General features: G+C 43.3%; 1 protein-coding gene across 5 annotated transcripts; it reads left to right on the top strand.

Moving 5' to 3' along the window:
* Positions 1–47473: 47473 nt before the first annotated feature.
* LRRC8D (leucine rich repeat containing 8 VRAC subunit D) lies at positions 47474–122622 on the top strand. 5 transcript variants are annotated; one of them, XM_029618077.1, is made up of 4 exons: positions 47545–47561; positions 84951–85221; positions 85391–86159; positions 119363–122622. In XM_029618077.1, exon 4 carries the CDS (start codon positions 119365–119367, stop codon positions 121936–121938), a length of 2574 nt encoding a protein of 857 aa, XP_029473937.1. In that variant the 5' UTR covers positions 47545–47561; positions 84951–85221; positions 85391–86159; positions 119363–119364; the 3' UTR covers positions 121939–122622. The 5 variants fall into 5 exon arrangements, with proteins under 5 accessions (XP_029473939.1, XP_029473937.1, XP_029473936.1 ...); XM_029618076.1 differs by lacking the exon at positions 47545–47561 and adding an exon at positions 82040–82549; XM_029618078.1 differs by lacking the exons at positions 47545–47561; positions 84951–85221 and adding an exon at positions 82040–82549.
* The last annotated feature ends 14702 nt before the right edge of the window (positions 122623–137324 follow it).

The following is a 137324-nucleotide window of genomic DNA, read 5'->3' as shown; positions in this document are numbered from 1 at the left end:
TACATTTGTCTTGATGGTGTAGTGGCTTCCCTTGAATATCAATATGAAATGAATCTACAGAAAAAATTATATATATTTTTTTTACATTCTAGTTTAAAAGACTTCTATTAATCAAAAAACATATATAATGCTTTTAACAGCTGAACCTCAAAGAAAAAGTTAGAAATCAACTAGGTCAAGTAGATTGCAACAGGAAGTAAATTGGACAGACTAGATAGGCCTTATGGTGCTTATCTGTTGTCATATTCTGTGTTTCTATGTAATTGAGACATTCAATAGCTATATTGTAATAATATGGTGTTAGTCAATGGGATGTATTTGCAAAACCGCATTACAGAAAGACTTACTAAGAAGAGATACAGATTATTTCTTCATTTTGAAAAGTGTTATGATTAGAAAAGTTATATATACATACGTACATTTAATATTTATTCAGCTACTTACTTAAACCTCAATATGTATGTTTGCATTTCAGAATATAGAACCTTTTGTAAACTATTTTAATGAATAATGAATAGTTTGCATCAATATTGCATGGTTTTAATAATAAAAAAAAAGGTCAAAAGCTGCAGTATTGCACAAGTGTACAATCTGAAAAACTGAAATGCAGAAAACATGAAGGGTCCCAATTCGGGAATAAATGCAGAGCTAGGGAAAGGTGCCCATGCAACCAGAGCCCTAAACTTGCCAATCTATTGCCTATGCCTAGTTCAAATCTTCTGCATTTAGAAATCACTTTTCATAGTCCAGCATTTATAACTGGATCAATCCAGCGTTACAAAAATACAAGATGTTGTTACTAGCTACAGATGGAAGCAAAACCAAACATGGGCAATCAGAAGACTAATATCTGTTCCGGTCCTTGCCTTGTAGTGAACATGCTACAAAGAGCCGCAATACAATGTCTTAAGATTGTGCATGTTTTTTTATGTTTCAGATTCACGCTTTTAAATTTAAAATGTTTAGCTTTTTGTTGTCTTAACTCTTCATTCTCAAAATATATACAGACCAGTCTTCTAACCAATCAAAGGGTTTTTAAAATACATCACATGTTCAATTTTTGGGTTGCTTTTTTTTTTTGCTTTCAGTTATCGAAAGATAACTGAAATTCTGCATTAAGCTTGAACTGTGCCTTTACAAAAGGATAACATTTGATCTCATGGTAAAATATTTCCTAACATACAAGTCTTCTGTTTACTACAATACAGCCAAACAAAACACAATGAAAAACTAATTTGTAATTTTGAATGAAGAAATGCACATTTTGTATTTATTTATTTATTTGGCAAACACCTTTGTAATTCCTGTGTGTGTTTTTTTTTTTTTTACTAGCATAATAACCGTGCATAGCTATGAATTTGGTTTTATGTGACTTTGATATTTGTACACTGCCCTAAGTTTTGTGACTGGTATTTCTCCGTACTACAGATACAATAAAGTTATGTTTACTTCATTACAGTAGACGCATAATGTTTCTTTGGTGCCATTCTGGAAATTACTTCTAGTACATCATAGTTTGTGCTAAGATGTCTGTAGCAGATAAACAGTACCCTTTTGTATTATTTTAGAAGAATGTTTAGGGGTCAGATTGAATTTACTGGGAGAGGGGAGAAGGAGGATTCGTTATGCATACCTGGAAATTCTGCATGGTTGACCCAGAGTCTTCAGGTTATGAACTCAAACTTTTGGGTCACTGGCCCTTGAGGACTGGAAGCAAATGCCACTGTTCTACAAGGACTTTAAAAAAACTAACAAAAAACCGCTGCAGCACTTTGAAAAGCCCCAAGGGAAAGCAGCCACCTCTCATGCGTGCAGTGCCTTGGTCAATGCATGTGCCAGAGAGCAGAGACGCCTGCTTCTAGTCATGCTTTCATAAGCTGTTTCTGAAGCACCAACCTCAACCTTTTCTAATGTGTGAAAAGACAGGGGGAGAAACCGAATACAGGGAAGAAAGGTGGAAATAAGGTAGGGAGGGGAGGAAGACATTGGAACACAGAGAAGGGAATGGAGGATGGGCACAGGAGAAAGACCAGAAGAGCAGGGATTATATGGGGAGAGAGGACAGGAGAAGGATAGAGGAACTGAGGGAGGGGTAAAGAGACACAGGAAGTAAGGCACAAAGAGCAAAGGCAGGACAGGGGCACAAGAAGGGAAAGTTGTTGCCCTGCGCAGAAGATAGCACAAGAAGAGCAAAGGGAGCCCTGAGGGAGGTAACAGAATTTGCAGAAGGATAAGAGAACAAAAGGAAAAATGGGGGTGAAGGTGGTGGTGAAGAAATATCTAGGGGAGAAATACACAAGGTACTGCAGGTGCTTACTGCAGGCAGGTGTTTCAATGGCAATGTCCTTTTGGGTTCCGGAAACATCTCTGTACTCTGGTGCAGGAGGTGTTTACCTACAGTAATGGTAATAGTGATGGTAGTCATTGCCTTCTCTAACTGCAGTGGTTTGGCTCTATTTTGCTCTTCTTCCCTCTAATAAAAATCTGTATTACAAATTCTACTGTAGATTCCATTGCAACCCAGTTATCAGTGAGAGGGTGAAGGGGGAGAAGCAGAAAGGGAGACCATGCTGGCTAAACATCCCAATTACACTACAGGAAATATATTTGCATGCAGCTCACCCTAACTAGCAAAAAATCTTATTAGTATTCCCTCCCTGCAGCCACTCACTCTCCCCACTGTTCTCTTCCTGAGACAACAGAAGGCAAAGATCTCTGACCCACTAATGTGGCTCTGTCCTCAGTATATGTGCATTGACTAGATCATAAGCTCCAGAGATCAGGGACTCTCTTCTATGTGCCTGCCAAGTGCTGCGTACACTTTACAATAATCTAATGTATATTGTTGCGCAGTAGTAGTTGAACACCTCTGGAACTCTTCTGCATTTCGTATGATAGAGGAATAGCACTTGATTCCCTGGACAGCCAAACTTTCCCAATAAGATAAAGAAATCCTCAGTCCTCTGGCTTTCTCAGAATATTATATTCGACTTGCAGGGCAAAGACTGGCACAGCTGAGGCACAAAGACAGGGCAAGTTCAGAAGAAAGGAAAGAGGAGTGGCGTTATATATCAACAATAATATTAAATCAACAGGACTACAAGACTCACAAGGTAAGGAAGACGCACTGTGGGTTAATCTGGAAACAGAAAACAATATATCCATTTATATTGGCTTGATATACAGACCTCCGTTGACAAAAGAAAGGGATAGAAATTTAATGGAAGATATTCAGAAATGTCACGATTTTCAAAGGCCGTCATGTGTAAAAAAACAGGAGATACATGCGTGGCTGGGTTGCATGTGCACCATAGGCATTTTCCAAGGCCCATGGCCACGCACGAATCTCCCGGTATGCGTGGAAGAGCTGGTGTCAGAAAAAGGGGCGGACTGGGGGAGGGCAGGGGCAGGGTCTGGGTGGGTTGGGACAGCGCCATTAGGCACTGTTCTGATGAAGCATGCACCAGCAGCTGGCAGGCTGGCATCAAGCAAGGATGGTCAGTGGTCACAGGCTATGGTCAAGGCAGGCGGCAAGCAAGGACGGTCAGGTTACAGGCTAAGGTTGGTTCCAAGAATCAATCTGAGGGTAGACAGGCAGAAGAGAAGGACAAGGCTGGATGAGGCTGAAGACAAGGAAGGCTGGATGCAGGAGCAGCAACTCACACTCTGAATAGAGTCGACCCGTTGCTGAGGTAGATCTGAGTTGCACAGCCGGGGTTTAAATACCCGGCTGCATGATGTCATCTGGAGGCGTCAGAGACATCGGTTCCCACCGCAGGGCCTTTACAGTTTGGCGCATGCCTCGCGTGCACTTCTAAGAGGAGAAGAGAAGCAATGGTGGCGGCGTTTTCTTGCCACATGGAGTGTCAGTGTTCAGCTGGGCGGCGCTCGGTGAGTGAGCAGGCATACGTAACATCTCTGGTGAGACCTCACCTTGAAAAGCATATAAACCAGATGGAGTCAGTCCAGAGGGTGGCTGCTAAAATGGGGAGAGTCTTAAAGATCTAAACATGTATAAACCTAGAGAAAAGGTTGTTAAGCATCCTTAACGCAGGTAAATGGCTTTTGAAAATTTCTATGATAGTATTTTACATTTACAAGCATAACACCTTTGAAAATTCGTCCCAGTACTGTTCCAAGGGAACCAGCTGCAGAAATGTTGATGAGTAGTGGCACTGTGTTCTTTTGTTGAGCTGGATGTGGTCAGCTTGTGGCTGTTGAGGGTAGGTGAATAAGCACAATGAAACAGTAGGCGTCAGCAGGGTCAATAAATATTGTCAACTGTATTCCCCAGATGCGTATCTTCAGGGTCCACTGTCAAAGGAAACACAAGGCATAGAATATGCAACAAATAATAATTAAATAAATCCTCCAGATACAAGATACATCTAACTTAGGCCAGGATTCATCAAACTATCGCATGCAATAGGAAGAGAGGCGTGCTTTATGGTAATAGCCTATTTATTGCAAAGTGCGCTATCCTAGCGCTTTGCATAGGTGTTATTGCACTCTGCAGTAACTACAACCTCTGGGGGTGGGGTGGGGGGGGGGGAAAGAGAGAGATAGCACATAAGGGGTGGCACATATATTAGTCATCTATATCATCATTATAGGAGGGTCATCTGGTAACTTTAGATGAGTTTTTGGTAGTGGTCAAGGGTTTGGGGGCCAGTTTAACATGCACAGTCAGATATACAAACAGCATAGTACACATCAGTGAAGATTTGATGTGATTTGGAGTGAGGAAAAGTACTCAAAGATGAGATTTCCACAAGGTACTCTCGCTCTAACTTGGGCACAATTCATGCGAAATTTATAGCAAAATGAATGAAGCTAGACTAAGTTAGTTGTGACCAATGATTAAATCAAGGCAAAGAAGGCTGTTTGTCCTGACCAGTAGTGCCTATTATGAATGGTCACTAAGTTACACTTATCTTGTAAGTGGATGATTTATTGAATTATTATTCTCATATAATCCTCTGTTGTGACTCAGTACATTCATATACTCATTTCTCAGACTACGACTTAGGATCCTATTCTGAACACAATTTAACAAACGAACTGCACAAATCAAGGGATCATAAAGCTCGAGTACTTCCTCTTTTGGGACTTGGGTTCCTTGCCTCCTCTTACTGAGCAAAGAAAGCATCGGAGTAAACATAAACAGATGTTTTAAGTAGGGATATAGACTCTTTTGACTTCAGGGCCTGACTGTCTCTAGCTTTCAACCTGGAAAGTTATCGGCCCTGTGGGGCTCAGTGAAGTATCAGTCCGTCAGCAGAGTCTGCAGCAACAGTTCCTCCTGTTGCACCATCAGTGGACACCCTGAATCTAGCAGGCTGACAATTGACAACATAGTCTACTGGCCCCTCAGCACCAATAACAGAAACAGGCTCAGAGGAGCCTCAATCTTTGCCTTCCTTTTCCCCATTGCTAAGTGATTAGGGGAATCAAGGAAACACCGAGAAGAGCCACAAGAGCCATAAGTACGGCTTTACATGCGCTTGGATATGCATTTTGGACATGCATCCAAAACCTCTCATGCAATAAGAGGATTAACGCATCCAAAATGCGCATCCAAACCAACACGAAGCTAATAGCACTCATCTAATGTCAATTCGTGTTGATGAGGCTATTAACAATCACCCCTGATGCAAAAAGAAAAATCTGCACCCAACGCGCACATTTTTACTCTCAAAAATTAACGCCTGCCCCGGAGCATTCTATGCGCGTCAATATTTCATTGGCCTGCTTCTTAACAAAGCTTTGTTTGCTTTTCTATAGCTCCCTTTCACTTACATCCTCCCATCCTGCCAGTGCCCCCTTAAGTATTTTCCCCATTTTATTAAAGTTTGCATTTTTTGTTTTATATCTAGAACTGACTTTTGAGTGACTTCTCATCACCTTGGCTGCTGTAGTCACACAATAACATCTGATGATCACTGGCACTCAGGGTTTATAAAACAGGGGGGAAAGAAAGAGCTCTGGATAGATATAACTGAAGGCTCATGATCCCAGCCCTGGTTCTGACTAAGAAGGTGGTGCAAAGAAGTAGGAGGAAACTGCTGAGTCAAAAAAATGTGTATGTGTATTGTTTTATCTATAAAAATCATCTTTGTTGCTAGCTGTTGCGTGTGGCGGGCGGCGGCCTACCGTGCGCTGCTGCACTTACCTCCAGCCCCAAACTCTGGAGATCCACCATTGGGAAAGACCTTCGCGGGCATGCCCGGCACCTCACCGCATTCAGCCCGCCTTCTCTGCTGCACCTCCCGACGCCAGGCCAAGTTCTTAAAGGGCCAGTGGTGTGAAACACCCGGAGGTGCTCCCTGATGACATCATCTGGCTAGGACTATTTAAGGCTGAACTTGTCTTCCATCCAATGCCTTGGCAATAGATCCACTACCATCCAGTAGAGCTAATTGCCACAGCGTTGTTCCTGCATTCCTTCTCCTGGTTCCTGGGTCCCTCTTTGTGTTCTTGAGTTCTTGTCTGCATCTCCTTCATGGTCAGTCTTCAGCTTCTCATCTCTGAGCCTTTGGTGTCCTCTATTGCTGCCTGTGTTGCTCCTCGCCTCCCTGCCTCATCTCCGTCCCCTGTTTCCCTCGGACGGATCTTTGGCTTGACTTTGGCTTGGACTCTGGCTCTGATTCTTCTCTGCCTGCCACCAATCACTGCCTGGATACCAAGCCTGATAGAACTCTGCCTGCCTCTGACCTCGGCCTGAGCTTGACCCTGTTCTTTGCGGCTGGTCCTCTTGCCGCTTCTTCCTTGTGCTGGCCTGCAATTACTTCATCTCCACGAAGCTCCACAACCACAGAGGCCCACACCTAAGACCAGCCGGCCCCAGCACCCGAGAGCTCAACCTAAGGGGAACATGGGCTGGTATTGGCAAAGCTCCAGTTGGGCCTCTGCTCTTGCCAGCTCCACCTGCAATGGTGGGAGACTCCGGGGCTCCTCCCCGCAGGTAGCACCAACTCCCCTTCAGCCCAAAGGCCCACATCTGCAACACTAGCTAGTACTAGGTTTATAAAACCACATGTAAGTCCATCCTACCTGGACTTATATTCTCTTAACAATTTTTGTTTCAGCAATTCCCAGTCTCTGGGAGACATATTGGACATGTGTTATAGAATTTTTTTCAAGTTCCATAGTTGAGAAGTGGGATTGTGGGGAACTAGTCCATCCCCCTTTATGTAGATCTCAAAGGGTTATAGAGAACCATTATTTTAAACATCTATTAATAACATTAGTAAAACCTCAAAGCACTGTAGGCGGGCAGGTTCCTGTACTTTTAGCGGTTTGCAATAAGAAAAAGGATAAGGACTGGCAAGATGCTGACAGGAAAAGTGCAATGGATATAGCTCACTATGAGACATCCACAGGGAAAAGAACTTAAGATTCAATTAAACTGGTTGGGTATCCAAATTAAATACTAAATGGAATCTTTGCAAATGTAATTGACAGAACCAGAGATACAGTTATATCATCAAAGTACTTCAGTGCATAAGTATGCCTGGAATCGGAGAACTGAGCAACAAATACCAGAAAATAACAATATGAGAGCTTTGTACTGCACAAGGACATCAAGATCCTTCATCCCATGAATTGCTTAACCTAGCCTTATTTATAAACCATTCTCTCTCATATTCCTTTTCCATTATGAGATCTGCTTAGGATTCATTTGTAGAGGCCCAGAAAGTAACACAACACTCTCTCATCTAATTTGTTGGGAAGTACTGGGCTCCAGTCTGACCTTAATCGGATCACATCAGCAAACTGTGAATGAGGGGCAGGGCAACGTTGTGATATAAGGAAGGGGCCCAAATAGAAAAGAGGTTCAGGCAGGAGGCACAGTTTGCATGAGAACAATTCTAATGAAGGGGATGGAAACTGAAAGGAAAGAGCAGCACAAAAGAAGCGTGGATAGAAAATAAATGAAAAGGGGAAAGAAGGGTAAGACACAGGGGTCAGGGTGGGAGAGTTAGGTCCAGGAAATATCTACAAAAAGAAAAGGGCACCATAAAAGGTCAAAGGTAGAAAGTAAGGGTCATAGAAAGTAGTGCTGTACCCCATCTGGGTGAAGCCGGCAGACGTAGCAGGAGAGGCAAACTGATGCTGAAGTAACGATGGGAAAAAATGAAATGTGGTGATAAGCATGAAATGATTACAACCCAGTTTATAGAATGGAAAGTACTGCAGTCATAGGGCCAGGGTACTGGAAGAGATCACACCCTACAGCTCTGTTCAATTTGTCCTTGAAGATAGGGGATATCCCGAGGGCCTGGAGGCACGTGGATGTGGTCCCACCACACAAAAGGAAAAACAGAATAAGGAGGATGTGGGCAATTGCAGACCCATTATTTTAACTTCAGATATAGGCAAAACTATAGAAACAATACTGAAGGAAAAGTGTCACACCTTGAACTAATAGATTATAGGACACCGGACAGCAAAGGAAGATCCTGTCAGACAAACTTGATTAAGTTCCTGTGGGGACTCTCCACGACAGGCGGGGTCTCAGAGTGATGGACACAGGAGTCAGAGATATATTTATTATACAGCAGAGAGAAACCCGAGATGCGGGTTTGTAAGCTCAGTCCTTGAGTAGGAAGACCTGAGATGGATTCTCCGGTAGTAGTCCACAGAGCGGGGTAACCCGGGAAATACTTGCTTCTTGGTAGTTCTTGTGCATGATAGCTCTGGTAGTAGTCCGCAGCGTGGGGTAGGCCAGAGATAGTAGATGGCAGCAGGCACAAGACAGCGTGGCTCCAGTAGTGGTCCGCAGAGTGGGATAACCCGAGGATCCACACAGCAAGAGAGAAGCAGAGTTGAAGATCAGGTCCAGTACTCACTCGCTAGTGTTGCAGTAGAGATATCGTTGTAGCAGCAATGGAGACTCGGAGCAGGAACACCGTTGTCCGTAGAATAGTGAGAGAGAGGTACTCACTAAGCTGGAGAAAGGTGAGACTCGCAGAGAAGGCTCTCCGAGGAGAGGATAGCCCTGAGTGCAGCAAGGCCCCTGAGGAGCAGGTACCTGAGTCACTCAGTCTGAAACGCAGGAACAACGAGGCAAAGCGTCTCTGAGGAAAGGAATTGAGCAAGATGGAATACTTGCTAACTCGTAGGTAGGAAAGTCCGGTAGGCTTAAGTATATGTAGGTAGTGATGTCATGCGGAGGAGATGCCCCTGAAGTTCCCGCTATGACATGGATAAGACGGAGGCAGGTGCGCGCGTGCCCTATGTTACACCAGATTCAAGATAGTGACCGGAATTGCCCACGCCATCCCGGGAATGCCAGGGAGGTTGGCGTGCAGAAGCAGTGGTGGCCATCTTTGCCAGAATCGGAGCTATATGGCAAAATGAGGTGAACAGCAAAGGTCGCAACTGTCTGCGACCGATGGGCACAACAAACCAAAAAAGGAATACAAAACAAATCTTCCACACAACGAGTAACAACCCTCCCACTATCTAGTCCTGCCTAATGTTTACACTCCTACTACTGAATATTCAGTCATTTGCAAAAATATTCTCACTGATAAATGATCTGTTAGAAGATATACATCCAACTATCTTCCGCATTTCTGAAACCTGGCTGAATAACTGTTATTGTTTGTAAGGCTTTGGGTGGACCCTTGGACGCTGTGGCAGATGACCACGCCCACGGGGGGAAGTCCCGTGAGGGGCCACAGGTCAGACTCAGCTTTAGGACACACAACACGGAATTATCTTTTATTAAACAGAATTGAGAAGCCACCAGAGGCGGCAGTAGTGAATAGAGATGAAGCCCGGCTGGACTTGTAGTCCCTCAGGACACTGGAACAGCGATCCCTCAATTGCTGTGCTGTAGTGGAGAGAAACTGAGATACTGAGTACAGTGGAGCATACACAGGATTCTGGTATAGAGCCTCGTTGGTTGATTACTCACACAGCGGTTTCCCCCGGAAGGTAACACAGAAGCTGGAATAGAGGCAGGCCCTCGAGGAGCGAGTACCTGGTTCCAGGGAAGAGCTCTAAGAGAATATAGATGGTAACTCACTGATGGTGTAGGCAGCGGTTTCTTCCAAGCAGTAGTGAGCTCAGGCAGCGAGTCCGGGAACATGTGCCCTTGAGGAGCGAGTACTGGTTCCAGACAGCGACCTGAAAGAAAAGAGAGAGGCCCCCGAGGAGTGGGTCCCCAATAGATTAAGTCCAATTAAGGAGAGGCAGAGTAGCTAGGTACGGAGAGCAAATCCCATTCGTAAGGAGTCCCCCTTTGCTAACTTGATTAGCTAGCAAACAGAGGAGGCTTTTGTATCCGGGATATGTGATGTCATCACAGGGGGATGCCCCTGAGGTTCGCACCAAAGAAGGAATAAGAAGCAGGGCCGCGCGGTGCGTGCGCCCTATGGCAGCTGAACAGTATGGCGGGATGCAGCACCCAAGCCGGACCAGGGATGCCGAGAGGACGGCAGGAGGACGCCGCGGCAGCCAGACGTCCATCAACCGTGGGAGGAGTCGCCAAAGAGGTAAGGAGGGTGGAGTGGAGATGTCGGGCAGCGACAGTCGTAACAATAACAAAAAAAATGTTCTTTTAAATCAAATTGATCATCCCAACTATGATGTCTTCCACTTTCCCTGACCTAAACGTAAAGGTGGAGGCCTACTAATAATCACTAAAAAAGAACTCAAACTCACACCTTCCAAAGTACTGATTAACCCTCTCTATGAGGTGGCAATATTAACATAGGATTGGTCTATTGCCCCCCCCCCCCCCCAGAACTCTTCAAAAAGATTGCTTATCCCTAACTGAATTATTCACTAAAGCATTTCTATCACCAGACTCTACAATAATAGTAGGATACTTTAACCTACATGTAGATAGAACACCTAAAACTACAGCATGTGAAATCCTTTTAGATACAATGGAAGAAATGGGATGGTTACAATTTGTTACCAATCCCTCTCATCAAGTAGGACATATCCTAGATCTAATATTTGCCAACGAAAATAATTGTTTAATCAATACCTCCCATACTACAATGCCCTGGTCTGATCACCAACTAATAAAAGCAGAAATAATTCTCCTCAACACTAAGCAAACAAATTTAAATAATAATCAAATTTTCACCTTCAGAAAAAAGATAAAACCAGACATTGTTGAAGAATCACTGAAAAATAAGCTACTTGAGTTCAATCAAACTAATGGCACCTCTGCCTTTAACTTCTGGGATAAAATTGTCAATAATATTGCTGATAACCTAAGCCCAGTACAGACAATAATATTACATAATGATCAGAATGCCTCAAAATAAAAGAAGCCATGGCACAATGAAGAGCCGAGACAAACTAAATAGACACTGAGAAAATCGTAGAAACAATGGCAGAAACACCCGTCAGCAGACTCCTTAGAAAAATAAATATTACTTCTATCAAAATACCATGAGCAAATTAATAAAACAAAAAAAGACTACTATGCAAAACAGATTAATGGAGTAATATTTAATTCCAAATTACTCTTCGAGACCATCAGAAACTTAATCAAGGACCCTTCTTCCTCCAACTCAAGTATATACAGCTTCTTAGAGAATGACTGCAATGAATATGCCACTTCCTTGTTAGATAAAACAAATAGATTAAAAACTCAATTCCCCACTTATTCGCCAACAAAAGGACATGAAGAAAAATCTGGAAGACCTACATGGAACCCTTTCAACATAGCAACCAAACTCAAAATAAATCAAATCATTACCAAAATTAAACCTGCTATCCACCCACTAGACCCAATTTATTTATTTATTTATTTATTTAAAGCTTTTCTATACCGGCATTCATGATACAATCATATCATGCCGGTTTACAAATAACAGGGGGTGCAATAACATTGTTCTTTTAACAAGTGCAGAGGAAATTATTTACATTGTGCAGTAATGTCTCTTTATGGATATTATTTATTTTACAACTCTCATGACTAATAGTCTACTTCAGAAGTCTCCTATTGGTTAGATAATGACTGCTGAAGCAACGAAAATGGTAGGCACTGGCCAATTAGAGAGAAGCTCTCCCATCCCAGTGTTCGCTATTTCCATTCCTCCCACCAGATTTACACCCCATGGATCTAAAGACCGAGCATGCTAAAGGGTCACCAACCCCCAGCTCGTCCACCTTAAACCAAGGGGGATGGTCCCACCAGGACCTAGCAACCCCTGGGAGGAAGGCTCTTCCAGCAAGTTCCCTGAAAATAGTACATAACATAATCACTCCAACAATTGAAACCATAATCAACCTCTCGCTATCAGAAGGGCTGATCCCATGTATAGCAAAACAAGCTGTGATCAAACCAATCCTAAAAAATAAAAATGGCAGAATCGACAATTGGGAAAATTATAGACCAATATCCAACTTGGATTTTATTGCAGAAGTTTTGGAAAAAGCAGTGTCATCACAAGTGGAAAATCACTTAGAAGGCAATGATATTCTATTCCCAAACCAATTCGGATTCAGAAAAGATCGCTCAACAGAAACTTTACTCATTTCTTTAATTGACCCTGTGCTACAGGGGTTTGGCAATGATGATTCTTATATCTTGGTACTATTAGATTTAACAGTAGCATTTGACACGGTCGACCACACTCTGCTATGCCATCAGATGAAAAAAATTGGAATAAATGGAAGTGTACTGAAATGGTTCTCCTCCTTCCTAGCTGATAGTAGTTTCCCAGTTTGACTTGAAAAGACCCAACTGAGACATTCCCATTTGATACAGGTGTCCCCCAAGGCTCTGCACTCTCGGCCACACTTTTCAACATCTATATGTTTAAGCAATGTAAAGTACTAGCAGAATTAGGAATCAACTTCTTCTTATACGCTGATGACATATAGTTCTATATTCATATCGCTAAATCAATTGAAAATACATCAGCAAAACTCTCAACATACATGAAGGCAATACAGCAAAAGTTATCTCAGCTTAAACTAACATTAAACACAATGAAAAACTGAAATAGTGTGGCTAAAGAGAAACCAATCTGTAATTAAACCACCATCCCTAGACCTGGGGAATTTTCACATCACACCTTCTGAGCAAGTATGGGATCGAGGAATATAGATCAGTGAGACTATCACAATGAAAAAGCACATAAATAAATTAATTAAATCAGGGTACACCAAACTGCAAATTTTACACCGGTTAAAACCTCTACTAACATTCCAGGATTTCTGCACTGTTCTACAAACACTAATATTCTCAAACTTAGATTACTGTAACTCCCTCTGCAAGACTATTGTTAGGGAAAAGGACATTTGACCACATTACCCCTTCGCTGATAGATCTACACTGGCTGCCAGTACAATCAAGAATCCACTATAAAGTACTAACACTCATCTTCAGCATAATCAATGACAGTAACTCCTGCTTATTAGGTGTGACTCTCCAACCATACACACCACAACGAACACTAAGATCACAAAACAAAGGTCTATTAACCGTACCTACACAATGGAGCATGCATCTAACACAAATACGAGACCGAATGTTTTCTATAGCAGGCCCCAAGTTGTGGAACTCTTTACCTGAGTTGTTATATCTGATTACAGAAAGAAAGAGCTTCAACCGTGAACTGAAAACGTGGCACTTCAAAACTGCGTATGATCTAACATAAAATTAACAACTTGCAGAAAATGACAGATATTGTTTGATGAATGAGCGACAATGATTAAGAGACTTAAAAAATATAAAGACAACTCACTGAGTACCTCGTGAATATTATTTAAAAGGAACTAATTTATCATGAATTACTATTATAACAATCTAGTTAACATGTTTTGATGTTGTGTTGACTTATAATGTGAATGTTGCTTTTGTAAACCGTTGTGATCTTCTTTTAGAATGACAGTATATAAAATGCCAAAATAAAAAAAAGCAAATTAAATAAATAAATGTGGAAATGTCCTAAATATCTATATAATGATTCAGTGTTTTGTGACTATTTACAAACAAAATGGTATGAATACTTAGCACATATGAGATACATCTTGGCTCTCCTCTGTTGTTCTGGGAGAGGGAGACTGCCAAAACTGTCTTCCAAGGGGATAGGGGATATTATACTCTATGTGGCAGCCAGCAGGAAAAAAATGTCTGCAGCAATTTTGGGGTTAGAGAAGCAACTGTATCAAGATAAGTGTTGTTATGAAAATCTCCTACTGCTCCTCACAAAAACCATTTTTTGGTTACTCAAAATGCTGTTAAAATGCTGTGCCCCAAAGGGCCCAGAAAGGCCATTTATATTATAAATGCAAATTTTTCCAACATAATAATAAAATAGGTAAAATGTTGGCGAACATAACTAAAACTTGGGCTGGGCCCCGATATGTATCAGCCATGAAGCACTCCACTACTGTGGTTACCTCGGGGAAGGCGATCACTGAGATATTCCATGCTTAATACCAACAACTTTATCAGGGAGCGCATCAGGGGGTAGAGGCTATTCATGCTTATCTTCATTCTGTGACACTACCTAAACTTTCCCCTGCGCAGTTAGATAGTTTGAAAAAGCCAATTCAAGCCTCTGAGATTCAGCGGTTAATTCTGGAGGTGAAGCTGTTGAAAGCCCCAGGGCTTAACGGATTGTCTGCTGAATTCTATAAGTTGTTATTGGGCAAAATCTGTCTCTCACTACGGGATATGCTGGAACATTTAATTACCATGGGGACATTTCCATTTGCTCCCAAGCCTACTATTGTAGTGTTACCCAAAAAAGGGAGGGATCCGATGGTTCCTGGCTCATATTGATTTATTTCCTTGTTGAATTTTGACATTAAATTATTAGCAAAAATCATGGCCGATCATCTAGCAGTCTAACTCCCTCACTTGATTGGTACAGACCAGGTGGGTTTTGTAAAGGGGCGCTGTACAGCAGTAAATATAAGGCACATTTTGCCCACTCTTCCCACTGGTAGGGTACGCTGAAAAAGCATTTGATTGGTTAGAGTGGGATTTTATGTTTGAAAATCTTAAGATTTTTGGAATAGAGGGTTTTTTCTTCAAGTCATACAAACTCTTTACAGTGCTCCCAAAGCTGTGGTATATGTAAATGGGTATTTGTCTGAGGACATTCATATCAGTAGGGGCACCCAACAGGGTTGCCCATTGTCTCCCCTTTTATATGTGCTCTCTCTAGAACCTCTTTTGCAATGCATTCATGATAATCCACAGGTCAAAGGGGGTACCAATGGGGAATTCTGTGTTGCCTATTTTTAAGTTGGCTATGTTTGCCGATGATATTTTAGCTCACGTATCGGACCCTAAGAGATCCTTAGAGGTCTTATTACAGGAATTTGATGTATTTGGGCATTTGATGGGCCATAAACTTAATCTGGATAAATCAGAGGCTCTGCCAATGCAGGATGCCGTTAGGCACATGTGGGGCTCGGCGTGTCCTATGACTTGGGCTACCCACTTTTTTTAAATATTTGGGAATCACTCTTCACCGGGACCCTTTACAATGGTATCCATCTAATTTTTCCAGGCCTTTTCAGTCCACTAAAGGTTTACTAGGGACATGGCAGCGGTTCCCTCTTTCTCTGGCGGGTAGGGTGGGACTTTTTCAAATGATTGTTCTCCCTAAGTGGTTGTATTTCTTTCAGTCTGTCCCTTGCTATTTGTTAAAGAAGAACCTTCATTGCAGAGAAGTTATTTTGAGACAGTTTCTTTGGAAAGGCTCTAAACCCCGCTTAGCTTTGGGGAAACTGATGGGCAGATGGGAACAAGGTGGACTTGGTTTAGTTAATTTAAAGTTATATACTCTAGCCTGTAATCTTCGACATATAGGGGACTGGATCCAGGAGTCTGAATATTTCACTTCGGTTGCTACGGCGCATGCTTTTTTTGGACCCTTTTCACCCTAGTTATATATTGCATCTGTCTTTGTTGGCCCTACCTCAGCATCTCAAGCATAGCTCTTTGGTTTCTCCATTGGTGAAAACATGGAGATTTGTTTTGGCCATGCTGTGGCTTAACAGCACAAAATCGCAATGTATGCCTTTTAAAAGCAATAAGGATTTTTTGCTAGGCGGCATTCTAGGGTATTTCTTCAGTGGCATGGGCAGGGCTTGAAGAATATTTCCCAATTTTTTGATGCTGAAGGTCATGCCAAATCCTTTCATATGTTGCAAGATGAATTTCAATTGGACCATAAGCATTTTTATGCATATTGGCAGTTTAGACACTGTATACAATCCTTGACTGACTGGGGACAAGAGAACAGATTATTGCTTTTGATTTATTTGATGTCTCTGACCAGGCATACTATTTCTTTTTGGTATCGCTTGTTGTTGGGCGAGGCTCAGCCCAAGTCCTGTGAAGTGCTTTTACAAGCTTGGGAAACCAAACTGGGGAAGGGCCTGACACAGGCAGAGTTCGGTAGAGTTCGTTCCCTCACCTGTAATGCTTCTTTGAGGAAAGTGCAGTTAAAATTTTTAATGCGCTTTTATATTTCACCAAACAGAGCCTTTCATATGTAAAAAATGCGGCACTGCAGTGAGGACTTTGGGGTATTATTTTTGGACTTGCCTGAAGGTTACCTCCTACTTGTGCTATGTAGCTATGATTTTAACATCACAGGCGTTGTGTTACCATTCACTGCTAAAGTGTTTCTCTTTGATTTAGCTCAGAATATAACATTTGTAAATCGATATCAAAAGCTGTGGGTTCGTAAAATACTTTTACTTGCCAAAAAGTGTATTCTGCACTGCTGGCTTGTGCTGGATCCCCCAACAGTGACTCTCTGGTGGCATCACATTCATCAACTTTGTGCCTATGAAAAGTACATTGAAAAAAATGGACATTTTCAAGAAGCGCAAGGATTTTCTGCATTTCTGGGACTCTTATAGCCAAGCTTTATTCCTGCGAGCACGTAGTGTGCTTTTGAAAGACTTTTAATTTCTGGAACTTTTTGCTTTGAAGGAGCTGCTATTGATTGCTGCCATTGTATGGATTCTGAAGTACGGGGTGGATAGGGGGCTGCGTTTTGTTTTGTTTTTTTGGTTCTTGTAGTTGCTGATTGTTTGTACTGGATGCTGTAAGGACACAATGGTTTTCCAGTGCTATGTGTTTATAGTTTGAAACCCAATAAAAATGATTTAACCATAATATTTGGGGTTCACACACTTTCTCAGCACTGCATCAGGGAAATTCAAACAAATATGTTTTTGGAGTTTAGATACAAAATCTCCCAGTATTTGCCCATGTACACATTTCCTGAATTTGGCATACTTAATGAAAATATATAATAGAATGGACAGAATAAAGTTTCTCTGAACATATGAAGGAAGTGAAAACAATGACTTATTTATGCAGGGTTGGTGCTCGGTTACATATACTGTTCACAGTGAAAGTAAAAGCTATTGTTTTTCCAAGTGGTGTATCTCAATAACTAACATTTGCTGCAGAACTGCGAGACAAAGCAATGTTCCAAGGAACAAAGAGCTCTGAAATGCAATATTAAACAGAATGAAATCCATTGCTGTAATGGGTGGAAATTTCACATCATAGCTGAAGCTCTATGGATATTGATGACATAGTTTCTGTGATTCTGAATGCGATAGAAGTACTGAACTGCATGATTTGACTGACTTGAGAATATCTTTTTAGTGCTATGCACCTGAACTTCATCCATATCACAAAAACATCTTTCCTACATCAACTTATATAGACTACATTTTAGAAAAAACAAAATTATTTTAATATTTTAGTTGGATTATTTGATGTCTTGCTCAAATAACCATAATAAGGAACATGTGGAACAGCATCATATTATTTATGAAATCTATAGGGAATGTTTTCAAAGGTATGTATGCACACTGTTTCACAACTCGTGTACTCTTAAATGCAAGAAAAAAGGGGCAGGCAGAGTTAGGATAGGAGAGGGAAGTGCACTTGTCACTTACTTTCTGGAGCTTACTTTGTGACTGCTACTAAGCAGGTGAACAGTCTGTTGGTGTCTTTGTATCCAAGTTATGTGCACCAGTGAATTTTCAAAGGGAAATTCCCTGGGGAGTGTGTCTTAGAAAATAAGCATGCAGATCCTTGGGTACAAAGCAGTCCAAACAGCCTAAAAACTGCCCCTTAAAATAAATACAGTTCTCTTGTAGGTTGTTACGTGTTTTTGGCCAACAGAAACAATGTTGTACTACATGAGCTTTCAAGGCCACACAGGCCCCTCTTTTCTCCCAGATGTCTCCAGAATCAATATGGCTACTAAAAATCTGTACTATTTAACATATTGTAGGACTTGATGTATCAATGATTTTCCCAACAGGCACAGAACAGGAAACTGTGTGCTTTATTATTCAGGGTCTTGGTATCTGACACAGAAGAGACCAGAAGAAGCATATACATTTTTAAATTACTAAAACACAGTCTGTTTTGTCAAAATGATGTTGGCTAAGTCTAAGTACCCTACAACCACAAATGTACAGTGCTATGTACACTCTTTGGAGGAAAACAAAATAATGTTATTGTTATTCCAGCAGTTACAGTGCCATCAGCCTTTATTTGCAAGTACTTGGAGGGTGGGAGAGTTCTCCTATTTTTATACAGCAATTGTAATATTATGGTTAAACAATTTTTATTGGTATTTGCAAAGGTAACTACAAACATCTAGGAGTCGGTGGTTCCTTTAACCCCTCCTAGCCAATACAGTAGAGAACAAACAACCGATATATCTCCCAGAGTCCCTCCCCTCCCTCCCATCCCCACCCTCTTGTTTCCCTCCCCTGAGTCCCTGATGATAACGTACAAGTCCACTCCTCTATGACAAAAGTTTAATCCGGGTTGTGTCAGGGTTGGCATCTTGCAAAGGAAAGTTCAAGCAGTCAGTAGTCGACTCCTGGCTTTGTGTGGTAGCGATTGAATGTAGGGCTCCCACATGGCAAGGAACTGTTTCCATTTCCGAGGGGATCCTTGAGAGGAAAGAGATTTCATATGCATTAGGGAATAAAAGAGATTTCTCCAAACCCAGAAGGAGAGTGGATCCACCTCTTGCCATACCATTAATATAACTCGTTTCCCAACCAAACACGCCTTTTAAACTAAAAGGCAGGTACCAGGATCCCGGAGCCACAATGAAGGTATATATCCAAACAGAAACCAGGAAGGAACAAGCGGTATGGAAATCCTCAGAATTGTGGCCAAATATTTTGCAATTTGAGTCCAAAACCCCTTGATAGCCGGGCATGATCAGAAAGCATGGGCCAGAGTGCCCAAAACCCCCGGGCATCGTCCACAGAAGGCCAAGATGGCAAAACGTTGATGAAATGCCATCTGTGGTGAGATATAGGCCCGCCCTAGAAAGTTATATTGCAGCTCTCGATAATAACTATTACACGAGATCCTGGCCACTCCCCCAAAGCATATACGTATCATAGATGAAGTCACCACAAAGTCACCATCTCCCATCCAGCGATCAGCCAGTATAGCAAAAGTCTCCAAGCGCCTCTCTGCTCATAAGTGTTTATAATAAAAGGATAAGGAAGGCACCTTGTTGCCCGATAAGAGCAAGGCCTCCTCTAGTTTCTGGAATGTACGATGTTGCAAAAATGCTTGTGGTATGGATTTCAAATAGTGAGCAATTTGAAGATAAGGGAATGTGGAGGCACAGCCCTGCCCATAGTACTCGCGAAATTCTGCAAAAGGAAGCAGATGGCCTTCTTGAGTTAACAAATGCCCCAAATGGGTGATGCCCACAGTCTGCCATGTCTGCCATGTCCAAAAAACCATTTGCTGAGATCCTGGAGAGAACTCAGGATTGCCAACCACTGGCAATAAATAAGCACATACTCAGGGTATTTGCAATCTCTTAGTAAGAGTAATCCAGGCCTGTCATATCGGGCGAATGTTAGTGGATTGAGTGAAAAAACCTGAAAGCTTAGTCGGTTCAGCCTGAAGGGCATAAGTGAGTGTAATCGAGGCAGACAGGGCCCGATCAGCATCTAAGTTGGTGTATGTGGCCGTGCCCAAAATCCATTCCCTAATTATGCACATACTACTGGCTAAATTATACAGCATCAAATTGAGCACTCCCAGACCACCCACACCCAACGCTTCAGTAACCACTCTAATGGCAGGCACGTTTTCCCTCCCTTCCAAAACAATTGGCGGTCTATCAACAACAAATCCTTTCGCTTAAGCTAAAGGGGTAGATTCTGCATGAGGTAGAGCCACTTCGGGAGCACCACCATTTTGTATAAGTATACCCGGCCACTCAGAGTCAGAGGTAGAGGCTGCCATCTGTGAAGCATATCCCGTGTTTGTTGTAAAAGATGGGGTACATTCAACTGATACACCTGAGCAAGATCCGCCGATAAGTAGACCCCCAGATAACGAATCGCAGTTTCCGCCCACTGCAACGGAAAGGAATCCCGCCATCTCTCCCAAAGAGTGTCTAGGAAAGCCAGTGCGGCTGATTCAACCAAAAGCCTGAAAAGCCGCTGTCAATCAACTCCAAAAGGGAGAAAAGAGATGAATAGGGGTTTGTGATAAAGACTAACAGGTCATTCGCGAAAGCAGCACCTTTAAATATAATATTTTGAAAGTGAGTTTCACGAATTTTAGGTTCAACCTGTATCGCCAAAAGCAGGGGCTCCAATTGTAAAAGAAAAAGTAAAGGAGATAAAGGACATCCCTCATGTGTACCATGCAAAATTAAAAAAGGATCAGACCATTCCCCATTTACAATAATTGTGGCCTGAGGATCTGTGTATAGCAAATGAACCGCGTCGTAAAATAACCCACCAAAACCCATAATTCGTAAGATATAAAATAAATACGGCCATTCCACCCTATCAAATGCTTTTTCTGCGTCAAAACTGATAGTAAGATAGGGGGTTTGAGTACACCGACATTTTTCCATCGCTGCTAGCACCCGCCTTATATTAGAGAGAACATATCATTTACTCACGAAACCTACTTGGTGCTGACTCACCAATGATGGCAGAAACAGCACCAGGCGATCAGCCAAAATTTTGGCCAATAGTTTATGGTCATAATTTAGCAAGGAGAATGGCCGGTACGAGTCCGGCGTCTGAGAATCTTTCCCTTGCTTTGGGATAAGAGAAATATGCGCATGGTTCATCTGAGGCGGGAAGCTGCCTGTAGTAATAAAATCCAAAAATAAAGCCTCCAACGGTTCGGCTACTTTATCCAACAAACAGCGATAAAATTCCACTGAGTAGCCATCCGGGCCTGGGGCTTTCATCCTTTTAGATTGAGAAATGGCCAGTTTAATTTCGGAGGCTGAGATAGGGGTGTTTAGAGCCTGCTGTTGTCCATCGTGAGACGAGGTATGGCTAAAGAATTACAAAAACAAGCGCAGTTTTCCTCCGACCAGCCCTCTGCCCTGTAGCAATTGTAATATTAGACTGCCACAATCTGCAGCTCCCTCTAGGGCAGGGCTTGCCAAACCTGTCCTGGGGACCCCACAGCCAGTTGGTTTTTCCAGATATCCACAATGAATATGCATGAGATAAATTTGCATACCATGGAGTTTCAGTATATGCAAATGTATCTCATGCATATTCATAGTGGATATCCTGAAAACCTGACTGGCTGTGGGGTCCCCAGGACAGGTTTGGGAAGCCCTGCTCTAAAGAGCCTAGTAAGCATACACTCTTGCTAGTTAATGGTGTCACTGTTGAGTGATGGCTGAAATTCTCTCCCCCACCATGGGCTACATCCCTAACCCTTAATGACCCATGGGAATGAAGGCCAGATCTGAACCTACATACTCTGCATGGCAGCACTTCACCACTAGGGTGGTCCAAAAATGATATTTAAAAGAATTTAGTTTTCTTCACGTTTTTGGATTTCTTCCAAATTCCCAACCTCCTCTGGTAGGCTTTTCACAAGAGCTGATAGTCTGGATTTCCAGAAAAGGCTCAGAACACCAATAGGCACTCAAGGAAGAACCCTAGTTACTGATGCACGTTAGGCAATATGCATAAATTAATTCATTTTTAAAAATGTTATATAATGCTACACATCCAGCAGTTTAGATCCTGTCAAATAAGGGGCAGATTTTCAAAGGGTTACATGCGTATATTACGCGTGTAACCCCGAAAACCCACTCCTGCGCATGCTGAGCTTATTTTGCATAAGCTTGGCGACGCGCGCAAGCTCCGGGATGCGCGTATGTCCTGGGGCTCGGAAAAAAGGGCGGGGCGTCCGGGGCAGGGGCGTGGCCAGAGGCCTCCGAAGGCACAATAGGCTGGGGGATCGTGTGCCGGCACTTGGCCGGCATGCGCAACCTATGCCTGCCCAGTGGCAGGCGCAACTTAAATAATAAAGGTAGGGGGGGATTTAGGTAAGGCTGGGGTGTGGGTTAGATAGGGGAAGGGAGGGGATGGTGGGGGGGGGGGCGAAAGGAAAGTTCCCTCTGAGGCCGCTCCGATTTCGCAGCGGCCTCGGAGGGAACGGGGAAAGCCATCGGGGTTCCCCTAGGGCTCGGCGCATGCAAGGTGCACAAGTGTGCACCCCCTTGCACGTGCCGACCCCGGATTTTATAACATGCACGTGGCTATGCGCGCATGTTATAAAATTGGGCGTAGATACGAAAATCTGACCCAATATGAGCAAAATGTATGTGTACAAATTTTCAATGTCTTTTTTTTAGAGGGGAATTATACCACCCTGTGGTATTTGAACTTGAATTTAGTTCTCTAATTATACCAGCCCAGGGTCACTTATAATCATCAGTTCCAAATGTCCGAATGAAGAGTGAATAATCATATTCTTTTACAATTTTTAGAGATGCTTATCACACATATGTAAAGCTTAACTTAATTTAGAAAATCAAAATGTGTACTTCCTTTAAGCAATCCAGCAGGAAAGTGCCCTACATAACATGTCGCCCTATCAAAAAGACATTGAAAATTTGTATGCATACGTTTTTCTTATATTAGACTTTCTATAGCGTATGCATCTACATTTGGACTATTATTGAGTGAAATAAAAGTACACTTCAGGAAAGAATACATCAGACTAAAGCAGCAATACATGTCACAGGACCTAGGGCTACTGTACATGGACTTAGTACTGATACCTATGGAAATAGTTAAACCAATTTTTCCCTAACCACATTCCTTTACCCATCAGAAGCTAGAGGATTGAACAGGAAGGACAAACTGGAGTCAGAGCCTGGAATTTAAAGGGACTGATCTGTGAAAGGTTTTCCCCAACAGTACAAAAATTGGAGCAAACCACTTTATAAATCATGCGCTCTGAGCTCGAATGTGCCTGAATGCCCTGCAGTGTGCACCAGTCACATTCCAGTAACTCTTGTGGTTATAATCAACTATGCATGAATTATGTAGCAAATTCTATTTTCTCATTGCTTTCCTCAGACAGCCTGCATTCACTTAGTAATTGGTTTATCCAAGTATAAACAGGATGAAGTTCTAGCAGGCAAACAATGAGAAATCTCCCCAGGATGCATCTGTTACCAATAAAATGATATAAGGAAAGATGTTAAACTTCCTCAACAAGACAGAAAGTAAACCATTTTATATTCATTTATTAAACAGCTTTCAGTGTTCATAGTTCTGGTTCATTAAAGAGAAATATTTATTGTGTTAACCAATTTACTGGATCACAGCATTATAACTGATAAGGAAAAAGGAAACATTTATTTTCAATCCCTAAGAATGTTCTGACACATGATCTCTTACTTGAAGTTGCAGTCACTTTGTTTTAGTTCCTGCTTCCTCACCATCACCCATCCCGTGCTCCCATCTTCTTTTTAGTAATTTGACTCCCATGTTAGTGCTGTATACAGTGCCACCTACTGACAATGATTAAATATTGTAGCTTGCAGTCAATTCCAAGTTCCATTCATTAGTCCTTTCTGAATAGTTAGCTATCCTTTTAGATATCTTTCAGGACCAAATACTCTAAGTATCTCTTCTCTGCTGTGGCACAATATTCTTTCCACTTGTGATGTAATATAAGACCCTAGGCAGTATTGTTTTACTAAAGGTAGGTCTTTGTCAGACAATTCTGATCAATGTCTTTGTCTGGGTGACCACAGAGGGAAAAGGGAATGAGTGAGGTGATCAAATTTGCCCCTTCCTCTCAGTATCCTCTCACATTCCTCCTGTCAGGGTCCCCTCTCTCCTCCCATTTTCTAGTGCTCCTTTCAAAGGTATTCCATGGGTATCTGGTGCCCAAGGGCCAATGTTTGCACCACTTCTCTTCTTGAAATAAATGACAACGGAATCCCACCAAATTCATCTTATCTGATGGGGCACGCAAGAACCACTGTTAGGCTGGTCACTCCTAGGCAGAACTAGATATGAAACAATAACTTTGTTTGTAGCTATGAAAATATAACACCAGGCCCTAAAACATCTCCTATTAGGAATAACTGAATGAGACAGGTTGCTATAGATTTCTACCCAATATCAGAATACCTCATCTCAAATGCAGACCTTGGCGAGAGAGAGAGCGAGAGACTCTTTGTAAGGCTCTCATATAAGTAAACTATTTATACCACTGTAAGAGAGACAATTCTCAACTCAGGGTAAGGTTTTTGTGGTGGCTGAGGTTTTGGAGGGCTGTTTTACAAGCACAGTCAGATGTATGAACAGCACAGTAGACATCAGTGAAGATTTTATGTGATTTGAGTGATGACAGGTACACAAAGATGAGATTTGTATGTTGTACTCTCAACCTAGCTTGATAGCAGCTAGGTAGAGAGTGCATCAAGCTAGGTCGAGAGTACAGGTACACAAAGATAAGATTTGTATGTTGTATTCTCGACCTAGCTTGATAGCCGCTAGGTTGAGAGTGCATCAAGCTAGGTCAAGAGTGCATTGTACAAATCTCATCTTTTTATACCTTTCATCACTCCAGATCACATAAAATCTTCACTGATGTCTACTGTGCTATTCGTACCTTTGACTGTGCAAGTAAATCTGCCCCCCAAAACCTAGGCCATCACCAGAACCTCATCCCGAGTTCAGAAAGGCCCTTCTTACAGTGGTTTAAAAAGTTGCCTAATATGTATGCCTCCCCAGAGGCTCTGCCCTCTCCCCCTCCCCCCCAAATGAGGCTTTATAATATTTAGCATAAACCTCATTTCAGCCATAACATACAGCACAACACCCAGAAAAAAGGTGTAGCTATTTCCACCATTAAATCATGCAATAGCATATTACACTATCACACGCATTGTTAAACACCCCTCATTTTCATAAACTCCCCCCTTTTGACTACATTTTTTAAATTTTCATACGTATCTCACAATGCATTATTTAACATATGCATTATGGCATTATCATGGGCATTAGGGCCCTAACGCCCGTGAAAACATCAACACAATTTGATGAATGACCCTGTAAGTTTGTTCCTGAAGCAATGGAGGGCAAAGTGACTTGCTCAAGGTCACAAGGAGCAGCAGCTGCGCTCACAACCTGCTGCTCTAACTAGTAAATTATTGTAGGCAAAGGGGCCAATGTAACAAGCTGCAGTAGACCTGCTGTGGGTTTTTGTGCATGGCATTACATGCGTTTTTCTGCACTAATCTTAAGCATGTATGGAATAATGTGTTTAGTGCAGAAAAACGCATGCACAAATCTCAAAAAGCAGTGGTTGGTTTAGCAAGAGTCCATGCTAATGCCATGCAAAGAAGGGAATTAACTATTCATTGGGAATGCAGAGAGCCACGCTGGCATTAGTGCAGATTTTTTTAAGCAGTTGTTTTAGCACCTGGGTCAGAGCAGGAGTTAAGTGTAAACGCCTGTCTGGAGGTCAAAATATTAAGTGGTAGAAGCCAGAAGAAAAGTTGGAGAAAGAACAGGCACATATCAGTATTGCCCCTTCCAAACCTCTGCTGCATTTCTCCTGCTCACTGGCATCCACCATTATAGCTCCCATGTGGTCATTGAAGGGGTCAGACATTGCTCTACTCTCCTTCAGTCCCACTCCTGAACCACTAACTCACTACTGTCTTAAAGATTTTCAACCGAGAATTAATCATGGGTCTCCATATTCATGCAGGTTTATGTGCAGTTTAGTGCATAGGGCCTTCAGCACGCATTGTAGTGAGCATATCTGCACGGATATTTGTTCTGCACATTACTTGTTTGTAGGCTGTCCCCTTATTACATCCCATAGAGGCGTCTGCTTTTGCTGTGCATGCTAAAAAAAATGCATGCTGAAAAAACAGACTCTGCATACATAGTAACAAAGACTCTGCATACATAGTAACAAAGACAAAAACATAAACATTACCTCTCCTCAGAAAACATAAAAAAAAATTAAAAAATGCAAATCATCAATAATGGTAAAACCATATTAATAAAAGGAATAAGCATTTCAAAACAGCTGACCAATAGAACATCCAATAATTAAAAACTCAAATATATATATATATATATATATATATTTAAAAAAGTCACAAATATCAATAAAATAGTTCAAAACAGCAGACATACCCAATAATTAAAGTAATAAGGATGAATCAAATCCCTTGCTCTTCACCCTGAGATTATTGTGGATTAGTTGGAGGGAAGGGGCACACGCACACAATCTTTCTTCTCACTTTCTCGCATGCACACACTCGCTAACACCCGCACCCATACACACTCTCTTGTACACATACACATTCGCACACACATACATGTTCACTCACTATTCTCCCTCTCCAGTGCAAGTGTCAGTACGCCTCTTCTCTCTCTTGCTTAAAAACATAAGACTTCCCAGACTGGGTCATACGAAAGGTTCATCAAGCCCAGTATCCTGTTTCAAACAGTGGCCAGTCCAGGTCACAAGTACCAGACAGGATCCCAAGGGATAGATACATTCCAAGCTGCTTATCCCAGAGATAAGCAGTGAATTTCTGCAACTCTACCTTAATAATGGTTTATGGACTTTTCCTCCAGGAACTTGTCCAAACCTTTTTTAAAACTACACTAATAGCTTTCACCACATCCTCTGATAACGAATTTCAGAGCTTAATTATGCATTGAGTAAAATAATACTTTCTCTTATTAGCTTTACATGTATCATCTAGTAACTTCATTGTGTGTACTCTTTCAAAGAGTACACAAACAATTGTTTACTCTTTCCACTTCACTTATTATTTTATAAACTTCTATCATATCTCCCCTCAACCATCTCTTTTCCAAGTTGAAGAGACCTAATCTCTTTCACCTTTCCTCAAAGGGGAATTGCTCCATCCCCTTTATCCTTTTTGTACCTTTTCTAATTCTGCTAGATCTTTTTTAGATGTGGTGACCAGAACTGCACACAATACTCAAGATGAAGTCGCACCATGGTGCTGTGTAGCCTCATCATATCCTGATTCTGATGACTATCACGCCTTCTCATCTGCAGAGGCCTCCAGCGAGCTCAGTTCCAGGAGACCCAAGACATCTCCTCACTGCCGGTCTGACTATGCCTGGGGTACAGCCTCCTATCCTCTAGGAGCCCTCAGCGAGCTTAGCCACCTGCCTTGCCAAGCTCCTCCTCACTGCCTGCACTACATCCAGACTCCAGCCCTATATAACCTTGCATCATCACTATAATTGGTTCCTTCTCATGGAGTCACCCTTGGCTCTTTGACCTCACCACTGCTTCTTGCCTTGTGGCCTCCTGGCCTTCTTGCCTTGTGGTCCCCAGACCTTCTGCTATTTTACACCTTGCCCTGTAGCCTCTGGGCCTGCTCTCACTTCTTACCTTGCTCTGTAGCCTCTCCAGGCCTCTCTTTGCTTACTGGCCTTAGGACCTTATGCCTAGCAGCCTATGGGCCTTCCTTATGGTTGCCTTCTAGCCTTTGTGTTCTTTGTTCTGTATTATCTTGTCCTGTCCAGTCCTACCCTCATATCCTTTCCCTGTTTTGCGTATGTATATTCTTGCCCCAGCCTGCACCTATTTCTAGTCCTTGCTCAGTTCCAGCTTGTCTGCATCTGTGTCCAGTCCCAGTCCCAGTTCTATGTTTTGTCCCTGTACCCATTACTCAGGAATCAGTCCAAGCCTTGCACCAGACTATCCAGCTTATCTAGCCTTGCTCCAGTCTGTACATCCTTGCTCCTGACCATGTTATACGGCTACAGCAAAAACCTACTAGCCCCCAGAACCCAAGGGCTCAATCTGCAGGGGAGGGGGCTGGTTAGGTGGAAGACCAGCCCCAGTCTTGCCCAGCACCCAGCCTTGCAGTCCTGTGCCACTCCTGGGGTGATGTACCTCCAGTCCAGAAATCCTGACAAGAGGCATTATTGCTTACAGATCGATTCTTATATTGTTCCTCTCTTTTGCCTGCACAGCCTGGCCAACAATGCTCTGCTTACTGAATCCTGGGCCACTCCTTTCTAGCAGGCCTGGGGCTAATGCTGCTCCTTCCTGTGGATGAATGTGCCTCCTTCTTCTCACTGTGCAAGCCCATACAACATGACTTCCTGTTCTAGGCCTATGTGGGCAGGAAGAAGGAAGTGCAATGCCCATAGTCCTGTCACCTGAAGAGTCCATTGCTGATCTGTAGTTTAGAAGTCTTTCTGAGCAGGACTGGTAAAAGCATTAGGTCCTCCTACAATCTCCCCAAATCAACTTCTGGGTCTGTCCAACGGCACCCTCCACCCACAGTCTGGCACCTAGGAACTTTGGCCTCCTCCCCATCTTCATATAGAGATGAGACCATTATACTCTAACATTGTTTCATTAGAGATACAGCCGTTTGAAACACAGCATGCAGCGTTAGGCTCATTCACTTCAATGCCGATTCATGCAGTGCCAACTCATGCGAGTGATCCCCACTGCCACAGATGTTGTCTGGCATCTCTCAAAGATAAACTTTTATTTGCATAAGAAAAAAATCATATGTAGCAGATAGACCAATGATTATACTTTGATGCACATTCTAAATATTATTCACTTTCGATATTATGTTGTGTCAGCGTCTCAGGAAGATATGATGGTTTAACCTTTTTCTACTATTATTTGACTAGCATATGTTAGAGTGAAATTTTGTCCTTTTGTCATTCTTTTTTCAGCTCTTGAGGTTCCTTACTATTTAAGTATTGTTCCCCTCCCCAGTACACCATTGGCTCCTTCCCTCCCTCCTCCTCTCAACGTCACCTCTTTTTGCCTTCCTAGTGGTTTTTCTCCCCTCCTTACACTTTCCTAGCACATAAAAGGAGCTTCCATGCCCCAGTTCTTTCCTCCCCTCCTACTCTTTCAACACATAAAACCATGACCCAATCTCTACCCTTATAGGTGATAAAGCAAGGGCCAGTCAGCATGGGGATTTCTATTGTGCACAAGTTAACATTTCTTTAGCATGCTCCCATTATGAAGTATTTTTTCGGTATGCACATTTAATTTTTGCCCATGTACAAATATAAAAAAAGTGTTTAGTATGAGTTTTAGTGCATAGATCCTTGTACTTTGACAGATAACATGATTCACAGGTATAAGAGGAGACACAATTGAAAAAAGGACCTGAGTGCTCTCAAAGGCTTGTGGCAACCATCTTAGAATATTTCTTATAAATGCAATGAAATAACTACCCATCAATTGAATTAAAACCAATTAAAAATCAATTTAATGAAAATTTTGATACATATAACAAATCAATCTACAAAGAATTCAATGCTATAATGGTTAAATAAATCCATGGATTTGTCATAGAAATGTTATTGAATAATGTTTGTTATTGAGCCACACAATTCATTCTGCAATGGAGAAAATGGGATTGCCTTATAAATCATATAGCACCCTGGACTGCTCAAATGTGTGACATCCTTCCAACCCTACTTTCCAACAATGAACGCAATTCATTTTTTTTTTTTATTGGCTGGTGATCCTGACTATCCCTGTGCACTCATTTCACACTCCTACAAATGCAGCACAGTCAAGCTCTATTTGCTTCCATGCACTTAGGATTTTTCAAATTTTTAACCTTTCAAACAACAGCTCATTGTGCAGATTCTTCAAATAACATGCACTTACTTTTGTTCATACAATGCAATTATCATCAAATTTGGAGAGAGAGGAGGGTAGGCCAGGTCTGGGGGGGGAGGGAGAGATCAGTAGACATCACACAAAACCGACATCTACAGGCCAGCCAGCTACAGCATGCACTTAAACCTGGCTCCAAAGTGAGGTAAAGCCTGTGTTGACTGATAATTATTGCTGCAATGGCCAGGTTTGAGGGTGAGAGTGTATATAATTGGGGAAAAATCTTGGTACTGGAAAATGAAGGCTCTAGATGAGCAGCATTGCTATAAGCTGGAACTTCAGAAGTGAGCAGCAGTGATACTACTGGGCTGTAAAAATAACACAAAATGAATTAAAGATAAAAGAACATATGATATGCTATACTGGATCAGACCAAAGGGTCCATCAAGCCCAACATCCTGTCTCCAACAATGGCCAATCAACATCACAAGTACCTGGCAAGTACCCAAACATTAAACAGATCCCGGCAACAAGCACTGGCTATTCCCTATTGATTAATAGCAGTTTATGGACTTCTTCTCCAGGAACTTATCCAAACCTTTTTTAAACCTAGCTATATTAACTGCCTTAACCATAACCTCTGGCAATGAATTCTAGAGCTTAATTGTGCATTGAATGAAAAATAATTATCTCCATTTTGTCTTAAATGTGCTACTTGCTAACTTCATAGTGGGCCCCCTAGTCCTTGTATTATCCAAAAGAGTAAATAACCGTTTCACATTTACCTGTTCAAATCCTTTCATGATTTTGTAGACCTCTGTCATATCCCCCCTTAGTTGTTTCTTCTCCAAGTTGAAGAGCCTTAACCTCTTTAGCCTTTCCTCATAAGGGAGCCCTTCCATACCCTTTATTATTTTGGTCGGCCTTCTCTGTACTTTCGACAGTGCAACCATATCTTTTTTGAGATGCAGTGACCATATTTGCACACAGTATTCAAGGTGTGGTCTAACCATGAAGCGATACAGAGGCATGATGACATCCTCTGTTTTATTTGCCATTTCCTTCCTAATAATTTCTAACATTCTGTTTGCTTTTTTGAGTGCCACAGAACACTGAGCTGACAATTTCAATGTTATATCAACTATGATGCCCAGATCTTTTTCCTGTGTGGTAACTCCTAAAATGGAACCTAACATCGTGTAACTACAGCAAGGGTTATTTTTCCCTATATGCATCACCTTGCACTTGTCTATATATTTCATCTGCCATATGGACACTCAACCTTCCAGTGTTGCAGCCATCGTGGCCCGACTGCTTCACTCCGCCTACCTTTCTTTTTCTGCACCTCCTCCTGCTCCCTGTTGACGTCTGGCTGCCGCGGCATCTGCCCGCCGTCCTCTTCAGCGTCCCTGGACCAATTTGGGCGCTGCCTCCCGCCATGCTCCTCAGGTACCTTAGGGCGCGCGCGCTGTGCTGCCCTCATTCTTACTTCCTCTATGGCGCGAACCTCAGGGGCATCTCCCTGTGATGACGTCATGCTGCCCGGATATTTAAGCCTATTGTTTATTGCTAGCCTTTGAGTTAGCAAGGGTATTCCTACGGATGGGATTTGCTCTCCATACCCAGCTACTCTGCCTCCAACTTCTATTTGGACTCTTTGCTGTTAACGAGGTACCCGCTCCTTGGGGGCCTCTCTGCTTCTTTTAAGTTGCTATCAGGAACCGGTACTCGCTCCTCGAGGGCCCATGTTCCCTGACTTGCTGCCTGTGTCCATCTCCTCTTCTACTTAGAAGAATTTGCTACAGACACCATCTGTGAGTATTACCACCATCTACTCCTCAGATCTGTTTCCCTGGAACCAGGCACTCGCTCCTTGAGGGCCTGCCTCCATTCTAACACCAGTGCCATCTTCCACGGAGAACTGCTGTGTGAGTACTTGCCAACGAGTATCTGTGCCCAGGGATCTGGTACTCGCTCCTCGAGGGCCAGCTCTCCCTATCTCGGGGCTTCTCCATACTGGGGATTCTGTGAATATCTCAGTATACTCATTTTCTCAGTTCTTCTTCCTACAGCACTGCTACCGGACAAGCTGCTGTTCCAGCACCATGAGGAATACTAGCCCAGCCGGGCTCCATTTTCTACTCACTACCGCCACCTCTGGTGGCTTCATAAACTGTCTAATAAAAGATATCTGTGTTTGTGTGTCTGGAGCTGAGCCTGACCTGTGGCCCCTCACGGGACCTTCCCCTCTGGGCGTGGTCAGCTGCCACAGTGTCCAAGGGTCCACCCAAACCCTACAAAACATAACATCCAGTCTCACAAGGTCCTCCTGCAATTTAGCACAACCTGCTTGTGACTTAACTACTCTGAATAATTTTGTGTCATCTGCAAATTTGATCACCTTACTCATCATACCCCTTTCCAGATAATTTATAAATATATTAAAAAGCACCAGTCCAAGTACAGATCCCTAAGGCACACCACTGTTTACCTTTTTCCACTGTGAAAACATACCATTTAATCCTACTCTGTTTCCTGTCTTTTAACTGGGTTGCAAATTACAAAAGGACATTTTCTCCTATCCCATGATATTTTAGTTTTCTTAGAATCTTCTCATAAGGGACTTTGTCAAATGCCTTCTGAAAATCCAAATACAGTATATCTACCTGCTTAATTTTATCCACATTTATTCACCCCTTCAAAAAAATGTAACAGATTTGCAAGGCAAAACTTCCCTTGAGTAAATCCATGCTGGCTGTGTTCCATGAAATCATGTTTATCTATATGTTCTGTGATTTTATTCTTTATAATAGTTTCCACAATTTTTCCTGGTACTGAAGTCAGGCTAACTGGTCTATAATTTCCAAGATCAGCTCTGGAGCCCTTTTTAATTTTTAGGGTTACATTGGCCACTTTCCAGTTTTAGGTACAACAGATGATTTTAATAATAGGTTACAAATTACTTGCAATAGGTCTGAAATTTTTTTTTTTTTAGTTCTTTCAGAACCCTTGGGATGTATACCATCTGGTCCAGGTGATTTCTACTCTTCAGTTTGTCAGTCTGGCCTACTACATATTCCAGGTTCTCTGAGCTTTGGGTTAGTTCATCAGCATATTTGTAAACATAAAAGATTAACAGTAATTTAAAGTATTATGCATTTCTTCTTGTCTAGCGAGTTGAGTTTAATATCCTTACATTGATCTTAAGGTCATTCATGGGGATAGTCCCAATCATTTGACAGCAGTTTTAAAGGCATATGCACCATCTCAGTTGGTATGTTCATCTGTTTAATAATATAACCTCTCTTTTTATCCTTTCTGTCCAAAAACTATGCTAGATCTTTTTCTATTGCAATCCCAGTCCTATCAAATGTCATTTCCTAACAAACTCTCCAAAAGACTGATTATCAGTCTTTCAGGAAAAAAAATAAATAATTGCGCAGGCTAAGAGAGAATTTGATAAGAAGCTTGCCATAGAGGTAAAAATAAGTAATAAAAACTTTTTCAAGTACATTTGAAGCAAAAAGCATTTGAGGAAGTCAGTTGGGCTGCTAGATAACCAAGGGGTGAACAGGGAAGACAAGGAAATAGCTGAAAAACTAAATTAATTCTTTGCCTCTGGCTTTATTGAGGAGGATTTCAGGGTCATAACCAAAATGGTGATGATGATGGTGATGACTCTGAGTGGCTAAATAAAATCACTATGAAACTGGAAGATGTTGTAAGGATGCTTGTAGGACTAGCCAAGGCTGCTGAAATTCTAAGACGTATGTTAAGGGTCAACACAGAGTTTGGTTTCTGCTTTCTGGGCTCAGTTTACAAGAAATCATAATAAACTACATTCAAATATATTGATTCCCAACCTAGAAAAGCTTACAGTTCATTTATTCAGTGTTTTCCCCATTGACAGGCCATGCATTCCAGTGCTGAAGTTCATGAGCAGTTATCAACAATATGCAGCATGGTTTGTACTTTGCCATAGCTATAATGTGGGTTATTGCAAAGTCCTCTGCAATGGAGACTGGCCACACACAGAATCTGTCCCTTCCAGGTCTTTCCCTCTTACACACTGTGTCCCTTCTCCACGCTCCATTTGCTTGCTATGATTCAACAGCTTCACGCCAGTTCTTACCCTATTTTCCAGTTTCTTGCTGGCAAGGCATCAGGAATTCAGCCAGCCCCAGGCTATCCTGGGCCCCACTCTTTTGTCTGTTAGGCCAACCAGGCATAGGGAATCTAGCCAGCCCTAAATTGATCTTTTCCTGTTTTTCTATCAACAGGGCATCAGGAATGCACTATTTCCATGTATTCCTGGCCCTCCTTCCTTCTTGTCTTAGTTTGTCTGCATCGCTTTGGGGGCAAGAGTTAGAGAGGGTATATCGGTGGAGGCAGAGGGGGCCTGATTCAGTACTATAACCTGGAGCTTGGGTGACTCCCACTCCACCCCCCACTTTGCCTATGAAGGTAGGATCCAAGCAGATTTGTTGCTTTGGTTGTTTTTCAAAGGGCAGGAGGAAAAGTCGAGGGAGAAAACTGGTTGGGGGGAGTTTAAGCCTGGTGGGGGTGGAGGAAGAGGTAACAAACTAGGGGAGTGACTCAAGGGGGAAGAGAGATCAAGCATGGGGAAAAGGTTCAAGCCATAAAGGGGAAAAGAGCTATGGAGGATCACTGAACCTGGGGGGAGGAACAAAGCAATTTGGACTGACCAGGCCTTATGATGGGAACATTCTGCACATAAAAATTACCAATTCTGCATTTGAGTAGTAATTTATAATGCAATATAGAAAAAAGTTAATTATTACTCAAAAGATAGCAATTATATTGTGTTATTTGAACAAATAAAGTCTGTGGAATTTTAAAATATTTTGTGCAGAATTCCACAATGAATAATATGTGTCTAAGGTACACTCTCTGAGGAAGTGACTTTAATAGTCATGAAAGCATGTTTACATGTTCCTGAGCTTTACAGAGGCATTGAATCTGACTAACTACTATGTGTTTTTAAGATAAACACTGCTAGTTTTTTCCATTGCAGGAAAAGGCAGAAAGAGCTAGGAGATTAACTAACAAATTGTGACACAAGCAGGTTTTTGGATTTTAGGAATATATAAAATTATAAATTTAGGTGTTTGCTTTCTAGCTAATTAGGAGTTCTTTGAAAATACAAAATAAATCCGCGTTTAACGGTGTTTTGGGGTTGCTAACACATTTATTGGATTGCTTTTTGGTTATTTAAAAAATTATGAGCAGTTTGTAAACACAATATAAGAAGCCATCCAGCATTCTCCCCCAAAGTTCCAACATGCTACACCCCCACCCAGCACAGCCTCCCCCAACACTTTGTGTACAGCTCCTCACCTTGGAGAATGGAGCAGATATTATCCCCCTTCCCCCCCCAAGGCCACTCACCGCTGCTGATCTGGGCTGACAAAGAGGAGACTGGTGGTGCCTTTTACCATCTGATAACCTCTTTGTTCTATTGAGGAAAGGCTTAAATCTGTAGACATAGCACGGATTTGTATGCGGCTTCCTGTACTTTCAAATAATTATGTCAGTCAATGTTGCAGTTGTGCAGATTTCCGTTTCCAGTGGGTAATTTTCATGTGTGCATTGTCCTTTTGCAATTTGGAGAAACATACCTACTGGATTTTTCAATAAAACCAAAACTTGTAAAAGTTGAATGTCTGTTGCTTCATCATTTCACTTGCTAAACCCCACTGAAAAAAATCAAAATTATGTGCTGAAAAAAAGCAGAATTATAAACTAATTGCTATAATCTTTTACACAATATATTACATAGCACAGTATTTGAACATTATTAGAAATATATGTAGATAGTTTAGCACCTTACAACAATATAATAATGCTTATTTCAATAAACAAAGAATACTTCTGGAACCAAATGCCTCAGACCCCTTACACCCTATTCATCTCACACATACATGCAAAAAGCTATAGACTTACAGCTGATGTAGAAATGCTGCATCAAACGTGGTGCTGCAACACTATCGCAGCAGCAACAAAAGAATAAACATATTTTGAGTTGTAATTTTAGTTTAGTTTATTTCTCTTGATTAATCACATTTCTTAAATGTATAAATCAAAGTAATGTACAAATAAAAAAGTTAAAATATTAAAACAAAACATCAAAATTAAACTAAAATAAAGACAAATTTTTAAACAGAATACATGCCGGTAATCTGAGCTGTAATAAGAACAGAAAATAATTTTTAAATAAATGAGAAGTCTAAACTAAGGTATAATCATTAAATTAACTGATTAAGGGGGTCATTTTCCAAAGCGATCGCAAGTGAAAAGTCCCTTTTCGAGTGCGATCACTAAATGGGGGCGGAGTCGGGGCAGTGTCAAGACCGGAACAGGAGGAGTTGGGGCGGACGCCGCGAAGACATCACGGACAGTGTAAAGGTAAGAACCCTTTTCGCTGCCAATTTCGCGCCCAATAGCACCACCTTTTATGATGGCGCTATTGGGTACGAAAGCCAGCAGCGATTGCACCACAGAGGTGCCGCCCCCTGCTTCGCCCCCCCCTGCCCCCCTGTACCACGCGATTCAAAGAGCCCGGCGGTATTAGAGAATCCAGGCCTAAGTGAGTATACTCATGAAAATAAAAGTGTCTTTAAAACCTTAAATTTTGAATAGCCCTTCTCTAGTTTCAAGGCAAGTAGAAATGAGCTCCATGGACTAGTGGCTAGATAGAAAATAATTTCTCTGGTTCTTTCTAGTCTTTATATTCCTTGATGAAGGAAGGCAGAGTCAACAATTCCTGTTTCAATGAAGGCATGGAGTAACCCAGATGATAAGTGACAATTAGATTTGAAAGATATGAAGGAGTACCCCATTGTATGGCTGTAAAAGTAAGACAGCCAATCTAAAACTGAATGTGAGATGAGATTGGTAGCCAGTGAAGATCCTTTTAAAAACGAGTTACGTGATCATTAATTTGATAGCTGTGTTTGGACTGTCTGGCACCTTCTAATTTGGTTGGAAGAAAGATCATGAAACAAGGCATTCCAATAGTCTAGATGATTAAGAATGAGTGAGTGAGTGAGTTAGTCACCTGGGTCTAGGAACAGTCTTAATTGCTGGATAAATGCAAAAAAAAAAAAAAGAACTTTGCATCAGATTGGAAACGTGAGGAAACTTTTAATGAAGGATCTAGCCGGACTCCTAAAGTAATGACATTTTGAAGGTGAATGGGGGTTCCAACCATGAAGGGGGGAAGCTCCAGGGGTCCTGATTTCTGACCAACCAGGTAGCTTCGGACTTATCTGGGTTTACTTTTAATTTAGATGGCATTAGCCAATTGGCTATTTCTGTTAAACCAGTTGTTGAATTTTGTCAAAGAATCAATACCCTTAAGGTCACGCCTGGCAACAACCTGTGTGTCGTCAGCATAAAAATAGCTGCTGAATCCAAGACTCTGTATCAGTGTTGCTAAAGAAGAGAGGTTCAGATTGAAGAGCGTGGGTGAAAGAACCAAGTTCTGAGGAACAACACAAGCTAGATACTTTGGCTGTGATACAGTGAAATTCCAGGTCAATTGATAAGTCATATTATCCCGAAGTGATTTCAATCAGTTCAAGGATTGGTTGTGTATCCCAGAATCAAGTAATTGATTTAATAATAACTGATTATCTATGGTATCAAACGCTGCACTCATATCCAGAAACATTATCAGTACAGCTGTTCTTTTATCTAGTTTTAAAGTGACTTCAATAGTCAGGGCAGTAAGTGTGGTCTCCGTGCTGATACCTCTCCAGTAACCAGATTGTTTGGGATCCATAACCAGTGTTTTTTCAAGGAACACAGGAAATTTAACTAGTACAACTTTCCCAATGATTTTCTCTAGAATTGGTAAATTTGAAATTGGACAGTAATTATTAGAAAGATCTGGATCAAGGTGATGTTTTTTAAGTACCAAATGTACAATCACTGCCTTGAGTGTCTTCGGTAATATACCTTGCTACAGGCTGGTGTTAATAATATTAACTAATTGGAGGGAAAAGACCAAAATCAGGGTTTTAAAAAGTTTGAATGGTAAAGGATCATGGACTGAAGAAGCAGTATTCATCTGTTTTAGAGTAAGCTGCAGACTTACTGATGAAACTTTATTAAATGCTGACAATCTACTCATCAGAATTTTCTTTCCATCTAGTACTGAATGATGATATATCAAAAATTTGTGTGGATGTTGAAAAAGGAGGGGTTTTTTTTTTTTTTTTATAAATTCAACACAAATGTTTTTGATTTTGATGTCAAATGCACAAGCAAAATCGTCTGCAGAGAAGAAAGTACATTTAGGTTGAGATCCTGAGATCTGAGAAACAGGTATGAATAACTGCTTAGGTCTGTTTTCTGCTTTACTGAGAACTTTCTTATAGTGGTCTTTTTTAGCCTGCTTAATTACCTGAAAGATAGTGCTGGACTGGATGATATATACCCCAGGGTTCTAAACGACCTCAAAAATGAAATTTCTGATCTGTTAAAATTTATAACCTATCGTTAAAATCTTCCATTGTACCTGAAGTCTGGAGGGAGGTCAATGTAACCCCAATATTTAAAAAAGGCTCCAGGAGTGATCCGGTAAACTATAGACCAGTGAGCCTGACTTCAGTGCTGGGAAGATCAAAATCACAGAGCATATAGAAAGACATGCTTTAATGGAACACAGTCAGCATGGACTTACCCAGGGGAAGTCTTGCCTCACAAACCTATTTCATTTTTTTGAAGGGGTGGATAAAGGTGAACCGGTAGATGTAGTATAGTTAGATTTTCATAAGGTGTTTGACAAAGTCCCTCATGAGAGGCTTCTAAGAAAGCTAGAGAGTCATGGGATTGGAGGCGATGCCCTTTTGAGGATTACAAACTGGTTAAAAGACAGGAAACAGAGTAGGATTAAATAGTCAATTTTCTCAGTGGAAAAGGGTAAACAGTGGAGTGCCTCAGGGATCTGTACTTGGACCGGTGATTTTCAATATATTTATAAATGATCTGGAAAAGAACACGACAAGTGAGGTAATCAAATTTGAGGAGTAGTTCAATCACAGGTGGATTGTGATTTATTTTCCACTTTTAGTATTTTTTTTCAGCACTTCAAGGTGGATCACATTCAGGTACTGTAGGTGTTTCCCTATCCCCGGAGGGCTTACAATCTAAGGGCCTCATTTTCCAATATCGCAGCAGTAATGCATGAGGGGGCGTGTCCTATGCAAATAAGGAATTTTTCGTGCAGTGGGGAAACATCGCCGCACGCGATGTTTTCGCCATTCGCGGAACTGGAGTCGCAAATCGCGAAAACATCGTGCACTGCGATGATTCATTGGTTGTTTTAGCACAGTGCACGATGTTTTCACGAAAGTGTCCAGCCAGGAGTATTGTGGTCCACGATATTCCCAGCAGCCCGTTTCAGTATATAAGAGAGAGAGAGAGAGAGAGAGAAGTATTTGTATCCCTATGGGAGGGCCACCTAGTAACTCGAGGTGGGGATTAGGTATGAGCGTCGGGGATTGGGGGCCACTTTCGCATTCCACATGAGACGTACGGAAAGAACAGTGGTCTCAAGTGAAGATTTGCTGGCCGTCGGAGTGAGGAAACTCACTCCAAGAAGAGATTTGGGCTACATTCTCTCCACCTAGCTTGTTGTTGCCCAGGTAGAGTGTCCATCGAGCTAGGTGGAGAGAACGTTGCCCAAATCTCCTCTTGGAGTGAGTTTCCTCACTCCGACGGCCAGCAAATCTTCACTAGAGACCACTGTTCTTTCCGTACGTCTCATGTGGAATGCGAAAGTGGCCCCCAACCCCCGACGCTCATACCTAATCCCCACCTCGAGTTACTAGGTGGCCCTCCCATAGGGATACAAATACTTGTCTAGGGCATAGGCATTATAGGAAGTCTCTCTCTCTCTCTCTCTCTCTCTCTCTCTCTCTCTCTCTCTCTCTCTCTCTCTCTCTCTCTCTCTCTCTCTCTCTCTCTCTCTCTCTCTCTCTCTCTCTCTCTCTCTCTCTCTCTCTCTCTCTCTCAATGCACAATTAAGTTCTGGAATTTGTTGCCACAGGATGTGGTTAGTATAGCTGGGTTTAAAAATGTTATGTTTTGTAAGGTTTGGGTGGCTCAGCTCTGGACACAGAAACACAGATTATATCTTTATTTAGACAGTTTGTGAAGCCACCAGAGGAGGTGGGAGTAGAAGATGGAGCCCAGCTGGGCTAGAATTCCTCAGGGTGCTGGAACAGCGGTTCCTCCGGTAGCAGTGCTGTAGTGAAAAGAACTGAGAGAATGAGTACAATAAGACATTCACAAAGTCCCCAGTATGGAGAAGCCCCGAGATAGGAAGAGCTGGCCCTTGAGGAGTGAGTACCAGATCCCTGGGAGCAGAGACTCGTTGGCAAGTACTCACGCAGCAGTTCTCCATGGAAGATGGCACTGGTGCTGGAACAGAGGCAGGCCCTCGAGGAGAGAGTACCTGGTTCCAGGGAAACAGCTCTGAGGAGTAGATGGTAGTAGTATTCACAGATGGTGTCTGTAGTGAATTCTTCCAAGTAGTAGAGGAGATGGACACAGGCAGCGAGTCAGGGAACATCGGTCCTCGAGGAGCAAGTACCGGTTCCTGATAGCGACCTGAAAGAAGCAGAGAGGTCCCCGAGGAGCGGGTACCCCGTTAGCAGAAAAAAGTCCAATAGAAGTTGGAGGCTGAGTAGCTGGGTATGGAGAGCGAATCCCATCCATAGGAAATCCCTTGCTAACTCAACGGCTAGCAATAACAATAGGCTTAAATATCCGGGCAGCGTGACATCATCACAAGGGGACGCCCCTGAGGTTCGCGCCGAAGAGGAAATAAGAATGAGGGCCGCATGGCGCGTGTGCCCTAAGGTACCTGAGGAGCATGGCGGGAGGCAGTGCTCAAGCCGGTCCAGGGATGCCTGAGAGGACAGCGGGCAAACGCCGCGGCAGCCAAACATCCACCAGGAGCAGGAGTCGTCACAGAAAAAGAAAGGTAGGCGGAGTGAAGCCGTCGGACAGCGATGGTTGCAACAAAAAAGGTTTGGATAAACCCGTCTTTTCTCTCTGGCTTGCTTTTAGCAGCGTTTACACCCTGGAGAGGCCGAGGCATAACTCTTGTAGACCACATATGGGAGGGCGACCATGTGCTTTCTTTTGCAAAACTGGAAGCACGATATTTACTTCCAAAATCTGAATTCCTCTCCTACCAACAAATTATTCATTTCCTCTTAAGTAAACAGGTTAAGTTGCACTTACTGCAAGGTAAAACTATTTTTGAAACTTTTTGCTCTGGAGGGAAAGAAATCAAGGGTTTAATTTCCAAATTGTATAACCTATTGCGTCTCCCCATTAAAGCTAAACCCAATCACTTTCAAATTTGGGAAAGAGACCTAGGGCAAAACTATTCAGAGGAAAATTGGGATTTCATTTTTTTAGGCATTCGTAAAGCTTCTGTTTCCTCTCTCATTGTAGAAAATGGATATTAGATGCTCTACCACTGCTACCTCACCCCGGACAGACTAAGTAAAATGTTCACAAATATTACCAACTTGTGCTGGCGTGGTTGTGGCAGTGAGATGTTTTATACATATTTGGTAGAAGTGTCCTCTTATTCAGCAATATTGGGAAGGGATTACAGCCATAGTCTCTGCTATTCTTGGCTCCCCTATAAGCATAGTTGCCCCCATGGCCTTATTGAACTTACCACCAGCAGGCATAGCGACCCCTGCCTGTCACCTCCATTTGCAGATATGTGTGGCTTCTAGGATTGAAACAGCAGTCCACTGGAGAAAGCCAAACGCTCTGGCGACCTCCAGAGTGCTTAGTAGACTTGATAGAATATGCACTATGAGTAAGCTTAAGAACATAAGAACATGCCATACTGGGTCAGACCAAGGGTCCATCAAGCCCAGCATCCTGTTTCCAACAGTGGCCAATCCAGGCCATAAGAACCTGGCAAGTACCCAAAAACTAAGTCTATTCCATGTTACCATTGTTAGTGATAGCAGTTGCTATTTTCTAAGTCAACTCAATTAATAGCAGGTAATGGACTTCTCCTCCAAGAACTTATCCAATCCTTTTTTAAACACAGCTATACTAACTGCACTAACCACATCCTCTGGCAACAAATTCCAGAGTTTAATTGTGTGTTGAGTAAAAAAGAACTTTCTCTGATTAGTTTTAAATGTGCCACACGCTAACTTCATGGAGTGCCCCCTAGTCTTTCTATTATCCGAAAGAGTAAATAACCGATTCCCATCTACCCGTTCTAGACCTCTCATGATTTTAAACACCTCTATCATATCCTCCCTCAGCCGTCTCTTCTCCAAGCTGAAAAGTCCTAACCTCTTTAGGTTAGCTGTTCCATTCCCTTTATCAACCTCTTTAGGTTAGCTGTTCCATTCCCCTTATAATTTTGGTAGCCCTTCTCTGTACCTTCTCCATCACAATTATATCTTTTTTGAGATTCGGCGACCAGAATTGTACACAGTATTCAAGGTGCGGTCTCACCATGGAGCGATACAAAGGCATTATGACATTTTCCGTTTTATTCACCATTCCCTTTCTAATAATTCCCAACATTCTGTTTGCTTTTTTGACTGCTGCAGCACACTGAAACGACGATTTCAATGTGTTATCCACTATGATGCCTAGATCTCTTTCTTGGGTTGTAGCACCTAATATGGAACCTAACATTGTGTAATTATAGCATGAGTTATTTTTCTCTATATGCATCACCTTGCACTTATCCACATTAAATTTCATCTGCCATTTTGATGCCCAATTTTCCAGTCTCGCAAGGTCTTCCTGCAATTTATCACAATCTGCTTGTGATTTAACTACTCTGAACAATTTTGTATCATCTGCAAATTTGATTATCTCACTCGTCGTATTTCATGCCATCTTGGATATATACTTGGACTGGAGAAAGACCACCCAAGGAGAACCTTTATAATTATGTATTTGATTGTGAGTGAGAGAATGCTTATAGAGTTATAATGCAACACATGTCTATATTTAACTCGACCGAATGTCTTTTGTGAAATGAGCAGTCATTGGATATATGTCAGAACTTAGGGTTAGGCTTATTTGGAGGAAGGGAAACTGTTTAAAAAAAATGTTTGTATGTCACTGTACACATTTTATTCTGTTGTCCGTATATACATTACTATGTTGACATAAATAAAAAGATAATTAAAAAAAAAGGTTTGGATAAGTTCTTGGAGGAGAAGTCCATTACCTGCTATTAATCAAGTTGTCTTAGAGAATAGCCTCTGCTATTACTGGCATCAGAAGCATGGGATCTACTTAGTGTTTGGGTATTTGCCAGGCACTTGTAACCTGGATTGGCCACTGTTGGAAACAGGATACTGGGCTTGATGGACCCTTGGTCTGCCCAGTATGGCAATTTCTTATGTTCAGAGTATTGTTGGGAATGTCTTGACATGAACACATTACTCCGGCTTTAAAATCACTTCACTGGATCCAAGTTTTGGTTGCTGGTGATCATTCACAAATTGTTGAAATCAAGTAAGATGTGTTCATTGAAAAAAAGCCTGAGTTGGTATAAGCCAAGAAGAAATCTTTGTTCATTAGGGACAGGTTTATTACAAGTTTTGAACTCACAGTGCTAGAGGTATGAACAGACCAGGCCCAGGGCCTTCTTTTTTGTTGCACCAACTATGTGGAACTTGTTGCCAGAGCAGTTGAGAAAGGAGAAAGATAGAAAGGAGTTTAGGCATGAAATTAAGGCAATACTGTTTAAAGAAGCCTTTGATAACTATTTTTAATGATTAATTTATTGTTTTTATTTATGTTGAATTGTATTCTATTATTCTATATTTTTATGTATATAATGTTGTAATCCACATTGAAAAATATATTTTTGGATTTTGAGGACTGTAAGATTTAAAACAAACAAACAAATAAATAATAAATATAATAAAGGCTTTTCTTAGTTCGTTGATGTAAAAGAGCATTAAGAGAGGCCTGAAAAATAGCCACTGCTATTACTAGCAATGGTAACATGGAATAGACTTAGTTTTTGGGTACTTGCCAGGTTCTTATGGCCTGGATTGGCCACTGTTGGAAACAGGATGCTGGGCTTGATGGACCCTTGGTCTGGCTCAGTATGGCATGTTCTTATGAGTCTGAAAATATCTGGTTTTATTTGTTAAAGAGGGAATTGAGGTAAAATTAAGTCTCTCACTCTGCACCTGCTTCTCCAGAAGAAGTATGGCTCTGTTGAATTGTTTTTGTTTCTGCACTACATAGGTGATGGTATGACCATGAAGCACTGCTGTCGCTACGTCCCAAAAGAAGGAAGGAGATTCCTGTTGACAATGATTAACACAAAGATATTCTTCCCATTTGTTCTGTAAAAAGCAAAGGAAATCAGGATCTTTATATAAGTGGGCAGGACAGCACCATGTGGAACAAGTGGGGTGTATGGTTAACCATACCAATAAATGATCAGTATTTATGAATCCTATTTGCACCTCTATCTTATTAAAAAGAGAATGTGAATAATAAATAATCCAGACCATGCGCCCTAGAAACATGGGTGCAGGCCCACTCTAATGGATGTAAAGTATGCCAGGAGTCTAGTAAATCTAAGGATTTGCATAGATAGGATATTCCCTTCAGCGGTCCAACAGAAGGAAGCACAGGAGAAGCAGATTTATCTAAAGAGGCATCACTGATACAATTAAAATCTCCACCTATAAGCAATAGAGATTGTGAAAAAGACTGTAACAATTGAAATACATTTTGAAAGAATTTGTAAGAATAAACATTTGGGGCATATGTATTGCATAATATAATGGAAGTATTATAAAGCTGGCCCTGCACTAATATATAACATCCTGTGGAGTCTGCAATAACCCTTGTCTCCTAAAAAGGAACGTGCCTGGCAATTAAAATTGCCAGGCCCACTCCATCCTTATGAGTCCCAGAAGAGGCAGAATAAACTTTACCCACCCACTGATGCTTGAATTTAAAATGCTCTTCATCAGACAGTTTAGTTTCCTGAAGCATAGCAATATGTATACATTGACATCTGTAAAATCTTAAAGCATTTTGTAACAGAACCAATACCTGAAACATTCCAGGTAGAGTACTTCAGCGTGTATCTCACGGTATGCATACAAATCAAAAAGTGCAAAAAAGCGGCGGGTGTGGGCATGGTCTGGGTGGCGCATGGGCGGCACATGGGCATTCTGAGAAGATCACTTGAAATGTGCGTGCCGGGTCCCCAACCGCATAACTTTACTTCTGATATAAAAAGAATCAGGGTTTGTCAGGGTCGGGACTAATAGGGTAAAAGGAAGGAAGATTAATTAGGGGGGTTAGGAAGTTTGGAGCCTTTACCTGGGCAAACTAGTAATTATGTTGGCGTTTGTATCTAAAAAAAATCCCCCCACTTACACGGTACAGCTGGCGTTTGCGTGAAGAAGCACGCATCCATACAAGATTGTGCGCACATGTACACCGTACAGACGATTTTATGGCAGATGCGCATATGTGTGCATATATTGTAAAATGGCCGCATTCCTGAATGTGGGCCGACAGATGCGCGCATCTGTACCCATGCACCTGTTTAAAAGTTATCATTAAAGCGTATAAAAGATAAATAAGTAAATCAAAATATGAGAAAATAAAGATGAGCAAACTAAGAAAAATACAAAAATAGAGGAAAAAAATGGAAAAATAAGTGAAAACAGTAAAAAAGTAAAATAGAAAAAGTTGGGCAGGGTGAGATACCTTTTTCTCAGTTCCTAAAAAGTTTTGCTGGCACCTAAGTTTTTTGTTTTTAAATTTTCCAGCTTTTACCATTCTGGTATGTGACTTATGCCTGGGTGTGTTGTACAGTTTGTGCCTCTGTTTGTCCCGTGTGCTTTGTCTGTGTGTCAGTCGGTCTGTGTGTGTGTGTCTCTCTCTCTCTCTCAGGCAGATGCAATATAGTGCGCTCAGCTGAGCGCATGGCTGTGCACATGATTGGATGCACGTTTTGGAAGTGCGTCCATAACCCCTGATGCAATATGGGGATTAGTGCTTCCAAACCACCGCCAAGCTAACAGCGCTCATCACATGTAAAGGGCATGTAGCTGAGACTATTACCTAATCCCCGTGATTCAAAAAATTTCTGTGCAGCCAATGGGCTCATTGCAATGCATCAAATTATATGCCAGCCCAGAGCTGGCGTAAAGATCTGCCGCACTCAAGGGCTCATTGGCAAAAACAAAAAATCCTTTCTGTGATTCCTTCACAGAAAGCAGATCCAGGTAAAAAAAAAATTCTGGGTACCCAATATACATATGCACAAGACTCCCGGTCCAGGCCGTGTATCTTGTGTGTGTTTATCGTGCCGGTAATGGGAGAAAACGTCCGCTCGTCCCGAGCATCCGTTTTACCAAACTGCACTGACAGCCACCTCTCCTGGGTGCCCAATGCCGAGGAGGCGCTAGGTACGCACAATTTCCTTAGCGTTTCCTTTTTAGCGTGACCCCTCATTTAAATATTGGATCGTGCGCCCAGGAGAGGTAGCTGGGCACACAAAAGAAAAGCAATGAGCGCCCCCGCCCGTTCTCTATGCGCCCATATTGCATTGGCCTGTCTGTGATGTTTTCCTGTGCTGTTTCTATAAATCCACTCACATGAAAGGCAAATGAAGACGTGACTGCAAAACACTAATATAAGTCTTCACCTAATGTAACAATGAATGTAGTCTGAATAATGATGCAACAAAAGGGGGAAAAGACTCGAGAGAACGGTGTGCAAAAGCTGGCATCATGCCATGACATACACCTAATTAAATCATCGGTCTAAAAAAACATTTTATACAGATATATTTAATGTCACATTTTTTTTCAAATTTTTATAACTTGTATTGAAAAAAAAAATCTTATCTTGTGAGAAGAGTTTAACAGCAAGAACTAAAACATAGAACCGACACCGATCAGTAAGTATTTCGCGAATAGTGGTTGAGAGCAGCCCTGCTCCATTTTTCACTGGGGTACGGAGCTGATATTCTGTCCGCAGGAAGCAATTCGCGAAACATTGCTTCCCCGATTTTGTTTTATTCCTTAGCCACATTTCCATGTTGTTAACTTTACGCGCTCTCCCCCTCTCTCTCTCTCATTCCCACTTCTCGCTGCTTCTTGCTCTCCTTCTAGTCGCTGACGTTCGTACAGCGCCCTAAAGAGAAGCAGTAACATCCGGCCCCTTAGTGAACCACATCTGTTTCTCGTTGCGTCTCAAACTCGCCCCTCAGTATGGTCTCTTCTGCCCAGAGTGAGAGCGGCCCACCCGCGCTTTCCTTGGGCAGCCTGCGGCTGAAAATAAATAGCATGTTCCCTGCCCAAAGAAACAAGAGTTCATACCGATAACAGTTAGACATTCTCTGTTTCTCATTCACCAATCGGGTTTCACGCCGCGGCTGGCTGCCTGATTCTGGCCAATCAGAAAGCATTTTCAAGGCGGGGCCAACCCTTAGATTTCAAGGGTTAACTGAATTTTCAGTCAGTTTAAGCTCTGCTGAGGCGTCGGAAGTAAGTGGGGGGAGGATGTCATCACTCTAGATCTCCCCACTTTACTTCATGTGACAGAGACAAAAAAGGTACAGAAGATTCAGAGCACAAATACGTTTGTGTAAAGCATAGTTAAACAGTTTGGTATAATGAGAGTTAACAATGTAAAATGTCTATTTTTTTTGTTGTTGTTATGAGGTTTTGGGGAGTGTAAAAGTGAGGAAATGAAGCCGAAACCTCCAAATTATTTTTTTTTTTTTTAAAAACTAAAGACTGGTTGAATTTTGGAATTTGAGATTTACTGTCACTTGTGAGGAATTCAAAGCGTCTTCACAGGAAACGTTTTGGCATATATAGTATTCAAAACTCATGTATATGAACAGTTAGAAAATTTGTGGGGTCAATGAAAGGTATCACTGATTGCAAATAATCCTTGTGCACATTATATTTTCTCAAAAACAAAATTCATTCACAGCCCTTGGGAGTCTAATTGTTATTGTTATTTATATATTGTTACTAGGTGTATACAGTGATTGACAGATACATAATAAATCATCCCTATCTGAAGCATCCACATTATCTAATAAAGATTCTCCCAGCATCTTTCAAACTTTTCTCTCTTCCACTTTTTTTCCTAGGATCTTCTCTTTCCCAGTGTCTCTCTTTTCTCTTTTTCCCCCTCACCCAGCATATTGCCACTTCCTTCATCTTTCCCCAGTGTAACCCCACGCTAGTGTGCATATAATTGTTAAGTTATTTGGGGCAGGAACCTTGCCCAGCTTTTTTCTATGCCCTTTTGCCCAGGGTGTGGATCATTTGGCTTGGGGGGAAAGGTTCATTTCTGTTCCCAGTGCAAGGTTAGTGTTCAAAATTATATTCTTTACTGAGGGCAAGGGCAAGAGATCTACCATCTTCCTGCATTAGATGAGCTGGAGGTCCTGGTGGGCAGGGCAACCTTTAAGTTGTGCAGGAAAACCTTTCCATGGATGGCCTAGAATTCTATCCTTGCACAGAGAGTAATCTCTCTTCTCTCCAGAGGGGCTGAAGACTCTGGATTGGTGTCCTCTAGAATCTTTACAGTCCTGTTATGGTTAGTAGTTTCTTCCTCTCTTTGGATTTATTTCAGTCTCTGACTCATCTCTGGATCCCTTATGGGAGGGATCCCTGGATATAGATTTACTTACTCTGCTCCACTGCAGGTAGGAATTGGCAGCCAAAAATCTTCCTCCTGGATGGTTAAACTTAATGTCCCTTTTCCTCAACTGAATTTAACACTGGAATTGCTCATCCAAACGGGTCACCATCTCTGAAGCAGGTCTTCCCTATCTCTGGACATCCCAGATACAGGGTTCCCTGTGCTCTGAATCCGAGAGAGGCCCAGGTCTCCAGTGAGTCTCCTACTACAAAATGCTTAAAATCCTGAAAACAACCCAGAGGAGTATCCAAACCAGCTAGGGAGCAGACTGGCTGGACCCTGGTCAGGAATCCCAGGCTGGATTATCCTGTTTCTTCTGAGTGGGCCTGAAAATGCAACAAAAGTTAAGTGCCTACCACTTCTTAACTCTCCAAAAATTATATACGACTGCTCCAGACTCTCAGGGGGACAGCCATTCCCAGGCCTCTCAAGGGGAGGGACTGGAAATTGAATGGGATTTTGTTATAGGTTCAGACCATGCACATTGGTATCCTGCCCAGGGTCTTTGACCTGGGGGGACTAATCTCATATAAACACACACAATTACTAGGATTATACCTGGGGGCTTATCTCCTGCACAAAGAGCCACACACAAACTTTGATTCAGTACATCACGGTTCCAGGTAAGAAAGTAAGTTTATTTGAGCAATAGGAGGATAGAACAAATAAAATCAGATCGTATAGAAGAAATAATGGTAGATAATAACAATTGCTACATAGATATAAAAAGCTTACATTTCCAAAGGATCAGCCATACCATCACGTCGAGGGCTCTCTCTCACCTCTCTTTCTCGCTGTCTCTCCTTATACACTGCAAACGCTTGTGAGAACAGCCCTGTTCCCTCCCTCTGAGTTCTTACCAAATTTCAGACACAGCTGTGTGGCCTTCATGCTCTCTCTCAGGCTTTAGTGTAAGTTAATTGCTAGCTTTCTCATCATGGACTTAGTGGAATAACTAAATAAACAGACTCTTGCCTGTTCATAAACATTTCACAGTGTAAGACAGTAAATAGGAGTTCACTCAGAGGTTGGTCTGTGGCCTTCAAACTAGTCTGTGTCTGGGTGAAAACTCTGAATCCATATGGCCTATTGGCCTATTCTCTATATCAGTGGTCCCCAAACCTGTCCTGGAGGGCCACCAGCCAGTCGGGTTTTTGGGATATCCTCAATGAATATGCATGAGAGAAAATTTGCATACACTGCCTCCATAACATGTAAATTTTCTCTCATGCATATTCATTGAGGATATCCCAAAAACCCGACTGGCTGGTGGCCCTCCAGGACAGGTTTGGGGACCACTGCTCTATATACATCCTCAGCCAAAGTATCAAAAAATGACTCCAAAGGTCTCTCCCCCCCCCCCCCCTCCCCAATCCACTAAGCTTATGAGGCTAGCATTCCCAGGGCATACTGGTAACCGAAGAATAGCTCTCGGTTACACCAGCATCTTCCCTTTTCTTTCCCTTGTCACAGTATGCCCTCCTCTCTTACCCCTTACTCCCAGCAGGCTGCAGATCCTTCATATAAAGCCTTCTTCCTTATACTGACTGGTAGTGACCCTGGCAACAATGCCTCTGGCATTGCATCAGGCTCATTCTCCCCTTTCCAGCATCTTCCTTCCCCTTATATCCACCTTCCTCTGTTGAGCATATTCCCTCTGCCAAGACATATCCCCTCACCTCTTTCTCTGTTCATTAGCACCCCTTTCTCTCCACCCTGCCCAGTGGCTTCCTTGTTGCTCTCTCTCTCTCTCTCTTTCTCTGGTGAGCAGCTTTCCCCTCCCTTGCCCAACAACATCCATCTATATCTTTCTCTTCCCTTTCTTATTGGTGGTAGCTCCAGGCTTCAGCACAGCAGGCTGCACTCCTTCTCCCTTCTTTGATAGGACTCGTGCATGCACTCTGCTCTGGTTCCTCTTCTTTACAGCTCTTCCACACCGGTGCCTGTGCTAGAAAGCCTGCTAGGAAGCAGTGAGACAGACCAGAATCTGTGAAGTGGGGGCAGATGCTCTTAAAAAGTTGTATGAGCAGCACTGGAGGTTGGGTCACGTGCTGGATAGTAGGTACTTCGATCAGTTCTAGCTTGCTTGCAATAGCAGGTACGCAGGGGTACTTCTCCGAATGGACTAAAATTAGGGTGAAACTCAGTTTAAAATTATTTTCATCTTTTCAAAAATCTGGACATTTATGGGTAAAAATGAGTTTAAACCAATAATGAAGAACCCTCACTATCTAGTATTAATGCATAATGAGCCTGATGTAGGCTACGTAAAGCTGGAACATTAACTATACCACTGGAGGTGTAGTTGTAGTTGTCTGCCTGTGTCCCACATTAATGTGGGCCATCTAAGGACAGGTGCCTCCACAGTTTAAAAGTTCCCTCCATCCCCAGCAGATACCATTCACCCTTCCCCCTTACCTTGAAGCCCTCTCCTGGGCAGACACCCACTCCCGAGGTAGAACTCACTCCAGTGCTTTGTTCAGGTCAGAGTGTCACAGATACCATTTTCAAATTGGAACTGGCAGAGGGGAGACCGGCCTTCATCTTGCCTCTGAAAATTTTGAACGCACTGATTCTGATACCTGAGGGGTTTTAGGGGTATCATGGGGCCTGGAGGTTTCTTATTGGCCACATGGGGGGGGGGCTTCCAAATGAGTGGTTGGGGAGAGGATATTAGGTGTCTTTCTGATGGTGGGAGGGAAAGTTTCTGTGGTCGGCTGCTATGGTATTTGTTGTCTGTCAGTGACTGTACCTCAGGGGTGTAGAGGAGATTCCCCTGTGCTAACCAATCTTTTCAGGTTGTGCTGGTTTGAATAAAGAAACCTGAGCTGCCAAGCACAGAGCCTTATCAAGTCCCTGCTGCCTTTAATGCAGCCATGATAAAGCTATGTTCTGCATCTTATTATCTTAGTGAATTGAGCAATAAAACATAATTTCATGCACTTGTTACAACCAGCCGATACACCACATTACTGTTTAATATACAAAACTTAAACTTCACCTAAAATTTTTAATTATTTCAAGAAAGGAGGAAAAGACCTCAGAAAATTGATGTTATCAAAAGCTCAAAAGGCATCAGATTTTCAATTACCGGTCATAAAAACTTCTACTTTTCATTTTAATTTTTCTTTTATTAGACTTCTCTTTTACTTATTACAATCACCCAATGGATTTTTCATTTTTGTATATATGTGTTCCAGTGCGTGTTGCTAGCCTGGTCTTGTTCCTGCCTTGTACCTTGTTCTGTGTTTCTTGTTGTGGTTCCATACCTTGTCCTTGCTCCTCTGTGCTGTTTGTTATCCGGTTCCTTGCCTGTCCGCTCTCATTCCAGTTTTTGCTTGTTCCTTTGCTTGTCTGTTGGTCCTGCCTTTCTTGTCTGTTCTATTTGTCTCAGATTGACTACCTGGATCCTGGCCCTGATCCCTCTGGTGTCTTCTGCCTGCCTGGTCCTCTGGTCTGTCGAAATTCTGCTGCCTGCCACAACCCTTGCTCAGATTGGACTTTCACTCAACATTGCTCTAGGGACCCACCTAATTCCTGCTGGCCGCCAGAACCCAAGGGCTCAACCTGTGGGGGAGGCAGCTGGTATAGGTGAAACTCCAGCCAATCCCACTTATGGGCTTCTTTGACAGCTGCTGGTGTGGGCTTAGTGAGCTTGCTCACTAGGTGGTGCCAAGCACACTGCGGCCACAAGGGTCCAATTACTTCGACAGAGTTACACTAATAGCAGTTGCCAAACATATATTGTCCAATTGGCTAGCAGACTCTATTGCTCATTGTTATGCACTAGCAGGCTTCCAGATTACAGACTCAGTTAAGGCTTTCCAAGTGAGAGGCATGGCTATATCATTGGCTCATCTGCGAGCCCTGCCTATCAAAGACATGTGCAAAGCTGCAATTTGGTCAGTCATGCACACCTTCATATTCCATTACTGTCTGGACACTTATTTCAAAAAGTGAAAGTAAATTTGGGCAAGCTGATCTGCATAGCCTGTTAAACGGTTAATATACTCTCCATGGTGGGGTCCAGGTTGCCTTTTTTTTTTTTAGTAAGTGCTCCGCTGCAACCCTCAGCATGGGACTCCCCATATGTCTTTGCTAATTCAGCCTTGCTTGTTTACTAGCAGTCTGTGCTGGTTCTACCTGGTTGCTGTACAGACTGTCTCTGTTTCTTGCTGGAGTGCCTGGACTGAAGTTGTCTCTTGTCTCATTGCAGGCTTGCATGATTTTTTTCTTGTTCTGTTTTCTCTCCTGCTTGCTGAACTATTTCCTGCCCTTTGATGACATCAGCTCTTGGCCCCTATTACAGTCCCGCATTGGAGGCTTCACTAGCAGCTTTGCTGATTCTACCTGGTCGCTATACAGATTGTCTCTGTTTCCTGCTGACGTCTTTGTCTCATTGCAGGTTTATAGGTGGTATGCACATGCTAGAGAAAAGCCATAGGGGAGGTGGAGTTATACTCATTTACAGAGTCACTTTAGATGTTCGAGAAACAATGCATAAAGTGGGGGTTGGAAGTGAAAGTGTCATGGTAAGTATGGGAGGATGGGCAGTTGGGTTAATTTATAGACCACTGGGAGAATTTAGTGGATTTTATTACTATGCTTCACTTAATTTATGTAACGCTGCTATTGGTGGGGGATTTTAATGTAAAACTTGATAATTGGACAAATGGTCCATTTAGGGAATTTTTACATGCTATTCATGCCAAAGGGCTTTTTCACGTAGATAAGCAGCTGAATTAGCCATGTAGTCTAGGTACATCTTCCGTGCCACTAGGTGGCGGAGCTCTCTAAGTATAGCAAAGTCTTTCAGCCGGGTGCTCCCTCTTATATCCTCTCTGATTCACCTCAGGCTCCTCAGTCAGTTTTTTTCCACATGGCAGTTGGCATGCTGAGCTCTGCTCTCCTGTGAGAGAAACTTCTGTTGAAAAAAAAAAAAAAAAAAACCCAGTGAAAATCATCAGCATTTCTTTCAATTATCAACAGAGAGAAGAATGCCATGTCTTGGTTTCAAATTTTGCTCTTGTGGCAAAATTATGTCAGCCACAGATGGCCACAAATTCTGTTACTTATGTCTGGGTCCCTCCCATGACCAAGTAAATTTTGAGGACTGTAGATGTATGTCCCCATGCGTCCAGCGTCAGCAGGCAGCCAGGATACAGGATCTTCAAGCCAGAACTTTGGGTTCCTATGTTAGTACCTGGAGCGTGGACCCTTGTTCTGAGGTAGAGTCTGTACTGCCGTCAAGGGGAGGACTCCTCGTCGGTCTCTACCATCAGATGGCGAGGCCTGTTGTAGATGTGGATCGGACTTCACCCTGGAAGCACGTGGTCCCCCCAGGAGGAGCCCGTAGGGACACGGCTGCTGGGACTTAGGCGACTCCCAGAGGATAGAAGATGGTCTGGATGCAGGCGCCTCCTGCAGGTCGTGGGTTCCAGACGGCTGGCGCCTCCAGCAGGTCGTAAGTAATCTCTGTAGAGAAGTTGAAGAAAATCCAAAAGTTGTCCCAGACTCAGAGTCCAAAGAGCAGTCCGCAGCCAGTCCAGGGGTCGGAAGCCAGAGCGTGGTCCAAAGCCAGTCCAAGGGTCGATATCCAGAGAGCGGTCCAAGGGTCAAAGTCCAAAGTGTGATCCAAAGCCGGTCCAAGGGTTGAAGTCCAAAGCGTGATCCAAAGCCAGTCCAGTGGTCAGGGTCCGAAAGAAGCAATCCAACGAGGAGGACAGAGCAGAAGCGGGACGAAGAACCAGGATACCAGGAACACAGGAACCAAGCAAGACCTCAATACTAAGGCAAGGTCTGAGGAGCAGACCTTGCCTTTAAATACCAAATCTAGGAGGAAGTGCTGCAGGAGGGAGCCACGACACTTCCTGTCGTGGCCCCTTTAAATGCTGTCTTCAGCCGCGCGCACGCGACCCTAGAGCAGAGGAGTCAGAGGCCCGTGGCCGGCCACACAGCGTCCCAGGCAGCGCGAGGAGCGTAGTCTGAGGCTCCCTGCACCTGCGGGAGCCTCTGCGGAGACCCGACGCTGCGGGTAGGAGTTCGGTTCCGGCCGCGGCGGCCGGCGGCCATGACAGTTGGCACCGGTCGCGGATGGTGGCCATAACATCCTATGCCCCATCTGAGGCCTCGGTAAGGTCTTCACCAGGCCCTAAGAGAAGGAAAAGGTCTTCCTCATCGAGGAGAGCCTCCTCAGTAGACCCCCCTTACTTGTGAAAAATCAGGGCACGGTGCCAGGGATGCGTCGGTGGGATCACCTGTGACACTTTCACCGGTCCGTACACCATCAATTGCATCAGTTCCAGGGTCCAATCCCTGAATGAGCTTTCCTGACCACTCGAAAACTCAAATAGAAGTTCAAGGTTATTTATCTTTACAAATCCTCAGGTGGGGTTTGAACCCTCCCAGCCTGGATGGAAGGCAGAAGTCCTCCCCACTGAGCCAGTGACTCAATTTCCAAAGACTGGCTTCAGAAGTTCATCTCAAGTCCAAAGTCTGGCCCTATGGGCCTAACTGCCACCTCCCTCCGTATCTCTGGGATATCAACTCTTCCCCAAAGGTACAACCACCCACTGGCAGTCTCTCAAACAATATCTTTAAGGAGGCACATCCAGACAGTCAAACAGCCTGTATCTCCCAGCTCACCTTCCTGGAAATCACACCAGTCATCCATCTAAGCAGGAGCACCAAAGTGCCAGTCTTGCAGAGCAGCAGGTAGCATGGTCCTTCTCCTCCAGTCCCCAGCAAGAGACTGAAACTGCTGGGTTGGGGAGTCCCTTTTATGCTCTGTAACTTCTCCTCCTCTGCCAGCTGATTGGTTCCAGGGAAGTCCCACCCTTAACCTCTGACAGCTGTGTTTGTCTCTATGGTTACAGGGGAAGCCACCAGTGTATCTCCTTAACTCTGGTGTCTCCTGGGTTTTCCTCCCCCTCCTTCTAGGACTTTGGTTCCAGGGAGTTTTTGTTCCTGGCTTTATTCTTCCTACCTGGTCTAGCATAGTGACCTTGTCACATCACCGCACGCGGTGCATCGATGGCCAGCAGTTAGACGCGCCGACGCGACTCAGAAATTACAAAGTGTCGCTGTACCAGAGGAAGTACGGCGCATCGGTGCACCAGAGGGCGTACGACGCACCGAGGGCTGTTCGCCTCTATGCACCAGAAGATGTCCGGCACATCGGCGCAAGGATGCCTCTGCATCAAAGCTTCATCAATTGGGCACACCAGCTAACCGCCGACGCATCGATGCACAGATATTGCTGTGTCAAATCCTCCTTTAAAAGGTGCATCGTCGATGCATACTGGCGCACAGCCGTCGCAAATACCACAAAAACAACACAAGCACCATTCGGGCCATAAGAGGCTAAGAGTCATATCTCCTCTGCCAATTATGGACTCTGAACCAGAGTTTTCGCCTCCTCCTCCTCCTCGCCGGCTAACTTACTAACAATGCCAGTGGTCCCTACCGTACCGGGTTCAGCACCCAAGGTCCATCCAATACCACATCCATCTCCTATTTCACTTGGAACATTCTCATCTGATTCCATAGTTTAAAGTGCTCAGTATAGCCCAATAAATTTCTAATCTTCCCTGACAAGACAGTCCATTTATAAGTAAGCTCCTTTTAGCAGCTCGGAGGCAAAAGAAACATTAAACAATAAGTACATCCAATAATAGCTGGCAATAGTATACAGTAGTATTTACTCATGTGCTCACAAAGGAGCACACAAAGGAGCATGCTCCTCGGTTGTGCACCTTTGTGAGCATGACTAAAGGATGCACCCCTCCAGAGCGTAGCACCACAGGACTTTAATAGGGGCTGAGGGCTGACGTCATCAAAGGGCAGGAAATAGTTCAGCAAGCAGGAGAGAAAACAGAAGAATGTAAACTATGGAATCAGATGAGAATGTTCCAAGTGAAATGTAATCCCATCTACTCTTCCACCAAGTACGGAGCCAATACCAGCTCCGTCTACTTCAGGTCTCGCTACTCAAGCCATGACCCAAATTACCAATATACTATCTCAGTTTCTACAATCAGTAGAAAAATCAAATATTCCATCTCAACCGGCTAACTTACCAACAATGCCAGTGGTCCCTACCGTACAGGGTCCAGCACCCAAGGTCCATCCAATACCACATTCATCCCTAATTTGTAAACTACCTAGATGGATAGATCCCTACCCCACTGTGCGGTATATAAAACTTTAAAATAAATAAATAAATAATTGATTATGATACTGATTCCTCTGCAGATGCTTCCACGGGTTACCCGTCCGACCCTGCAGAGATATCTCCAGAACCATCTTCACCCCCAGAAGATTTATCTTATTCTCAATTCATCGAGAAGGTTGGTCAATTCCTAAATGTGGAAACCAGGAAAATACCTGATGCACGTCAGGAAATGATGGACATACTGAAGATTTTTGATGCCCCCACAGAGCCAATAGTCTTACCACAGCACTCTGTTCTAACACAGTTAATAGAGAAATCCTGGGAGACTCCACTGTCCACAACACCAACATCCAGGAAGATTGACATGAAATATAAAATTAAGGATTCTCCTTTTCATGCTGCCACTCAGCTTCCACATAACTTGATCGTCGTTGAGTCAGCGATGCAGAAGGCACGAAAATCTTGTATTCATGCAAGTACACCACCACACAAAGACCATAAGCTGTTGGATGAATTTGCAAGAAAATCCTTTAATTCAGCGATGTTAAACACGCAAATTCAGAATCACCAATTCTATATTACTCAGTACCTGTTTGACAATTTACAGGTACTTAAGTCGAATCTACAGCAGAATTTTCTGGATATGGCTTTGCCTCCTCAATACCACAGCATGGAAGAAGGCTTAAGACACTTGCTCAGGACCGTTTATGAAGGGTTTGATATCTCATCAAGAGGTTCAGCAAACGCTCTGGCTGCACGACGTCTTGCATGGCTTCGTTCCAGTGCCATACGAGATGATGACCATGACAAATTAGCAAATTTGCTGTGGTATCCAGACAACCTTTTCGGAGATAAATTCACTGAAACGGTATAGAAGATTAAGGAGCAGAAGACTGCTGTCCTCTCCTTAACTTCACCACATCAGCCATCCACTTTGCGACGACAATATTCTACCTTGGGTTCATACAGAAGAACCCCCTTTAGGTCATTTAGACCGTTTTTCATTTAACAAACCTCAGCCTTACCAATCTTTGAGGCAACAACCGTACCAACCTCCAGCACCTCGCTCTCCTCGACAACAGGCAGACCCTCAACCCGCCAAAACTCAGACCAGTTTTTTAAGAATTATGCCGCCACCATCTCATCACCCCCCCCAGTAGGAGGCAGATTGTCAAGCTTTCTTCCCGCCTGGAATCATATCACATCAGATCAGTGGGTGTTATCGATCATAGCCCATGGTTACAATCTTCATTTCTCATCCCTCCCAACCCTTCCACATTGGGTTCTGCAAAAACAATTAACATCTCACAAAGAACCTCTACTGAAAGAAATTCAGAATCTTCTACAGAACAACTGCATTCAGAGGTTATCTTCCCAGCAATTCCATCAGGGATTCTACTCCCAATACTTCCTGATAGAGATGTGAACCGGAATCGGTTCGGATTCTGGTTCCGATTCACATGTGGGTTTTTTTTCATCGGGCCCGATCGCGGTTTTGTTTATCGGCCATCCAGTGCTTCTACCATGTGACAGGGTCTGGCCAATGGCACGGATACCCTGTCACATGGTAAGGGCAAAGGGCCATCGGGCCATTTTGATTAGTGGCAGCCGATGGCCTGGGAGCGGGAGATCGCTCCAGGGACCCCCACTGGACCACCAGGTACCTGTAAAAAGTTTTGGGGGGGTCGGGAGGGTGGGGGAAGCTAAGGTATTAGTTTTAAAGGGTCGGGGTGGGTTTAGGGGTTATTTTTGTGTGCCATCTTCCCCGCCCTCCCCCAAAACGATAAGAGAACCCCCACAATCAATATCGTGGGGTTTTCCTATCGTTTTGGGAGAGCACCCGATTACTGACTATTTTGAAAATATCGTCCAATATTTTCAATCGTCCGAAGCCCGATTCACATTCCTATTAAAATCCATTATAGGTTCATTGACAATTGAGTATATGAATGCTGGACCTTTTGGTACCCATAAGATATTAGTTCATTGATTTACCTACGGTCCAATTTTGAAATTCCTGAGGTTAACGTGGTTGGTCGAGTGATTGTCACTATATTGAGTCAAACAGGATAAAAGTTCTGCAGGAAATAAAATGCAATGTTGAAACCTTTTGGATAGAAATTCCAGGCAAAAATGGAAATAAAAGAGTAGTGGGATGTATTACCATCCACCTAGCCAGAATGAACTAACAGAGAATGAAATGCTAAAAAAAATTAAGGAAGCTAACAAAATCAGCAGCATAGTAATAATGGTGATTTCAATTACCTCAGTATTGACTGGGTGAATGTTACATCAGGACATTCTAGAGAAGTTCCTAGATGAAATAAATGACTGCTTCATGGAGCAGCTGTTAAAAGAACCAACAAAAGGGGAAAGCAAGTGTTGCTTACCTGTAACAGGTGTTTTCACAGGACAGCAGGATGTTAGTCCTCACATATGGGTCACATCATCAGGATGGAGCCCAATCACGGAAAACTTCTGTCAAAGTTTCCAGAACTTTGACTGGCCCCTACTGGGCATGCCCAGCATGGCACTAACCCTGCAGCCAGCAGGGGTCCCCCTTCAGTCTTATTTGATAGCTACAGGCAGTGCCGAAAAAATAAAACAACAAAACGTTACGAACCCAACACCACGGGGCGGCGGGCGGGTTTCGTGAGGACTAACATCCTGCTGTCCTGTGAGAACACCTGTTACAGATAAGCAACACTTGCTTTCTCACAGGACCTGCTTGTCCTGTGAGAATAAAAGATGGTAGTCCTCACATATGGGTGAGTACCGAGCAGAGGATGTCCGAACATGCACCAAATGATCCCAACGGCGTGCAAGGCACAACAACTGGGGTGGAATTTGGTAGAGGGCATCCTGAACCCCACCGGGCAGGCGGAAGGGTGTTGGTACGTCACGTTGGAAATAGGTTAAGCAGGACAGATTGGCCGAAGATGGAATCCTGTCTTTCGGCTTTGTCCAAACAATGGTGGGCTGCGAAAGTGTGGAGTGAACTCCAGGTGGCAGCCCTGCAAATGTCAGGAAGTGGCACCGATCGTAGGTGTGCTACTGAAGTCGCCATGGCCCTCACAGAGTGTGCTTTAACACGGTCTTGGAAAGGAATGCCTGCTTGCTGATAGCAAAAAGATATGCAGTCCGTCAACCAGGAGGAGAGAGTCTGCTTACCCACAGGTTGCCCTAATTTGTTGGGATGGAAAGAGACTAATAACTGAGTGCTCTTCCTGTGGGCAACTGTACGGTCTAGGTAGAATGCTAGAGCCCGTTTACAGTCAAGGATATGCAGAGCCTGTTCCCCTGGGTTGGAGTGGGGCCTGGGAAAGAAGATAGGTAGTATGATGGATTGATTAATGTGAAACTCCGAAACTACCTTAGGCAAAAACTTAGGGTGAGTGCGGAGTACCGCCCGGTCCTGCAGGAGTTTAGTGTAAGGCGGATAGGTAACTAGGGCCTGTAACTCACTAACCCTGCGAGCTGAAGTGATAGCCAAAAGGAAAATCACTTTCCATGTGAGATATTTTAGGTCACAGGAGTGAAGAGGTTCGAAGGGTGGTTTCATGAGCCGCCCGAGAACCAAATTAAGGTCCCAAGAAGGGGCCAGAGGACGTAAAGGCGGCTTGATATGGAGCAAGCCTTTAAGAAAACGTGTTACGAGGGGTTGTTCCGATATAGGGACATCCCCGACACCTTTATGGAAGGCGGCTACCGCACTGACATGCATTCTGATGGAAGAGGTCTTTAGACCTGATTCCGATAAATGCCAGAGATAGTCCAAAAACCTTGGGATTGGACAGGAAAAGGGATCAAGGGATTGTGAAGAACACCATGATGTGTACCTTTTCCATTTATAGGAATAAGATTTTCTTGTGGAAGACTTTCACGAAGCAATCAGGACACGAGAAACCGAATCTGAAAGATTAAGTGGTTGAAGGATTAACCTTTCAACATCCATGCCATCAGGGACAAGGCCTGAAGATTGGGATGGCGTAGGCATCCGTCATTCTGAGTGATCAGAAGCGAGTGCGTTCCCAAAGGAATGTGCCTGCGGATGGAGAGATCCTGGAGTATGGGAAACCACACTTGGCGTGGCCAGTGAGGTGCTATCAGGATCATGGTTCCCTTGTCCTGACGGAGCTTCACAAGAGTCTTCGAGAGAAGAGGAAGTGGAGGGAATGCATAAAGCAGACCGGCTGCCCACGAGAGGGAGAATGCATCTCTGGGCTGAGAGCGCTCTCTCCGAATGAGGGAGCAGTAATTGTCCACCTTGTGGTTCTGAGGGGACGCAAAGAGGTCTCTTTGGGTATGACCCCATTGCTGGAAGAGAGATGTCGCTACAGAGGGATTGAGAGACCACTCGTGCGGTTGGAAGACACGACTCAGTTTGTCTGCCAAGACATTGTGCACTCCCAGCAAATAGGTGGCCCTGAGGTACATCGAGCGGGAGATCGCTTCCGCCCAAATCTGCACAGCTTCCTGACACAGAAGGAAGGAGCCTGTGCCTCCCTGCTTGTTGATGTACCACATGGCCACCTGGTTGTCCGTCTGAATCAGGATGACGTGATTTGATAGGCAATCCTGAAAAGCTCTGAGAGCATATTGCATCGCTCGAAGCTCCAGGAAATTTATCTGGTGTTTGGCTTCCTCTGGAGACCAAAAACCTTGTGACTGCAGATCGTTTACATGAGCTCCCCAGCCGAGGTTGGAAGCGTCGGTGGTGAGAATGAGTTGAGGATCTGGCAGTTGAAAAGGCAGACCCTGGAGGAGATTGTTCTGATCTTTCCACCAGGCGAGAGACAGACTGAGTGTGTCGGTGATGTGGACAATGGTTGACAGAGGCTGAGTCGCTTGAATCCATTGTGACCTCAGAGTCCAATACATGACTCTCATGGCCAGGCGGGCCATTGGTGTGAGATGGACTGAGGACGCCATGTGTCCAAGAAGGACAAGGAATTGTCGAGCTGTAGCTGTATACTGAGACTGCAACTGATGAGCGAGGGACACGAGGGTTTGCACTCGTTGTTGAGGTAGAAAGGCTTTTGCCTGTAAGGTGTCCAAGTCTGCCCCAGTGAACGATAAGGTTTGAGATGGGACTAAATAGGATTTCTCGTAATTGACGAGAAATCCTAGAGAGATTAGAGTGTGTAGGGTCAAATCCAGGGACGACCGAGTGGCTTGCTGGTTTGGGGCCCTGATTAACCAGTCATCTAAATAGGGGTAGATGTGAACACCTTGTTTCCTGAGAAAAGCTGCGACGACTACGAGACATTTGGTAAAGACTCATGGTGCCGATGCTAGGCAGAATGGAAGCACCCGGTATTGATAGTGCCTTGGGCCTACTATAAACCGGAGGTACTTGCGATAAGCTGGAGCTATCGCGATGTGAGTATGTGCGTCCTGGAGGTCCAGAGAGCAGAGCCAGTCTCCTCTTTGTAGAAGAGGTAGAAGCGAGCCCAAGGTTACCATTTTGAATTTTTCCCGCTGGAGGTACTTGTTGAGGGCATGTAGGTCCAGAATTGGATGAAGCCCCCCCGGATTTTTTGGGGATCAAAAAGTACCAGGAATAGAACCCTAGGCCTTGTTGCGAAATAGGAATGGGTTCTAATGCTCTTAACTGGAGAAGAAGGGAAACCTCCTGCTCCAGAAGGACAGAGTGGTCGGTTACTCTCCACGCTTGTAGAGGTGGGGAGTCCAGTGGAACAGCAAGCCCTGGCCTGGATTGGCGGCTGGAGCCGCCCCCGGGGCCTCCTGCAGCAGCTGGAGCTGCTGCCGTCTTCGGGGGCCTGCCTTCAGGCCCAGCCCTGCTGCTAGGTCGCTACGTCGGTGCAGGACCGCTGTCCACGGTCCTGCACAGCTTCCTGCTTCCTCTAGGCACGCGGCCGCGCCTCTCTTCTACATTTAAAGGGCCCACGGCTGGATATGCCCTGGGCCCCACCTTGTGATCATTTCCTGTGCTAGCCCGATAAAAGGGCTGTTGCTGCATTTCCTCGTCGCCGTGCCAGAGCTCCGTCAGGTCTTCTGTCTTCTTCGTGGAGCTCCTCGTCTCGTCTTATCATCTCATCATGCCATGTCTTCATTGCCTGAGGTCCCCGTCCAGGTGTCCTGGTGTCTCATCTCCTGATGTCTCGCTTCCTGGTGTTCTAGCCTTCCTTGGTGTTCATTCTTCCTCTGGAGCCTTCTGTTCTGCCGGCCATGGATCTCCGGGTGATGGGTCACCGTCATGGGAGATGCCGGCAGTGGACTGGTGTCCTGTGCTCCTGAGCCGTCTTGTCCTGCCAGCCTTTGTGGTCCTTCGGATGACATCGGCTTCGTCGTCGGAGTCCCACCTTGACTGGATCCTCTCCTGCGCTTGTCCCGCTCTCCGCATGGTCCATGACCAGCCTCCTCGGGCTGTGTAGGGCGCGCAGTGGAACAGGGTGGTCCGTGACCAACCCATTGGGTCCGCCCGTGAAGGTGGGCTGAGTAGGGTGCCCTGAGAGACAGTGCCAATGTCCACCTTCCCAGCTTCTTGTCTCGTCTGGACTTCAAGTTCCTTGTCTCGTCTCTGATGCCGTTGCATCAGCCCTGGTGTCATGTCTTCAACAGCCCTGGTGTCATGTCTTCAACGGCCTTGGTGTCATGTCTTCTCTTCAACCCTCGTCTGTGATGCCGTCGCATCAACCTTGGTGTCATGTCTTCGTGTCAAGGCCTCCGTCTGCCCTCATCTTCAGGCCGGCCTGCTGCTCCATGCCGATCCAAGCGGCAGGTCCGAAAGGGCTCGGAACGGTTGGAGGACCGTTCTCCTACCAACATCATCATGTTGTTGGCCCTGGGAGCTTGCAGGCCCGGCAGAGGGTAAGACCGTGTTCTGTCATCCTGGGATACGTCGCCAACCCTCTGTTCGGTTCTGGATCCATCTAGGTCGGGCTGAGGCCCAAGGGCACACGAAAACACCCCGTTATGTAACAGAGGATAAAACAGAATATCATATGTATTGCTCCACATTGCAACCTCATCTTGAACATTGTGTGCAGTTCTGGTCACCACATCTCAAAAAAAGATATAGCAGAATTAGAAAAAATACAGAGAAGGGCAATCAAAATGATAAAGGGGATGGAACAATTCCCCCATGAAGAAATGCTTAAGAGGTTAGGACTCTTCAGCTTGGAGAAGAGATGGCTGAGAGGGGATATCATAGAGGTCTATAAAATGAGTGGACTGAAATGTTAAATGTTAATCAGTTGTTTCCTCTCTCAAAAAGTACGAAGACCAGGGGACACACAATAAGTTACTAGGTAATACATTTAAACTAATAAGAACAAATAATTTTTTACTCAACGCATAATTAAGCTCTGGAATTCATTGATAGAGCGTGTGATGAAAGCTATTAGTGTAGCTGCATTTAAAAAAGGTTTGAACAATAATTAATGGACTTTTCCTCCAGGAAATTATTAAGCTAGAGTTGTAGAAATCCACTGCTTATTCTTCGGATAAGCAGCTTGGAATCTTATCTACCCCTTGGGATCCTTCCAGGTACTTGTGACCTGGCTTGGTCACTGTTTGGAAACAGGATGCTGGGCTTGATGGACCTTTGGTCTGACCCAGTATGGCAAGTCTTATGTTCTTATGTAGTTTTGTGGCTTACTGTACAGATTAATTAAATGGGAGTTCATTTAAAGTGTGCCCCTCAATCTGGGATAATCAGTTCTCTGATGCAGGAAGATCTTTCCTGTAATGTTTTTGAGCCAGTGGCTTCCACGGATGTTGTAGAAGGGCTAAAACTGTTAAAATCTTCATTTTAGTCCTTTGGATGTGTGTCCCTTCTGGGGTTTTAGGAATTTAGAAGAGAATATGCTAAACTATTACTGATTTAACCAACTGCTCTGTGGAAGAGTGAGTAATGCTTGTGCAGTTTGAGGGAGATTGTTTACCCAATTTTAAAAAGCCCATATTTGACTCCAGAGAAGCCAAGTAGCTACCACCCCATCTCGAGGTGTCCCTCTTTAGGGAAAGTGCTAGAGAAAGTAGTGTTAAATCAATTGCTTGATTATATTGAAAGAGTAAAATATTACATGAACCACAGTGTGGTTTCCCTAAAGGAACTGCGACACTATTGGTATTGATTTTGGACTATATTCTTAGGTATCTGGATGACAGAAGAGCAGTTATGGTGTTTCTGCTTGAGGTTTCATCAGTGTTTGACTTCCTTTCCCATGTTACTTTAAAACGGAGGTTAAGGAAGGTGGCAATTTGAGGAAGAGTTTATCGCTGGTTTTGCTCTATTTTTGAGGGGCATCTACTGCAGATTTGGGTGAGGGAGGATAGTTCTGCTTGGAACTCTGTAGCATCTGGTGTTCCTCAGGGCTCTTCACTATCCCCTGTGCTTTTCATTTATATCTACTTCCACTCTGTCGGCTGCTGCAAGAGTTAGGTACCTATTTTATGGTGTATGCAGATGGCATTCAGTTGGCATTTCCAATTGAAAGGTCAGAAGGAAGATACCTTCGGGTTCATTAAAAGGGTGCGTAATAACATAAAAAATTGGATGCATGTGAATAATCTCTTGTTAAATGTATCCAAGACAGAGCTCTTAGGAGTCAGAAGCGATGTTAGGGATATAGAGCAATTTTCTTTGGATAGTGTGTGCCTTCCTGTATTGAGAAAGATTAGGAATTTAGGAGCGAGTTTGGATTCAGAATTTTTTTTCTGGTCCCAGTTACAGGCAGGTGTGAAAGTAATCTTCTAAAAGCTTAGCAGTATATTTTTGATAAGAGTGAATTTAGGACTATTATACAAGTGCTCGAGTTTTCTACTTTAGATTACTGTAATGCTTTCTACATAGGGTTCCCTAAATGTCAGCTAAAGGCTCTACAATTAGTTTGAACGCAGCTGCCCGTCTGCTTACAGGGACCCCTCTTGGAGGATAACTTTCAAACATGTATGGGCGTACATGTATGCGTGTATGCCGGCATGCATCAGTGGACGCAGCCATTTTATTACATACACAAGTATATTTATTTATTTATTTAACACTTTTTATGCATGCATGTTATAAAATCAGCTCTAAGCACATACATGTACATACAATTTTATATGGACACGCATGTGCGTGTAAATGCTACCTCTACCGTGTAAGTGGGGGGGGGGGGGGATTTTAAAAACAACGCGCACTGAAGCAATAGCCCTTTTTGCCCAGTTAACAGATCAGATTTCCTAACCCCCCTCTATTATTTAGCCTCCCACTTATCCTTTTAAAACCCTGAGGACTCGCCCAGTTTTTTATATTTTAATACTTACATGCTGTCCATAGCAGAACTATAGTTATGCAGTAGGGGACCTTGTTATATGCTTGTAATACATGCACATTTCAAGGTAACTTCCTGTAATGTCCATGTCCCGTCCATGCTTTGCCCAGACCACACCCATGCTCTCCAACCCTTTTTTAAACCATTTGATGTATGTGCATACTTACGTGCTTTTTAAAATCTGCATGGCGCGTGCCAGCCCGAGATGAGCGTATCTCCCGGCTTTTGCATATGTAGGGCTTTTAAAATCAACCTTTTGGAGAGCATGTTAGTCCGGTATTGAAAATATTGCATTCGCTTCCTGTCATCCAGAGAGTTAAATTCAAATTGATGACATTAACATTTAAAGTGGTGTATGAGAGGGGGTCACGTGATGCCGTGCACCAGCTGAGATGCTTTTGCTCGGCTCTGTGCTACCTCTCTCCACATCTTCTGTTTTGATTTTCGACAGGCAATTCTGTTTTCATTGGTCTTGCACTTGACTTACTTTCCTTCCGAGGGCTGTTTTCTGTGGCATGTTCACCCATCTCACACGGCGGGAGAAGGAGAAGGAAAAAAAAGAAATCCTGACTGAACCCCAGCAAGATGGTGGGCGCCCCATCAAGTGAAGATCTGACTCCTTTAGCTAGCACCATGGTCGCCAAATTTAAAGCAGCAGTTACTGTGTTGGAACCTGAGTTCAAAAACATTTGTGATAAGATTGAAGAGGTAACATCCCGCATGGCCGTCTGATTCTCATATAGGGGGCATGGTACATTGTATCTCAGCCAGTCATGAACACCATCACTTTGGCTGAAGCAGAACTGAATACCTTAAAATCAATGCTTCAAAGGCAAGGTGAACAATTAGAGAATCTCGAGAACAGATCTCGTTGCAATAATTTTCTGTTTGTTGGCCTGCCTAAGTCTTTGAGCGACTGCACGTTGGCCTCATTTCAGGAAACATGGCTGGTGCCTGAATTGGGCCTAGATCTCCTGAGGGGCCCGTTGAGAGAGCGCATTGCTTGGCTCAGTGGCGGTAGAAGGCTGAAAAGCACTGTGTTGTAATCACACGTTTGTTAGATTATGCATACACGTTTGCAATTTTGCAAGCTCTACATTCGGGGAAAAAACGTACATATGATGGCAAGCCTGTCCTGGTTTTTCAGGATTATTCTTTTAGGCTTTCGACGATTCGGAAAGAATTTTCATCAGCATGCAAAAGGCTGCATAAGCTGGGCTTGCATTTTGCACTTTTGTATCCAGCTAAGCTCAAGGTAATCCTCCCTGAAGGGACAAAGTGGTTCCAATCTGCAGCGGAAGCGAATTCTTTAGTAGAGATGTGAATCGGAACTGGAATCGGTTCGGTTCCAGTTCCGATTCAAATCGTGCATTTTTTTTCGTCCGGCCCGATCAGTTTTTTTTTTTTTTTTATCGGCTGCACCCGATCCGATAAACAAAGATGGCGCCGGCCGTCCAGTGCTCCTACCATGTGACAGGGGCCGGCCAATGGCACGGTTATCCTGTCACATGGTAAGGGCAAAGGGCCATCGGCGCCACTTTTATTAGTGGCAGCTGATGGCCCGAGAGCGGGAGATCGCTCCTGGGGCCCACTGGACCACCAGGTAATTTTAAAATGTTTTTGGGGGGGTCGGGAGGGTGGTGGAGGCTAAGGGAGCGGTTTTAAAGGGTCGGGTGGGTTTTTAGGTTGTGTCCTAACTCCCGTTAGTGTGCACTAACCCGATTAACAATTTTTTCACGATAAATCGGTGGAATTTCTATTGTATCGCACTCTTTAATGATTAAGGACGATTTAAAAAATATCGGACGATATTTTAAATTGTCAAAAAACGATTCACATCCCTATTCTTTAGCAGACCATTTAGAATCAGCACTGGAGGTTTTGCCATCACGTTGAACTGTATTCCCTCTAATGGTCTTCACTTTTGAATGGTAAAGTGCTGCTTTCGCTTCGTACCAGGAATACGGGATGCTTCTGTGTTTCAAAGACAATTTTTATTCTCCTTTCTCTTATAATGTTTCGCCTAAGCCTTGGATTATTTCATTGTTGAGAGTTCTATAAATGGGTCCAACTATGCTGTTACTGTTGTATATTTGCCTGTTGGGGATCTTTTTTTTTTTCAGGGAGATGTGGCAGAGGAGGGAGGGGTAATCTTAGCTGATCCTCAGTCCGATGTGGACCAGTTTTTGGTGCAGGGGGGTGGGGGGGGGGGAGGGAGGATGAGGGTTATACTATAAGTTGGGCTTAACTCTGAGAGTATGGGCAAATTTGTTGGCTATCTTGATGTATCAAGTTGACTCCATTTTTATTGATTATCCACTGTTTGCTTACAAACGGAGTAAAAATCTTAAAGATTATGTAGTACGAGCAGATTCTAATCCCCAAACAATTCAGAAGACGGGCCCCAGCCCAAGGGATTTAGGGCACTGTGGCGGTTTCCTAGGGTTTATGTACAATTATAGACAATTCATTTATGGATATTCTTTTCTCACTGCACCTCACACCGCCTTGACCAAAAAAGGTACAGATACTCGACACTGGCCGGCAGAGGCCACCCATGCCTTCCAGTCCCTCAAGCGAGCATTTTCACAAGAACCTTGTCTGAGACATCCAGAACCTGATCAAACCTTTGGCATGAAAGTAGATGCCTCAACTCATGGGTTAGGAGATGTCCTTGCCCAACACAACAACCAAGGAAATGTTCTACTGTGCTCCTTCTTCTCCAAGAAGTTCACACCAGTGGAGAAAAACTGTACAATTGGAGATTGGGAGCTTCTTGCTGAAAAGCTTGCACTAGAGGAATGGCACCATCTCGTAGAAGGAGCCAAACATTTGATTACTATCTATACTGATCATAAAAACTGGAATATTTACCACAGGCATAACACTTTAACCCTCATCAGGCCAAATGTTCACTGTTCTTCAATCGTTTCAACTTCAAGGTTTGCTACTGACCAGCAGAAAAGAACCAATGAGTGGACGCTCTTTCCCATTCCTTCCAGTTAGAGGATATTCCAGGACCTCCTCATTTCATCATAGATCTGGCAAAGATAATAGCCACAGTAGCAACACCGGTACTGACCGGAAAGACGTTGGTTCCCAAGCAACTCCGTGATGTACTCAAATGGACCCATGACTCTCTTATGGCAGGACATCCCAGGATCACCTGTAAAATGTTCCTACCCATGCCAAGCACCAGAAATTCCGGTCAAAAATGCCATCTGTTCAAAAACGCCATCATTGTCAAAGAAAGTTTGCATCGATCAATGCTTTCATAAAAGGATTAATGCCTTTATAAAAGAGTCCCTTGAAGAAGAGATAGAGGAGCTTGAAACAAGGTCCTGTGTCAGGGTTGTAGTTGATACTGGGCAAGATGACATCTTGAAAACATGCCATCAAATAAGACAAGCAGATAAGTGCATTAGAATTTTTGACAAACACTGATCTTACCTACCTATGAACATTTTATTTGCAATGAAAAATGATTAAAAAATAGTTGTCACGGTTATTATTATGGATAAGACTGCACCATTGACCAATGATTTAATTATAAGGCTGAGCAATAAGTGGTTATGCAGGTTGATGATGCCTAGTATGATGGTCAATTAATTCATTGGCATCTGGTTTTATAATAGAAGTTTACTCGAGGAGAGGAGAAATATTGTGATTGTAGTTTACTGTTATCCACTCTACCTCATCACTACATACTTGGTGAATCGCTTATTTTTAAATAACATCCATGCCTGAGTTAAACTCTTAACATTTGCAGTTGCTCATTTCAGTTTTTTCGTAACCATTTTCCTCATTTTATCATAGTCACCTTTTCGAAAGTTAAATGCTGTCATAGTAGATTTCTTTTTTGTGCTCCCTCCAGTTAAGTAAAATTTGATAATATTGTGATCACTATTGCCAAGTGGCTCCAGCACTGTTACCTCTCATACCTTCACTAAGGACTAGATCTAAAATAGTTTCCCCTCTTGTTGGTTCTTGTACCAGCTGCTCCAAGAAGCAGTCATTTATTTCATCTAGGAGCTTTACTTCTCTAGAATGTTCTGATGTAACATTCACTCAGTCAATACTGGGGTAATTGAAATCACCCATTATTATTGTGCTGCTGATTTTGTTAGCTTCCCTAATCCTGATACCCCTTAGCATTTATTGCAACCTCTCTACTGGAATGCCCTATTTTCCCTGTTCTCTTAGTATCCTTCAAAGATACATCATTCCGAACCATATGCTTCTGAGCGAATATCGGCTTTCCCCCATCATCTAGTTTAAAAGCTGCGCTATCTCCTTTTTAAAGCTTAGTGCCAGCAGCCTGGTTCCACGTTTGTCCCTATGTCTTGATAGTCTATTTAAATACTGTCCACTCTGCTCGGGGACTGGAAAAATTAAACTAGTCCCCAATGCTTTGCTGTGTTATGTTGCAGTTCAGTAATAATATTTGAACTAAATAATATCCATTAACTGTCTAAGAGCTTAGAAAAGAATTTATGAAAAGTTTTATTTCTGCTGTCTGCTAATTATTAAAAATATAGAACTGTTAAACTGATTTTCTGTTTATATGCAGGCTGAATTAGCCATGATCTGAGGGTGATGTCATCGGCTGCACCAAGCAGACTCATCTCTCCTAACTAGTACAGCTTTGAGCTGTACTAAGCATGTGCAGGAGTTGCCTCAAGTGCCTCCTCAGTCTTTTTTATCCGAGCACAGCATGGACATGTACTCAGTCTCTCCAGACATCTTTTTCAGAATCTTTTTTGGTTTTTTTTTCTTTATTTTCTCAGTTTCTTAACTTTTAGTTTCTTTGCTGCACTGCAGTACCCAAAACAGTATTTTTCAGTGCTATAAAAAAAACAAAACAAAAAACCCCCAAACAACTTTTTCCTCCTCAAAATGCCTGAAGAACTGCATCCATGATAAACTGAAGTCCTTCACAGAATGTTTTACCAGCTTTGATCCGGATATAGAGTGTCACACACAGAGGAACTAAAAAAGTCTCTCAGAAGCGGCAATAAATCCTCCTCCCACTCTGCAGCATTGTCTGCCTCATTGGGAAATGAGTTGAGCAGGAGCTCCTCAAGAACTCCTCTATGGGCCTAAATCAAAGCCACAGTGTCAAGTGTTAGTCGCCCTGCATCGATCCAGAGCCCACATCAAAGAAATGTCAGCATCTGTGCCGTTACTGCAAAGTGTTTTGGCGTGCTTGGCATACGGCACATCAATGGATGCGCTCAATGCATGGTGCACTGATACACAACGCTCTTGATTACGCATGATGCACCGATGCATTCATTGACAGGTGAAGCTCTCAATGCACAGGATGCATCGAAGGACTGGGAGCAACTGTATGCAGCCTAGGGATGTGCATTGATTACATTTGTTTCTGAGTTCTGCGCATAACTTGCGAACTTTTTAGTACATGCATAGAAACGGATAGTGTGCGCATAACTCGAGTTATTAAAAGTATGCTCAGGCTGTCTGTTATGCATATACTATAAAATCTGTGATTTACGTGCATAAGTAACGAAACAAACAGAATGCACGTGCCTAATGCAGTCCACTACAGGCAAGCTGCTGAAGGGCTTATCTTATCTACACCCTCTAATTACCAGAGCCCTCATTCCTTTTATAAAGATAGGGAAGGGTTTCTGATTAGACACTCTAGCTCCCTAGGTATGCTTCAAACTGTCACTTGCTTCCAAAAATAAAAAAGATAAACCTCCTTTTGAGCTGCAGGAACCTATCCTGTCCCCAGAGGGTATGTTCCACCACCCCACGCCAGGTCGGAAGAATGTCAGTCACTCGACCAGGTTAAAAGTCTAATGAGAAATTTCTTTGCCTCGCCATCTAAAGAGAAATTGATCCAGCCGCTTCTCTTCAGCATTGCTGCAGCAATTCCTCAAACCTGAGCCTCCCCATATCACCCATCTAGGTAAACATATCTTCAAAATCTTTCATTGGGAGTTCCTGATCTCACTCGTTGGCAGTGGAGTCAAGCTGTTCAGAGGAGACTGGCCAGGGCTTTTTCGCCCCTGAGGCCCCTGTTCATCTTCATCATCATTAAGGTCCTGGGTTAGATAACCCTCATTTTCAGGAGAGAGTTCCTCAGATATACCTTCTAGCACATTTCCGGATGCACCAGAACACCTGACATGTCCATAGTTCATGGAGCAGGTGGGGACAACTCTTAGAACCTGATTTTCAAAAGCATTTATATGCTAAGCACTGGGCTCTACTTGTACAAATACACTTTATCCACGTTGAGTGTTTGTTTTTTTTTAAACTGCCACAAGATATGGAATTGAATTGTCCATATGTTTTACCCATATTAAGTGCACTTAACATGGGTTAATGGCTTTTGAAAATTGCTGCAATAATATGTTACATTTATATGAATAACTCCTTTGAAAATTCACCTTTTAGCATGAAACTGCCTACTGATTAGAAATCTTTGGGTCCCTCCAGATCCATCAGAACCAGTGGCTCTCCCAGTCTACAACATTCTAAATTGTTGCAGATGAGATTGCAGAAACACCTATCTCTGGCACTGCTACAGCTACAAAGCTGAGTCCAGAATCTCCAGGATTCAGAGTCATCCAACTGGTGCATCAGTCAGTCATTATTGGTTCACCCTGAGTAGGGCTGCAAGACATTCTTGGTAAGAAAGTCTTCCAAAGCTCCATGCTTATTGCCTATATCACAACACACCAGTTCCATATGATGCAATATCCTCCTAACTGCATAGAAAATTTGAAGGCTTTTCTGCAACCTGCTGAAGGAGGGTCTTATTGCCCACAATCTCTTTTGAAGGTGGAAGAGTACATTCATCACCACCTCAGTTCTGTCTACAACATTTTCAATGCTTTTTTACACATCAGCTTTGATTGGAGCTCAGCATACGATGTGGCTCAGGATGAGTAGCATCCTAGATGATGTCCCTATGACAAATTAAGAAATGGAATGTAGCGATCCAAACTATCAAGGTCCCTGAGCACCTTCTACACTTAGTCATACTTTCAGAAGAGTCAGTTCAGGTCTTTTTTCAGCAGTACCACTTACTGCCTCTTCCTGCCCAACATTAGAAACCACTTCCAGCCACACCCTGGCAGCGTGAGTGGCAACAGCCTAAGATTATACAACAGGCCTAGCACACACCAGTGCCCAGTTTTCCATCCCTCTGAACTCTGTCCCAGAGTAGGACAGGATGAATATCTTCTTGGAGATATGGTGCCAAATAACTAAGGACTTCTAGGTCCTCTGAATCAGGAGGATTGAGGCCCATTCTGGATCTTGAGCCTTTGAACAAGCATCTGTTTCAATAGGAATTCCAAATGGATTCCATCAGTATGCTTGTCTCTTACATCCAAAAACAGGAATGGATACTTATGCTTTTAAATCTCCAGATACCTCCGGGTACATCACCTCACCTCAAGTCAGAGACCTGGGTGTACTTCTAGACAACAGACTCAGCCTCAACAAATTCGTAAATAACACCACAAAAGAATGTTTCTTTAAATTACAAGTTTTAAAGAAACTAAAGCCACTTCTACTCTACAGAGACTTCCGCATGGTGCTTCAAGCCATCATACTCCCGAAACTGGACTACTGTAATTCTCTCCTTCTGGGCCTTCCCGCTTGCACCACCAAACCACTTCAGATGGTCCTGAATGCCACGGCAAGAATTCTCACAAACGCCAAAAAAAGGGATCATATCACCCCAATCCTCCAGCATCTCCATTGGCTTCCGATTAAATACAGGATTCAATTCAAAACCAGTATGATGATACACAAGGCCCTACATAACATCTCTCCTCTCAACTTAACTTTCCAACTCCAGCTATACACTTCCAAAAAACCGACTAGAAGGGCGTACCAGAACAGGCTGATCACCCAACCTGCAAAATCCTCCCTGAGGAAACGTGCACTATCCACAGCAGGCCCTTCACTCTGGAACTCGCTACCACCAGACCTTCGCCTTGAACCTTGCCATGCCACTTTCAAGAAGAAACTTAAGACTTGGCTTTTCACACAAGCATTCCCCGAGAGCTAAGAGCAGGAAGAATGACAATTTCAACTCAGTCGTTGTCCCCCAGCCCCCTGCATACAAGTTCCTGAAGAGTTCACTATTGAAATGTAAATAATCATATTTTTTCTGTTCACTGTAGTTTCACGCAGTTCCTCCTTGCGCTTTCATGTTTTCTTTGTTTAACTGTTTCAGTAATAATTAATTGTTAATTGTTTATCTGTTCAATGTAAACCTCCAACTAGGCGATAGTTATTTCCTTGTAAACCGGAGTGATATGTATATTATACAGGAACTTCCGGTATAGAAAATCCAAAAATAAATAAATAAATATACCCATCCATCTTTCCCATTGGCGCTATTGGTGGATTCTTCCCACTATCAGTACAAGATATTCCTGTTTGCTTACTGGCTGTTCCTAATATTTAATAGGGATGTGAATCGTTTTAGGATGATTAAAATTATCGTCCGATAATTTTAATATCGTCTTAAACCGTTATGGAACACAATACAATACAGATTCTAACGATTTATCGTTATAAATCGTTAGAATCGTGAGCCGGCACACTAAAACCCCCTAAAACCCACCCCCGACCCTTTAAATTAAATCCCCCACCCTCCCGAACCCCCCCCAAATAACTTAAATAACCTGCGGGTCCAGCGGCGGTCCGGAACGGCAGCGGTCCGGAACGGGCTCCTGCTCTGAATCTTGTCGTCTTCAGCCGGCGCCATTTTCCAAAATGGCGCCGAAAAATGGCGGCGGCCATAGACGAAAAAGATTGGACGGCAGGAGGTCCTTCCGGACCCCCGCTGGACTTTTGGCAAGTCTCGTGGGGGTCAGGAGGCCCCCCACAAGCTGGCCAAAAGTTCCTGGAGGTCCAGCGGGGGTCAGGGAGCGATTTCCCGCCGCGAATCGTTTTCGTACGGAAAATGGCGCCGGCAGGAGATCGACTGCAGGAGGTCGTTCAGTGAGGGTTCCGGCGCCTCGCTGAACGACCTCCTGCAGTCGATCTCCTGCCGGCGCCATTTTCCGTACGAAAACGATTCGCGGCGGGAAATCGCTCCCTGACCCCCGCTGGACCTCCAGGAACTTTTGGCCAGCTTGTGGGGGGCCTCCTGACCCCCACGAGACTTGCCAAAAGTCCAGCGGGGGTCCGGAAGGACCTCCTGCCGTCCAATCTTTTTCGTCTATGGCCGCCGCCATTTTTCGGCGCCATTTTGGAAAATGGCGCCGGCTGAAGACGACAAGATTCAGAGCAGGAGCCCGTTCCGGACCGCTGCCGTTCCGGACCGCCGCTGGACCCGCAGGTTATTTAAGTTATTTGGGGGGGGTTCGGGAGGGTGGGGGATTTAATTTAAAGGGTCGGGGGTGGGTTTTAGGGGGTTTTAATGTGCCGGTTTTTCGATTTTTCGATTTTTAACGATTTTTCACGATTTTTCATGATATTTTACCCCCCCAAACGGCAACAATACGATTCCCTCCCCCTCCCAGCCGAAATCGATCGTTAAGACGATCGAGGACACGATTCACATCCCTAATATTTAATGCTTTACAGTGGTAGATGCACCCCTACATTGCCAGGGGATTCAAGTTCTTTCCCATATCTGAATGACTGGTTAATTGCAGGGGGCTCTCATGAATAAGCTTTGCTTTCCCTACATAAGATGATCAGTCTCTATAAAATTTCGATTTTTCTGGTCAATTTCAAGAAGTCAAATCTAGAGAATGAAATCAATTTAAGCATGGGTAGATTCAGTGCAGGAGAGAGCATTTTTAATGGTGGATTGAGAGTTCACCATATACTCATATAGAAACTATTGACTTCTCACCACACGACAGCCAGCGTGATTTTTGTTACATCATGACATACGATAGTAGCCATTGCACATGGTCCCCCCTGACTTGCCTTTATATCTGTTATCTTCACTGAGGTCTCCACTGTCAATGCATTCCCACAGTGAGAATTATTCTAAAGGTATTACCCCCAGGTGATTCAGGATAGGGCACCACTTTGCGGTCTTCCTCATCAATCTTGCTAGAAATGGACACCTTCTTGAAAGGGTTGAGATGCTCACACAGGATTTTTTTCTGTCCCAAGGCGTATAGTCTCATGAGCAGAGCCATTAGCAGATTAATCTGCTCAAATTAAGTACAGTCGGATCTGCTCTATCAAAGTTCATGCATCTTAGTTCAAATAGCCTACCAGGTTGCTATGTTTATATGTTATCAAAGAGAGGTGCAGAATCATGGCCTTTCTGCAAGGAAGCATAAAGTTTAAGGGATGCAAAACCAGACAATGGCCTGTTCTACAAGCGACCAATTAGGAACCTCCACCACGTTGACAGATCACCTCAGCAAAGTATTCTTACTGCATAAGTGGTCTTTGCGACAATCAACAAGTGACGTATTATTCATTTTTAGGGATGTGAATCGTTTTTGAACGATTAAAATTATCGTCCGATAATTTTAAAATCGTTCTAAACCGTTAGAGTACACGATACAATACAAATGCCCACGATTTATCGTCAGGAGCATTTATATTATATCGTTAAATAGGGCACGGGAATTATTTGGGGGAGGGTGGGAAAACCGGCACACCAACACAACCTCTAAACCCACCCCGACCTTTTAAAACAAATTCCTTACACTCCCCCACCCTCCCGAACCCCCCCAAAATGTTAAATTACCTGGTGGTCCAGTGGGGGGGGGGGGGGGGTCCCCGGCGCGATCTCCCGCTCTCGGGCCATCAGCGCCATTTTGGCTACCACTGAAAGGCGCCGATGGCCCGAAAACCCCCCCCCCCAAAAAACCTTTTAGATGTACCTGGTGGTCTAGCGGGGGGTCCAGGAGCCATCCCTTCAATCGTGCCGGTGCCGGTGCTGGAGGTTTCAAAATGGCGCCGATCGCCTTTGCCCTTACCTTGTCACAGGGAGCGACCGGCGCCATTTTGAAACCTCCAGCACCGGCACGATTGAAGGGATGGCTCCTGGACCCCCCGCTAGACCACCAGGTACATCTAAAAGGTTTTTGGGGGGGTCGGGAGGGTGGGAGAAGCAAAGGGGTAATTTGAAAAGGGTCGGGGTGGGGGTTTTTTTTCGGGCCATCGGCGCCTTTTTATCAGTGGTAGCCAAAATGGCGCCGATGGCCCGAGAGCGGGAGATCGCGCCGGGGCCCCCCCCCCCCACTGGACCACCAGGTAATTTAACATTTTTTGGGGGGGGGCGGTGGGGTTTTGTTTATCTGCTCAGGCCTCACTAAAATCTCTAACGATCCGATTTTTCCCTCCCACCATCCGAACCTGATCGTTAAGACGATCGGGCACACGATTCACATCTCTATTCATTTTAGGAGGGTCTGCTGATGATTGACCTGTTTGTGTTTGAAAGGAACAGAAAACTAGATACATTTTTCCTCAGTTCTGCTCAGGGTGCTTTCCTCCTCAGTTAGGGGACAAGCCTCATGGAAGACTTTCCTTTGTGACTACTGATTGCCAGAGCAGTGTAAAAGCTGCTGCAAGACTATTGCTGCTTGCTTCTTATAGCTTCAGCATGGCCTAGACAGATATAGTTTGCATATCTCATACAACTTTCCAGCACTGCCCCCATATATCTGGGAACAGATTGTTAATTTGGGATGAAGGAATGCTCTATCATCCAGGCCTTCTTTACCTCAATCCAATGGTTCAGAGGTTGAACGCTCAGTGCTTGCTGATCTCTTTGTTTAGATTAATGAAGAACATATTGGTTCCAGCTAGCACACAATCCACCAGAGTGCTCTACCTTCAAATGGATTGGATATTCTAAATGGTACCAACAAAGAACCTTGGTCCCGTTTTTCTTCTGAGCTCAAGTACTTGCTAACACACTTGCTTTTCCTTTCTATCTCAGGTCCTGCCACATCACCAGTACATCTCAATGCCTTAGTGACTTATGTTACTGTACACACTAAACCCATCTCTACTCATCCACTGATGTCTAGCTTTATGAGAGGCTTGTGCCTCATTTAACCCCTCCAAAAAAAACATCCGCTTCTGTGGGACTTGAATGTTGTCCTTTCTCAACTCATGGAGCCACCTTTTGGGCCGCTACAGAGAGATCTTTTTCAGCTCTTGACATGAAAAGTAGTGTTCCTCCACAAGCTCCAAGCTTATGTCTGCTATATGCCATACATACAATTTTTCCATGATTGGGTAGTTCTTCCCATGCAACTGAATTTTCTACCAAAGGTTATCTGTTTTCTATATCAGTCAATCAATTGTATTGCCTACCTTATTCACTTTTCTGTCCCATTGCTGTTTGAGCAACCTCTCAGTTACTGACAGTACCTTCAGACTAGCAATTTTGTATGATTTGTTCTTGCAGTAATCTGCACTCTATGGTGGAATTGGGGTTGCTTATTCAGCAAATGATCTGCTGCAAATCTCAGCTTGGGACTCCCCACAGATCATGACTAATTCAGCCTGCTTACTAATGGGAAAAGCAAGTTTTCTTACTGTAAACGGTGTTTTCCGTAGATGATGGGATGAATTAGCCATGAGATGCCCACTCTCCTCCCTGGAGAATCAACTACCTTGTGATATTTGGCTATAATATAGACATGAGACTCTCAAGGCAACATCTGCATGGGAACTCCTGTACATACTCAGTAGAGCTCACAACTCTTCTAGCTAGGAGTGTTGTGAAGTTACCTTTTGTGGGATTGGTGTTGGGTCGGCATTTTCGCCGGCTTTGCCGGTCTGTGCGTCAGCCAGGAGCTTCTGGCGGGGTTTGTTCAGTCTCGCACGATTTTCTGCGGTCAGCGTCTCGAGGGTGCACACGTTTGTGTGCTTGACGTCAGCTTGCGCGCGTGCGCATTGGCTGGGGGGTTTGTCGCGGCAAGCGCGGGTGTTTGGTGGAGGCACTGTTTGGAGCGAGGGAGTCTTGCATCGGGATGTGGGGGTTTCGTGTGCTGGGGCTTGAGCGGATGGCGTCCAGGAGAGAGAGGGAGTCTCATGCCAGGACGTGGGGGCTTCGTGCAGTTCTAGGCTCGAGCTGATTCCAATACTAACTGCAAAAGGTACGTCACAAGTTTATTACTATAACTGTATTGAGAAGAAGCGTTTTGGTTGCCTTGGCAACCTAACAGCAACCCTGAACGCATCTTCTCAGTTTGTCCCTGCATAACTTTTTTCTTTATTTTTTGCTTGTTGCCTTGAATTAACATATTGACTTGTTGTTAAGTATTGTTACTTGTTCCTGATGTTCCTGTTTGAATACTAATTTATTCTACACTGGTTTGTGAATAAATATTTCTTCAAGAATTTCCTCTGACCTCAGTTCAATTCATCAGCTCAAGGTCAGTTCTTTGAAAGACTGTTTAATTTTGAAAGATCCATTTTTTATTTTTAAGATCATTAATCAAACAAGAGTCCACAAAATAAACTCTTAACAAGGAGAGACAAATCCGTTTGGTGTAGCTGGATGACATTACCCACAGATCATGGCTAATTCATCCTGCTAACTACGGAAAACAGTGTTTATGATAAGCAAATTTGCTGTAGATAATACCTAATATTTCTCAAATTCCACTTAGGTAACATTAAAGTTTTATTTTTATCAAAATTCTAGTAACTGTATTGGTCCTATGCAGGTTGTAATACTTTTTATTTGACCCATGATTTATATAGTATCTTTTTTTTTAATTTACTGTTTCTTAGTATCTTAAATGATTTTGTATATATATTTTCAAGACCACATAGGTTTCTTTTTGGTACCCTTTGTGGCCTCAAAACTTCATATACAGTATTTATTTTATATAAAAAGCATCTCTATTCCATAAATCCAATAAAATTTCTCAGCCGAGAACAGCATAGAATAAATATATACATAAACAAAATAGCATAGATAATACAGAAAATATATTCAAAGGGTAGAGCTCAAATAATTAAGCAAAGGCTTGTTCAAATAATAAAGCCATTAATTTATTTTTTTTTGCAAAAGGAGAGGTAAGATCCCTGAATTGGCATCTCGTGTGGAAGAGCATTCAACAGTTTTGGAACACGTACCGAAAAAGTTCTAGATGTTCTTTTGTAGACCTCAGTAGATGAACAGAAGCATAAAAAGACAGAGCAGACTGGATATAAAGTGATGCCCGCCCCCCCCCCCCCCCCAAAAAAAAGAAGCTTTTGCAGAACCAACAAAAGATATCATATTCTGCAAAAAAAATTTAAGCTGACTCAGTTGGTGCATACTGTAGTGCAGAAAGACTCTGCTTCAATTCCCGGATGGGGTCTATCACATCTGGGGTGGACTGGGGCTGAGATTGCTGCATAGAAACATAGAAACATAGAAACATAGAAATGACGGCAGAAGAAGACCAACCGGTCCATCCAGTCTGCCCAGCAAGCTTCACACATTTGTTCTCATACTTAACTGTTTCTCTTGGCTCTTAGTAACCTTATGTTCTAATTCCCTTTTCACCCCCACCATTAATGTAGAGAGCAGTGCTGGAGCTGCTTCCAAGTGAAATATTAAGTTTGATTAGTTGGGTAAGCGGCAGCATAGCTCTCTGCCATGAAGCAGAGGGCAATGCTGGAAATGTGTGAAGTATCAGTTTTTCTTTTCCCCTGTCATTGAAGCAAGGAGTCATGCCGGACATGCACCGAAAGTGAAGAATGCCTTGAAAGTCACATTAACTATCATCAAATATTGAAAAGCCTAATAATTGGTAATACCTATAAGCCCATGAACCCATCCCTGTTTTTTTTTCTTTTTTTTCTTTTCTTTTTTTAATTGGGAGATGGATGCCCTTCATCCTTCTACTCTGTGAAGGTGGACACCTACCACCGGCCACTGGCATCCCGCTCCGTTAATGCCTCTGTGGCTACTGCCGCTCCATGCAGTGTTTTACTACCTGCTCTTTATATGCGTCCTCTAGAACTGATGGATCCCATCCCTGGGTTTTTTTATTATTTATTTAATTGGGAGATGACAGCCCTCCATCCTTCCGCTCCGTGAAGGTGGACACCTACCACTGGCCACTGGCATCCCGCTCCGTGAATGCCTCTGTGGCTACTGCCGCTCTGTGCAGTATTTTACTACCTGCTCTTTATATGGACACCTACCACTGGCCACTGGCATCCCGCTCCGTGAATGCCTCTGTGGCTACTGCCGCTCCGTGCAGTATTTTACTACCTGCTCTTTATATGTGTCCTCTAGACCTGATGGATCCCATCCCTGTTTTGTTTTTTGTTTTTGTTTTTTATTTAATTGGGAGATGACAGCCCTACATCCTTCCGCTCCATGAAGGTGGACACCTACCACTGGCCACTGGCATCCCGCTCCTGACCACCCACCTTCCCAAGGACTGTGATCTGCAGAAGCAGATCACAGTCCTTGGGAAGGTGGGTGGTCAGGAGGGAATCATGGTCATTGCTTGAGGGTGACATCTAGAGGTTGGATTGCGATTCCAGATTGCGATTTAGTCAATAACTGGACTAAATATAAATTAGGCGGGGATATAAAATAGGTGGAAAAATCCCTGGTAATAGTGAATGAAAGCTTATGGCACTAGAAGCCCTGCACTGGTTCTGATAGAAGCTCAAAAGAGCAGGAGGAAAAAAAAATCTATTTTTATCAAAAGTAGATATCCCTTAAAACACCCCTTTAAATTGCTTAAGCTAAGTGCAGGGGAGCCTTCGCTACAATGCGACTGTACTGAAAAACAAAAAATGATAAGCACTGCCTTTTTTTGAAGGAAGGCAATAATTTATCTGTTTCAGTATGGCTGTATATTGAACGAACCAGTTTGTCATGATAGAGACTTGAGCTGTTATGTAATGCTCAAGGTTCAGTTTTTCTGGCCAAGTTACATTTCTTAGCCTGCTCAGCGGCTGTCTGGACCCATGTGGTGGGGGACGGCTTATCGTTAAAAACACGATTCCAGTTCTTATTTATTTTGCAAATTATATGCACAATTCCTAGCAGATCAATCACTGGGGACTTGAAAGGATTTTTTAATTCTGAAATTTAGAGGAGTCGGGCATCTCAGACTGGCTTGAAGCCTGCAAGAGAAGAAAAAAAAAAAGGGCAAGAGGTGATTGTGAAAGTGTTTTTCTATGTGTTTATCACTGAGAGACCGGATAGAAAGTCCAATGGTGAGAAGGCGGAAGAGCTGCGAGTTGCTGACAATGGCGAGAGGCGGTTATGCAATCAGAAACCTTACTCTCCGCAGACTCCCTGGACTCGCAGCTCCCTTTTATTTTTAAACAGGAAGTATACAGTTGTCTGTTAATGCTTCTCAGAATAAGAAAGTGAGCATAACTGTAGAAAGTCTCCATGGATTGAAACCTAGTCGGTGCTGTATAGCATAAAACCAGCGAGATCTGGAATTAGCTGTTGAGAAAGCAGGTTTGTGTCAGGTAAGAAAAGATCTGTACGCTTTCCTTCCTTCACTGCAGCCAGACTGCGCCCAGCTCTGAAGTAATGCCGTAGTCATCGCTTTTAGATCGATGGAGTTTTACATTCGAACACTGTGTTTTCTGCATACAGTCGCAGTCCGTAACAGTAGTGAAACTAGCAGATTATAATTTTCTAAACGGTCTAATTGAGATTTAAAGGCATGCTTAATACTGCTTGGCTGCTTCCTGAGGAAAACGAGCAAGTTACAAAAAAAAATCCGAACAATATGCTTCTCGGTTTTGTTTTCTGGGCGGTGAGGGAGTCTGCATGCAGACAGCCTTTGTTTGTGTCGGCTTACGGAGAGCCTATGGTTATCTTATTATCCTGCGACTGGCTGTAACTATACTGCCTTTAAAAGAATGGATGCTTTCTGGAAGATGGAATTCAAGGAAGAAGAGAGATCAAGAGAGATTGCTTATTTCTTTAATAAGAAATGAGGAAGATGAATGATTACACACTGTATGTGAATCTGGTTGCATTTTGATGTTTTGGAGTAGACGCAACATATGCTTTATCGTGAAAATGTCAGTGATAAAGAATGCTTCTCGAAATCTTCAATTACTGTCTTACAGATTTTCTCGTATATTAGCTTCTGTGTTAATCTAGTTTCTGATGGCTTTTAAAATATTGATTAATCATTGCATTTTTAATATATGTATTCAGATCTGAATTTTGTTAATATGGTTTAATATGTTATGGGTAAATGTTTCTTAAAATTGTTTCTGAAAGTATTAAACCATAAATAATGACCCTAAGTATAGTTAAGAAATTTGAAGCCAATAGTGAGGTAGTTACAAGTAATGTTAAACAACAAACCATTCACATAGTTTAGGAATTAATAGCATAATAAAATTGGAAGAAATTGAGAAATGAAGCCATATTAAAAGAATACATAAATATGCAGTTTATTGTTCATGTGCTAGTCATAAGCATTCTCCACAATAGCTGTATGTACTATGTAGTGAGTCTTCTGTTTGTTCAGTTGGAAAATTATCAGGGTAAAACTGGTAGAGTGCCAGTAATTGTGCCTGTATATATTTTTTTATAGCACCATCAATGTACACAGAGTTGCCCATATGTAAGGTAATCAGACATTAAAATAAATATATTTGCAAAACAAAAACTGGCAAGACAGAACCAACACTAATAATATATGCTATAGGTCTTGTGGACATTGTTGTTATTCCTCCGAATGGGTTATACATTTACAGGATGCTAATATGTTGGGCAATAAATATCCAGAAAATTTCACTGGCTAGTTTGGAATGTAATGCTTCTGGTTTGTAGTATTGTATTTTATTGCACATATGTCTACTAATGCAAGTAAAAACTGATTTGCAGCATTTTCAAAATCTTTTCCATGTTCTGCTTCTTGTTCTTCCATTGCTGAGCCAACTAGGGAGCAGTTCTAGGAATGTGGGCTCCTTGGTAGGCCCAGCAGTATTTCAAGCACTTCTGGGGGAAACAGCACAGGTCTTAGTGATGACTAAGTCTGCCATTTTAGACATAACTTTTTAAAAATAAAAATTAATAATCAATTGTTTCTTAGGGTATATAATGCTGCATTATATTGTACAGTTAGACACCATGGAGGCATCATAATAGCTGATTTTTGACATTAGCTATGCTGATGTGATGCATTAAATAAGTTACCATTTTCTGGTACATTATTAAAAGATTATTTAATTTTAGGAATTGTATGGTAAAAGTGAAATATGCCTTCAATATTGTGATAGTGATATATGTATGAAAAAATAGTCTGATTTCAATTTTTGGCATTTATTGCATGAAGTGGAGCAGTAAATATTGCATAGGTCTAGGAAGACATAAGTGCACTATTAAGGTGTAAATAGCATGGTATTTATCTGTGCATGCCTAGTGTCAAAAATATTATCTGACCTCCCCCTTCAAAAGTATGCAAGGCAAGCCTTGAGGAATTGAATTGGACAGTGCTATGAGGAACTTGATGTCTCTGGACCTAGACATTGGAGGTTATAGGCAGATATTGCATTGTTGATGGCTGTCTCATTCCCTTCATGATTACTAGCTCTTTGGTCTACTTGTGATTGTTTGTGAAAATGAAAGTGAGTGAATGGGTACTAAATTTTTGTGTATTGGGTATAGATTTTTTTCTTTGTTACAGGTGTGAGTGTTGGTGACTGACTGGTGAGGATGCAGTGTGAAAGAGGACAAGTGAATGGAGCTGAGCATAGAAGAAAGGGACTGAGTGTGTGAGAGGATGGAGGTAAAAGGAAAAGGAGAGGCAGGAAGAGAAGGAGCCTCATGAGCAGGATTTTATTGGAAGTTTTTGCCATAGGAGAAATGCTCATGATGATGTACTATGAAATGCTTTTTTATCAGGATACCAATCAAAATACCACTTCCTTCAAGAATGCAGTATATAAGAAGATCTCTGGCAGTGTCTTGAGCCTAGAGGTTTTCAGGAGGTCCACATTAAGAAAAGGTTCCATGTTTATAAGCACCAGGTAAAGGACAAGATTCATTTCAGAGGACGGCCACTGACATCAGTTCACCTGGTTGCACAAAAAAAAGCTGAGGGATGTCCTGTGACTGGTGCATTTTGAAGGTCTACAAGGAAACCTTAATATCACTACGGCTACAGCGGGAGCAGGTGAGTAGCCATTTACACACATAAGCCCAGGTCTCTTCCAGGCCAGTAATACTGTCAACACTGCAGCTTCTCAGCTAGAGTAAAGGTTGGGGAGGCAACTTTCTCGGGTTCCACATCATTTGCCTTTGATTTCATGTAGACTTAACATGTTTTCTTCTTTTCTTTACAGATCCATCCAAGTAGTCAAGGAGGACTGCTGCTTCCTTTGACCCAGCTGGGTCCTAGGATGTCCCCTGCATGGAGTGTTTATCTAGTGAGTTGCTGCCAGAGTTTACAATGAAGGAAGTGGATATGGTGCCACATCTGCAAGAGGAGGAAAAGCAGATGCAACATAAAGCTCTGGATGTCCAACAGCCTTTGCATTTGGTGGATGAGGAGCAGCAATTGGAACTGGAACTTGAAACAGAACATCAGGAAGGACCACACGTGCAGGGGGAGTAACTGCTACTCCAGGAAACTTCAGCTGAGGAGCCATAAGAGCAACTGGCTCAGAGTTTCAGCCATCACCACACTAGTTTTGCCAATACCAAAGACTCTATCCTTTAATGATACGTCTCCTGTTACACTGTCCTTAATAACATAAGTACTAAGCCAGTTCATGCCAATAGTCCATCGAGCCCAGCATCCTGACTGGGTCACTTGAAACTAGCAATCAGATACCAAAAAGGAAAATCCTTATTATGACCAGGTCTTGGCACATTAGGGTGATTATGGAGGGCAAGAATACCTCAAGATGACCATCTAACAGAACTTTGACTGTTCAGAAGTGAATTGAGAGAGCTTCACAGCAGCATCATGGAGATGTGACTGGGCTTCAGACAAATAGAAAAAAGCATTACAGCCCTGGCAAGAACCATCCAAAGTATAGTGAAGAATCTTGTTCAGAGCCTTCGACTCCATCCACAGTTTTTCTAAATTCTGAGATGCAGCCCAACAAGGTGAGGATCTTAACCCAGGGGAGAAGAGATGGGTCACTGTGAGTGCTTTGTTTTGGAGGGCAAAAGATCCCGACACCAGTGAAACACACCAGCAAAGAGACTGCTGAGAATGTAATGTGTCTCATGACTTGGGTTTTTTTCCCCTATGCCTGTAGAAGTAGCACTCTTGTTCTGATAGGGGATACTGCTTACTTTATTAACTTAGAGAAACATAGAAATGACTGCAGAAAAGGACCAAATGATCCACCCAGTCTGCCCAACAAGCTCATGCCAGTATCTGTTGCACTGTGCAGCTTATTCTCATGCTTATCAGTTTCCCAGACCGTAAAGGTCAGAGTCCTTGGATGCTGTCCGAATCCAATTTTCTCAAACCCCTGCCATAGAAGCAGAGAGCAATGATGGAGCCACATCAAAAGTATCAGACAATGACTAAGGGTAGGAAAAGCCGCATCAGCAAGTTAGCCCGTGTTTATTTGTTCCCCAAACCATAAAAGTTAGGGCCCTTTTTGATTGCTGTCTGAATCCAATTCCCCTTTTCCCACTGCCATTGAAGCAGAGAGCAATGATGGAGTTGCATTAAACCTTGATAATGTTACTTGTTAAGGGTAGCAACTGCCACACCAGCAAGTTACCCCCATGCACTCTTTTCTTTATTTCTATCCTCTAGCCTTTAGGGATCCACAGTGTTTATCCCATGCCCCTTTGAATTCCTTCACTGGTTTCGTTTTCACCACCTTCGGAAGAACATTCCAGGCATTTACCTGTTATAGTTAGTGAGGTTTTGGGTGGACCCTTGGACACTGTGGCAGCTGACCATACCCATGGGGGGAAGTCCCATGAGGGGCCACAGGTCAGGCTCAGCTCTGGACACACAAACAGATAGTTCTTTATTTAGACAGTTTGAGAAGCCACCAGAGGTGGCGGTAGTGAGTAGAAGATGTAGCCCGGCTGGGCTAGGATTCCCCAGTGCTCTGGAACAGCGGTTTCTCCAGTAGCAGTGCTGTAGTGGAGAGAACTGAGAAAGTGAGTACAATAGAACATTCACAGAGTCCCAAGTATGGAGAAGCCCCGAGATAGGGAGAGCTGGCCCTCGAGGAGCGAGTACCAGATCCCTGGAGGTAGAGAGATTTGTTGGCAAAGTACTCACACAGCGGTTCCACGCAAGAGATGGCACTGGCACTGGAACAGGGGGCAGGCCCCCGAGGAGCGAGTACCGGATTCCAGGGAGACAGCTCTGAGGAGAAGATGATAGTAGTACTCACTGATGGTGTCTGTAGCAAATTCCTCCAAGAAGGAAAGGAGATGGATGCAGGCAGCGAGTCAGGGAACATGGGCCCTCAAGGAGCGAGTACCGGTTACCTGACAGCGACCTGAAAGAAGCAAAGAGGCCTCCGAGGAGCGGGTACCCCGTTAGCAGAAAGAGTCCAATAGAAGTTAGAAGGCAGAGTAGCTGGGTAAGAAGAGCGAATCCCATCCGTAAGACTCCCCTTGCTAACTCAACGGCTAGCAATAAACAGTAGGCTTAAATATCTGGGCAGCGTGATGTCATCACAGGAGGACGCCCCTGAGGAACGCGCCAATGAGGAAATACGAATGAGGGCCACGCGGCGCGCGCGCCCTAAGGTACCTGGGGAGCATGGCGAGAGGCAGTGCCCAAGCCGGTCTGGGGACACCGGAGAGGACGGCAGACAGACACCGCGCCAGCCAGGCGTCCATCAAGAGCAGGAGGAGTCGCAGACAAGGAAAGGTAGGCGGAGTGAAGCCGTTGGGCAGCGACAGTCGCAACATTACCACCCTCTCTATGAAGAAATATTTCTTGACATTGGTTCTGAGTCATCCTCCCTGGAGTTTCATTTCATGACCTCTAGTTCTATTGATTTCTTTCCAACTTAAAAGGTTTGACAATTGTGCATCATTAAAACCTTTCAAGTATCTGAAGGTCTGTATCATATCTCCCCTGCGCCTCTCTCTTCCAGAGTATACATTTTATCCTTCATCCTCTTCTCATAAGTCTTCCAATGCTGACCTCTCACCAATTTGTTCACTCTTCTTTGGACCACCTCTATCCTGTCTTTATTCTTTTTGAGATGTGGGCACCAGTACTGAATGCAGTATTCCAGGTGAGGCCTCACCAAGGACCTGTACAAGGGCATTATCACCTCTTTTTTTCTTACTGGTTATTCCCCAACTCTATGCAGCCCAGCATTCTTCTGGCTTTAGCTATCCCCTTGTCACATTGCTTCACCGCCTTCAGATCATCAGTCACTAACACACAAGGTCCCTCTCCCAATCCATGTGCATTAGTCTTTCACCGCCCATCACATACAACTCTTTTGGATTGCCACACCCCAGATGCATGACTCTGCACTTCTTGGCGTTAAATCCCAGCTGCCAAATCTTAGACTACTCTTCAAGCTTTCTTAAATCACTTTTCATTCTCTACTACTTCAGGCGTGTCCATTCTGTTGCGGATCATCCACAAATAGACAGACTTTACCTTCTATCCCTTCCATCTGGTTGCTCACAAAGATATTGAACAGAACTGGTCCCAAAACCAAACCCAAGTGGCACTCCACTTAACACTGTTCTTTCTTCAGAGTAGGTTCCATTTATCATTTCACGCTGTCTCTTGTCAGTCAACCAGTTTGCAATCCACGCTACTACCTTGGCACCCTCTTCTAAGCTTCTCATTTTGTTCATGAGTCCCCTGTGTGGGACCATATCAAAAGCTTTACTAAAATCCAAGCAAATCACATCCAGTGTTCTTCCCTGATCCAATTCTCTAGTCCTCCAATCAAAAAAATCAATCAGAATTGTCTGACAGGACATTCCCCTGGTGAATCCATGCTGCCTCAGGTCGAGCAACCCACTAGATTGTAGATAGTTCAATATCCTTTCTTTCAGCAGAGTCTCCATTAATTTTTCCACCACAGAGGTGAAGCTAACCGGTGAAGCTGGTTAAGAGTCCAAAATCTCCAATTGTGGGATATTACTTGTTTCTTTTGTTTTTTTTTCCAAAGAATGAGATTTTGTTTTGAGAATGTACTTTCGCCTCAGATTATCTTTATTCTTTGGTCACCGTGTATGGATTTTTCCAGATACTACCCGAGCCACGCAGGATAGAAGGAAAAGATTTCTTATGATGCATCAAGAGAGTATCACTACTGGGGCTTAATTTATTCTTCATTATCTTTGTAAATTTATATTCACCCATTTAGGTTCAAAATTAATCTCTTTTTTTTAATTTATTTGTTTTTATATACCGATGTTCAAAATATATATCACATCGGTTTACAATAAAACATAAAATTTTCTATTTTTATCCTGCACAGCTGAGATTATATCTGTTGCACTTGGGGGTGGACCCTTACCCTGGAGCAGTGGAGAATGGCTCCCTGGGAGGGACCAGGAAGCAACTGCCCCCCAGGGAGCGGAGCATTGGAGAAGACAGAGGCTAGGATGAGCTTCACCACTGGAAGTCCGAGGTCCCCCCAGGAGGAGCCCATAGGGACCCGGGCCACTTGGACTTAGGTGGGCCTTGCAGGGTCTCCTGGAAGGCTGGAAGTCCGGTGTGCCCACAGGCAGAAGGGGAGCGCGGTCAGGTTCGAGACTGGAGGTCAGATGGAACAAGAAGGACCAGAAGAGCATAGGTGATAACAAGGCTAGGAACAGAGCCAGAATCTAGAGACATGGTCAAGCAGGCAGAGGTCAGAGTCCGGGGGCCAGTCCGAGGAGTAGTCAGCAAAGCAGAGGTCAGGTTCTGGAGGTCAGATGAGGTCACAGGCAGGCCGATGTCGGAAGGCAGGCAGATCGAGGAACAAGCCGAGGTCAGTACCAGAGAGACAGTCCGATAGGTGCTGGAAGTGGTTGAAGTAAGCCCCAATGCTTTCCAGTAGGCGGCTTCTGTTGGGCACAGACGGGACACGAGTCCACATAGCTTCGGGAATCTTGCACCATATTGGGCCACCAATAGTGTCTTCGCAACATCTCTAAGGTCCTGGCACGACCCGGATATCCTGCCAACTTGGAATCATGAGCCCATTTCAGAACTCGTTCACGTAATCTACGCGGAACAACGGTTTTCCCAGTAGGAACTGTAGTGGTCACAGCAAGGGATATACAGGCGGGATCAATAATGAAGCTAGGAACTTCAGGAACATCTTCAGGTTCAAATGACCTAGATAGTGCGTCAGCACGAAGGTTCTTGGAACCTGGGCGGAAACAGAGGACGAAGTTGAATCATTCGAAGAAAAGTGCCCATTGGGCTTGACGAGGGTTCAGGAATTGAGCTTCTTTAAGGTGCTCAAGGTTCTGACAGTCAGTGAAGATGGTAAACTTGTGTTGTGTTGTGCCCCTTCCAACCAGGGATGCCACTCTTGGAGCACCAACTTGACTGCGAGGAGTTCACGGTCACCAACTGTATAACACTGTTCCGTAGGAGAAAACTTATGTGAGTAGAAAGAACAGGGTATCAGTTTACCCTTAGGGAAAAACTGGCTCAAGACGGCTCCTGCACCATTTGCGGAGGTGTCAACCTCTACAACGAATGGGTCCGAGTACTGCAGGGAAGGGTACTGCAGGGAAGGGCCGGAACAGAAAGCAGGGCCCTTCCCTGCAGTCCGGGTACTGCAGGGAAGGGCCGGAACAGAAAGCCTCCTTGATCGTCTGAAAGATGGCTAGGGCTTTAGGTGTCCACACCCGAGTGTTGGCCCCTTTCCTAGTCATGGCGGTCAATGGGGCAACTAGGGAAGAATAATTAGCAATGAAGCTCCGGTAATAATTGGTAAAGCCAAGAAAACGTTGTAAGGCTCGTAGGCCTACTGGCTGGGGCCAGTCGCGGATCCCCTGGACTTTCTCTGGATCCATAGAAAATCCACGGTCAGAAATGATATACCCTAGGAAGGGTAAGCAATTACGCTCAAACATGCATTTTTCCAGCTTGGCATACAAATGGTTCTCTCTCAGGCATTGGAGGACGATCCGAATATGATCTCGATGAGATTCAAGGTCTTTAGAAAAGATCAGGATGTCATCAAGATATACGACTACGAAGGAATACAGAAGGTCTCAGAAGATTTCGTTCATAAGGCGTTGAAAGACCGCTGGGGCATTGCACAGCCCAAAGGGCATCAAGTGTATTCGTAGTGACCGTCCCTTGTATTAAATGCGGTTTTCCAAATATCTTCAGGTTGATTGCGTACCAAGTTGTACGCACCTCTCAGATCCAACTTGAAGAAGATCCGTGCCCCTTCAAGGTGATCGAACAGTTCACTAATGAGGGGCAGTGGGTATCGGTCTTTGCGGGTTATGGCATTGAGCCCCCCTGTAATCAATACAAGGGCGTAGACTGCCATCCTTTTTCTTAACGAAGAAGAACCCCGCACCTGCAGGGGAGTCAGATGGACGGATGAATGCTTTTTCTAGGTTCTCTTTAATATACTCAGACATAGCTTGAGTCTCAGGTTGAGACAATGGGTAAGTTCTGCCTTTGGGAGGCATAGTGCCCGGCAGGAGTTCAATAGGACAATTGAACTTGCGTAACGGAGGCAAGGTATACGCTTTCTGCTTTCAGAAGACAGAGTACTGTGGAGGCAAACCAGGTAAAGTCACAGACTTCAAAACAAGAACTACTGGAGATACTGAATGCAAACAAGTTTTCTAGCATTGGAGCCCCACTGCACCAACTGCAGTGAATGCCAATCGAACTGGGGTTCGTAGGCCTGGAGCCAGGGCAGCCCCAGGATCACTGGATGTGTTGATCGCTTCAATACGTAGAAGGACATCTGCTCCTTGTGGAGAGTGCCCATGGTAAGATGAACAGCCACTGTCTGGTGGGTGATGAGTCCTGGAAGATGGTCACCCTGGATGGAGGAGGCAATGCGGAGACTCACCTCCAATGACTGGAGAGGAATGTTCAGGAGCTTGACAATGTCATCCATAATGAAGCTGCCGCTTGTTCCGGTATCAACGAGAGCAGTGGTGGCAAAGGTGTGGGCCTTGATGCCCAGGGATACAGGAAGCAAGAGTTGAAGGCCAGTAACAGTTGCGCCTAAGCTCGTGACCCCCGCCAGGCTCAGGCATTGCAATTTCCCGGCCGAACCGGGCAAGACTGCAGATGATGTCCAGAAGTGCCACAGTAAAGGCAAAGACCCTCCTTCCGCCGACGGAGATGTTTGGTCGGAGACAAATGCCCACGGTTCACCTCCATAAGTTCCACCACAGGAGGGGGTGGTGATGCTGAAGTCTTCATTGGAGGATTGGAAGCACACATGGGGCGTGCTACAGGAGAGTGGGGAGCCTTTACTTCTAGGCGTCTTTGCCGGAGACAATGATCAATCTTACCGGCAAGGGAAATTAGGTAGGTCTTCTAGAGATGTGGGAGTCTCACGGACAGAGATCTCATCTTTGAGAGCACAGGAGAGTCCATCTAGGAAGATGGCTTGCAGACAATCTTCTTGCCACCCAAGCTCCATGGCTAGAGTCCTAAACTCCACCGTATACTTGAAGAGGGTCCTTGCCCCTTGGCTGAGGTGGAGTAAGTTATGACTGGCAACAGCCTGGCGGCCTGGGTCTCAGAAGGTCTGCTTGAAGAGAGCGATGAATTCAGATAACTTGGAAAGGATGGGATCAGAACATTCCCATAAAGGACAGGCCCAAGCAAGAGCCTTCCCTTCCAGACGAGACAGGATGAAGGTCACCTTGGTGATTTCCTTCAGGAACAACGAGGGTTGCAGTGCAAACTGCATGAAGCACTGATTAAGGAAGCCACGACAGGAGCGTAGATCCCCATTATATCAAGGAGGTGCAAGAAGTGCCAACGATGCTTTGGGAAGCATGGTGGCTGAGAAGCCCACGGGATTGGCCAAAGCTGTATCTTGTAGCTGGGAACGAAGTTCTTCCATCGAAGAGACCAGCGATTCCAAAGCTTGATGATGTTGTTTAACTGTGGTGGCCAAACCTGGTAGGGCCCTGGAGGCAGGAGACTCCGCCGAGTCCATGGCCTTGGCAACCTGTTGCGCTCGGGGTGGACCCTTGTCCTGGAGCAGTGGAGAATGGCTCCCTGGTAGGGACAAGGAAGCAACTGCCCCCAGGGGGGGCGGAGCACTGGAGGAGACAGAGGATAGGATGAGCTTCACCACTGGAAGGCCAAGGTCCCCCTGGGAGAAGCCCATAAGGACCCGGGCCACTTGGACTTAGGTGGGCCTCACAGGGTCTCCTGGAAGGATGGAAGTCCGGTGTGCCCACAGGCAGAAGGGGAACACGGTCAGGTTCGAGACTGGAGGTCAGATGGAACAAGGAGGACCAGAAGAGCATAAGTGATAACAAGGCTAGGAACAGAGCCAGAATCTAGAGACATGGTCAAGCAGGCAGAGGTCAGTGTCCGGGGTTCAGTCTGAGGAGTAGTCAGCAAAGCAGAGGTCAGGTTCCGGAGGTCAGACAAGGTCACAGGCAGGTCGAGGTCAGAAGGCAGGCAGCAGGCAGGCAAGTCGAGGAGCAGACTGGAGTCAGAAGGCAGGCAGCAGGCAGGCAGGTCAAGGAACAAGCCGAGGTCAGTACCAGAGAGACTGTCTGGAGGTACTACCTGGGGAGACGGTCAGACGAACAGTAACAGAAGGATGCTGGAGTACTAGGATGCAGGAACAAGGCAGGAACAGAACTGGAACAGAAGGATCCTGGAACGAGACTTGGAACAAGACTGGAACAAGGTTCAGACGCAGTGACAATCTAGCAAGACACTAACCCGATTGCCAAGGCAAAGAAGTACAAGCAAGGACTTCCTTATATAAGGGAGCTAGGACCTGCCCCAGGCCTTACTAGAGGCCGGGCAGTCCGCGCGCACATAGGGGCATGGCCAACACAGCTGAGGACGCCGAGCTCCGGCGTGAGGCCTGGTGCACAGTGGAAGGCCCAGCGACCGCTGCCACGGGACGCCGAGGCCTGGAAGCACTTGCAGCTGCCGCTAGGGAGACCAACCCGGGACCTGCCGTGGAACCATGGAGGTGAGCAGGCCCGTGCGCGGACAGGGTGCATAACAATATCTGGATGCCTACTCTATCTCTGATTTATTTCTGATCGTTTTTTTGAATTTAGTGCAGGTAGTCTCTGCTAGTTTTCCTTGGTTTTTTTTTACTTAATTATTTCCTTTTATAACTGCTCCTTTGATCTTGTGTTCCCTCTCTTTTTTCTTTTGATTTAATTGATACTTAGACCTCTGATTAGTTAGATTAGCACTGTATACATTTGTTTAAATATTTCCTCCAATTTTTATGTTCTGAGTCTGTTTCTTTTCTGTTACAAGATTATTCTTGTGTTATATATGAAAATTATAAATAAAGAATTAAAAAAAAAAACCCAACCAGCCTCCTCGATGGGTGTCCCACATTTCTAGGTGGCCTGCCTGCCCCAGAGGAGAGCTCCTGACCCGGCCTAATCCCCTAATGTTCAGTCCAACCTGAAAGCCTATATAACTGTTCTGCTCTGGTTTCTCCCTTACAAGTGACAGAGGCTATCACTTCAAAACCTGGCTCATGATCCCTATGGCCACCCCACAGAGTCCAGCAGGGGTGTGATACAACAGGGCCCAACAGATGACCAGAGCAACCATTGAGAGAAGCTTCGGCCTACTCAAAACACGCTTCTGCTACTTGGACAGATCTGGGGGATACCTTCTCTACAACCCACCTAAATTCTGTCAGATCTTCCTAGCCTACTGTATGCTACATAACCTGGCCAAAACCAGACATATGCCTCTTCCAGAGGAACTGCCTGAGAATACAGATAAAGAGGAAGAAGAGAAAGACGAGCAAGAGCTCAGTCAGGAGGAATTGCAAATTATACATCAGTCAAAGACAGGGTATAGAGGAAAGGAAAATTCTGATACAAAGATATTTTCATTGGTGATGACAGTGCTTTTATTTACAAGTGTTTACCTGAATACAGAACAAAATAAACTTAATGCCTCTTTCTTCCTCATTTGGTTTTTGCTGCCATTTGCTGCAGGGGCTTTGGGCTGCCATTCTCTCAACCTCCTCCTCAGTGTAGGTCCCTCAGAGAGCACTGGACCAGGCTCCTGTGGAAGCTGGCTGCAGGAGAGAGTCTGCCAGGTTGGGAAGGTGCAACTGTTGGTGGCAGTGGTTGGCAAGGAGGTAATCTTTGGAGCAGCTCCCTCCAGACGGCTGTCTGCTCTTGAATGCCACACATTTCTTGCCTGAGAACCTCTCCCGCCTCACACATTGCCCCCTGTAAGCCATGGAGTTCTGGACACAGGGCCCTCATCTCCTCCATGATATGGGAATTCACATCAGTCAGGAGCACTCGGCTGGCCTGGCCTGCGCCTGTGGGTGATCACCACCTTCCTCCTCTGAGGAGGAATCCATAGCAGCTTGCTTCTCTTCCAACTCTGGCTCCTCCTCTTGCTTGCCACATGGCTCATGCACCAGTTCCCCCATGGTTGGGCCTTTCTGACCCACCTCCTCCTCAGATGAAGGGAGCTGGCATATGCCGCACCAAGGCCTTTGCAGCCAGATTGGCCCTGGCTATTCTTCCTGGTGGCCCACTGCAACAGGGAAAATGGTACCTGTTTTAGTTGCACATCATAGCTGAATATGTATCTTAGGAGTTTCCATGTGAACAATCAGTACAGGTCCCCAAACCCTCTTTCAGCAGTTCAGATACTAGAGTGAAAATATCTACATGTATCTCTTCAAAACATATCTTCCCTCCAAACACACACAGTTAATGATCCTGTCTAGCTGCTGAGGGTACCAACTATCTGCATATACTCTTTACAAAGGTGGTTTCTTGCTTCTAGATGTGGTACCCTGCAAGCTCATTTCTCAAATTCAAGTCATAGGGTGGAATAAAAACTAGAGGTATTAAAAGTCCAATTACTTGGGATGGGACTGGAAAGGAAAGTGGACATCACTAGGTCATGTATCAGTACATAAATGGAAGCAACATAGGTCCAAAGATAGTATCATGGTCCATACTGCATACATATCCACTTATCTTATAGTGCAGTGGCCTACACTACAGACCTGGTGCTCTGTAGCCAAGGGGTGAATTGGCTTCTCCTCTGAGGGTACATGTGCCCTCCATCATGATTCTGAAAGGTCCTGCTTTAGGCACAAAAACTATAGCCGTGTAGAAAGCTCTTTCTTGACATGCAGTAAGACAAGGTATCTTATAAGCTGTGCTTACCCTGATACTGTGCTTGCTGGGAAGAGTGTAGCTCCACCACCCCTACACTCACAGTGGACTTCGCTATGGTGGACAATACCAGCTGCTCTGCCACCATGAATGTTACTTGGCTGTCTGCCCCCTCAGCTCACAACCTGACTGGCTTCCTTTTCACTGCATGCCGCAAGTCACGCCACTTGTGGCACAATTCCTCTACACTTCTGCTGGGTTTTTTTGAATTATAGCATTGATCTTTCTACGAATATATTTCCATATCTGTTCTTTCTGATATGAGCCCCCTCTTTTTGATGCTGCCCCATAGAGGAAGCTGTTAGGGATGTGCAGACAAAAAGTTTATGTTCATAAGTCCATAAGTCGAAGGTGAGGGTCAATTTCGGTCAGTATGGACATATGTAGAATTCCATAAGTTGAAGCTATGTCCATACGTGCACCGGTTCCCTAAATAAAAATTTAAACCCCTTACCAAAACTCCCTGGTGGTCCAGCGGGGAGTCAGGAAGCCATTCCTGTATTCCTTTGCGAGGAGCACGTGACGTCAGCGTCACTCCGACGTGACGCGGACGTCACGTGGTCTACCGCGGTTCCGCTCCCGGACCCCTCGTTGGACCCAACCAGAACTTTTGGCCAGCTTGGGGGGGGTCAGGAGGCCCCCCCAAGCTGGCCAAAAGTTCCGCGTCACTCCGACGTGACGCGGACGTCACGTGGTCTACCGCGGTTCCACTCCCGGACCCCTCGTTGGACCCAACCGGAACTTTTGGCCAGCTTGGGGGACCCCCAAGCTGGCCCCCAAGAATGGCCTCCTGACCCCCCCAAGCTGGCCAAAAGTTCCGGTTGGGTCCAACGAGGGGTCCGGGAGCGGAACCACGGTAGACCACGTGACGCGGACGTCACGTGGTCCACCGCGGTTCCGCTCCCGGACCCCCCGTTGGACCACCAGGGAGTTTTGGTAAGTCTTGAGGGGGTCAGGAGGGTGGGGGGTTTATTTAGGATCAATGATCGCGATTTCCAACTTATTCAACATAGCTATGTTGAATAAGTTGGAAATCGCGATCGTTGCGCCTCATCACTTTTTTAAGTTAAAAAAAAAAAAAAGTTGCGTTTTACATATGCGTTCAAAACGAATGCACACCCCTAGAAGCTGTGCACTCTCACCATCTCCTTCACTAGCATATCAACTTCTCTAGGAAGAAAGTTAGGCTGTGCATGTGGGCTGCAGGCTCCTGAGACATGGTGGCAAGAAAAAACAAGTACCTGTTGCTGCTTTTATCCCCGCAAAGACATGTAGTATGTGTATTCCTCCACGCACACGAGCGTAATATGCATATATTCTTTTCAGCCTGTGCCTGTGTCCCGGGGGAGATCCAGTGGTGGGTCTCCAAACCTGCTTTTCTTCCTCTTCTCCTCCCACTCAGTTCTTGTTGATTTTTCAGAGGAAAAGGTCTGTAGTTGACAGAGATCAAGCTATACAGCTCAATCTCCACTGGAGAGGAGTGACAAAAACCTTCCTCTCAAACAGAAGAGAAATTGTTCACTTAAAAATGCCCAAAGCCTTTCTGGGGTGCTACAGTCAGAGATGTCCTTCTCTGAACTAGAGGGATACTGACAGGTCTTCAGTTTCCGGGCCTCTGGATCCAAAGAATGGCCATCACCAGGAGAAACCCAGGCTGCATTCCAGTAAATAATTCTCAAAAAGCAGAATAATATTAACAAAATCTCTTACTCTAAATAGAGGGGTTTCCAATTTGGCATGGAGTACACAGAGAAGAATAGTGAGGGGGTAGGCCTCACTATGAAGAAGAAACTACAAGAGCTCCTTGCTCTTCAAAATGCAAACTCAAATGCCACACTTTCTTCTAATCTAGCCCCTACTTATAATAAAAGGTCCACCTACTCAGACAGCTTCTCGAGGAGGTGCAGAACTGAATTATCCCTTCTGGCTGGTGGAATACTAGGGAGATGTAGTGGCTGACCAGGAGGTTACCATATTAACATCAGTCTTTTCTAAGTAAATACCAACCACAGCCCTTCAGAAGACAATATTATTACTCCAACAGGAAGTATCAGCCCTTATCTTTTCCATAGATAGTGCCCTTCATACCAACAGCAGCAGCAACTGCAACAAATCAGACCATGTGCCAGGGATAGAAGTCAATAGAGATGCACTCAATCCTTGCAAAAATCGGGACCCAATTTTTAATTATGAGAGTTATCATCTCTCTTTTTCCCTAGAAGCTCTTAAAATGGGGAGAAGGTTTTAGTTTTTTCACCATCGATAGATTCATCACCACAGACCATTGGTACTTCAAGATAACTTGCATGGGATATCACCTGAACTTTCAAGATCTACTTCTCACTCCACCACACTTTCATTTGGTTTTCCCAGACCAATTACAAGCTCTAAGAAGTAGTCTCCCTTTAACAGAAGGGTGATAGAGCCAGTCCCAAGCATGGAAAGAGGCAAAAGGTTCTGTTTGAGATATTTTCTTATCCCAAAAAATCAGAAGATGTCTGTCCAATTCTGGAGTTGAAAAACCTAAACATATCTCAGAAAGGAAAAGTTCAAGGAAAAATTCCTCAGCACCATCCTTCATCTAGAAGTCCACAATTGCTTGATGACCTTGGATCTAAAGGATTCTCACACACATTTTTATGTTTTATTTTTTACTTGGAATGTAAACCGTAGTGATAGAAACTTGTTTCTGTACAACGGTATATAAAAATTGTACAAATAAATAAATATTTCCATACATATCAATCATAGAAACTAGGAGAGAGGGAAAAGCATACAAGTGGTATTCTCCTTCATCCTCCCAGTCAAGGATAAAGGCCCAGGCAGGGAAACTCACATTCTGGAGATAAATGAATGGCTGCATAGATGGTGTTGATGAGAGCATTTTGGCTTCCTAGACCATGGGATGATGTTTCAAGGATTGCTAAGCAGAGATGGAGGTCCACCTATCGAAGGAGGAGAACAGTGTCTTTCAACATAGGATGGCAAACCTACTGAGGAGGGCTTTAAACTAGAATTGTCAGGGATGGTTGAATAAAACCCTAAGGTAAGTAAAACATCAAATACTTGTATAGAAATGGGAGAAAGTGGGGAAAAAGGGCAATATCTAGAAAGCCATGTACACTAATGCTCATAGTATGGAAAATAAAAGTCCTGGATTTTATTTATTTAGTTATTTGTTGGCATTTATAGACTGCTAATGCCTTGGCCCATAGCGGCTTACAGATCAACATACACAGTGTCATAAAACAAAAGAACATGCAAACTAAAATCATAATGTTCATGACAATAAATAAAACATAAAATCTCCAAATTGAGCAAATAATTTGAACAACATCTAAAAAACTAAATAAAAAAGCAGCATCTCTAAAATGTAGGAAAAGTCGACAGACTAGAATAAGATCAAATCCACATCTAAGATAAATTAAAAGCCTGTCTAAAATAAATGTGTTTTTAAAACAAATGTAAACCTCTTTGGACACCCTATTGACCTAATTCCAGAGGTTAGGTGCTATGATGGAAAATGCATGTTCCCTGTTTTCACATAGCTTTGCCTGTTTAGTGGAAGGAACATCAAGCATTGCTATCTGAGATGACCTTAAAGCTTTTGCCGGGTTATACACCCACAATATTGCATTTGCCCATGACAGAGCATTCAATGTTAAAAGTTTATGAGTCAGCATAGCGACTTTATATTTGATTTTCCACTGAACAGGGAGCCAGTGAAGGCAGGCAAGAGCAGGGGAAATGTGATCAGTTCTATGGCCAGTGATTAACCGTGCTGTAGCATTCTGCAACAGTTGCAATGGCTTAATCGAGGAAATAGGAAGGCCGATATAAAGCGAGTTACAGTAGTCTAGTGCAGTCAAAAATGCTTAAACCTACATCTGAAAGTTGTGGGAGAGTAAAAGTGGCTTGAGATCTCTTAATAATCGTAGTTTGTAAAAACCAGAACAGACCACTGCTCTGATCTGGGGAATACAGTCCAGCTAAATATATGCTGCCCTGGAGCCCCTCTATGTTATCTGGCTAAATTTTGTTGATTAATCAGTTATCTGGCTAAAATTTAGATTGATAAGTAGCATTAATATTCAGAAGAAGTCTGCATTTAGCTGGATAACTCACAAATTATCCACCTAAATGCCATTGAATATGAACCCCATTGTCTTTTTAATAAACTGCATTTTTACTTATGTTGACAACTTAGAAGTGGTATCTGTAGTTCAAAGTAGTGAGTGTTTCTCATTCGGTTAAAAGTAAAAATAAAAAGTGCAATGCATGCAGGAGTGTGGACTTTAGACTTCAATCTGCAATATCATGCTGTTGGAAGGTTTCCATGGCAGTACAATACTTAAAATCACTAACAGGTTAACTAGTGTTCTGTCTTGAAAACCAATTTGCAAAACAAAAAATAACTCATCAGTATTTTTTATCCAGAAAGTATTCTGACTTTGTACCAGTCACCCAAATTTGGGTTTGAAAAATGTCTGGTACAAAGTTATTAATAGTTTTTGGAATGAAAATATCCCATATTTTTTTAAAAGTGTTTCTGAAGTCCTAACTGAATAAACTCCATCTACATGGGATGGCCACTATTCTGACTCACATAATTCATTATCAGTGTCATTATATATGTATGACACTCATTAATTTTAATATTTATTTTATTTTATTGACCACTAATCCATAAAGTATTTTCAAAGAGGTTTAAAACATCAATAAGAACATAAGGCACTCAACATGTCCTGTCCTCTGAGTTTGCTCTCTAATTTGTATTTAATACAAACTGAGTGTTTGTATTGAAAAAAAAAACCCCACAAAAAAAACAAACAAACCCCAAAAAAGTAGCCAGAAGCTAGAAATAAGCTAGGAGCAGTGTATACCTAAGTAAAAACATTGAATAGTTCAGCTCAGTTACTCACCTTGGAAAGGAGTTGAGGTAGTGTGATTGGGTTTGAATTGGGACCAACATTTGTTAATCAAGAGAGCAGTGAGTCACTCTGGCTGACTAACTGAAGTTAGAGAGAATAACGTTCCTGGGTGGAATAAATGATAGCTTTATGGAGCAATTGGTTCAGGAACCGACGAGAGAGGGAGCAATTTTAGATCTAATTCTCAGTGGAGCACAGGACTTGGTGAGAGAGGTAACGGTGGTGGGGCCGCTTAGCAATAGTGATAATAATATGATCAAATTTGATTTAATGACTGGAAGAGGAACAGTGTGCAAATCCAAGGCGCTCGTGCTAAACTTTCAAAAGGGAAACTTTGATAAAATGAGAAAAATTGTTAGAAAAAAACTGAAAGGAGCAGCTACAAAAGTAAAAAATGTCCAAGAGGCATGGTCATTGTTAAAAAATACCATTCTAGAAGCACAGTCTTAGATGTATTCCACACATTAAGAAAGGTGGAAAGAAGGCAAAACGATTACCGGCATGGTTAAAAAGGGCGGTGAAAGAAGCTATTTTAGCCAAAAGATCTTCATTCAAAAATTGGAAGAAGGAACCAACAGAAGAAAACAGGATAAAGCATAAACGTTGGCAAGTTAAATGTAAGACATTGATAAGACAGGCTAAGAGAGAATTTGAAAATAAGTTGGCTGTAGAGGCAAAAACTCACAGTAAAACCTTTTTAAAATATATCCGAAGCAGAAAGCCTGTGAGGGAGTCAGTTGGACCGTTAGATGATCGAGGGGTTAAAGGGGCACTTAGAGAAGATAAGGCCATCGCGGAAAGATTAAATGATTTCTTTGCTTCGGTGTTTACTGAAGAGGATGTTGGGGAGGTACCCGTAATGGAGAAGGTTTTCATGGGTAATGATTCAGATGGACTGAATCAAATCACAGTGAAGCTAGAAGATGTGGTAGGCCTGATTGACAAACTGAAGAGTAGTAAATCACCTGGACCGGATGGTATACACCCCAGAGTTCTGAAGGAACTAAAAAATGAAATTTCAGACCTATTAGTAAAAATTTGTAACCTATCATTAAAATCATCCATTGTACCTGAAGACTGGAGGATAGCAAATGTAACCCCAATATTTAAAAAGGGCTCCAGGGACGATCCGGGAAACTACAGACCGGTTAGCCTGACTTCAGTGCCAGGAAAAATAGTGGAAAGTGTTCTAAACATCAAAATCACAGAACATATAGAAAGACATGGTTTAATGGAACAAAGTCAGCATGGCTTTACCTAGGGCAAGTCTTGCCTCACAAATCTGCTTCACTTTTTTGAAGGAGTTAATAAACATGTGGATAAAGGTGAACCGATAGATGTAGTATACTTGGATTTTCAGAAGGCGTTTGACAAAGTTCCTCATGAGAGGCTTCTAGGAAAAGTAAAAAGTCATGGGATAGGTGGCGATGTCCTTTCGTGGATTGCAAACTGGCTAAAAGATAGGAAACAGAGAGTAGGATTAAATGGACAGTTTTCTCAGTGGAAGGGAGTGGACAGTGGAGTGCCTCAGGGATCTGTATTGGGACCCTTACTTTTCAATATATTTATAAATGATCTGGAAAGAAATACGACAAGTGAGATAATCAAATTTGCAGATGACACAAAATTGTTCAGAGTAGTTAAATCACAAGCAGATTGTGATAAATTGCAGGAAGACCTTGTGAGACTGGAAAATTGGGCATCCAAATAGCAGATGAAATTTAATGTGGATAAGTGCAAAGTGATGCATATAGGGAAAAATAACCCATGCTATAATTACACAATGTTGGGTTCCATATTAGGTGCTACAACCCAAGAAAGAGATCTAAGCGTCATAGTGGATAACACATTGAAATCGTTGGTTCAGTGTGCTGCGGCAGTCAAAAAAGCAAAAGGAATGTTGGGAATTATTAGAAAGGGAATGGTGAATAAAACGGAAAATGTCATAATGCCTCTGTATCACTCCATGGTGAGACCGCACCTTGAATACTGTGTACAATTCTGGTCGCCGCATCTCAAAAAAGATATAATTGCGATGGAGAAGGTACAGAGAAGGGCTACCAAAATGATAAGGGGAATGGAACAGCTCCCCTATGAGGAAAGACTAAAGAGGTTAGGACTTTTCAGCTTGGAGAAGAGACGGCTGAGGGAGGATATGATAGAGATGTTTAAAATTATGAGAGGTCTAGAACGGGTAGATGTGAATCGTTTATTTACTCTTTTGGATAATAGAAAGACTAGGGGGCACTCCATGAAGTTAGCATGGGGCACATTTAAAACTAATCGGAGAAAGTTCTTTTTTACTCAACGCACAATTAAACTCTGGAATTTGTTGCCAGAGGATGTGGTTAGTGCAGTTAGTATAGCTGTGTTTAAAAAAGGATTGGATAAGTTCTTGGAGGAGAAGCCCATTACCTGCTATTAAGTTCACTTAGAGAATAGCCACTGCCATTAGCAATGGTAACATGGAATAGACTTAGTTTTTGGGTACTTGCCAGGTTCTTATGGCCTGGATTGGCCCCTGTTGGAAACAGGATGCTGGGTTTGATGGACCCTTGTTCTGTCCCAGTATGGCATTTTCTTATGTTCTTATGTTCTAGACAGTCAGCTAATCCTTCTCTTCCCAACTTCCAAATATCAGTTGACTCTGTTCTTAAATGCCAAACAGTGTTTATTAAAATGAAGAAAACAATGCAACACTCATGGTGACTTGCAAGGCAAGAAGAATAACTGTACAGGCAGCAGCCTGGTAGCCGTTATGAGTTGCTGGACTCTGCATTCAGAAGAAGACCACTGCAGCTGAGGTAGAAGTTGTGGCTACTAGTACATAAGGCGGATTATCAGCGTAAGGAAAATAGAAGGTGAGGTGAAAGGATGGCTTTCTAGGAACTTGAAGAAGATGAAGGAGAGTTGTTAGCTTGTAAGAGCCCACTTCTAATTGAAACCTCAGCAGGAAATTAGACAGCCCCAGCTTGCTTTGATTGAAAAGACCAATAGAAAGAGGAGAGAGCTCATAGGCAGAAATAAAGGGAAAACCAGAACATATCCAATAAAGGTTCAGCAGAGGCGTACCTAGAGAATTTGGCACCTGATTTTAGTTTGTTCAACAGAGGTCTCCTTATGGGCTCTTAGAGGGGCTGATGCAATACAGTGCACTCAGCCGAATGCACTGTTTAACCCGCTGTCGGACGCGGGTTAAACCCGCTGTCGGACGCGGGTTAAACCATTTCTTGATGATAGTCATGCAGAGATGAAGGTGGTCCAAAGTTTTTTGCCATGATGTTTGAATTTGGAGTGAATGAGTAATAGCTTCATTCACATGCATTTGCATTTTAACTCATTCACTGCAAATGCATGTGAATGAAGCTATTAATCATTCACTCCAAATTCAAACATCATGGCAAAAAACTTTGGGCCACCTTCATCTCTGCATGACTGTCATCAAGAAATGGTTACATCAAAATAAATTATCCCTTAATACCAACAAACTGAATTTCTCTTAATTCATTGTCCTCATTCTGTTCCATCAAATAATATTCTGTCTTTTGAAAATCATACTTTTTCTCTGAATAAGCCTGTTAGGAGTCTGGGAGTTCTTCTAGATGAAACTCTTTCATTTAAGCCTCAAATTAAAACAGTTGTTAAAACAGGATTCTTTAAACTTTGTCTAATCTCCAGTTTACGGTATTTACTGTTTTCAAATGATTTCCATTCAGTGATTCGTGCCATACTGTTTCCTCATTTGAATTACTGTAATGGTCTTTGATAGGTTTACCAAACGTTTAGCTCTATCCACTTCAGTTACTGCTCAATGCAGCTGCTCGGTTATTGTCAAATTCCAAACGGAATGATCATATTTCTCCTGTTTTAGCCAGTCTCAATTGGTTACCTGTTTCTGAACGTAGTAATTATAAGATTTAATTCCATCTAAAGTTATATGTAAACCGACGCGATATGATTTTCATGAACATCGGTATATAAAACCTCTTAAATAAATAAATAAATAAATAAATAAAAGATAGCCATGACAATCTTTAAACTCTTGAGCCCTGATTTTCCAACTTGGGCTAACGCTCTGCTTCTCATTTATAAACCTATGCGAAGCTTAAGATCTTCCCAAAACTGTTTACTCGAGGTACCATCTGTCCGTTTAGCGCAATTATCTACTACCAGAGAGACATCCTTTTCAGTAGCTGTCCCAGAAGTTTTGAATCTCCTTCCTTTTGAGCTCCATGCCATTGATAATAAAAAAAAATTCAGACGTTCGTTGAAAGACTTCTTGCTCCATCCTGCTTATGATATCTGTTAACCATATATTCAGCTGCCTTAATCTAATTACTCCTTCTTATAGAAGTCTGTGATTATGGCTTATAGAGTAAGTGCAATTCTGTTGATTTTGAATATGACTGATGATTGTGGATACTGACAAATGTTTTCAACAATTGCTTATATGTTTGAATATGGGCAATGTTTTGTTGACACTGTTCAATGTTCTCAATAATTTTCTATATGAAATTCATGTTATGTTTTGTCATGTTTTATGTTTCTCAATTATTTTATGTATGTGTTTATTGTAAATCGCCTTGACCATTTGTGAAAGGCGATTAATACATTTTAATAAAATGAAAAAATGAAATGAAATGCAAAAAAATAAATGTGCTTCTCAGATGCACATTTGCTGCTCAGCTATTAACGCCTGCCTGGAGCAGGCGTTAATAGCTGAGCACACTGAAAAAAAGTACAGAAAAGCAGAAAAAACTGGTTTTCTGTTCTTTTTTTAAAGTTAAAAAAAAAGAAAAAAAACTCTGCCGGCCGCTTTGAAGACCGACGCCAACATGCTCGGCGTCTGTTTTCAGAACCGGCCGGCAGCAGTAATGAAAACAAACGGCGATAAAGTCGGCGTCGCTTTTCATAAGCGGCTGACTGCAGTTATGAAAACCGATGAAGACCGGGGTCGCGTTAGCAAGGAGGCGCTAAGGTCGTGCTAGTGACTCTAGCGCCTCCTTGCTAGCGCGACTCCCTAATTTGTTTATTGCATGACTACCCCCCTTACAGGCACCATGTGTGCGCTAAGAAAGCGGGCGCTGAAAAGTCAGCACCCGCTTTTCGCAAATTTTATTGCATTGGCCCCAGAGTTTTTCCTGGGTCTGAGATTTTATTATGGGTACCTTGAATATAGTTTCCATCACACTAAAGGGCTTAATTCCTCTGGAAATAGGAGTCTGTTTCTGCAAGAAATGTCTCGAGTTCAAGCTTCCATGGTCTTCTGTCAAGAAACTCATCTTCGGAGGAGTAATGAAGGGATGCTCTGGTCTCGCAGCAATATCTAGCTTGTTCCTCAGTGAGACATAAATACTGCAGGGTGGGGATATTGTTTTCTAAACATTTGGTGGTTGATGTTAAGGCTACTTTGATAGATGAAGAAGGGTGATTGATAGTGATCAAGTTGCTAATTTATGATACTTTGTTTACCTTGTTGAACATTTATGCTCCCCATTTGGGGCAGGGTCTTTTTTTGACTAAAATTTCTAAGTTAATGGAGTACTGGGCCAAGGGTCATCTAGTTATTGGTGGCAACTTTAACCTTACACGCTATCCCTATTTGGACTATTCCAAGAGGGTAGCTACGGGCTCGAGGGTGTCTTGGTTGGCCTTTAAACATTTACTGCTGGATAGGGGGCTAGTGGATATTTGGTGTCTAAACAATCTGACTGCTTGCAATTATATGTTTTTTCTCTAAATTCCATCAGTCTTATTCTAGATTGGATTATTTTTTAATTGATAAATCTTTGATTGGTGAGATAGCAGGGGTGGGGTTGGGTAATTTCACCTGGTCGGATCATGCCCCCATATGGCTCTCTTTGCGCCTATCCCAGGCCCAAGTGGGCAAGAGGTTTTGGTGGCTGAATGATAACCTTCTGGATGAGGCAGATTATGTGGCACACTTGCAGAAAGAGATCCGGGAATATTTTGTGGGCAATGCTGCAAATGATTGCTCTCCTATTACTTTATGGGAGTCCTTGAAGGCATAGGTCAGGGGTAAATTGATAATGAGAGCCTCATTTGTTAAGAAGGAAAAAGAAAGTGCTCACCTGGCCCTTATGCAAAAGATTGCTAAGTGGGAACTTTTGCATAAGAGAGCTCCTGACCCGATTATATGGGGGGAAATTGGAGCAGGCGAGGCCCTGGATCTTGCTTTGTATGCTCATCATTTGGTCCTGTCAAAGCAGACTTTTTTTTTTGAGTATGGGAATAAATCTGGGAGGCTCTTGGCTAGGCAGTTGAAGGAGAGGGCTATACAGAACCATATTACGAAAATCAAGGATATTGATGGGAAATATCTATATGACTCTCAGGGTATAGGGAGGCACTTTACTAGTTTCTGTGCGGCTCTGTACTCTAATATGGAAGAACCGATGGATGGAGAGATAGCCCAGTACCTTAGGACTACTGCACTGCCGGTTCTTCCACCGGAGTGCAGCAACTTACTTAATGGGAATATTCGGGTGGAGGAGGTAATGCAAGTCATCAAGGAATTGAAATTGGGCAAATCGCCTGGTCTTGATGGCTCATATTGCCTGATATCCCTCCTAAATATAGTTTTTAAGATTTTGGCAAAAGTATTGGCCAGTAGACTGGGTTTGATAGCTCCTATGTTGATACATAAGGATCAGTCAGGGTATGTCCAAGGCAAGCTTGCCTGCGATAACGTGTGGAGGATGCTTAATTTAATGCAGGGGACAAAGCATTTGGGTGTACCAGCAGTGACTAGCGGTGGATGCCAAAAAGGTGTTCAGTTGGGTTAATTGGTTGTATCTGTTCAGGGTTTTGGAGAAATTTCAGTTAGGATCTAACTTTATAACATGAATATGGAAATTATATTTTCATCCTCAGGCCTATATTAAGATTAATGAGGTTTATACTGATACCTTTGAGGTTAGAAGGGGAACCAGACAAGGATGCCCGTTATCTCCACTTTTATTTGCTCTGTCATTGGAACCCTTTGTTGCCAGAATTCAGGGAGAGGACATGATCAAAGGTATCTCACTAGGGACCTCTAGTTATAAGTTGACACTTTTTGCAGATGATGTTCTGTTTAAATTAGAGAACCTGAAACATCTCTCCATTTTTTGCTGGGGGAAATGCATAGTTTTGGTTTGGTGTCTGGGTTCCAGGTGAATGAGGACAAGTCTGAGATCTTGAATATATCAGCTACTGCTAATTGAATTCAATGTCTGAGAGATCCCTTTCCATTCAGGATTGCCAAAGATTGGATGAAATATCTATGAGTGAAAATTGGCCCCAAGGAAGATCATCTTTTCCATTTAAATTATAATTCATTATTCCAGAATATAGTCCGTGATCTAGACAAATGGGAAAGACTGGATCTTTCCTCATTGGGCAGGATCTCCTCAGTGAAACGAATGTCCTTCCTAGATTTTGTTATTTCTTCCAGACTCTGTCTGTTCCAATCCCAGATAAGTTTTTAAGTCTATGACAGAAAGTTATTTCATTTTATTTGAAAACATAGGCCTCCAAGGGTGGCATAGAGTACTCTTTACTTAGACAAGCTGATGCGTGGTTTAGGGATGTCTAATCTGGGGTGGTATTTTGCAGCCTCTCAACTCCGAGCCAGTCTAGACTGGCATAGACTCAAGAGAATACCACCCTAGGTGGACATAGAGGAGAGCTGGGCAGGGAAGATATCCAGTGTTATGCGAGTGAGGATGGATAGAGCATCATGGGTGCAAGATCTTTCTCCTTTTTCGAGAAATACTCTTTGATATCTGGAAGAAGTGGAAACTAGCTTTAGTGGGGAAGTGGAACTACATAAGAACATAAGAAACTGTCATACTGGGTCAGCCCAAGTGTCCATCAAGCCCAGCATCCTGTTTCCAACAGTGGCCAAACCAGGCTACAAGAACTTGGCAAGTACCCAAACACTAAGAAGATCCCATGCTACTGATGCCAGTAATAGCAGAGGCCATTCCATAAGTCAGCTTGATTAATAGCAGTTAATGGACTTCTCCTCCAAGAACTTATCCAAACCTTTTTTATACACTAACTGCACCAACCACATCATCTGGCAACAAATTCCAGAGCTTAATTGTGCGTTGAGTAAAAAAGAACTTTCTCCGATTAGTTTTAAATATACTACTTGCTAACTTCATAGAGTGCCCCCTAGGCCTTCTATTATCTGAAAGTGTAAATAACAGATTTACATCTACCCGTTCTAGACCTCTCATGATTTTAAAGACCTCTATCATATCTCCCCTCAGCTGTCTCTTCTCCAAGCTGAACAGCCCTAACCTCTTTAGCCTTTCCTCATAGGGGAGCTATTCTATCCCCTTTATCATTTTGGTCGCCCTTCTTGCTACCTTCTCCAGTGAAACCATATCTTTTTTGAGATGTGGTGACCAGAACTGTATACAGTACTCAAGGTGCGGTCTTACCAAGGAGCGATACAGAGGCATTATGATATTTTCTGTTTTATTCACCATTCCCTTCCTAATAATTCCTAACATTCTGTTTGCTTTTTTGACTGCTGCAGCACACTGAACTGATGATTTCAATGTATTATCCACTATGATGCCTAGATATTTTTCCTGGGTGGCAGCTCCTTATATGGAACCTAACATCGTGTAACTACTGCATTGGTTATTTTTCCCTACATGCAACACCTTGTACTTGTCCACATTAAATTTCATCTGCCATTTGGATGCCCAGTCTTCCAGTCTTGCAAGGTCCTCCTGCAATTTATCACAATCTGTTTGTGATTTAACTACTCTGAATAATTTTGTATCATCTGCAAATTTGATAACCTCACTTATCGTATTCCTTTCCAGATCACTCATAAATATATTGAAAAGCACCAGTCCTGAGGCACTCCACTGTTTACCCTTTCCCACTGAGAAAATTGACCATTTAATCCTATCTGTTTCCTGTCTTTTAACCAGTTTGTAATCCACGAAAGGACATTGCCTCCTATTCCATGACTTTAGTTTTCTTAGAAGCCTGTCATGAGGGATTTTGTCAAACACCTTCTGAAAATCCAAATACACTACATCTACCGGTTCACTTTTATCCACTTGTTTATTAACTCCTTCAAAAAATGAAGCAGATTTGTGAGGTAAGACTTCCCTTGGGTAAATCCATGTTGACTGTGTTCCATTAAACCATGTCTTCTAAATGCTCTGTAATTTTGATCTTTAGAATAGTTTCCACTATTTTCCTGGCACTGAAGTCAGGCTCACTGGTCTATAGTTTCCTGAATCGCCCCGGAGCCCTTTTTAAATATTGGGGTTACATTGGCCACCCTCCAGTCTTCAGGTACAATGGATGATTTTAATGATAGGTTACAAATTTTAACTAATAGATTTGAAATTTCATTTTTTAGTTCCTTCAGAACTCTGGAGTGCATATCATCTCGTCCAGGTAATTTGGTACTCTTTAGTTTGTCAATCTGGCCTACTTCCCTTCCAGGACTACAGTGATTTGGTTCATTTCATCTAACTCACTTTGCTCACTTTGCTCTCTCTTTGCCTATTGTTCATGTTGATGTTAATGTTATTGCACCATTGTTTCTTGTAAACCGACATGATATGATTGGTATCATGAATGTCGGTATAAAAAAGCCCTAAATAAATAAATAAATAAATAAATAAATAACTGATCGCCTTTGAAAACCATCTCTGGAACTGGTATCTCCCCAACATCCTCATTAGTAAACACAGAAGCAAAGAATTAATTTAGTCTTTCTGCAATGGCCTTAACTTCCCTTAGAGCCCCTTTAATCCCTTGGTCATCTAAACGGTCCAACCGACTCCCTCGCAGGTTTCTTGCTTCGGATATATTACCACTGTCTTCTTTCTTGTTCCGAAAGGAATTTCCCCTAGGTTTGGACCCTGCTTTTTGCTCTAGATGGACATCAGTTGGCCTATCACGCCTGGAACAAGTGTGGGGAGGTACAGGGATGCTTCCTATTCAAGTAATTCAGGATTCTTATTTTTTATCTCGCCGGGATATATTTGCTCTAGTTCAATTATTGCATTTTGTTCATCAGAAAGGGGTAATTTGACTAATTTCCGATCTGGAGAAGGGTAAGACCCTCTTCGAAGTGTTTTGTGATCAGGTTGATACCCTTTGAAGGCCTATTTCCAAATTTATTATATCCTGATTACGATTTGCAGACCCAACCCTCTTATATTAGGGCTTGGGAACATGATCTGGGGGGCCCCTTGGAAGTGGCGGAGTGAGATCAGTGTTTTCTGGCTGTGAAAATAAGTTCAATTTCCATGGCTGTTAAAGAGACTGGTTACAAGATACCACACAGGTAGTATTTAACACCAGCTAAATTGCATAACATATTTCCTGCCTTTTCTGCAGAGTGCTGGAGAGGTTGTAGGGCTCTGGGAACCTTTTTTCCATTTATGGTGGGAGTGACTATGTGTTCAAGGGCTGTGGGAAGCCATTATTTCATTTTTTAGGTTCTTAACAGGGTGGACGGTGGCTCTGGATCCCAAATTATTCCTATTAGGCATTATGAATCGGTCACTTTCAGACCTGGAATATAGACTCCTAATGCAAATCCTGCTTGCCGTAAAGGGAGAGATAGCACGTAAATGATGCTCTTCTGAGGTCCCCAAATATGTCTTCCATCCAGGCACGTCTCCAGAGAGTATATCATATGGAGCACTTAATGGTGATTCGGCTTGGATCGCTACCCGGCTTTCATGGTGTGTGGCAACCCTATGTCGATTGGTCTTCAGTGCATGGGAATATAGTGTGTAAGCACTCTCATATGATCGGGAGCCCCTATGTAAGCTTTTGTGTTTGCTAAAACTCTTTTTTTGATCTTTCTCTGTATTGTTGTACGCAACAGTATATAGGAACTTGATTTCACTCCTGGAATGGGATTCTGTGGGTGGTGGAAGGGGGCAGGAGGGTATATCCTATACTATGTTTGTCATTAAGATCCAGGGAAGACTGACTCTTTATGTATGACTGTGATTGACATCCTAATTTTCAGTGTTGTTTCAGAGTTCATTTGCCTGTTAAAGAACATAAGAAATCGCCATACTGGGTCAGACCAAGGGTCCATCAAGCCCAGCATCCAGTTTCCAACAGTGGCAAACCAAAGTAATTAGATCAGATTTTCCTAAAAAAGGTTTAAAGTGTTCTATAAACCATAGGAAAAATAAAGTATTTCAAACAATGACATTTGATTTTTCATAAAAATTGTTCTATCCAATTTAATACCAAGGATAGTAATTACTTCCTTTAATGGAGTATCAGCTCCTGTCATCTTGGGAGTAATTTTAGGAACATCATTCCTCTGACTAACTCATAAAGCTTCCAATTAATGGGGGTTAATATTCAATTTCTTAGCATGAAGCCAATCCTCCTGGTGGTCTGAGCTAACATATGCTACCACAGTGGCATAAAGAAAACAACTAAAACCTAAATTTTGTGTAAGGGTAGCTAAGGATGCTAAATATAAATTAAATAAAACTGGGGATGAAACAGAACCTTGCAGAAGAACTCTGCATATTACTTCTCTTGGTTCAGATATTTCCAACCCCCAACTAATGAGAGAAAACTAAAAAAGACTTAAAACAATTCAATTTTATTTATTTATTTATTTATTTATTTGCATTTTTTATATACCAACATTTGTTTAGTAACCTCACATCGGTTCACAATTAACAGAAACATTGCAGCTGTGCCAAATAGAACGAACATGTGCAACAGTGCTTTACAATAAACTTTACAATAAACTTGTTAATGAACATATGCAACAGTGCTTTACAATAAACTTTACAATAAACTTGTTAATGAACATATGCAATAGTGCTTTACAATAAACTTTACAATAAACTTGTTAATGAACATATGCAATAGTGCTTTACAATAAACTTTACAATAAACTTGTTAATGAACATATGCAATAGTGCTTTACAATAAACTTTACAATAAACTTGTTAATGAACATATGCAATAGTGCTTTACAATAAACTTTACAATAAACTTGTTAATGAACATATGCAATAGTGCTTTACAATAAACTTGTTAAGCGGGGGGGGGGGGAGGGGGCGGGTAGAGAACAGTGGAACAATGAAAGGAAAAAATAATATAGTGGTACAAAGCAAATTGTTATCTCACTGAATTTATAAGTCTATAAATAAATAGAATGAATTTATGAGTCTATAAATAAATAGAATGAATTTTATAAAACACAATTGGAAAAGAGAAAAGCTGGGTATGAGAGAAAGAAATGGGATAGAACGTATATACGATCGATATACAATCGATATGAATAATTGCCAACAAAAAGTTAGGTGTGGAGATAAATGTACATCCTCTATTTCTTTAAGTACATTAGTGGGCAAGGCTGTAGGAGTAAGGGAGAGAGGAGAGCGTAAGGGTTAAGTATAAGCCTGTAGGAAAAGCCATGTTTTCAGTTTTTGCTTACATTTTATTGGGCATGTTTCTTGCCGTAACTCCGGTGTCATATTGTTCCAACAGTTCGGTCCGGCTATGGTTATCGCACGCTTCCTAGTCGACTCAAGAGTGGTGGTTTTATGTGTGGGGGTGTGTAGGGAGGCTGCATGTTGTGTTCTAGGGCTTCTGGAGTGTTTGTGGAAGTAAAGTTCATTATTGAACCTTGTGTAGGGTCTTGTGTATAGAAAAGAACCAAAATGGCTCATCCAGTCTTCCTAGCAAGCTTCTTATGGCAGAATCTGCCACACCGTGCAGGTTACCCCCTTGTTTATCTTAAGGGGAGCAACTGCTGCTCCGTGAAGTTATCCCCAAGCTTTATGACTGCTGGCAACAATTTTACTGAGAGATGAAGCTTTTTGAAAGTTCAGACAGTGCTGCTTGATGTGCTTTGACCGTAGAAGCAGCCCTGTATTTCTTTCCCTTATATCTGCGCATCAGTTCTCCAGACCATAAAGGTCAGGGCCCTCGTTGGTTGCTGTCTGGACGCCTAGACCTTTTTCCTGGGTGGTAGCTCCTACTATGGAACCCAACACCGTGTAACTACAGCAAGGGTTATTTTTCCCTATATGCAACACCCTGCACTTGTCCACATTAAATTTCATCTGCCATTTGGATGCCCAATCTTCCAGTCTTGCAAGGTCCTCCAGCAATTTATCACAATCCGCTTGTGATTTAACTACTCTGAGTAATTTTGTATCATCTGCAAATTATTACCTCACTCGTCGTATTCCTTTTTAAAACATTTATAAATATATTGAAAAGCACCGGTCCAAGTACAGATCCCTGAGGCACTCCACTGTTTACCCGTTTCCACTGAGAAAATTGCCCATTTAATCCTACTCTCTGTTTCCTGTCTTTTAGTCAGTTTGCAATCCACGAAAGGACATCGCCTCCTATCCCATGACTTTTTACTTTTCTTAGAAGCCTCTCATGAGGAACTTTGTCAGATGCCTTCCAAAAATCCAAATACACTACATCTACTGGCTCACCTTTATCCACAAGTTTATTACCCCCTTCAAAAAAAATGAAGCAGATTTGTGAGGCAAATCCATGCTGACTGTGTTCTATTAAACCATGTCTATTTTTCCTGGCACTGAAGTCAGGCTCACTAGTCTACAGTTTCCTGGGTCCCCCCTGCAACCCTTTTTAAATATTGGGGTTACATTGGCCCCCTCCAGTCTTCAAGTATGATGGATGATTTTAATGGTAGGTTACAAATTTTAACTAATAGAATTGAAATTTCATTTTTTAGTTCCTTCAGAACCCTGGGGTTCATTCCATCCAGTCCAGGTGATTTGCTACTCTTTAGTAAAAGGAGCAAGCAAAGATACACTTAATTTGATATCATGCGTGCAAGTAAACACGTATCATTTAAAATATCCCTGCCGCGTGTATGTGTGCAGCCTTTACACGCACAAGTGACCATGTTGGGAGGGAAGGAGAGTGAGAGAGACACACACACAATCTGACCCTCTATATATCTCCCAATGTAAGATGGGCACTTTCAACTTGGTGGGTTTTTTGGGGGTGGTGGTGGTGTTACAAGGGTCTACAGACCCTTGCGCCCTAGACAGACCAATGTAACACCACCCCACCCCAAAACCCACCCTGAATTGAAAGTGCCATTCTTACACTGGGAGATATATAGAGTGTCAGATTGTCTGTAACAGAGGTGCTCTCCTCCCCCCCCCCCCCCCCCCAGTGTTCTGGCAAAATCTCCAGACTTGCACCTCATCAGGACCAATAGTAGTTATCACATTCTTCCCCTCTACTTTTCCACCTCCCAGTTGTATTCCCCTGTTTTATTGTAACTTTTACTCCTTCTAGTTATGGTTTAATATGTATTGTTATTGTTAAGGTCTTTGTTCCCTGTAAACCGATTTGATTTGATTTGTATCACGAAAGTCTGTATAAAAAATCTTTAAATAAATAAATAAATAGTAAAGTTATCATGGTAACATGGCACGTTCTGCCATGTTCAGCCTTTGCAAAATTCAGGGGTTATGTGAGTAAGTCTTGGTCCCACCCTGGAACGCCCATGCCCCACCCCTTTTCTGCCTCTTTATTCTTGATGTGCACATAGGTATGTACACAGGTACTTCCCAGCTTCTTAAAATTCACTTTGCTTGCATGCGGCCCACATACACGTGTTTGGGGCTGTTTTTGCGCGAGCAATGCTTTTAAAGTCTACCTGTTTCTTCATATCACTACCCTGTGATTTGTACCAGTCTTTGTAATATTCCATCAATATCCTTAATTCTAACTGTTTTCCCTTTCTTTGTTTTAAGTGTAGGTATAAATCTCAGTCCCCCATTAGCCCTAACTAAGAGGGTTATTTTCTAAAGCTAGCGCACGTGAAAAGGGACTTTTCGCATGCGATGACTAGATCGGGGAGGAGTAGCCACCAGAAGGGGAGGAGTCGGGGCGGCACTGGGGCAGACGCCGCGAAGACAGCACGGACGGCAAAAAAGTAAGGAGCCTTTTCGCTTCCAATTTCGTGCCCAATAGCACCACCTTTTACGATGGTGCTATTGAGTGCGAAAGTTGGCAGCGATCGCACCGCAGAGGTGCGATCGCTGCTGCCTATCGCAGGCCCGCCCCCCCGCTTCACCCCCCTGCACCGTGCAATTCATAGAGCTGTGCATCGTTAGAAAATCCCGGCCTAAGTTGATATAATTTTTATTTATAGAAAATGACACTCTTCTTTGTCCTTTGGTAAACTAATGTGTTTAACTGAGATCTTAAGACTAAATATGTTTCCCTATTTTTTTTTGGTAATAGCACCTATCAGTCTCTTCTTCGTACCCTGTAATTGCTTTTCTAATCTTATCTCTCCTCCTTTTAGCCACAAAGGAAATAATTTCCCCCCTCATTATAGTGGCTTGTCAAAGCAAAATCGGCTTGTCCAGATGTATTCTGTTGTCTCTCATATATTCATCCCATTTTACTTTAAGAAAGTCATGAAAACTGGACTCTGCTACCAAAAAATATGGGAATCACCATTGATGACTCCTGCCCTCTCCATCCCCGCCAGCAAGGTCCAATCAAATGGGAGCGTGGTAAGACAATGTAACAACTCCAATAGCGGCATCCAATACGCCAGAGAAAGCATTTTTAGAGACCAATAGGTATTCAGTTCTGGAATGCGAGGAGTTAGACCCTAGATAAATGGGTAAAATCTTTCTCCAGCGGGTAGAGAAGACGCCAAGTGTCAATTACCTGTAGTTCTTTTTCCAAAAAACCAATTTCCCTAATTTGGCTGATTTTGTCTCCTCAGGTTGGATTGGATTTATCAACCATTAGATCACGGTCCCAATTAAAGTCCCCTCCTGTTACTAAACCTTCTTCCATGTATGGGCAGAGATGTTTAGTATATTATGTTGTAAACGTTATCTCTTTCACTGCTTTACAGAAAACAAGTCACAGAATCCTCAAAAACAAAATTTCAGGTTTGGGGGGTTCTTTTCTATTGAATATTTTTCCAGTTTTGGTCATATTAGAAATTTTTTTTCAGGCAAATAAATTGGAAGTAAGGAAGCAAATGCAGAACATGCTAATAATATCCTTTAACTTTAAAATGGAAACATTTTTGTTGAAAACGTGTTTCATGTTACTTTGCTGGACTGTTTTGAGTTAGCTAGTACTAAACTGTTTTGAACTACTAGGGCTTCCGTGTGTACCTTTCTTGCTTTATGTGGGGCCAATGTAATAAATTGAGTGTTAAAACTATGTACTTCCTGATTTCAATTTAGGGTAGATTGCATGCACATTGAATGTTCAGATGTTTTGTTTATGCATCAGTCTTTGTTCACAGATTTCAAACAAGCTTTGGTGACTTTTTATGCTCTTCTATCTTTTCCTTTCAAAGATTATTTGAAATGACTGGGATTTACCACTTCTTGTTGTTGAATTTTGTTAATTAAAAGGTGAATTTTAAAAGTCCAGCACGTGCATCAATTAGAGGATGCACAAAGAAGTCAGGCTAGCGTGCATCGACAGTATTTTAAAAAAGCGCCCAAATACATGCATAAATGCTATAGTACACACATCTCAAAACTTTTCAAAAAGGGTGGGGTGTGGTCGGAGCATGGACGTGTCAGATCCTGGCCAAGAGATACGCATGTAAATACTTAGACAACCCAGTGCGCGCCGAGATCCCCTGCCGCGTAAGTTTACTTTTGCTATGGATGGCGTGTAAATTATAAAAGAAAAAGACCGAGCCATTTCGAAGGGTTTTAAAAGGTCTTGGATAAATGGGGAGAGTACAGGCCGTCAATCTAGGGGGATCTGGAGGATCTAGCTGTTAACTGGGCAAACTGGTGGAAGAAACTGTCACACCCCTTCTAAAATCCTCTGACTTACGTAGTAGAAGCAGGATTTGCGTGCCCATGCAAGCACCAACTTAAAATTTGGCGCACATATGTGCACGACCAGACTACTTTATAACATATACACGTGCAAGTTATAAAATGGCTGTGTCCCTGCACAGGCCAACATATCCGTGCCAATGTGTGCCCACGCGCTGGTTTGAAAGTTTTATTTATTTTTATTTATTTATCAAAATTTTAGATACTAATTGTAAATCATGTTAGCTAAGTGGGGGTACAATAAAAAAATACGTAACTTAGTAATAAAATCAAATTAACAATAATAAAACATAATCTGCTAATAACAAAACAGACAAAACTAGCAACTGGAGTCATCATAAGATGTTATCAAATGCCTGAGTAAAAAAACAGGGTTTTACTGCCTTTCTGAATATTGCATAATTTGCTTCTAAGCAAATTTCAAATGGTAATGCATTCCAGAGTAAAGTTACTGTCCCTGTGCATTTTTTCATTGGAGATGTGTGTTTGGTATGAATGGATGTCTTGTGTATATGTTATGAACATTTGCGTTTTTCTGTGTTTTCTCTTAAAATATGCTAAGCTTTGCTATATTTGTTGCAGGAGTATTTATATATTGCTTCAACCTGACATTGTTTCATTTACTGTAACAATAATTGCATATTGCTGACTTTTCTTTTATGTATCCCTTGGCTTTCAAAATAAAATAAGAAAACAAAATAAAACTGTGTGCTGAGGTTCGGTGTCCAGTTTGTTAATGCACAAGCTAAATTTGTTTAAACTCTGATGCAGTAAGCTAATGGTATGCTAATACATTGGGAGTTAAAAAATGTGCACAAACCATGAAATATGTGCAAAGAAAAGACTTAGTGCACTGAAAACCAGATCATGTTCTCTATGTATAAATATGATTTATGTGCACAAAATATGTTTTATTTGAATTTTATTTATATTCCACCTTTCAGACACTTCAAAGCGTATTACATTCATGTACAGATTTTTTTTTGTACACAAATCATATTTTACACATAGAAAACATGACATGCACATAAACTATATTTTCTGCACTTAAAATATGATATTTTTTTTTATGTAGTCTGTTTGATAGCTAATTGTAAATAGAAGCAGTGACAATATCTTGCCTTTAGCTTTAAGTATTTGGCTATTTTATTTAATGGAAGAATGATCTACTAAATTACTTCTTTTTTTTTTTTAGGAATGTTTACCCTTGCAGAAGTTACATCACTGAATGATTTACAACCAAAATATCGTATCCTGAAACCATGGTGGGATGTGTTTATGGATTATCTAGCTATTGTTATGCTTATGACTGCCATCTTTGCTAGTACTATGCAGCTAACCAAAGATCAAGTGGTTTGCTTACCTGTGCTGACATCTGCTGTAAAACCTGATGATTTACCTACTAGTATATCTGGAAATGATAGGCATGGTATAGCACGGTTGGAAGAAACTGTCATAAAAGACAAAGAAAATTGGAACACAAAAGCAGCTTTTTTGGAAGGTATTGCTGCTAGAATAACAGACTCATCTCTCCCTACAGCTACCTATACTGAATTATATTCTACTGCATCTACATATCAGAAGCAAAAGAGAGATCACATGGATCATGAAGGAAAAAGAACAAATTTGGATTACCAGCAATATATATTTATTAGTCAGATGTGTTATCATGTGGCTCTTCCCTGGTATTCTAAATACTTTCCCTACCTTGCTCTCATACATACTATTATTTTAATGGTAAGTAGCAACTTTTGGTTTAAATATCCAAAAACATCCTCGAAAATTGAGCATTTTATTTCTATATTGGGAAAATGCTTTGAATCTCCCTGGACCACAAAGGCATTGTCTGAAACGGCATGCGAAGACTCTGAAGAGAATAAACAAAGAATAATTGGTGCTCAATCTCTGCCCACACACTTCTCCACAAGCAGCGATGAGGGAAGCCCTGGTTCCAGTGTACCACTGACCAAAAAGGGGTTTTCATTTTCAGCAGAAAAAACCGTCATTGAAGTTCCTGCTGTTACCATTTTGGACAGGAAAGACGGCGAGCAGGCTAAAGCCCTTTTTGAGAAGGTTCGAAAATTTCGCACACATGTGGAAGACAGTGATTTCATTTACAGATTGTATGTTGCCCAAACTGTTGTTAAAACTGCAAAGTTTATTTTCATCCTATGCTATACGCTTACTTTTGTAACTTCCATCAGATTTGATCACACATGTAAGCCAAAAGTAGAACATTTGATTGGTTATAGTTTATTTCAGTGCACCCATAACATGGCTCACATGTTGAAAAAACTGCTGATCAGCTATATTGCTCTCATTTGTGTATATGGACTTATCTGTTTGTATACGCTATTTTGGTTATTCAGAAGACCCTTAAAAGAATATTCTTTTGAAAAAGTCAGAGAAGAGAGCAGTTTCAGTGATATCCCTGATGTAAAAAATGATTTTGCATTTCTTTTGCATATGGTAGATCAGTACGACCAGTTGTATTCTAAACGGTTTGGAGTATTCTTGTCAGAAGTAAGTGAAAACAAACTTCGTGAAATTAGTTTAAACCATGAATGGACATTTGAAAAACTCAGACAACATGTCATCCGAAATGCCCAGGACAAACAAGAACTGTATCTCTTTATGCTATCAGGTGTCCCCGATGCAGTATTTGATCTAACTGATTTAGAAATGCTAAAACTTGAACTAATTCCTGAAGCCAAAATCCCACCTAAAGTCTCCCAAATGATTAATCTTCAAGAACTCCATCTCTACCACTGTCCTGCAAAAATTGAGCAGACAGCCTTTAGCTTTTTGCGTGATCATTTGAAAAGCCTTCATGTGAAATTCACAGATGTGTCAGAAATTCCTACTTGGGTCTATCTGCTCAAAAACCTCCGTGAATTGCATTTAATTGGAAGTTTGAATTCAGAAAACAACAAAATGATAGGACTTGAATCTCTTAGAGAACTGAGGCATCTGAGGACATTATACATAAAAAGCAACTTGACCAAAATTCCTTCTTCTGTCACTGAGGTAGCACCACATCTAACCAAACTGGTAATTCATAATGATGGCACCAAGCTGATGGTACTTAACAATCTTAAGAAGATGATAAATGTTGCTGACTTGGAATTGCAGAATTGTGATTTAGAGAGAATTCCACATGCCATTTTCAGTCTCACTAATTTGCAGGAACTGGATTTAAAATCAAATAACATATGTGCAATAGAAGAAATAATTAGTTTCCAGCACTTAAAAAGATTAACTTGTTTAAAGCTGTGGTACAATAAAATTGTTAATATTCCTTCCTCCATTAGTCTTATAAAAAACTTGGAGACACTTTATTTTTCACATAACAAACTTGAATCCCTACCAATCACCTTGTTCAGTTTACAGAAACTCCGATATTTGGATTTGAGCCATAACTCCATTTCTATGATTCCTGTGGAAATAGGATTCCTTCAGAACCTACAGTATTTCCTTATTACAGGAAATAAGGTAGACATTTTGCCAAAACAGTTATTTAAATGTGTGAAGTTAAGAACTTTATGTCTGGGGCACAACCTTATTGCCTCAGTCCCTGACAAAATTGGTCAACTATTGCAGCTTACTCATCTGGAGCTGAAAGGAAACAGTTTAGAACATCTACCACCTCAGTTGAAACAATGCCGATTTCTTAAGAAGAGTGGGCTCATTGTGGAACAACACCTTTTTGATGCTTTACCTTCAGAAGTAAAAGAAGCATTGAATCAAGATAGCACTACCCATCTAAATTGAATTTTTTAAAAAGTATTAGATTTCTGGATTTTCCAATTGCAAATACAAAAGTATTAGTCTTTACAGGTGGATATGTAATAGAAGAAAATTCTATACAAAGGAAAGTAAATAGATGTAAAAGGATGATAGATTAACTTATAAAAGCTGTAATATTTGTAGCACTTAAAATATAATTTTCAGTTATTCTAGAAGACAAACTATAATTGCTTATCCTAAAGACTTCTTTTCAAGAATAATTAACTTGGATGATGTCTCAATTGAATGTTTACAAATTGCTTGCCTGCTAAGTAAATGATTTATTTCATGAAATTTTGTTACTTAATGAGCTGCTTTTTAATTCTTGGCTTGCTCTACACATGTGTAATATGAGAGTGGAAAATGAGAAATGTCTATAGCCTGTGAAGGCAGTGAGTATGAACTGTTTGAAGTTATTATTTTATGCTTTAAGTACACGTTTTTTAGAACAAGTATGGCCTTTAAAACTAAAGGTATATCTGAAATTGTTAATTTAAATTCTTTTTTGAAGCATAATGTGATAAAGTTATTGGTGTTAAGGGAAAAAAAATACTAATTCTTCATTTGAATTTTAATGTTGTTCAAGGATTGAAAACTATTTACTCAGGAATTTCTGTATCCATGTCTTTACGTTTGCTTTTCACAGTTGATTAAAAACCTTACAGAACATTGCGAGAGAAATTCTTCATCTTGATTAGTGTGCTGGGAGCTGGCTGTCGCGGTAATAGTGACCACTTGGTATACACAATATGGAGTAGATTTTAAAAGGTGCACGCGCTACCCGGCGTACACACATAGACACGCGATTTCATAACATGCGCGTGCATATTATAAAATCGGGGGTCGGCGCATGCAAGGTGGTGCGCAATTGTGCACCTTGCGCAGGCCGAGCCCACACTGAGCCGCGCTGCCTTCCCCCGTTCCCTCCCAGGTCGCTCTGCTTACTCATTGGAGCGGCATCGGAGGGAACTTCCCTAGCCCCCCCCACCCCACCTTCCCTTCCCCTACCTCCCCCACCCTTCCCCCCCTACCTTTTTCTTGTTTTTTTTCTTGTTTTCAAGCTTACTTCAGCCCTGAAGTAAGATACGTGTGCTGGCAGTCGGCTGGCGTGCAATCCCCGGCCCAGCGGCCGTGCGGAGTCTCTGGCCACGTCCCGCTCCCCTTCCGCCCCCAGACCGCCCCTTTTTGCAAGCCCCGGGTCTTAAACACGTCCCAGGGCTTTTCGCGCATCGCCAGGCCTTTTGAAATTGGCCCGGCACGCGTAACCCCCCCTACATGCGTAAGGCTTTTAAAATCCGGCCCTATGTGAAGTGCTGTTCTCCCTAAGGAGTAGATTTTAAAAGGAGCACGCACGCACTTGGACGTGCCAATTTTATAACATGCGTTTCCCGTTGATAGCAGGGCTTCTGGCCCCGCCCCAGGACCGCCCCTTTTTGCAAGCCCTGGAACTTACGCGCGTTGCCGGGCCTTTTGAAAATAGGCCCGGCACGCGTAACCTCCCCTATGCGCGTAGGGCTTTTAAAATCCGGCCCTATGTGAAGTGCTGTTCTCCCTAAGGAGTAGATTTTAAAAGGAGCACGTACTTGGACGTGCCAATTTTATAACATGCGTTTCTCGTTGATAGCAGGGCTGAATTAGCCATGCTGTCATGGGAACTGTCAATCAGGCCCGGGAGGCGGAGCTTCTCAAGTAGAATTCAGAGCTTTGCTCTGTGCAACTATGCGTGCGTTCCAGCGCAGGAAACAACCGATTCTCCTCAGTCTGTTTTTTCCGCGCGCTGCTACAATTAAGGAGGGGACTTGGAGAGAACTTCCTTAACCCCCTACCTAAACTTCCTCCCTCCCCACCTGCTAAACCCTTCCCAATAACTTATGGTTTTTTGGGGGTTTTGTTTTTTTACTACTTACTGCTCCCCTGGAGCAGAAGTAGTTTGCGCGTCCCGGCTGGCTGCCGGCATACGTTTCCCCGGGACAGCGACTAATGGCTGCTGTCCCGGCCGGCCTCCATCCCTCCCTGCCCTTCCCCACCCAGACCACACCCCCACCCCGCCCGTTTTTCAGGGCCTGGCACTTGTGCGTGTATCAGCACTTAAGCACGTGGTGTGTGCAGGGCCCGGCCCGGCCTTGCACGCAAGTGCCAATTTTTATGCGCATGGCCATTTTAAAATTTGGCCTTATAGCTTTAGCATACTAAATTTACAGTAAGTTATCACAGAAGTGCTAGCTTAAGGCTGCTTACACAACTTGAATGATAGCATCTGGTAATGGTCGACCCACCTTTTTTTCAAGTAAAACATACAAATATGATGGCAGAGAAAGACCTTATGGCCCATCCAGTCTCCCCATCCATCCAATTAATTTACAGGCTGATACAGTACAGTGCACTCCAACGGAGCACACTGTTAACCTGCCCTTGGACGCACGTTTTCCCTTACCCCTTATTCAGTAAGGGGAGGAAAACGCGCGTCCAATCCGCGGCCCCTAATAGCGCCCTCAACATGCAAATGCATGTTGATGGCCCTATTAGGTATGCCTGCACGATACAGTAAGTAAAATGTGCAGCCAAGCCACACATTTTACTTTAAGAAATTAGCGCCTACCTAAAGGTAGGCGCTAGTTTCTGCCGGCACCGGGAAAGTACACAGAAAAGCAGTAAAAACTGCTTTTCTGTGCACCCTCCAACTTAATATCATGGCGATATTAAGTCGGAGGTCCTGAATAGTAAAAAAAAGTTAAAAAAAAGAAAAAAAAATTGTAAATGGGCCGGCGGCTGTCGGGCTGAAAACCGGACGCTCAATTTTGCCGGCGTCCGGTTTCAGAGCCCGTGGCTGTCAGTGGGCTCGAGAACCGACGCCGGCAAAATTGAGCGTCGGCTGTCAAACCCGCTGATAGCCGCCGCTCCAGGCTAAAAGGAGGCGCCTCCTTTTGCCTGTTTCTACCACACCACCTAATTTGAATACTGAATCGTGTGCACTGGTGAGTGGCCGGTGCGCGAGCCAGGAGACCTGGCGTTCGTCCGCTCTCCAGCAGACTTTACTGAATCTGCCTGTTAGCATTATAATTCTCATCACTTTCTTAGAGATCCCCTGTATTTATCCCATGCTTTCTTGAATTCAGATACTGTTTTTGTCTCCTTCACTGGGACACTGTTCCATGCATCCACCATCCTTTCTATAAAGAAATATTTCCTAGGATTACTCCTGAATCTACCCCCTTTTGCCTTCATCGCATAACCCCTCGTTCTAGTTTCCTTTCCATTGAAAAAGGCTTACTTCCTGTGCACCTTTGAGATATTTGAATGTCTCTGTCATATAATCCCTATCTCTCCTCTAAGGGCACACATTTTTAGATCCTTAAATCTATCCCAACTGACCATTTTAGTAATACCCTCTGGACCGACTCCATCCTTTTTATATCCTTTTGAAAGTGTGATCTCTAGAATTATACATAGTATTCCGAGTGAGGACTCATCAGGGACAATATCACCTCCCTTTTTCTGCTGACCATTCCTTTTACAAATAAACAATTTTACATTCAGTGAGACCCTGATGTAATAGGGTACAATGGGCTGTGTGCAAACTTTATGCTTAATGCAATAAGGAATTTTGATTGCAAAAAAGGTGCTCACAAATGACTACTCTTCCATTTTGATCCTATACTAATGAAAGCATTAGCTACTTTTTTTCCTATGCAGAGAGGCATGTAGGCTTAACTCATGATTTCTTAACACTGGAAATTTAATTCCTGATCACAGCTAAAGTAAAATTACTTGGGCTAATGTTAATCTAGGAGGTTGAAACCAGAGTTCATGGTGTCGGGGCGCTGTACTTGGAATATATGCACATAAAAAACAATCTGTGCACAAATCAAGTTTTCTGTGCATGAAGTATGTTTCATACACAAGTTTTTTTTTTAATGCACACAAATTGTATTTTGTGTACATAAATCTTGTTTTATGTTCAGAAGACACTGAGGTAAAATTTTAAAAGCCTGTGATGCTGATCAGTTGGATGATGAGCGTACAAGTCATCTTGCGCGTGCCAACCGAATGTTAAAAGCCGCCAGCATACATGTGCTACATTTTAACATGCACGCAAGTTATAAAATGGCCACACTTCTTGGTGTTCACCAGCATACATGCACCAAAGTGCGCCCATGCACCGGTTTGAAAGTTACCATCCCTTTGTGCACACAGTAACAGTAACTTTCAAACCAGCACGTGGGGGCACTTTGATGCATGTATGCTGGTGCATGCCCTGATACGTGGCCACTTTATAACTTGTATACACGTTTGCACGTTATAAAAACAGATGGCCTGCATGCACATTTGCACACAATTTTAAATGTCTACACCCATTACCAGGGCGTAGACATTACCAGTTTCACCAGTTCACCCAGTGTTCAGCTAGAGTCTCCAAACCCCTCTGCTTTAATAGCCTGCACTCCCACCAGTTACCCTAGACCCTATAAACCCCTCTGAAATGGCTCATTTTCTTTTGTTTGCTTTTACATTTACACTTCTATACAGCAGAAGTAAAGTTACATGGCAGAGACCTGGGTGCACGCCAGAGCACATAAGTATTTATGCGTACATCTCTTGGCCATGCCCCAAAACATCTGTGCCACGCCCAGACCATGCCCCTTTTTGAAATTGAGTGAGATGTGCGTGCAGCGGGAGATATGCATGCATCTGGGTGGCTTTTAAAATTTGGTCAGCGCATGCAAGCCCAACTTGTGTGCACATCCCCCAACTGATGCATGCAGCAGGCTTTTAAAATTTACCTCAAAATGTTTTACGTACTTAAATCATATTGTATGTGATAAGTATATTTCTGCATATTTTTTAAAACTGTCGATGCATTAGCATACCATCAGCTTACTGGATAAGGAGTGAACTCAAGTTTTACTATATGAATATAGAAAATTAGGTAAATGTTATAAAATCTGAGCAAAATTTTAGTGCTGGTTTTACTTTACTCTGGCATTAGAAACTCATGGTCCTGTGGAATGCAGTAAGCTAATAACATGCAAATGGCCCCTGAATAAAAAAAACCAACAAAAAAAGGATGATATATGGAGAAAGTGTGCTATTTTTTCATGAGCATTTGCATGCCATCAAACTACAAATCTCTGCTTTATACAAGAAAACTAAGAGAAGTGTCTGTGGGTGCTCAGGTGAGCAAAAAGTAAAGCGCTCAGAGATGTGTTTCGGCTGTACCTTTCGGTTCAGCCTTCGTTATCACCTGCCGCAGGAAATTTCGATTTCCCGCGGTTCGGGTCTTTTTTTTTTTTTTTTCCCGACCGTCCCGAATTTCAGGGTTAGTGTGTGCTAACCCCGAAAAATGAATTTTCGCGAAATTTCGGGAAAATTTGCTTTGTTTTTCGGGGTTGCCGAAATAGGACGAATTAGACAATTTCGTTGAAATTGTCTAATTCATCCCAGACGAATGCACATCTCTTAAGCGCTGTGCTGCAGTCAGCGTCTGGGAATCTCACAGGGCTGTGCTCTGTTCGGGACTTACTGTCTTGGCCTCAGCCCAGAAAAGGCTGCTGCTGAAGTGTTGAGGAAGAGTAGTAGTACCGTTTGGAGCACACTGTGTCTGGTCCATAAAGCACAGAGCTGAACAAATGGGTGAACAGTTTTGGGCCATGAAGTTATTTATATTATGGAAGTGCATGCAGACCAAAGCAATAACCAGATACTTCTTAGGTGCTGAAAAGAATTAAGATTAGTATATAGGAAGCACAGGTTTTAACTCGGGTTTTAGCATATGTTTTTTCCATACTAAAAAACCCAATCACATATTGCGATTAGTTTAGCACAGAAAAGTCCATGCTAAACACATGGGTTAAAACTCACTCAATGGTCAAAGCGACTCATTAGATTAGCCCCAAAGTGATGGGGTTGAGGGAGGTTGTATTAATGTAGGATTTTTTCACCTTTTGGTAAAAAAAAAAAAAAGGGGGGGGAGGATTGAGGATTGCAAGATGCTATCATGCCAGTTAAGTAAGAGGTTGTGAGCTAGATGTCATATCAATACCACTCACACAAATTAACTGCCCAAGAAATTCTTATTCCAGTGATTTCTAAATTGTAATCCACACATCAAACCAAAATAAGCACTGGTATCTATTTATCACAACGTTTCAAATTGTTGAACCACTCACACCAACAAACAAGCATTTCTTGAATATTCATATATTTGTAGGACCATCAACATACGGTTTCTTTTTGGACATATTAATACAATGAGATGATCAAAAATTACATACTACCTTGTTTCGTAAGGAAACTGATTGTAATCATCTCCTACAATATTCGAGTTACCACCCCAAAAAATTGAAGGATGGGCTTCCGATTTCACAATTTTTGAGGCTACGTAGGATTTGTTCAAACAAATCTGAATTTACTAAACAGTCAGGTGAATTGACAGAAAGATTTGTTGAAAAGGGATATCCTAAGAAAGTAATCAAAAAAGCATTCAAGAGGGCTCTGTTTTCAAATCGAGAGCTGTTGCTTCAATATCAACAAAAGCCTTTTAATCAACAATTGACGTGTGTTTTGCGGCATTCTTCCCGAAGCCAGGAGGTGGTGAAGATTATACGAGCACATTGGCAAGTTCTTGCCCTCCACCAGATTTTCAACTGCACGCCTAGATTTGCCTTTTCTAGGGCATCGAACATTAGAGATCTAGTGGTGCATTCAGCATTTAGATCTTCCCAAAATTGTCCAGAAACTGGAGGTCATCAACAATGTGGACATTGTGACATGTGTGCCATATCAATTATAGGCTCACAATGGAAAGTGCCTAATTCCACTATAGTGGTACGACAGCCTAGGTTGACCAATTGCGATTCTGAAGGCGTTATATACGCGATACAGTGTCCTTGTGATAAGGTATATGTTGGCCGCACAAAAAGAAAAATTAGAACTAGGCTTATAGAGCACAGGAGCTGCATAAAAACTGGCAAGCTCACGGCACCTTTGGTACAACACTGTTCCCAATTTGGTCATCAATTTTTAGATTTACGATGGACAATTATAGAACATGCCACAAGTAACACTCGTGGAGGGAATGTTCAAATTTTTCTTAATCGCCGGGAACATTTTTGGATATACCGATTCAACACAGTGGAACAGTCAGGACTTAATGACAAGATAAATTGGTACTCCTTGATTTGATTACCATTTTAACAAAAGTGGTAGGATTTCTATTTTTTGAGAAGGAAAACGATATGTAAATAGAGATGTTTGTGGGAACGTGATGATCATCATTTTCAGCATTTATGCAGCCATTATATATACTGTTTACGTTTGGGATAGTAACATTTCTTGCCAGCTTGAATATTATGATGGTACATAGAGCTCTCCGTTTGAGTGTAGTTGTTTACTCTAAAACCTGCTAGCTGCAAAATCAGACTTGTTTCTATTCATTGAACTTCCAATTTTGGAATGCATAGGTTCTCCAATATGGTCAGTCCAAAAGGTTGGTTTCCCTTTAAATTTTTAAGACGACCTGACAGAAGACTAAGAGGGACGTGGACGACCTGATAGAGAACTGAGAAGCTCCAGTTTATGGATACCGGATGTGGGTTTATAACCCCGGAAGAGTGGCCATGTTTTTTCAAATTGAATGGCGGTCGGAGACGCCGATCGCACAATGAAGGAACAAAAATTGAATTGAACCGTGAAAAATGTTGGGAGACCCTGGATTTCATCTAGATTCTATTCTTCTAGATTTTATTTGGATTCATCATTGCCCCTGAAGCAGGACCAGGGTGGTCCGAAACACGGCCGTGTCGGGACATTGAGGACATTCAAAAGCTAAGTATACCTTCGGGACTTGCGATTGTAGGAAATAAGATTCAAAGAAATTACAAATCAGTTTCTTATTTTGAAGGATTTATTCAGTCTTCACACATAATGTTGACATTTCTAATTAAGTTGAAGGCATAGGGTCTTGCTATGTTTTTAAATAAATTAAAAAACATACAAAATTTTTTTTTTCTATAAATAAATCAAATTTGGACCTGTATACTACAAGTGAGTCTGTATAACATAACATTCTCATGTAGATTAGAGGTCCTACAAATATATGAATATTCAAGAAATGCTTGTTTGTTGGTGTGAGTGGTTCAACAATTTGAAACGTTGTGATAAATAGATACCAGTGCTTATTTTGGTTTGATGTGTGGATATCAATACCACTTCCATCTTGGTTTTAGTGAACTCTGTATAATTATATTGTTTTGTTTCATTAATTAAAATGTGACTGCTGTCCTTTGTTTCTGTTTGAAGATTTTGTCCAAGATTTTGTTGGTGGTGTTACTAATAACTCTGCTTTAGCAACCAGGAAACAAAGATCGGTAGAAGCAAAGATTCCTTTATTGATCTAGTAGCAGTAGGAGCCCAACTCTGGCTGAGTTTCGTTCATTGAGATGAGCTGCCTCATTGAGATGAGCTGCCTCAGGGGCTGTAAAGTATCACACTCCTTTTTTTTAGTGGTTTAGCCACAATCAATCTTCTATTGTTAGTAGGGGTGTGAATCGTGTGATCGATCGTCTTAACGATCGATTTTGGCTGGGGGGGGGGAGGGAAATCTTATCGTCGTGTTTTTTTTTTTTTTAAATCGTAAATCGGGGGAGGGTGGGAAAACCGGCACACCAAAAAAACCCTAAAACCCACCCCGAACCTTTAAAACAAATCCCCCACCCTCGCGAACCCCCCCCAAAATGTTTTAAATTACCTGGGGTCCAGTGGGGGGGTCCCGACGCGATCTCCAGCTCTCTGGCCACGGCTGCATTGAGAAATGGCGCCGGTGGCCCTTTGCCCTTATCATGTGACAGGGCAAAGGTAGCGCCGGTGCCATTTTGGTTCCTGGCTCCCGACGTCACGCGTGCAGGAGATCACCCCCGCTGGATCCCCAGGGACTTTTGGCCAGCTTGGGGGGGCCTCCTGACCCCCACAAGACTTGCCAAAAATCCAGCGGGGGTCCAGGAGCGACCTCCTGCACGCAGGCCGTATTGCCAATCTTCAAAATGGCGCCGGCGCTACCTTTGCCCTCACTATGTCATACGGGCGAGTCGCCCGTATGACATAGTGAGGGCAAAGGTAGCGCCATCCTGCGAGAGGATGTAGGCATCATGAACGGATCCAGGAAACTTGAGGATAACGTCCTTGGTGTCACAGACCACCTGTATATTGAGGGAGTAAAATCCTTTCCAGTTATGGTAGGTGGCCTCTCCCCCTGGTGCTCTTATAGGGATGTGTGTGCAATCGATTGCCCCCAGGACTGAGGGAAAGCATGGCACTGATAGAAATCCTGTTCTAATGTAAACCGGTACGATAAGACCTGGTCTTGAGTGTCGGTATAGTAAAAGAAGTTAAATAAATAAATAAATAAATGATTTGATCTTGGTGCCATATGCTCTGAGGGAAGGTTATATACTGGTGTGTTTTCCTTAGCAAGGTGGCAAGCACCTGATCAATGCACATGGAGGTAGCAGACTGGCTAATGCCAGCCATGACACCCCCCCCCCCCCCCCAGAGGAGTTTGGATGGTGGCCGTAGCCACTTTTTATTTTTCAAAAAGAGACAAGACAGACATGATCCTTGACAATGCTTATCTGCATATATACCATATTGCATTAACAATCAATAAATTAATAAAGACCCAGAAGTATCTGAACAATACAGCATCACATAGACAGCTCTCAAACTCAATATATTAATTTGACATGTGCTATTTCCAAAATTTTCCTCAAATAGCATCATAAACTTCCAAGTTGTATTTTAAGGGAAAGGTAATACACTCCAGGATAGCCAGCTCCACAACTTTATTACGACAAACCGACACTTGCAGTGAGGTTTTCCAAAAGTATGCAATAGTTAAACATCCAGCTTCTAACAGCTGTGTATCTAATTTTGATAAGTTCTGTTCATCCCAACAGTTCAACAAGGAAAGTTGAAATGAAAACAGAACACTATTCCCCACAATTGTGGTAATCTCCTGAATATCTTCCCAAAATTGTTGCACTTTCCTGCACCCCCACCACATATGAATATAGCACTCTTGCTCACAACACAGCCACCAACACATGGGACTAGTAGCACTAAATCTAGAAAAAATATCAGGATATCGATATGTACAATTTAGTAGCCGATATATCAACTCTTGATTTTTATTGCAAATAGTTTATATGGATCGCCAGATCAACAACCAATCCGTATTGTCTAAATCTATATTCAGATCTGCGATAAATTTGTCTTATCAAATCAGAGCTAGTCTCATGTTCATCATTACTATACAAAAAGTGAGCGATATAGCTGCATGATGAGCTTGGGAGTCAAACAGATTGGGTTAAAAGCTTTTCCACCCTTGTCTTTTTTCTCAAGGATATTGGGCCTGTTGGATCCATGAAAACATCTCTTTTCAACTGAAAGTAAATATATTGAGTATGATTTGAGACTCCAAGTTCATCTCGCAATGACTGAAAACTCTCCCTCCCAAATGTGTCCCAGGTGTTGTGCTCCGCGGCCGTGGCGCCCCACGACCGCGTCCCCCTACCTGACTCTCAGCGCCATGAAAGCCCCGGGGGAGGGCTCCGACTCGGCCGTGCTGCCCGCTGCAGGGGAAGCCGTCCTGCTTCCCCCAGCGGCATCTCTCCTCCACCGGGGAGATCCAAGATGGCCACCGCCATGGGATCCAAGATGGCCACCATCAACTCATTTGCATTTAAAGGGACCTGGTCCCTTTAACTAGACTCACCTGCTTCCAATGATCCAGAGCAGAGGAAGTATATAGGGAGGCTTCCTCTGCTCATTCCTTGACTTGGCAACGTCTCTTGCGAGTGTTGTTTGAGTCTGCTTGCCTCGGTGAGTTCCTGCTTCTTGCTCCTGTTACGTCTTGGTGTTCTCTGGTTCCTGACTTCGGATTGGCTTACGGTGATTCTCTGGTTCCTGACTTCGGATTGGCTGACTGTGATTCTCTGGTTCCTTGGCTTGGCAAGCGGTGATTCTCTGGCACTCGACTTTGGACTGGTGAGCGTTGACCCTCTGGTATTCGACCTAGGACTTCTTCAAGACTCTGTCTCCAAGGGCCCACCTAAGTCCCAGCGGCCCGGGTCCCTACGGGCTCCTCCTGGGGGGACCACAGGCTTCCAGGGCGAAGCTCCAGTTGGCCTTTGCACCGTTGCCTGACCTTTCGAGGTCCACCTAAGTCCCAGCGGTCGGGTCCCTACGGGCTCCTCCTGGGGGGACCGCAGACCACCAGTGGTGAAGACACAGCACCTCATCCCGACTCCTCATCGCCTCCGTGTTCACCTCAGCCTCCAGTGCCAAGGGTCGACTGGTCCTACCTCCTGTCCTGCCTCGCCACCCGACGAGAGAGCCTATGGACCGTCCGGAAGGTATACCATCCTCTCGTCGGCCAAGGGTCCACAAGCCCGAACATAACAGATTGCCAAGTCCATGGACCCGGCGGAGGCCTCCGCCCGCCAGGCCATTCCGGGAATGGCCCAGTGCCTAAAGGATCAGCAACAGACCCTCGATGCCTTAGTTTCGGCTGTGCAGAGCCTCACCCAAAGCCTCGAGGCATTAGGGCCCATGAATCCTACACTACCCTCTCCGCCTGGGGCTCAAGGAGGCCGCCCTACTCAGCCGCATGCTGTCCCAGACCCCAGGCCCGACCTGGGGCAAGCAACTCCCGGCACCCTCTCGATACGCCGGAGAAGCAAAGTTGTGCCGGGGATTCCTCAGCCAGTGCCAGATCCGGTTTTCTTTGCTGCCTGCGCAGTTTCCCAGCGACCGAGTCAAGACGAATTACATTATGTCTCTACTCGACAGGAAGCCCCTGATCTGGGCCTCTCATCTGTGGGAGAGAAGAGACCCTGTCTTTGAAGACTTGACTCTGTTTCTGTCCACCTTCAGACAGGTATTTGATGAGCCGATCCGTAAGCCCACTGCCGTTTCAGAATTACTTCGGTTGCGACAGGGAACTCGGACTGTGGCCGAATACGCAACCGAATTCCGCACCCTAGCCGCAGAGTTAAATTGGAGGGAAGATTGCCTCCATGGGATCTTCTTAGAGGGGCTATCCTCACGCCTGCAGAATGAACTGGCCGCAAAAGAACTGCCGGACGACTTCGATGGCGTAATAGAACTAGCCAACCACGTGGACCGTCGTATGCGGTTACGCCTTCCTGAGGTAAGGGCAGCGAGGAAGTTCCCAACCCCTCCTAGGAGCGCCTCAACCGTTCCTCAAGCCCCCGCCGAGGAACCCATGGAATTGGGTCGCGGGAGAGACTCTTCACAGGAGCGGCAATGCTGAAAGAGAGAAGGACTTTGCTTTTACTGCGGCAGGGCAGGCCATCGAATAGCTGCCTGTCCAGCACGTCCGGAAAACTCTCGGGCCTAGGACCTGAAGGAGGTCCCATCCTGGGCCGTACTGCACCCGCACCTCCTCTGACGTTGCCGGTGGCGTTATCCTCGACAGACGGGGAGTTCCACACGCTAGCTCTAGTGGACTCCGGCGCCAGTGGCAATTTTATAATGAAGGGCCTGGTGGAATACCTTAAGATTCCACAAGTGCGTCTCTCTGCCCCCATGGTCATTTCCTCGATTCAAGGGAAGCCACTTCCAGAACGGGTGACACACGCCACGATGCCCGTCCAGCTGCGAGCTGGGGTCCTGCATCAAGAACAGATGTCGTTCTATGTCCTGGAGTACTCCATCCATCCAATCGTCTTGGGCCTTCCTTGGCTCCAGGAGCATGAACCCCAGTTCAATTGGAAGACTTTGCAGCTGGCTCATTGGGGACCAAACTGCCACGGCAATTGCCTACGCTCTGTGGTTCCAGCATCCTGCTCCATAGTGTCCACCACTCTTCCTGGCCTACCAGTTCCTTATGCCGCGTATGCGGAGGTTTTCTCGAAGCAACGGGCAGAGATACTTCCACCCCATCGAGCATTTGATTGTGCCATCCAACTCCTCCCTCGCATTGAACCCCCTCGGGGCCGCACTTACGCCCTCTCTCCCACAGAGACGCAGGCCATGAGTGAATATATCAAGGAGAATTTGGAGAGAGGCTTTATTCGGAAGTCTAAATCCCCGGCCGGGGCGGGCTTCTTCTTCGTCGCGAAGAAGGACCGGGAGTCTTCGCCCCTGTATCGACTACCGGGGTTTAAATGCCATTACGGTCAAGGATCGTTACCCCTTGCCCCTCATCTCGGAGCTCTTTGACCGGCTACAGGGTGCAAGGATCTTTTCCAAATTAGACCTCCGAGGGGCCTACAACCTCATCCGAATTAAGGAAGGAGATGAGTGGAAGACAGCCTTCAATACCCGAGACGGCCACTACGAGTATTTAGTGATGCCGTTCGGACTCTGCAACGTTCCCGCGGTGTTCCAGAACACCATGAATGAGATATTCCGGGATCTCCTGTACAAGTGCGTAGTGGTGTATCTGGATGACATTTCAATATTCTCGAATTCTGTCTGCACACCGGCAACACGTCATCCAGGTCTTGCAACGTCTCCGGGAACACCAGTTATACGCAAAACTAGAAAAGTGCCTCTTTGAGAAGGAGTCCCTTCCCTTCCTGGGATACATCATCTCCAACGAAGGCTTCCGTATGGACCCTCAGAAGCTGCAAGCCATTCGAGAATGGCCCCAGCCGTCTGGACTGAAGGCACTCCAAAGGTTCTTGGGGTTTGCCAATTATTATCGATCGTTCATTCCTCACTACGTGTCTGTAGTGGCACCGATGACTGCTCTAACCCGAAAAGGCGCGGACCCTAAGAAATGGCCTCCGGAAGCGGAGACCGCCTTCCATCGACTCAAGGAATTGTTCCTGCAACAACCGTGCCTTTGGCACCCAGATCCTCAGCACCCATTCATCATCGAAGTAGACGCCTCCTCGGAAGGTATAGGCGCCATCTTGAGCCAAGTGTCGGAGGCTCACAAACTTCGTCCGTGTGCCTTCCTCTCGCGCCAGTTCTCCCCAGCAGAGAGAAACTACGCCATAGGCGATAAGGAGTTGTTGGCAATCAAAGTTGCTCTCGAGGAATGGCGCCCTTGGCTGGAGGGGGCACAGCATCAGTTCACTGTCTATACGGATCATAAGAACCTCGAATACCTGCACCGAGCACAACGGCTCAACCCACGGCAAGCACGCTGGGCCTTGTTTTTCACCCGGTTTAATTTTGTGCTCCGCTACAGACCGGCAGAGAAGAACATCAAGGCTGATGCTCTATCCCGTGTATTTGAATATACTGAAGGCTCAGAGGAACTGCGATACATCATCGAGCCGTCCCGCCTCCTTTTGTCTGCTACCACGACTATCCCTCCAGGGAAAACCTTAGTTCCTCCGGGCTTGCGGAAACAAGTCTTGGCATGGGCCCACGACTCCCGCTGTTCTGGTCACCCAGGGCAATCCCAGACACTTCAGATCCTGCGCCGCTATAACTGGTGGCCAAAGGTCAACAAGGATGTTAGAGCGTATGTAGAATCCTGTCAGTCCTGCGCTCGCCACAAGAGAATCTTCGGCTCGACCCCAGGGCTCCTTCAGCCGTTACCTATGCCCTCCGAACCATGGACTCATGTGGCTACCGACTTCGTGGTAGACTTGCCACCATCCAGCGGCAACACAGCAATTTGGGTGGTCATTGACCGTTTTAGTAAAATGGCGCACTTCGTGCCGTTGCCAGGACTACCGTCTACTCCGCAACTCGCTCAGCTGTTTGTCCAACACGTCTTCAGGCTACATGGCCTCCCTAAAAGTATCCTCTCGGATCGCGGACCACAATTCACTGCCAAATTTTGGAGGGCCCTTTGTTTGAAGTTCGACGTCACATTAGACTATACGTCCGGTTACCATCCTCAGACCAATGGTCTCGCTGAGAGAACTAATCAGACGTTGAAACAATTCCTCCGGTTATACGTCAGTGAAAAACAAGATGACTGGGCCAGCCTGCTGCCCTGGGCCGAATTCGCACTAAATTCCCACGTCTCTGCGGCAACAGGATCCTCCCCGTTTCAGGTAGTTTATGGGAAACAGCCACGACCGCCACTGCCTGTCCCCACCACGGTGACGTCTCCAGTAGCCCAGCTCTCGGCTGAAGAGCTGCATCGCCTATGGTTGTCCACAAAGCGCACTCTGATCAAGGCCAGTCAGACAGCTAAGAAGTATGCGGACCAGCACAAGAGACCATACCCACCTCTCCGACCGGGCCAAAAGGTTTGGTTGAGTACACAATTTATCCGGTTGAAGCTGCCATCCTCTCGATTGGCTCCGCGATTCATCGGGCCGTTCCCCATCATCCGGCAGGTGGGTGCAGTCTCCTATCAACTGCGCCTCCCTCCGTCTCTTAAG

Source organism: Rhinatrema bivittatum, chromosome 10 (assembly GCF_901001135.1).
Source record: "Rhinatrema bivittatum chromosome 10, aRhiBiv1.1, whole genome shotgun sequence".
Lineage (NCBI taxonomy): Eukaryota > Metazoa > Chordata > Amphibia > Gymnophiona > Rhinatrematidae > Rhinatrema > Rhinatrema bivittatum.
This window is presented reverse-complemented; position numbering and strand designations above follow the sequence as displayed.

Coding starts and splice junctions, on each gene's coding strand:
- LRRC8D (XM_029618079.1), top strand. CDS start 119,365: ATGTTTACCCTTGCAGAAGTTACATCACTGAATGATTTACAACCAAAA.